This window comes from Heptranchias perlo, chromosome 22, assembly GCF_035084215.1.
Source record: "Heptranchias perlo isolate sHepPer1 chromosome 22, sHepPer1.hap1, whole genome shotgun sequence".
Taxonomy (NCBI): Eukaryota; Metazoa; Chordata; class Chondrichthyes; order Hexanchiformes; family Hexanchidae; genus Heptranchias; species Heptranchias perlo.
In genome coordinates, this window is record NC_090346.1 from 23,263,880 (window position 1) to 23,408,058 (window position 144,179).

Here is a 144,179-nt window from a genome sequence, read left to right on the forward strand (position 1 = left end):
CCTATAGCTATGCGAATCTGCATCTTATGGAGCTTCATCTAGTGCAGTGTTGTCCAATACGTTAGCCACTAGCCACACGTGGCTAATTGGAAATTCAGATGTGGCTAATTGCATTTTGATTAGTAAATAAAAAATGAATAATGGACACCATCGTTGGGCATGTGATCTCAATATTCATATTTGCACTGCATATGCATATGTACTTTAACCTTTTGTGTGTTTGTTGGCAAAATGTTAAATGAAAAGCAAAGTGTCAAATGTTTTTTGTTCCTTATGTGTGCTTTAATTCTTTGCTTCCTGCTTATTGGTTCCTGCTTATTGGTTATCTGGTAAAATGGTGTGTAACATAGGTGAAAACTCTGGACTTCAACGCCATGGGAACACCAGCAATATTGAATGGCGAAGGGAGCTGCCATTGTGGTCTGTTCAACCAATCGGTTCTAGGCCAGCAGAAGAAAGCAAGACAATAACGAGCAGCACCATCAGGGCACGTCATAGCAAAGGGCAAGCAGCATCCAGCTGTGTTCTGAATGGAGAGCAGGGGCGCGACTAGTGCGTCTTATTGTGCAAGTCAACATTATCAGCAATCACTCTAAAGTCAAAGCACCGCATGCAACTGCTTGACAAAAACCTAGAAGCTTCACTAAGATGTGCTGCTTCTGATGAATTAATTCCTGAATTCCAAACTTTGGTGAAAGAGAAACACTGCAAAGTTTCACATTGAATGGTGCTAGATGTTTGTTAAGTAAATACACACATGGATATAGGAACAGGAGTAGGCCATTCAGCCCCTCGAGCCTGTATCACCATTCAATGAGATCCTGGCTGACCTGTATCCTAACTCCATCTACCCGTCTTGGCTCCATTTCCCTTAACACCCTTGGCTAACAAAAATCTATCGATCTCAGATTTAAAATTATTAATTTAGCTAGCATCTACTGCTTTTTGTGGGAGAGAGTTCCACACTTCTACCACCCTTTGCGTGAAGAAGTGTTTCTTAACTTCTCTCTTGAATGGCCTGGCTCTGATTTTAAAGTTATGTGCCCTTGTCCTAGACTCCCCCACCAGCATAAAAAGTTTCTCTCCACCTACCCTATCAATTCCTTTCAAAATCCTAAAAACCTCAATCAAATCACCCCTTGACCTTCTATATTCCAGGGAATACAAGCCTAGTTTATGTAATTTCTCCTCATAATCTAACTTGGAGCCCTGGTAACATTCTGGTGAATCTGCGCTGCACTCCTTCCAAGGCCAATATATCCTTTCAAATGTGCGGTGCCCAGAATTGTACACTGTACTCCAGATGTGGTCTAACCAGGGCTTTGAATAGCTGTAACAAAACTTCCTCCCTATTCTAGCCCTCTAGTTATAAAGGCTAACATTCCATTAGCCTTTTTGATTATTTTTTGTACCTGACCACTACATTTTAGTGATCTGTATACATGGACGCCTAAATCTCTTTGGTCCTGCATTATTCCTAGCTTTTCATTATTTTAAAAATACTCGGCTCTACTGGCTCGAGGGGCTGAATGGCCTACTCCTGTTCCTATATCCATGTGTGTACTTACTTAACAAACATCTAGCACCATTCAATGTGAAACTTTGCAGTGTTTCTCTTTCACCAAAGTTTGGAATTCAGGAATTAATTCATCAGAAACACCACATCTTAGTGAAGCTTCTAGGTTTTTGTCAAGCAGTTGCATGCGGTGCTTTGACTTAAGAGTGGTCCAAAATGGATGACCTGACACTCCATCCGCTACAGTATTGCCCACTGACTTAATCTATCAATGTCTCTTTTGTAATTTTATGCTCCCGTCTACACTACTTACAATGCCACCAAACTTTGTGTCAAAGGCAAACTTCATCAAATGGCTCTCTATTGTGTTATCTAAGTCATTAATAAATATAGTGAATAGTTGAGGCCCCAGCACAGATCCTTGTGAGACATCACCAGTCACTTCCTTCTAATTCGAGTACATAACCATTATCCCTACTCTGTTTTCTACCGCCTAACCAATCTCCTAACCAAGTCAATAATTTGCCTTCAATTCCATGAGCTTTAATTTTAGATAACAGTCTCTTATGTGGAACCGTATCAAATGCTTTCTGGAAGTCTATATGAACTACATCCATAGACTCCATTCATTCCTGTCTACTACTTTAGTTACTTCCTCAAAAAATTCAATTTGGTTCGTTAGACATGACCTACCGTTTACAAAACAATGGTGGCTCTCTCTAATCAGCTCAAATTTCTCTAAATGCTCAGTCACTCTGTCCTTAATTATAGATTCCAATAACTTCCCACAACAGATGTTAGACCAAAGGGTCCATAATTTCCTCATTTCTCTCACCTTTCTTAAATAATGGAGTTACATTTGCAATTTTCCAATCTAAAGGGACAATTCCTGAATTGAGAGAGCTTTGGAAGATTATGGCTAAAGCATCTGCAATCTCCTCACTTCCTTTAAAACCCTGGGGTGGAAACCATAAGGTCCTGGGGATTTGTCAGTCTTTAGTGCCATTATTTTTTCTCATACTGTTTTCTTGCTTCCGTTAACTTTACTGAGTTCCATTCCTTGATTCGTTATTAGTTTCCCTGGAATGTCAGGTATATTATCCTCTTCCTCTACTGTGAAGACTGACACAAAGTAATCATTCAACAAGTCTGCCATTTCCTTATTTTCATTTGCAATATTACCTGCATCTGTTTTTAAAGGGCCCACAATACCCTTGACTGCCCTTTTTCTTCTAATATATTTGTAAAAACTTTTTTGTATTAATCTTGATAGCCCTTGCAAGTTTCTTTTCATATTCCATTTTTCCAGCTCTTACTATCTTTTTTGACTTCCTTTGTTGTTCTTTATATCTCTCTCCCAGTCTCCTGAATCTACACTATTCTTTGCACTTTTGTATGCTCTTTCCTTTAATTTTATGTTATCTCTCACCCCTTTTGTTGACCATGGCGGTTTTTTTGGTAAGTAGAGCTCTTGTCCCTTAGGGGTACATACTGATCCATCTACAAATGAAGTATATTTAACTGTATTATGTGCAAAGCGTTTTCTACTAAAATAAGTGCATGTGGCTAAAATGGTGTTGCTGTTTCTAACAATGTCTAACTGCCAAGGCCCTAAACTCTGGAATTCCCCCCCTAAACCTCTCCGTCTCTCTACCCCTCTCCTCCTTTAAGCCGCTCCCTAAACCTACCTCTTTGACCAAGCTTCTGCTCACCTGTCCTATTATCGCCTTACATGACTCGGTGCCAAATTTTGAGTGATAATCGGTCCTGTGAAGCGCTCTGGGATGTTTTACTGCGTTAAATGTGCTATTCAAATGCAAGTTGTTGTTGTTCCATTGAACAACGCTGATCTAGTGATAGAATTGTGCACCTGCAGGCATTACTGTGTGTCACAGAATGGTGCTGATCACATAAGGAGTGAGCAATATACATAGCAAATTAATAATTAATTGATCACCTGTGGCTTTGGATACAGGGAGTCAAGACCATGTGTAGTCTTCAGGTACAAGTGGATTAGAGGGAGAGAATAAGTAGACCAGGGTGTGCAATGTAATTCTGTCACCATTTTAAAGTCTTACATCTGTCCTTATTTTTATATTCCATTATAAATTCCTATGTCCACATTTATTATGGAAACTGCCTATTTCAACTTGTCACATAGTCACCATCCTGCTGGTGGTGTAGCAGCAACTCCACTGGGGGGAGAGTGTAATTGCAGTGTGACATGTCTGCACAGACAGTTTCCATTATAAGTGTGGACATATACATTTATCATAGAAAGTTGACAGGAAGTGTGTACAGACATAAGATTTTTTATATATTACTAGTAGATCTCAATTGTTCCTGGTGAGTCAGAGGACAACGTAAAAAACCTGTCACTAGTACTGTCTGTGCTTTTGTGTAGTGCTTTTGTGTACTGCAATAAGTGAGGCCTTTAAGTAAGAGCTTAATGAAGGCATTAAAAGACAGAAAGACAATTCAGTGGATAAATGTAATCATGTTATTGTGAACTATATATTTTTTTATTTTGCTTAAACCCGTATTTTGGGCATTAGGAATGTCATTTTGAGATCTTTCTTGTACTAACACTAAAGTCAACTTTGTCACCATTCTAAGTCAAACATTGTGCCTTCATATAAAAACATTTTCAAGAAGCTCTTCATCTCAACTTGCCCTCTGAAACTGAAGAGAGCTTGTAAGACATTTTTTTTATTCATTCATGGTATGTGGGCATTGCTGGCAAGGCCAGCATTTATTGCCCATCCCTAATTGCCCTTGAGAGGGTGGTGGTGAGCCGCCTTCTTGAACCTCTGCAGTCCGTCTGATGAAGGTTCTCCCACAGTGTTGTTAGGTAGGGAGTTCCAGGATTTTGACCCAGCGACAATGAAGGAACGCCGATACATTTCCAAGTCGGGATGGTGTGTGACTTGGAGGGGAACGTGCAAGTGGTGTTGTTCGCATGTGCCTGCTGCTCTAGGTGGTAGAGGTCGCAGGTTTGGGAGGTGCTGTCGAAGACGCCTTGGTGAGTTGCTGCAGTGCATCCTGTAGATGATACACACTACTTAAATTTGAATTTTTGAACTCTGGTTTTCTTACATGCCGACCTAGAAAACTAGCAAAAGCCGACAACAGCATCAAAAATGCTGATAGCTCAAAACAGTTCTGGATATAGGCCTTATGACACATGAAGACAAGTTAGGTTGAGAATGTAATCAAGTCTGCACCCCTTGGACCTGTTTATGGCAGACAACTGGTTTAGCCATTCATCGCCAGATCTGGCTGGACCACATAAAGCACTATTGAGTCCTGCTCTCCTCTGCTAAAACTGCTCACTATTCCAGGATCATCCTGGAATGCAAAGACAACCGCTGGCTTCTCTTTCCCACAACAAACCGGCTTCTTAAACCCCGTGCCCCTGCCTTCTCCACCCTCACCGCCAGCAACATGTGTGAGGAGCTCATGGACTACTTTGTCACTAAGATTGAGTCCATCCGTTCAGCTGCCTCTGCCGCTTCCATCTCTTCCCCTAGTCCACCAACTCAAACTTCCCAATGGTTCCCCCCTGCCCTAGCCCTGAACTTGCATCTTTCTCTAGTTTCTCACTCATCTCCCCTCTCTGAGCTCATCTTGACCACGAGACCCACGTCCTGCTCCCTTGACCCTATTCCTACCAAACTGATGACCACCCAACTTCCCTTCCTGGCCCCCATATTAGCTGATACTGTTAACGGTTCCCTCTCCTCAGGTACTGTCCCCCTCCCCTTTAAATCTGCCATCATCACCCTCCTCAAAAAAAACCCACCCTTGATCCCTCTGTCCTTGCAAACTACCGCGCTCACCTCCAACCTCCATTTCCTCTCCAGAGTCCTTGAACATGTTGTCGCCTCCCAAATCCATGCCCATCTTTCCCGCAACTCCATTTTGAATCCCTCTAAACAGGTTTCCGCCCTGCCACAGTACTGGAACGGTCCTTATCAAAGTCACAAATTACATCCTACGTGACTGTGACTATGGTAAACGATCCCTCCTCATCCTTCTCGACGTGTCTGCAGCCTTTGACACGATTGACCACACCATCCTCCTCGAACACCTCTCCTCCAACGTCCAGCTGGTTGCACTCAACTGGTTCCATTCTTATCTATCCAGTTGTGGCCAAAGTATCACCTGCTGTGGCTTCTCTTCCCACTTCTGCTCCGTTATCTCTGAAATCCCCCAACGATCTATTCTAGCCCCCTCCTATTTCTCATCTACTTGCTGCCCCTCAGCGACATCATCCGAAAACACACTATCAGGTTCCACATGTACGCTGACAACACCCAGCTCAACCTCACCACCACCTCCCTCAACTCCTCTGCTGTCTCTGATTTGTCACACTGCTTGTTCAACATCCAGTACTGGATGAGCAAATTTCCTCCAACTAAATATTGGGAAAACCGAAGCCATTGTCTTCGGTCCCCGCCACAAATTCTGTTTCCTAGCCACCGACTCCATCCCTCTCCCTGTCCACTGTCTGAGGCTGAACCAAACGGTTTGCAACATTTGCATCCTATTTGACCCTGAGATGAGCTTCAAGCCACATATCTGCTCCATCACCAAGACCGCCTACTTCCATCTCCGTAACATTTCGTGCAGTTGAAACCCTCATCCAGGTCTTTTTTACCTGAAGACTTGACTATTCCAATGCTCTCCTGGGCGGTCCCCCATCTTCCACCCTCCATAAACTTGAGCTCATCCAAAACACTGCTGCCCGTGTCCTAACACGCACCAAGTCCCGCTCACCCATCACCCCTGTGCTCGCTGACCGACATTGGCTCTCGGTCCGGGAATGCCTCAATTTTAAAAATTCTCATCCTTGTTTTCAAATCCCTCCATGGCCTCGCCCCTCCCTACATCTGTAACCTCCTCCAGCCCAAAGCCTCTGAGATCTCTGCACTCCTCCAATTCTTGCCTCTTGCGCATCCCCTATTTTAATCACTCCACCATTGGTGCCTAGGCCCTAAGCTTTGGAATTCCCTCCCTACCTCGCTCTCCTCCTTTAAAACGCTCCTTAAAATGTATCTCTTTGACCAAGCTGTCCTAATATCTCCTTACGTAGCTCGTGTCAAATTTTGTTTGATAATTGCTCTTGTGAAGCTCCTTGGGACATTTTACTACGTTAAAGGTGCTATATAAATGCAAGTTGTTGTTGTTGCTGCAATGAAACATGGGCTTGTCGTAACTTAGCTGTAAGAATATCCAAAGTTTCATCACTTATTGCAATATACAAAAGCACTATCAGCATCAATGGTAGATTTAGAAATTACTTAAGGGGGATATGATTGTTAAAGGCATAAAATTTATCTTCTTTGTGGAATGTCCTGTTCCTGAACATTTTGATTTTTGAACCGAATTTGGTGCATTTACCGGCATTTTGGAGCCCACTACAATTTTGAGCGCACATCTGTGATATTAAAAAAAAAACCTATTATCATTCCAACCCTACTCCACATTTTATTTCCAAACCCTGGTGATTCCACAAGTGTGGTGACAGGAATGGTAAAAAAAACAGCTGAAACCAATCTTTGAGAAATCTTCACATAAGGCAATAGCCAGGCGAGACCCAAAAAATTCCATCAAGGATTTTAAAAATATATATATTGCGGCATTTTAGCAGCGTATTAGTTATATAGAAACATCTTTGAGGACAAACATCAAGTGAACACAGCAGTAACACTCTGAAATGATTTATAATTCTCCTCCCTCTATCCCCCACAAACAATGGGAGAATGTCAAGCCTGATTGATTCCAGCACTGCCCTCCAACCAATGTGGTTTTGATTGGCTGCAGTTCCATCTTCGAAAATGACCTGAATCGTTCAACCTCCAATCCTTGGAAGAGTTGACGTTTCTTGTAAAACGTTTGTAGTTGCTGTTTGTTTATTTTTTTTGAAAAAAATGGAATCCAGTTCATACATACCAGAAACATAATTGCTGCACTTTATAAATTAATTTATCAGTGCTAAAACATGCCAATGCAATGGAATTTCCGCGGGTACTTTGCTTATTTGCGGCAGAGTAAATAGCGGACACGTTTATACGCAGCATATCTGACGTGGGGGGGGGGGGGGGTGCGTGAGTGAGTCCGCTCCACAGCTCGGGAGGGTGCAGAAGCGATCGGATAGCAACCGCGAGTGGGAGCTCGCTCACACGGACACCCGTTACTGGAGTCAACGCTGATAGCGGTGCGTAAGATTAAACTATAAAGAAACTGAAGTGGTTTATTTTAACTATAATCGTTTGGGGGGGGGGGGTTCCATTTTATTGAAAATACCCCCCTCCCACCTTTTTTAAAAAAAAAACCCCGTTAAATGAAATTCGAGGCGGCCCAGTCCGCCCACTGCCGCGGGGAAGCGCTCTGGCTATGTTTTGACTTGGTGATTGTTTTGCTGGCGACGCATTCTGGGAGTTGTAGTCTTCATTTCCGCGCGGCTTGGTGATTGTCTTGCCGTCAACGCGGCCGGGAGAACTACAACTCCCAGAGATCCCGCGATCGCCGCGCCTGCGCGGTGAGTTAGCCTTTGATAGTGCCGAGGCCTTTATTTTGCCAATGCCACCTATTCTGTTATACGAACTGGTCCTCGGATAATGAGGTGAATAATTCCGGTTCAGTTCCCAAAGCTGCTACTTTGTCTTTCTATGATAGAAAATTAACCGCATTGCTTTTCTAGTATGAATTTACTAGAATATTCAGTATCTTATACCCAGTTGTGTTGATTTTATGAAGCGGGTGCCTAAGGGACAATGAAGATTTTGACGTAGGTGGTCAAATGTAAGGAATCTTACAACACCAGGTTATAGTCCAACAATTCACTACTCACCTGACGAAGGAGATAATCTCAGAAAGCTTGTGATTTTAAAATAAATTTGTTTGACTATAACCTGGTGGTGTAAGATTCCTTACATTTGTCAACCCCAGTCCATCACCGGCATCTCCACATCTTGACGTAGGTGAACCAGCAGAGGATGCAAACGGAAATGTAAGTTAAAAGTCAACCTCTGCAATTGAGATTCTGTAATTTGAATATTTAATTAGGTATCATAGAATTGGGTGTAATATGTCATAATGACATGATATTTATGCAAAGTAGGTCATTTGGGGGTGGTTGCAAATAAAGAGTTGTCCAATACTTTTCCATAAGAGATAGGAGTAGGCCATTCAATGAGATCATGGCTGATCTGATTTTTACCTCCACTCCACTTTCCTGCCCTTTCCCCATATCCTTTGACTCCCTTGGGGTAAAGAATTCCAAAGATTTATGACCCTCTGGGAGAAGAAATTTCTCTTCATTTCTGTCTGAAACAGGTGACCCCTTATTCTGAGACCATGCCCGCTAGTTTTAGATTTCCCCCATGAGGGATAATATCCTGTCAGCATCTACCCAATCGAGTCCCCTCAGAATATTGTATGTTTCAATAAGATCTCCTCTCATTCTTCTAAAGTCCAATGAGTATAGACCTAATCTGTTCAATCTTTCCTCATAATACAACCCTTCCATACCTGGAATCAACCTAGTGAACCTTCTCTGAACTGCCTCCAATGCAAGTATGTCCTTCCTTAAATAAGGGCACCAGAACTGTATGCAGTACTCCAGGTGTGGTCTCACCGGCACCCTGTACAGTTGCAGCATGACTTCCCTGCTTTTATACTCCATTTCCCCCTAGAAACAAAGGCCAATATTCCGTTTGCCTTCCTGATTACCTGCTGCATCTGTATGTTGACTTTTTGTGTTTCATGCATGAGGACACCCAGATCCCTCTGTATCGCAGCATTTTGTAGTATTTCTCTATTCAAATCATATTTAGCTTTTTTATCTTTCTTCCCAAAGTGGATGACTTCACATTTTCCCACGTTATATTCCATCTGCCAAATTTTTGCCGATTCGCTTAACCTGTCAATATCCCTTTGCAGACACTTTGTGACCTCATTGCAACTTGCTTTTCCACCTATCTTTTTATCATCAGCAAATTTGGCCACAAGACACTCTGTTCCTTCATCCAAGTCATTGATATATATTGTAATAGTTGAGGCCACAGCACTGAGCCCTGCAGCACCTCACTAGTTATAGATTGCCATTTTGAAAATGACCCTTTTACCCCCACTCTTGCTTTCTGTTTGCCAATCCTCTATCCGTGCCAGTATATTACTCCCAACACCATGAGCTCTTATCTTGTGCAGTAATCTTTTATGTGGCTCCTTATCGAATGCCTTTTGGAAATCCAAATATACTGCATCCATTGGTTCCCCTTTATCCACCCTGCCTGTTACTTCCTCAAAGAACTCTAATTAATTTGTCAGACATGATTTCCCCTTTATAAAACCATGTTGATTTTCCTTGATTGTATTATGAGTCTCCAAATGTCCTGCTACTAATTCCTTAATAATGGATTCTAGCATTTTCCCAATGACCGATGTTAGGCTAACTGGTCTATAGTTACCTGCTTTCTGTTTCACTCCCTTCTTGAAATAAGGGCGTTATATTTGCGGTTTTTCAATCCGCTGGGACCTTTCCAGAATCTAGTGAATTATGGAAGATTACAACCAACGCATCCACTATCTCTGTAGCCACTTCTTTTAAGACCCTCTGATGCAAGCCATCAGGTCCAGGGGACTTATCAGCCTTTAGACCCATTGGTTTACCTAGTACTTTTTCTCTAGTGATAGTGATTGTTTTTGGTTCCTCCCTCCCCATTGCCCCTTGATTTTCTATTATTGGTATGTTAGTGTCTTCTACTGTGAAGACAGATTCAAAATATCTGTTCAATTCCTCTGCCATTTTCTTGTTTTCCATTGTTATTTTCCCAGTCTCATCCTCCAAGGGGACAATGTTTACTTTAGCCAACCTCTTCCTTTTTATATACTTGTAGAAGCTTTTACTGTCAGTTTTTATATTTCTTGCTAGTTTACGTTCATAATTTATTTCTCCCTCTTATTCTTTTAGTCATCCTTTCCTGGTTTTTAAAGTTTTTCCCAATCTTTGGGCTTACCAGTAATCTTTGCCATGTTGTATGCTTTTTCTTTTAACCTGATACCATCCTTGACTTAGTTAGCCATGGTTGGTTCACCCTTTTTGTGGAGTCTTTCCTCCTCACAGGGATATATTTTTGTTGCGAGTCATAAAATATATTTTTAAATGTTTGCCACTGCTTATCCACCACCCTACCATCTATTCTGTTTACCCAGTCCACTTTAACCAATTCTGTCCTCATTCTTTTATAATTGCCCTTATTTAAGTTAATACAGTAGTTTCAGACCCAAGATCCTCGCTCTCAAACTGGATGTGAAATTCATCATGTTATGATCACTGCTTCCTAAGGGATCTTTACTTTGAGATCATTAATCCTGTTTCATTACCCATTACCAGATCCAAAATGGCCTGTGCCCTGGCTGGTTCCCTGACGTATTGGTCTAAGAAAAAGTCCTTAATACACTCTATGAACTCCTCCTCGGGGCTATTTTTGCCAATTTGATTTGTCCAATCTGTGAAAGTTAAAATCGTCCATGAATATTGCATTACCTTTTTTACAAGCCCCCCTTATTTCCTGATTAATATTTTGCCCTACAGTGTAGCTACTATTTGGGGGGCCTATATACTACTCCCACCAGTGATTTCTTTCCCTCCACCCAAATTGATTTGACATCTGGATCGTCTGAGCCAAGATCATTTCTCACTATTATACCAATTTCATCCTTTATGAACAGAGCTACCCCACCACCTTTTAGCTTTTTTCCTATCCTACTGAAATGTTAAATAACCCTGAACATTTAGCTCCCAACCTTGGCCACCTTGGAACCACGTCTCTGTAATGGCCACGAGATCATACCCATTTGTTTCTATTTGTGCTGTCAATTCATCTATCTTACGAACGCTGTGCACATTCTGATAAAGAATCTTTAATTTTGTCTTTTTACTATTCTTTCCGGCCTACCCCAGCCCCATTTGCTAGTGCACTCATGTTTGTGCGCTCTGTCCCTTCCTGACACACTCTGTTTATCATTACCCCCATCACTTTTCTGTACTACTTCCTTGTTTTTTCTCTATCAATCTAAACTTTGCCCCACCTGAGCCCTCCCCTCCCCTCTCTTTCCCCCCCCCCCCCCCCCCCTCTATTTAGTTTAAAGCCTTCTCTACCACCCTAGTTATTCGGTTTGCCAGAACACTGGTCCCAGCATAGTTCAAATGAAGCCCATCCCAACGGAACAGCTCCCTCTTTCCCCAGTATTGGTGCCAGTGCCCCATGAATCGAAACCCACTTCTCCCACACCAATCTTTGAGCCATGCATTCATCTCTCTGATCTGATGTACCCTGTGCCAATTTGCTTGAGGCTGTTAATAATCCAGAGATTATCACCTTTGTGGTTCTGCTTTTTAATTTAGTCCCTAGCTGCTCAAACTCCCTCAGCAGAACCTCTATCTTAGTCCTACCTATGTCGTTGGTACCTACGTGGACCACGACAACTGGATCCTCCCCCCTCCTGTAACTTGATAAGTCTTTATATTGTATAGAATTTATTTTGAGTATTGTGGGTTGGCAACTACAATATCTATTTCTAGAACATTTGAAAAGTAAATATAGCAATGATTGGCTCAAATTTTGTGTGCGGGTGTGATATTTCACATCTCACTTAATGTGATTGACTGACTACTTTTCCAGCTGATGTTTTCAGATGTGTGTACACCTAAATGTCAAATTTGGATGAACGTATTCAGTTCTCGTCACTGTTAAATGGATCCTTTTGTGACTATTATAGTTGACTTAAATGTTATGGTTTTAAAAGTTGGTACATATTCTGGGGCACTCTTCAAAGCTTTTTTAAAAAATCTAAATTATATAGCTGCCTTTTTTCTTTTATGTTTGTCAATTTCATTGTTCTTCAGTAAGTATTTAAGATTGTTAGTAAAACATTTGCAGTGTAAATTATTTCTTTTGATTTATTAAAGATGTTTTTTCAAGCTGGATAGCAATTGTAACTTAAAGTGGCATATTAGCTTGATGCAAATGATTACAGTCTGTCTCTAATTTTTGATCAAATTGTGATTATTTCCAAATTTGCATCATTGGTCTCCCCTATCTTTGAATACACTTGCATTAGTTTCTAGTCTCTGCAGTTTTTAATTTTAGAGAAGAATACTCATTCAACATCCAAGAAGTTGGTGCCTTTTTAAAAAAAAAATTGTAGTTAATGGAAAATGTTGTGGTATAATTCATCAATGCTTAATAGGAAGTTGCAGTGTTATACTATATGCTTCTGTAGATGTATAGACACTTAAAATAAAGAGCTTGCATTTATGTTTCTACATTTACATTCATCCATGCCTTTGTTACCTCTAGACTTGACTACCATTGGCCTCCCACCTTGCACCCTCCATAAACTTGAGCTCATCCAAAACTCTGCTGCCCGTATCCTAACTCTCTCCAAGTCCCGTTCACCCATCACCCCTGTGTTCGCTGACCTACATTGGCTCCAGTCTGGCAACGCCTCTTATAATTCTCACCTGAGTCAATCAACTCCAGGAATGCCGCCAAGCAGTTTGCAAACCTACCCCCCCCCCCCCCCCCCCCCCCATCATTTCAAACATTAGCAGCTGTAGCACTTGGAGGGAGGGGGTGACAGTCAGAGGTCTGCAGGACATTAATTCTTTTTTCCCCTCCCCTCCCCCCAAAAATCTGGCTGGGAACTCCCAGGCACTCCACCTGCAGAGGGCAAGGTGGCTGCTATAGGGCAATCATAGTAGCAGATCCTAGGATCAGGATCTCTTCAATGAAAAAGGACCCTGGGATGGTAATGAACCAGGAAACCCAACAAACAGAAAATTAACTGAAATCACATCCTGCTGGCAGTGCTTAATTCTGCAGTCCTATCTCCACTGCAGGAGATATAGCCAATCCTGGGATATTTGACTCATCCAGATTACTGTACATACAATGACCATTTTGAAAATAAGGACACCTAATGCAAGTCCCTAGATGTCCCTAATTTACAGGTTAACAGACAGGAAACGGAGTCGGAATAAATGGGTCCTTTTCGGGGTGGCTTGCGGTTAATAGTGGGGTACTGCAGGGGATCAGTGCTTGGGCCCCAGCTATTCACTATATGTCAATGATTTGGATGAGGGAACCAAATGTAATATTTCCAAGTTTGCTGACTACACAGAACTAGGTGGGATTGTGAGATATGAGGAGGTTTTAAAGGAAGTAGGTGAGCACATTGCAGATGCCCTAACTATAATCTTTCAAAGTTCTCTAGATTGGAAAATTGCACATGTCACTTTCCTTTTTAAAAAAGGAGAGGAAACTAGGGAATTATAGACCAGTTAGCCTAACATCTGTTGTGGGGAAAATGCTGGAATATATAATTAAGGATAGGGTGACTGAACACCTCGAGAATTTTCAGTTAATCAGAGAGAGCCAGCATGGATTTGTGAAAGGTAGGTCGTGCCTGACAAACCTGATTGAATTTTTTGAAGAGTTGACTAAAGTAGTGGACAGGAGAATGTCAATGGATGTTATTTATATGGACTTCCAGAAGGCATTTGATAAGGTCTCACAAGAGACTGTTAGCTAAGATAGAAGCCCATGGAATGGAGGGAAAAGTACGGACTTGGTTAGGAAGTTGGCTGAGCGAAAGGCAACAGAGTAGGGATAATGGGTAGGTACTCACATTGGCGGGATGGGACTAGTGGAGTCCCGCAGGGATCTGTCTTGGGGCCTCAATTATTCACTATTTATTAACGACTTCGATGAAGGCATTGAACGTCTCATATCTAAGTTTACCAATGACACAGATTGCTGGCATTATAAGCAGTGTAGATGAAAACATAAAATTACAAAGCGATATTGATAGATTAGGTGAATGGGCAAAACTGTGGCAAATGGAATTCAATGTAGACAAATGTGAGGCCATCCACTTTGGATCAAAAAAGGATAGAACCGGGTACTTTCCAAATGGTAAAATGTTAAAAACAGTGGATGCCCAAAGGGACTTAGGGGTTCAGGTACATAGATCGTTGAAGTGTCATGAACAGGTGCAGAAAATAATCAAGAAAGCTAATGGAATGCTGGCCTTTATATCTAGAGGACTAGAGTGCAAGGGGGCAGAAGTTATGCTGCAGCTATACAAAACCCTGGTTAGACCACATCTGGAGTACTGAGAGCAGTTCTGGGCACTGCACCTTCGGAAGGACATATTGGCCTTGGAGGGAGTGCAGCGTAGGTTTACTAGAATGATACCCGGACCTAAAGGGTTAAGTTACGAGGCGAGATTACACAAATTGGGGTTGTATTCTCTGGAGTTTCGAAGGTTAAGGGGTGATCTGATCGAAGCTTACAAGATATTATGGAGAACAGATAGGGTGGATAGAGAGAAACTATTTCCGCTAGTTGGGGATTCTAGGAGTAGGGGGCACAGTTTAAAAATTAGAGCCAGACCTTTCAAGAGCGAGATTAGAAAACATTTCTACACACAAAGGGTGGTAGAAGTTTGGAACTCTCTTCTGCAAACGGCAATTGATACTAGCTCAATTGCTAAATTTAAATGTGAGATAGATAGCTTTTTGGCAACCAAAGGTATTAAGGGATATGGGCCAAAGGCAAGTATATGGGGCTCTATTTTAGCACCCGCTATCGGGTGCGTTCTTGGCTGGGGAGGCTCCGAAAATCGGGGAATCCCGGAGCGGGTCGGGAGCCCGGCTCCAACCCGCCCACTTCCGGGTTTCCCACAGACGCGCCAACGTGCACGCGCAGCCCCCGCATGTGGGATTCCCGCAGGCAATTAAAGCCAGCGGGGTGCCACTTGACAGTATTTATCTTGGTATTTTAGGTCATTAACAGTCCTGATTAAGGGAATATGTCGGGAGGGGTGGGATTTTAGAAACAACTGGGAATGTTTCCCATACTGGGGGAAACACTCCCAGTTGAAATGGACGTGTTGCAGCTATCAGCCTGTGGCAGCTGCAAAGGTCCATTTGACAGGTGGGGAGGGGGGAACCCTCACTCATTGCAGGAGGCCACTCTGTCACTTGGGACAAAGTTTGGCCTCCACCCTCCTCCTGAAAATCAAATTCACCAACTTGCACACTTACCCCGGGGTCCAGAGACATGTACCTACCTTGCGGACCCCCTCAGATGTACATCTTCCGGATGGGGGCCACCATAGCTGCAGTCATGACCTCCTCGGAGGGCGAACAGCATCACCGTCCACGCCGTCCACCTCTGACACGTGGAGCTCCACAACACAGTGCTGTGACACATCCCCCTGCACAGCAGGAGGGAGGGCAACCGCAGAGAGAGATGTGTCGCAGGGGGCACAGACCGAGGCTCAGCTTCCTGGACCTCTCTGAGCAGCAGTGCACACGGAGGCTCAGAGTCACTCGACATGTAGCCGTGGACATCTGCAGCCTCCTTCATGCCGAGCTGCTCCCGGCTGGCCCGAGCACCATCTTCTTACCTGTCGCAGTCAAAGTCACCACTGCCCTCAACAACTTCTCCGCATCCTTCCAGGGTGCCACCGGGGATATCGCCGACGTCTCTTAGTCGTCTGCACAAAATAGCCCTGCAAATACACCTACACCCACTTTGCAGTGACACAATGGGTGGCATCAGGTGTGGGTCTTCATTGTGATCCTCAGGAAAGGGCATTATTGCACAAACCAGACAAGATTCGCAAAGACGTGGCAGTAGTGGTGCCAATATAATATGTGATGAGTTGATCAGAAATTAAACGTAAGTAAAAACCATGACAAACCCTCAAACACCCTTGTGCATCCCCTTCATGCTCACAACACGTTTGCCTTACGCTTCCTACTGCACATATGTGATGCATGCCCTGTGGCTGCAGCACAGGTAGTGGCAGGTTGAGTGAGGCTGACTGTGAAAGAGATGCATGAGAGGGTGAGTATGAGAGAGAGCCATGAGGATTGGGTTGAGTGGTAGTGGCGGGATGCATACTGGCAAGGTGAGTAAGTGCAGGTAAGATGAGGATGAGCTTTGAGTGGGTGTGAGGGGTGATGTGACAGAGTAGTGTTGGCAGTGCAGAAGGAGATGTGGGGTGGGGGCGGTGATGTGGCAGACGGAGTGTAGGGGAATGAGTAAGTGTACTCACTTTGGCTGACCTACTTCGGTCATTGCAGCGCCTCCTGCACTGTATGCAGGTGGGCGATATGTTGGTGGTGCAGGTGACCTCCTCTGCCACCTCGAGCCAGGCCTTCCTGGTGGCAGAGGCAGGCCGCTTCCGCCTGCCCGCCGGGGGAAGATCTCTGTCCTCCCCCTTCTGCTCACCCCATCTAATACCTGGAGTGAGGCATCATTAAACCTGGGAGCAGCCTTCCCCCTGGGCTGCTCCATGCTGTAATTTTTCCTATTTGTTGCAGCATCTGTCTGTGGAGGACTGCCCCTTTAAATAGAGCTCCTCCAGCTGACAGATCTTACTGCGCATGCGCAGTCCGCCCGACGCACAGATCAGCAGCGGGGAACCCGGAAGACCAGGTAAGTGGATCCACTTAGACTGCGATCGCATGCGGGGCAGACTGATTTCACCGGGCGGGTTACCCAATAGCCCCCTCCCCCCCCCCCCCCCCCCCCCCCCCACCTGCTGCGAACCCACAGCCCTGGCAATATCGAGCCCATGTAGTCAGATCATAGATCAGCCATGATCTTATCAAATGATGGAGCAGGCACGAGGGGCTGAATGGCCTACTCCTATTCGTATGTTCCTAGGATGCAAAGAGGCTTCAAGGCGATTTAGACCAGTTGAATGAGTGGTCAAATACATAGCAGATGCAGTATAATGTGGATAAATGTGAAGTTATCCATTTCGGAAGGAAAAGCAGAGTATTATTCAGATGGTGATAGATTTGGAAATGTTGATGTACAAAGGGATCTGGGCGTCCTTGTACACCAGTCACTGAAAGCAAACATGCAGGTGCAGTCACCAGTTAGGAAGGCAAATGGTATGTTGGCCTTCATTGCAAGAGGATTTGCGTACAGGAGCAAGGATGTCTTATTGCAGTTATACAGGGCCTTGGTGAGACCACACCTGGAGTATTGTGTGCAGTTTTGGTCTCCTTATGTAAGAAAGGATATACTTGCCATAGAGGGAGTGCAGCGAAGGTTCATCAGACTGATTCCTGGGATGGCAGGACTGTCATATGAGGAGAGATTGGGTCGACTTGGCCTGTATTCACGAGTTTAGAAGAATGAGAGGGGATCTCATTGAAACATATAAAATTCTGACAGGGCTAGACAGACTGGATGCAGGGAGGATGTTTCCCCTGGCTGGGGGATCCAGAACAAGGGGTCACAGTCTCAGGATACGGGGTGGGACATTTAGGACTGAGATGAGGAGAAATTTCTTCACTCAGAGGATGGTGAACCTGTGGAATTGTTTTTTTTTATTCGTTCACTAGATGTGGGCGTCGCTGGCGAGGCCCGCATTTATTGCCCATCCCTAATTGCCCTTGAGAAGGTGGTGGTGAGCCGCCTTCTTGAACCGCTGCAGTCCGTGTGGTGACGGTTCTCCCACAGTGCTGTTAGGAAGGGAGTTCCAGGATTTTGACCCAGCGACGATGAAGGAACGGTGATATATTTCCAAGTCGGGATGGTGTGTGACTTGGAGGGGAACGTGCAGGTGGTATTGTTCCCATGTACCTGCTGCTCTTGTCCTTCTAGGTGGTAGAGGTCGCGGGTTTGGGAGGTGCTGTTGAAGAAGCCTTGGCGAGTTGCTGCAGTGCATCCTGTGGATGGTACACACTGCAGCCACAGTGCGCTGGTGGTGAAGGGAGTGAATGTTTAGGGTGTTGGATGGGGTGCCAATCAAGCGGGCTGCTTTATCTTGGATGGTGTCGAGCTTCTTGAGTGTTGTTGGAGCTGCACTCATCCAGGCAAGTGGAGAGTATTCCATCACACTCCTGACTTGTGCCTTGTAGATGGTGGAAAGGCTTTGGGGAGTCAGGAGGTGAGTCACTTGCCGCAGAATACCCAGCCTCTGACCTGCTCTAGTAGCCACAGTATATATATGGCTGGTCCAGTTAAGTTTCTGGTCAATGGTGACCCCCAGGATGTTGATGGTGGGGGATTAAGTGATGGTAATGCCGTTGAATGTCAAGGGGAGGTGGTTAGACTCTCTTGTTGGAGATGGTCATTGCCTGGCACTTATCTGACACGAATGTTACTTGCCACTTATGAGCCCAAGCCTGGATGTTGTCCAGGTCTTGCTGCATGCGGGCTCGGACTGCTTCATTATTTGAGGGGTTGCGAATGGAACTGAACACTGTGCAGTCATCAGTGAAATCCCCATTTCTGACCTTATGATGGAGGGAAGTTCATTGATGAAGCAGCTGAAGATGGTTGGGCCTAGGACACTGCCCTGAGGAACTCCTGCAGCAATATCCTGGGGCTGAGATGATTGGCCTCCAACAACCACTACCATCTTCCTTTGTGCTAGGTATAACTCCAACCAACTGTAGAGTTTTCCCCCTGATTCCCATTGACTTCAATTTTACTAGGGCTCCTTGGTGCCACACTCAGTCAAATGCTGCCTTGATGTCAAGGGGAGTCACTCTCATCTCACCTCACCTCTGGAATTCAGCTCTTTTGTCCATGTTTGGACCAAGGCTGTAATGAGGTCTGGAGCCGAGTGGTCCTGGCGGAACCCAAACTGAGCATCGGTGAGCAGGTTATTGGTGAGTAAGTGCCGCTTGATAGCACTGTCGACGACACCTTCCATCACTTTGCTGATGATTGAGAGTAGACTGATGGGGTGGTAATTGGCCGGATTGGATTTGTCCTGCTTTTTGTGGACAGGACATACCTGGGCAATTTTCCACATTGTCGGGTAGATGCCAGTGTTGTAGCTGTACTGGAACAGCTTGGCTAGAGGCGCAGCTAGTTCTGGAGCACAAGTCTTCAGCACTACAGCTGGGATGTTGTCGGGGCCCATAGCCTTTGCTGTATCCAGTGCACTCAGCCGTTTCTTGATATCACGTGGAGTGAATCGAATTGGCCGAAGACTGGCTTCTGTGATGGTGGGGATATCTGGAGGAGGCTGAGATGGATCATCCACACGGCACTTCTGGCTGAAGATGGTTGCAAACGCTTCAGCCTTGTCTTTTGCACTCACGTGCTGGACTCCGCCATCATTGAGGATGGGGATGTTTACAGTGCCTCCTCCTCCCGTTAGTTGTTTAATTGTCCACCACCATTCACGACTGGATGTGGCAGGACTGCAGAGCTTTGATCTGATCCGTTGATTGTGGAATCGCTTAGCTCTGTCTATAGCATGTTGCTTCCGCTGTTTAGCATGCAAGTAGTCTTGAGTTGTAGCTTCACCAGGTTGGCACCTCATTTTTAGGTACGCCTGGTGCTGCTCCCCTTCTACACTCCTCATTGAACCAGGGTTGATCCCCTGGCTTGTTGGTAATGGTAGAGTGAGGAATATGCCAGTCCATGAGGTTACAGATTGTGCTGGAATACAATTCTGCTGCTGCTGATGGCCCACAGCGCCTCATGGATGCCCAGTTTTGAGCTGCTAGATCTGTTCTGAATCTATCCCATTTAGCACGGTGGTAGTGCCACACAACACGTTGGATGGTGTCCTCAGTGCAAAGACGGGACTTCATCTCCACGAGGACTGTGCGGTGGTCACTCCTACCAATACTGGTGAGGACGAGGTCAAGTAAGTTTTTCCCTCGTGTTGGTTCGCTCACCACCTGCCGCAGGCCCAGTCTCGCAGCTATGTCCTTCAGGACTCGGCCAGCTCGGTCAGTGGTGGTGCTACCGAGCCACTCTTGGTGATGGACATTGAAGTCCCCCACCCAGAGTACATTTTGTGCCCTTGCTACCCTCAGTGCTTCCTCCATGGAGGAGGACTGATTCATCAGCTGAGGGAGGACGGTCGGTGGTAATCAGCAGGAGGTTTCCTTGCCCATGTTTGACCTGATGCCATGAGATTTCATGGGGTCCAGAGTCAATGTTGAGGACTCCCAGGGCCACTCCCTCCTGACTGTATATCACTGTACCGCCACCTCTGGTGGGTCTGTCCTGCCGGTGGGACAGGACATACCCAGGGATGGTGATGGAAGAGTCTGGGACGTTGGCTGAAAGATATGATTCTGTGAGTATGGCTATGTCAGGCTGTTGCTTGACTAGTCTGTGGGACAGCTCTCCCAATTTTGGCACAAGTCCCCAGATGTTAGTAAGGAGGACCTTGCAGGGTCGACTGGGCTTGGTGTTTTGCCGTTGTCGTGTCCGGTGCCTAGTGGTCCGATGCCGGGTGGTCCGTCCGGTTTTATTCTTATTATGACTTTTCGTAGTGAGATTTTACAACTGAGTGGCTTGCTAGGCCATTTCAGAGGGCAATTAAGAATCAACCACATTGCTGTGGGTCTGGAGAATTGTGGGAAAGATGGGCATGGATTTGGGAGGCGACAACGCGTTCAAGGACTTTAGAGGAAAGGGAGGTTGGAGATGAGGAGATAGTTTGCAAGGACAGAGGGGACAAGGGTGGGTTTTTTGAGGAGGGGATTGATGATGGCAGATTTGAACGGGAGGGCGATAGTAACCGAGGAGAGGGAATCATTAACAATATCAGCTAACATGGGGGCAATAGGTAGCATCACAATACAAGAGTTAAGGCCCCCAAGCACCTTAATCTGATGTGACAAAATGACGTGATTATTTCCAAAACTAAAACAAGTTTGCTAAGCACACACTGTCATTAAAATGGTGTCCTTTTAAGATAATGGCAAGAAACCTTGGTTTTTACCAATCTGGGTAGTTTTTGTTGTATGTAAATAACTTATGTTTTTAAAAATACATGTTTGGATGAAAATCACAGTAAAATTGGCTGAAGTGTGAGAGCAGGTTACCTGTTCCCCTCTTGGCTGCAGAATAATATGTGTGGGGAGGAGGAAAACAGTGAGGAACGGGAAAAGTACAGCTGTCCCTCATTGTAATCCTGCTCTGAAGACTTGTACCACTGATTCAAGGGAAGTGCTGTATTTGTACAGAAGGCTGTGAATCACTTCCTGTTCCTACCATTTGTAACTGAACTAAAATTACAAAGTCTGTATTTCACATTGCTGGCGTTGACTACCATCTCATTCCTGATCATTTAGCTACAGCTTGCAAATGGTTTAAGCAAACAAATTTTACTGAACATGTTTGAGCAAAATCTGCATTCTCTTCATAATCTTCCACAGTTTCAACTTGAGTTGGTTGGGTGTTGCCGATGTTAGAGACATAGTGCTAGATTTACAGTTTTTAGAATATTGTGATGAAGTAATGTTACAAACATGCTATAAATTAGTCAATCTGTGATATTTGTGCTGCTTTTTAGTAAGATATACTGGAAAACAAGGTCAAAAAGGACACCATTAAAATTGTAATTACTGTACAAGGTAACCAAACCTATCTGAACATAGCAAAGCACTTAAAATGTGTCTACATGTTGAGCACCTGAATCTCTTTACAAATTAACAAATCTGTGTGGAGTTATATTTTCATGAGTTTTAAAAAAAAAAATTCTCTTCATACCATCTCAACTGTCACAATTTGCTTAAAGAAATATTGAAATGCTGCGGTGCCTATTGATAAGCTATAATATGGGAGCGAAAGGTAGCAATCTGTTTCTTTCTGAAGACACTAGCTGAGTAACTAAATCTTCATGACAGATTGAGTAGAATGGGCCTATATTCTCTAGTTTAGAAGAATGTTTAGAATTCTAGGGGAATCAAGGGATATGGGGATCGGGCAGGAAAGTGGAGTTGAGGTAGAAGGTCAGCCATGATATTGAATGGTGGAGCAGGCTCAGGGGGCCATATGGCCTACTCCTCCTATTTCTTATGTTCTGTAGATCTGGAATACATTGCAGAATAATACCTTGCACTTAGGGTAGTGTTATTAAAGGCACTAAGAGAAATTAAATGGGGCAGGATTTGGAAGAAGTGTTACAGCGAAGGCTGATGGTGGTTGAAGAGGTAGATTTTGAAGAGACTTTTGAAGATAGGGTTTGGGAAGAAAAATGAGCAGTAGTGTGATGGTGGTGAAGTATGGAGGAGGGGAAGGCACTTTAAACAAGTTAAAGGAGCAGAAGGTGAGAGCTGGTATGTAAGCTTGTTAGATGGAGTAAGACTATGGTAGGATTCCGAAATCAATGTACCATAAGGTAGAAAGCCAATGAAGGTATTCGAGGACAGGTGGTATGTTAGCAGGAATTAGTATGGAATAGGATCTGGGCAGTGACTAGGAAAACATAGTCAGTTGTTAAAACTTCTAATTTGATTCTCCAACATGTAGTATGGTCTTCTGGGGAAAGGTAGTGGATTAAGAAAAAGTTGAAATCATTTTAAGAAGCAGCTGGATACTATGGGGGGGGGGGGAGGGGGGATTTTTTTTTTCCTGGATGGATGAGTTAGGATGTTCTGAGTGGCTTTCTTCATTTGTATCTCTTGCAATGGTGAGGATTACAGAAAACATAACAAATGCAGCACTCAAACTGCTGGATAGGATTGCAGTGCTATACATTTCTTGTCACGTTCTCTCTCTTGCTCATGCACAATCTCTGCATGCACCTACCCTGTTCCATTCTTTCAGAATCTGACTGGTTAACACCTGAAATGTTAACTTATTTATTCTCTCCACAGGTGCTGCCTGACCTGATGGGTTTTTATAGCATAACAAATTTACATGGGCAGTTTCCATTATGAACGTGGACACATCAGCCGTGGCTCAGTGGTTGCACACTGGCCTCTGAATCAAAGTTGTGGGTTCACGCTCCACTTCCTAGACTTGAGCACATAATCCTAGGCTAATACCTCATTGGAGTGCAGTACTGAGAGCGCACGGCAATGTCTAAGGTGCTGTCTTTCAAATGAGACATTAAACCCCTCAGGTGGAATAGACCCATAGGATCATTCACGTCCAAGAGCTGGGGAGTTCTCCCTGTGGCCTGGCCAATATTTATCCTTCAACCACTATCACGAAGACAGATTATCTAGTCATTTATTTCATAATGTTTATGGGACTTTGCTGTGTGCAAATTGCTGCTGTGTTTGTTAGATCAAATTATATATGTTCGGATGCCAGAGATAAATCAACTTGTTGGTTTTATAAATATAGACAGAAAGTACAAGCAAGTCTGTCTATATACTTGCAAGTAGGATATTCATTGGGGTCTGCAAACTACTAACCAATCCAGGCGGGTTCTCCACATGGAATACTAAATAACTACTGAAAGTGATCCTTTTTATGCTTAGGTTCAAAACAAGTAATCTGACATGATCCATCTATCAATTTAGAGCTTTACTTGTCATTTGCTACTATACCAGTAGATAGCATTGTTGCACCACATATACTCTTCTCACTGGAATGTACTGCATCGAATTGAAATCCTACAGTATATCGCATCAGTCTGCTGGGAATTATAATTAAGATTAAAATTTTTTTTGGTTCTCATCAGATACTTTTTAATTTACAACTACTCTAACTATTGAAATTCTGGGAACTTTCATATGCCTTGTATCTTTAGTACTTCCTGTATGGCTTCACTTCACCTATTTTTGTTAGATATTGTTTCACATACATATTTATTTCAACCATCACTTCTGACTGAAAGTTCTTCAGTTTCTGCTAATAAAGATAGTGTTACTTATGCTACCTGATGCTGTCTCTTCATATATTTCAGCAATAATTTTAGTCATACATTCTACCCTTTTTATTCTTTTGTCCATTTTTATAAAGGCAACTGTAATTACACATGGCACTTCTGTGTCATCACTGGCAGATATCAGTGGTAGGAGGATGTAATTTACAGGGTGAAAAGTTTACTTTGGTACTTTGTTATAAATGTAGATGTAGGAATTTATATTGGGGAAAGGAAGTGGGTGCAGAAGTCAGATTTTAATATTGCTAGCTGATCTCCCATTGCATTGTACAAAAGGAGTCAAGACCAAATGTAGTCTTTAATATTGGGGTTAACTCTGCCAGGGCCAAGCAATGATTTGAAACATTGGAGGCCAGAAGTATAAGTAGAGTGCTGTAGGGATTGAGTGAAAATAGAATGGGGTTAGAGGTTGGGGAAGCAAGAGGCAAAGTAGAGCACAGAGGCTTGGAGTGAGGGGACAATGAAAAATAAAATTCTAAGAGGGCTTGACAGGGTAGATGCTGAGGAACTAGGGGACATAGTCTCCGGATAAGGGGCCAGACATTTAGGACTGGAATGAGGAGGAATTTCTTCACACGAAGGGTTGTGAATGTTTGGAATTCTCTACCCCAGAAGGCTGTGGATGCTCAGTCATTGAGTATATTCAAGACTGAGATGGATAGATGAACGGACGGACGAGCGATTTGAGGCTCTGGGCAGAATGGAAAGAATTGAAGGTGCTAGAGGCCAGAGGAAGTGGCCACGTTGCTGTTAACCAGTGGGAATAGGACAGTAAGCCTGGCAGGGGTGGAGGGGGTGATAGAATGAAGGCAGAAAGGCTGGAGAGGGAGGAGGAGAAGTGGGAGATGGGGAGGAGGGGAGGTTGTGGGTTTGAGGCTCACTCCAGTGACTTGATCACATAATCTAGACTGATTTCAATGGAATGCTGCCTTGTACTGTCCTAATTAGGTGTATGGGGCCTAGGTGGCCGAATAGTGGGGCAAAGGAAGCCAGGGTGCATGAGGCAGGAGTCAGAATACAGGGTTGTTAGGGTGGAAGAGATTAGAGATAGGACTGGGAGCCTAGGCCATGGAAGGATTTGAGTACATGGGTGAGAATTTTAAATGAGGCATTAGTGAATGGAATGACCACAGATCAGCAAGGGCAAGTGTGAAAGGTGAGCTGACTTGGTGTAGGATAGAATATGGGCAGCAGAGTTTTGGATCAGCTGAAGTTTCTGGAGAATGGGAGGCCAGCCAGAAAAACATTGGAGTAATTGAGTCTGGAGGGGACAAAGGCCTGGATGAAGGTTTCAAAGACAGATGGCTACGGTAGAGGTGGAACTAGGTGATCTTTGTGATTGAGGGAATATAGGGTTTGAACCTCTGCTCGAGGTCAAACAGAATGTTGAGGTTGCAAATATTCTGGTTCAGCCTGAGACATTGGCCAGGGAATGGGTCCAGGTTCTGCAAAAGGATTTCAATAAGGTACATTTGAGATTAAGGAGCAGAACCTCCAGGGTTGTAATGTCTGGATTACTCCCAGTGTTACATGCTGGACTAGGCAGGTAGAGAAAGATTCTGATTGTCAATGCGTGGCAGGCAGGATGGTGTAGAAGGGAGGGCTTAAGACTCCTGGGACACGTTTAGACTCTGTCTACACTCTCGCGCCCAACCCGTCTCCCTATTTAAAGCCCATGGGATTAAAGGGACAGTGGCAGTGTGGATACAAAATTGGCTACGGGACAGAAAGCAGAGTAGTGGTGACGGGTCGGTTGTTTTCAGACTGGGGGAAGTATACAGTGGTGTTCCCCGGGGTCAGTATTAGGATCACTGATCTTTTCTAATATAATAATGACCTAGACAGTTCTAGAGGATATAATTTCAGTTTGTAGATGACATGATACTTGGAATTGTAGTGAAGGATAGTAACAGACTTCAGGAGGACATACAGACCCATGGCAGATGAAATTTGACAGGTGTGAAGTGATACATTTGGGTGGGAAGAATGAGGAGAGGTAATATAAACTAAATTATTGGTACAATTTTAATGGGGGTGCAGGAACAGAGACACCTGGGGGTGCACTTACACAAACCTTTTGAAGGTGGCAGGACAGGTGGATAAAAGTTTACAGGATCCTGGGCTTTATAAATAGAGGCATGGAGTACAAAAGCAAGAAAGTTATAGTAAACCTTTATAAATCACTGGTTAGGCCTCAGCTGAAGTATTGTGTTCAATTCTATGTCAAGTCCTTTAGGGTGCAGAAGAGATTTATTAGAATGGTACCAGGGATGAGGGACTTTGGTTATGTTGAGAGACTGGAGAAGCTAGGGTTTTTCCTCCTTTTTTAGAATAGAGCAGGTTAAGGGGAAATTTGATAGAGGTGTTCAAAATCATGACTGGTTTTGACACAGCAAATAAGGAGAAACTGTTTCCAGTGGCAGAAGGGTCAGATGACAGATTTAAGGTGATCAGCAAAAGAGCCAGAGATGACATGAGGAATTTTTTACACTGTTATGATCTGGAATGCACTACCTGAAAGGGTGGTGGAAGCAGATTCAATAATCCCTTTCAAAAGGGAATTTGATAAGTACTTGAAGGGAAAATATTTACAGGGGAATGGGACTAATTGGATAGCTCTTTCAAAGAGCTAGCACAGGCACAATGGACTGAATGGCCTCCTCCTGTGCTGTACCGACTATAATACCCCTAGATCCCCTTTGCTCCTCTACCCCATTTAGACTCTTATTAAACAAGCACAATGTGGCCTCATTTTTCGTACCAAAATGCACCACCTCACACTTGTCTATGTTGAAATTCATTTGCCAATTACATGTCCATTCTGGAAGTTTATTACCGTCTTTTCGTAATTTGTCGCAGTCGTCCTCTGTATTAACTATACCTCCCAATTCGGTGTCATCTGCAAATTTTGAAATTGTATTTGATTCCTGAGTCCAAATTGTTTATGTAGATGGTGAACTGTGGTCCCAGTGCTGATCCTTGTGGAACACCACTTCCCATCTTTTTGCAAGTCTGCCCTTAACCCCTACTCTTTTTTTTCTGTTTTGTCGCCAGCTTATTGGCCATTCTGCTACTTGTCCCTGACTCCACATGCCCTAACCTTAGTCATGAGTGTACTATGCAATACATTATCAAAGGCCTTTTTCTGTTACCATTCCCTGGTGAAGCATTCCAATGATACAGCTTTGTTTAGTGGGTGGCAAAGAAAACTTATCTTCTATGCTTGTACTCAGTACAGTCTAAAGCCATGAAGACCAATTCATTTGATGAGTGGCCTCTTTTATACCGCCCTTTCTAATGCTACAACAATGTCTAGAAAATTGGGCTTTTATAAGATTATGGTTGGAAGAGCACTGCATTGTGTGCATATGCAGGAACATGAGCTGTTGCAGATGAACCTCGAGTGGTACAAGGAACCCTTACAGGCTACCAGTAACAAAGCTTCACATGTTGCTTTGCTTATCTGTGGTACACACTCCGAGTTGTTGCATGGAACTTAAGGAGAGTGTGGCAGTGTGAAATTACCTTTTTTTGTCTCTTGTATGTAGAAGTTCAAATGTCGTGCTAACCATGACAAGGTTGTCATGTACTTTAGCTTGAAGATACTCCAGTTCAATTCTCCAAATCTTTTTGTTTTCCTAGTAGCCATCCAGGTCAAACTGGTGTAATGTCTGTCCTTGATGCAGTTGTTTCTGACTGCATTTTGTTATGCAACCAATATGCAAAAAAAAAACAACTTTTGGAAATAGGACATTGCTTCTTGGGGAAAATCAGCACAGCACTTAAACATGGCAATTCTGAGTGGTTTGCAATAGGTTTCAGTAGTTTCCTAACACATCCACAAGCTATCCATGTATACATCTTAATAAATCAAAGTAGGCTTGACATGAGTGTAAGATGGACCATATGGCAGATTAAATTTAATGTAGAGAAGTGTGAAATGATTCATTTTGGAAGAAAAATGAGGAGAGGTGTTATCATTTAAATGGTACAATTTTAAATGGGGTGCAGGAACAGCGAGACCTGGGGGATTACATACACATCTTTTGAAGGTGCAGGACAAGTGGATAAAAGCAATTGGGATCCTGGCCTTTAGAAATAGAGGCATAGAGTACAAAAGCAAGGAATTTATGGTAAACCTTTATAAATCACTGGTTAGGCCTTAGCTAGGGTATAGTGCCCAATTCTGGGCACCATATTTTAGGAAGGATGTCAAGGCCTTGGAGAGGGTGCAGAGGAGATTTACGAGAATGGTACTTGGGATGAGGGACTTCAGTTCTATGGAAAGATTGGAGAAGCGGGGATTGTTCTCAGAGCACCGAAGGTTAAGGGGGGTTTTGATAGAGTAGATGGGAAGAAACTGTTTCCAGTGGCAGGAGGGTCGGTAACCAGAGGACACAGATTTAAGGTAATTGGCAAAAACAAAATCCAGGGAAAAATTAGAATTGTTTTTATACAGCAAGTTGTTAAGAGCTGGAATGCACTGCCTGAAAAGGGTGGTGGAAGCAGATTCAACAGTAACTTTCATAAAGGAATTGGGGATATATATATATATATATATATATATATATGAAAAGGAGAAATTTGCAGGGCTAAGGGAAAAGAGCAGGGGAGTGGAACTAATTAGATAGCTCTTTCAAAGGCTGGCACAGACATGATTGGCTAAATGGCCTCCTCCTGTGCTGTACATGTCACTCCACTTTTTGCACATGTCACTCCGCTTTTTAAGAAAGGAGAGAGAGGGAAACCGGGGAATTATAGACCAGTTAGCCTAACATCTGCTGTGGGGAAAATGCTGGCGTCTATAAGGATAGGGTGACTGAATACCTCGAATTTTCAGTTAATCAGGGAGAGCCAGCATGGATTTGTGAAAGGTAGGTCGTGCTTAACAAACCTGATTGAATTTTTTTGAAGAGGTGACTAAAGTAGTGGACAGGAGAATGTCAATGGATGTTATTTATATGGACTTCCAGAAGGCACTTGATAAGGTCCCACATAAGAGACTGTTAGCTAAGATAGAAGCCCATGGAATGGAGGGAAAAGTACAGACTTGGTTAGGAAGTTGGCAGGATGTGACAAGTGGAGTCCCACAGGGATCTGCCTTGGGGCCTCAATTATTCACACAATTTATTAACGACTTAGATGAAGGCATAGAAAGTCTCATATCTAAGTTTGCTGATGACACAAAGATTGGTGGTAAGCAGTGTAGATGAAAACGTAAAATTACAAAGGGATATTGATAGATTAGGTGAATGGGCAAAACTGTGGCAAATGGAATTCAATGTAGACAAATGTGAAGTCATCCACTTTGGATCAAAAAAGGATAGAACAGGGTACTTTCTAAATGGTAAAAAGTTAAAAACAGTGAATACCCAAAGGGACTTAGGGGTTCAGGTACATAGATCATTGAAGTGTCATGAACAGGTGCAGAAAATAATCAAGAAGGCTAATGGAATGCTGGCCTTTATATCTAGAGAACTAGAGTATTAGGGGGCAGAAGTTATGCTGCAGCTATACAAAACCCTGGTTAGACCACACCTGGAGTACTGTGAGCAGTCCTGGGCACCGCACCTTCGGAAGGACATATTGGCCTTGGAGGGAGTGCAGTGTAGGTTTACTAGAATGATACCTGGACTTCAAGGGTTAAGTTACGAGGCGAGATTACACAAATTGGGGTTGTATTCTCTGGAGTTTCGAAGGTTAAGGGGTGATCTGATCGAAGTTTATAAGCTATTAAGGGGAACAGATAGGGTGGATAGAGAGAAACTATTTCCGCTGGTTGGGGATTTTAGGAGTAGGGGGCACAGTCTAAAAATTAGAGCCAGACCTTTCAGGAGCGAGATTAGAAAACATTTCTACACACACAGAATCATATCATAGAAGTTACAACATGGAAACAGGCCCTTCGGCCCAACATGTCCATGTCGCCCAGTTTATACCACTAAGCTAGTCCCAATTGCCTGCACTTGGCCCATATCCCTCTATACCCATCTTACCCATGTAACTGTCCAAATGCTTTTTAAAAGACAAAATTGTACCTGCCTCTACTACTGCCTCTGGCAGCTCATTCCAAACACTCACCACCCTTTGAGTGAAAAAATTGCCCCTCTGGACTCTTTTGTATCTCTCCCCTCTCACGTTAAATCTATGTTCCCTCGTTATAGACTCCCCTACCTTTGGGAAAAGATTTTGACTACCTTATCTATGCCCCTCATTATTTTATAGACTTCTATAAGATCACCCCTAAACCTCCTACTCTCCAGGGGAAAAAAGTCCCAGTCTATCTAACCTCTCCCTATAAGTCAAACCATCAAGTCCCGGCAGCATCCTAGTAAATCTTTTCTGCACTCTTTCTAGTTTAATAATATCCTTTCGATAATAGGGTGACCAGAACTGTACACAGTATTCCAAGTGTGGCCTAACTAATGTCTTGTACAACTTCAAGACATTCCAACTCCTGTATTCAATGTTCTGACCAATGAAACCAAGCATGCCGAATGCCGCCTTCACCACCCTATCCAGGTGACTCCACTTTCAAGGAGCTATGAACCTGTACTCCTAGATCTCTTTGTTCTATAACTCTCCCCAACGCCCTACCATTAACGGAGTAGGTCCTGGCCCGATTCGATCTACCAAAATGCATCACCTCACATTTATCTAAATTAAACTCCCATCTGCCATTCATCGGCCCACTGGCCCAATTTATCACTATCCCGTTGCAATCCTAGATAATCTTCTTCACTGTCCACAATGCCACCAATCTTGGTGTCCTCTGCAAACTTACTTACCATGCCTCCTAAATTCTCATCCAAATCATTAATATAAATAACAAATAACAGCGGACCCAGCACCGATCCCTGAGGCACACCGCTGGTCACAGGCCTCCAGTTTGAAAAACAACCCTCTACAACCACCCTCTGTCTTCTGTCGTCAAGCCAATTTTGTATCCAAGTGGCTACCTCACCTTGGATCCCGTGAGATTTAACCTTATGTAACAACCTACCATGCGGTACCTTGTCAAAGGCTTTGCTGAAGTCCATGTAGACCACGTCTACTGCACAGCCCTCATCTATCTTCTTGGTTACCCCTTCAAAAAACTCAATCAAATTCGTGAGACATGATTTTCCTCTCTCAAAACCATGCTGACTGTTCCTAATCAGTCCCTGCCTCTCCAAATGCCTGTAGATCCTGTCTCTCAGAATACCCTCTAACAACTTACCCACTACAGATGTCAGGCTCACCGGTCTGTAGTTCCCAGGCTTTTCCCTGCCGCCCTTCTTAAACAAAGGCACAACATTTGCTACCCTCCAATCTTCAGGCACCTCACCTGTAGCTGTCGATGATTCAAATATCTCTGCTAGGGGACCTGCAATTTCCTCCCTAACCTCCCATAACGTCCTGGGATACATTTCATCAGGTCCCGGAGATTTATCTACCTTGATGCGCGTTAAGACTTCCAGCACCCCCCTCTCTGTAATATGTACACTCCTCAAGACATCACTATTTATTTCCCCAAGTTCCCTAACATCCATGCCTTTCTCAACCGTAAATACCGATGTAAAATATTCATTCAGGATCTCACCCATCTCTTGTGGTTCTGCACATAGATGACCTTGTTGATCCTTAAGAGGCCCTACTCTCTCCCTAGTTACTCTTTTGCCCTTTATGTATTTGTAGAAGCTCTTTGGATTCTCCTTCGCCTCATCTGCCAAAGCAATCTCATATCTCATGTCCCCTTTTTGCCCTCCTGATTTCTCTCTTAACTCTACTCCGGCAATCTCTACTCTTCAAGGGTTCCGCTTGATCCCAGCTGCCTATGCATGTCATATGCCTCCTTCTTCTTTCTGACTTGGGCCTCAATCTCCCGAGTCATCCAAGGTTCCCTACTTCTACCAGCCTTGCCCTTCACTTTATAAGGAATGTGCTTACCCTGAACCCTGGTTAACACACTTGTGAAAGCCTCCCACTTACCAGACGTCCCTTTGCCTGCCAACAGACTCTCCCAATCAACTTCTGAAAGTTCCTGTCTAATACCATCAAAATTGGCCTTTCCCCAATTTAGAATTTTAACTTTTGGGCCAGACCTATCCTTCTCCATAGCTATCTTAAAACTCATGGAATTATGATCTCTGGTCCCAAAGTGATCCCTCACTAACACTTCTGTCACCTGCCCTTCCTTATTTCCCAAGAGGAGGTCAAGTTTTGCCCCCTCTCTAGTCGGGCCATCCACATACTGAATGAGAAATTCCTCCTGAATACACTCAACAAATTTCTCTCCATCCAAGCCCCTAATGCTATGGCTGTCCCAGTCAATGTTGGGAAAGTTAAAGTCCCCTACTATTACCACCCTATTTTTCTTGCAGCTGTCTGTAATCTCCTTACATATTTGCTCCTCAATTTCCCGTTGACTATTTGGGGGTCTGTAGTACAATCCTATCAAAGTGATCTCTCCCTCTTATTTTTCAGTTCTCCCCATATAGACTCAGTGGGCGAACCCTCGGATATATCCCCTCTCACTACTGCCGTGATGTTCTCCCTAATCAAGAACGCAACTCCCCCTCCTCTCTTACCTCCTGCTCTATCTTTCCTATAGCATCTGTACCCTGGAACATTGAGCTGCCAGTCCTGCCCCTCCCTTAGCCATGTTTCAGTAATAGCTATAACATCCCAGTCCCATGTACCCATCCATGCCCTGAGTTCATCTGCCTTGCCCATCAGACTTCTTGTATTGAAATAAATGCAGTTTAATCTAGATTTCCCTTGGTCTTTGCCCTGCTTTCTCAGACCATCTGTCCGGTCATGTTTTGTACACTCTCCCTTACTGCCTTTTGTTTCTGTCACCACTTTACTTCCCACTGACTTCCTGCATCGGTTCCCATCCACCTGCCACATTAGTTTAAACCCTCCCCAACAGCACTAGCAAACACTCCCCCTAGGACATTGGTTCCAGTCCTGCCAGGTGCAGACCGTCCAATTTGTACTGGTCCCACCTCCCCCAGAACCGGTTCCAATGGCCCAGGAATTTGAATCCCTCCCTGTTGCACCATCTCTCAAGCCACGTATTCATCCTAGCTATCCTGTCATTCCTACTCTGACTAGCCTGTGGCACTGGTAGCAATCCTGAGATTACTACCTTTGAGGTCCTACTCTTTAGTTTAACTCCTAACTCCCTAAATTCAGCTTGTAGGACCTCATCCGGTCTTTTACCTATATCGTTGGTGCCTATATGCACTACGACAACTGGCTGTTCACCCTCCCCCTCCAGAATGTCCTGCAGCCGCTCCGAGACATCCCTGACCCTTGCACCAGGGAGGCAACATACCATCCTGGAGTCTCGGTTGCGTCCGCAGAAACGCCTGTCTATTCCCCTTACAATCGAGTCCCCTATCACTATAGCTCTGCCACTCTTTTTCCTGCCCTCCTGTGCAGCAGAGCCAGCCACGGTGCCATGAACCTGGCCGCTGCCACCTTCCCCTGGTGAGCCATCTCCCCCAACAGTATCCAAAACGGTATACCTGTTTTGGAGGGAGATGACCGCAGGGGACCCCTGCACTGCCTTCCTACTCTTCCTCTGTCTGTTGGTCACCCATTCACTATCTCCCTCAGTAATTTTTATCTGTGGTGTGACCAACTCACTGAACGTGCTATCCACGACTTTCTCAGCATCGCGGATGCTCCACAGTGAGTCCATCCACAGCTCCAGAGCCGTCAAGCGGTCAAACAGTAGCTGCAGCTGGACACACTTCCCGCAGGTGAAGGAATCAGGGACACAGGGAGGATCCCTGAATTCCCACATCCCACAAGAGGAACATGACACGGCTCTGGGATCTCCTGCCATGACTTAACCCTTAAGTTAGCTTAACAATGTCAAGAGAAAAAAGAAGGAAAGAAAAACTACTTACCACTCCCTTTAAGGAGTTTACAGGGTTGTGGAAGTTTGGAACTCTCTTCCGCAAATGGCAATTGATACTAGCTCAATCGCTAAATTTAAATGTGAGATGGATAGTTTTTTGGCAACCAAAGGTATTAAGGGATATGGGCCAAAGGCAGGTATATGGAGTTAGATCACAGATCAGCCATGATCTTATCAAATGGCGGAGCAGGCACGAGGGGCTGAATGGCCTACTCCTGTTCCTATGTTCCTATATTGGGCCTGTAATTTGGGTGGTTACTAATATATAAACATGTACCAATTTGAGAATCCTTGTTTTATAAGGACAGAATTGTAATCTTAAAGTCTACAAGGTTTTGGTTTCCTGGTTAATTCATTTTTCTTAAATCAACAGTGGTGAGCAATGTCTGAAGAACCACCACCTCCATATCCTGCAGGGCCTTCTGCTCCATTGCTTGAAGAGAAAGCAGGACAACCAACATCAACAGGTAGAAACAACGTTTAGAATAAAAGATTTCATAGAAAATTTAGTGAAATTAGACACTTAAGGAATCGATCTGCTCTACGTGGGCTGAAGACCATATATTGAAGACATCTTGAAAGGATCTGAAGACTTATTAAAATAAATGTTAAAATTGTTCTGGTGATCTGAATTATGAATAGTATTAATAGGCCTTTTTAATTTGCAAAACATTTATAGACAAAAAGTAAAGAAATCAGAACACATGTATAGGTTAGAACCAAAGTTCAATTTAAAATGTTAAAAAATTAGTTATTTTGTTATGAAAGCTTGCTCACTAGTGTCCAAACCTATACTGTGCAGTTTTCTTAATGTATTTAAATGATTTTAATGAATAATCATCTGTCTAATTTTTTAATTTATTACAATTTTGCTCCTAGTGTGTACTTCCTGTTTGTTATACTTTTTCCATAGCACTTTGTTTATTGGCTCAATGTAGAACAGTGGCAAATCAGAGGCAGAGAAAGGTTTTAAAAAAAACTAGTAAAAATTGCTACAAAGCTGCCAATGACATTGTCAAAAGCCATCAATCCTGAATGACATTCAGGCAATCATACTAATATAGATTTGAAAAAAAATTAAGGTGATCCAATTGAATTACTCAATTTTTGGGGGAGGGGAAAATTTAATCTGACTTTTTTTCCCTCAGTAAATGAAATCTCACGTGCAAATTAAGATTTTAGATAAAATAAAAGCATTACAAATACATATTTCACTGTGGGGGGGTGGTGGCTTACTGTTTGCTTCCCAGGCACGTTACTGCAAGCTCGCCTAGATCTTGAGGCAAGAATCAACCTCTCAAAGGTATGGGCAAATGGGATTCACCCATGAGAATAAGCTAAGATACAAAACCCAAAATAATCCAGGGTAAGAGTGTTTTGTTTTAAAATATGAATATTCTAACAAGTGAAAGCTGAGAGTCAGTTAGATTAGATTCCCCAGCAAGATTTCTCCTTGATAAATGCTTCTTTAAGATTATAGTTTGTACCATGTTATTTGTATCAGTTGTACTTCTGTTACAATGTTGAAAATATTTTCCCTGTTTCTTTAGTGTATATGCCACCTGCCACCACTCGACCTCAAGGATATTCTGTCCCACCAGATGCTGGGCCACCTCCTTATGAGCCAATGGCACAACCAGGATTTGTACCTCTTCACACACCAGCAGAGGGTGGTATGCCCATGCCACCACATGGTAATTAAACTTCTAAAACTTTGGTGTGATTGAGTTTATTGGTATAACTCACTGCTGAAAGTGATGCCCACTTTAATAGTGGAATGATAGTGTTGAGATGGTCATTTGCAGTTAATGTATGGGCCAGGTTTGCTCTACAATGTGGACTTTGCTGGAAAAGTCCCTGTGGAATGATAGCAGCTGCTTTATTTGAATTCAACCTTGTGTTAACAAGAAATAATATTGAAGTCTGTTTTTAAGAAGAAAATGGTTCTCTCACCATTTTAAAAAATATATATTTATGGCAATAATTTGCAATGCTGGATAATGAGTTTAATTCATTTGCATACGTTTCTGGCTCTCCGGGCTCATCACAATATGTGGAGCAGGCACCCGATGTGTTTCAGTGAATTGGACGGCCACAACTATATTATCAACCATATATAACTCCTGCGCTTTCCTTCAAGCATTGCGATACTAGGCAAGGCATTGGGTAACAGTCATTCCACTTTGATGCTTGGGGTAGAAATCTGCTCAAACTAACGGGATGACAGCTGTAGAGTTTCTAGTAAAAATGAGTCTTAACCTAGTTCCTTATGGTTGTAAATCCATAGTACTGAATTGGTCATAATTTTACTCATTGGCTGGTGCATAATGACAAAAATTTATACTGTGGAAATTACTGTTGACAATTTTGTCACTCCATGACGTACACATTAGCTGGCTTCTGTGATGACCCCACCAACTACCACATGACCACATCACAGGCAATCTGTCAGAGCAGCCTTCATTCAAGGTACCTTTTACTGAATTAAAAAATAGTTTTGCCTCAATCTATACTGTACAATCTGTTTTATGTTCCTCGCATAAATTCAGAACATGACATAAACCAAGTAACTGCGATGATGGTTATGTATCCTTGTGGAAGATAAATTCTGGCTGGGAATAGGCCATCCATAGCTATTCCAATGGTTTTAATCACTTAACAATGGTGCACAAGGGATAGAAGTGTTTTATTTGCAGAACTGTCTGGGAACATGGCTACAGTTTTCCATCAGTGAGCAGGTGTGGGCACTGTAGAATGTTGATGTTGCTAACTTTGAGTGCCTACTGTTTTGTCAGTGTTGTATGTAATGTACAGGACTGTAAAAGACCATTGCGGTTCACCTAAGTTCAAAAAAACATCACTTATTACCATTCTTGTTTGGTGTGTGGGAATGTAAGTTACCGGTGCTGCAACTTGAGATTTGGTGTGAGCTTGGTCAGAAGTTTTTAATTTAATAACTTTCTTTTCCCTTAAATATATTTGCAATTCAAAAGCCTTTTTGTTTTTCTTTTTTCCTAACAGGTTATTATCCATCAGCTGGCCAGTACCCACCACCTGGCCATTATATACCCCCAGGGCATTACCCACCCCCTCCTGGGCACTACGCAGCCCCTCCTGGACACTATGCTCCTCATAGTGGACAAACAGCAACCGTTATAGTTCCCCCAGGTGCAGCAACAACAGTGACAGTGCTGCAGGGGGAGATGTTTCAAGCTGCACCAGTGCAAACCATGTGCCCTCACTGCCAGCAGGCTATCACAACTAAGATCACCTATGAAGTAGGCTTATTGAATACTTTATTCTGCCTCTTCTGCTGTTTTGTGGGGTAAGTAGTTAACTCAGCAGGATGATAGTTTATGGAAGTATCTTGAGATTTATTTGGTGTTACATAAAAATTAAACATTGTAATTGAATTGAACGTGACATTGAATTCCATCTGCCAATTTTTGGCCCATTCCACCATCTTATCAATGTGCCCTTGCAGCTTCCTTCGGTTCTCAGAATTATTTACTATGTCTACAAATTTATGTACCATTCCTTCTATTCCTATATCCAAATAATTGATGTACACAATGTCATTGTGGTCCCAGAACAGAACCCTGTGGGATGCTGCCAACCACTGAGAAACTGCCTTCAGTGCCTATTCTGTTTCCTCCCTTTAACCAGTTTTTAATCCTTGTCCTCCTGCTAATTCCATACCAATTGATGTTCTCCAGTATTCTGTGTGAACATAAATAGAAGCAGGAGTAGGCTATGTGGCTGTCGAAATTTAATATTACTTATTACTATACAAATGCATTAACACCCAAACAAATAATACAAAGAGAAACTTTATTGCACCTTAACTTGTATACAAGTGGAAGAGCACCTCAAAACAATGGTTGAGGGTACAACTTCGCCGAGTTAAAGAAACAGCTCACGTTTATACAATTCGGTAAACAACGTCCATCCTGTTATAGAATATGGACGTACAAGTACATTCTTTATTGGCTCAGGTAGTTGGTCAATCAAAATAGGGAGCCTGCCCTCGAGTTCCCACAGCCATCTTGATACCTTGCACACAGGCCTGGGAAAGTGCTTTTCCCTACATTTCTGCCTTTCATTATCAGTAGGGCTGTAGCTAGTCTCAAGGCTATATGGCCATTATTTCTGTAGTCAGCTACCTCCCTATCTAAAGGGAGGACAGCTATCAATGAGAAACTCAAAGTAATTACACAATTGTGCTTCTATGTGTTTTCATGAGGAACTTTGTGAGTTAAGTGAATTAATAGAGTTAATATGGTCAAGTATCCCTTCATGCACTTCCACATTCCCCCCTTTTGTCTTTCATAAAGGACAATATCCTAGTCGAGCATTACCCTTGCCGTTCAAACTCTTCCTGCATCTCATTTCTTGCCGTCTCTACTTGCACCATTAAATTTGTGGCCGCTGTATGTGTACCCAAATTAGACATCATAACACAGCAACAAGCTATAAGAACTATAACAACGAATATGACTAACTCTTGAACTAGAGAAGTCCCGATAGAGCCCAGCCACCCAGTTGCCCAGCCGCAAAGAGTGAACGAAGAGGGCTGCTTGAGTTTCTCCATTTCCTTTTGGATGTTATCAGCCAAATTAGTAATCTTCTCTGAACTATCAGGTATGTAGGTACAACATTCGGATCCAATTAGTGCGCATGTTCCCCCTTTCTCTGCCAGTAGGTAATCAAGGGCCATACGGTTCTGTAAAGTGACCGTACGAATGGTTATCATCTCTGCGCTCGTTTCCTTTAAGGCTTCTGCCGTATCATTAGCAACTACTTCCCAGATTTTGGCCAAATTAATGATTTCTCTGGTGGCTTTACCCGCTCCCCGCCGAGGGAAAGCAATGGCCCAGAACCGGTCGGCCTCAGTAATTACCCGTTTCATGGCTAATCTTCAACTTCAACTCTACTTTCCTGCCCAATCCCCATGACCCTTGATTCCCGTAGAGTCCAGAAATCTATCTCTGCCTTGAATATATACTCAACGACACAGCATCCACAGCCCTCTGGGGTAGAGAATTCCAAAGATTTACAACCCTCTGAGTGAAGAAATTCCTCATCTCAGTCTTAAATGGCTGACCCCTTATCCTGCGACTGTGCCCTCTAGTTCTAGACTCCAGCTAGGGGAAACAATCTCTCCGCCTCTACCCTGTCAAGCCCCCTCAGAATCTTAGATGTTTCAATGAGCTCACCTCTCATTCTTCTAAACTCCAGAGAAGATGGGCCCATTCTACTCATCCTCTCCTCATAGGACAACCCTCATCCCAGGAATTAATCTAGTGAACCTCCATTGCACCACCTCCTAAGGAAGGATATACTTGCCTTAATGAGACCAAAACTGTACACAGTATTCCAAGTGTGGTCTCACCAAAGCCCTGTACAATTGTAGTAAGACTTCCTTACTCTTGTACTCCAACCCCCTTGCAATAAAGGCCAATATGCCATTTGATTTCCTAATTGCCTGCTATACCTGCATGCTACCTCTTGTGTTTCTTGTACCACGACACCAAAGTTTCTCTGGACACCAACATTTAATCGTTTCGCACCATTTAAAAAATATTCTGTGTTTTTTTCTATTCTTACTGCCAAAGTGAATAACCTCATATTTCCCCACATTATACTCCATCTGCCACCTTCTTGCCTGCTCACTTAACCTGTTTATATCCCTTTGCAGACTTTGTGTCCTCCTCACAGCTTACTTTCCTCTCTAGCTTTGCATCATCAGCAAACTTCAATACATTACACTCGGTCCCTTCAACCAAGTCATTTATTATAGAATGTAAATAGCTGAGGCCCAGGCACAAATCCTTGTAGTACCCCTAGTTACAGCCTGCCGACCTGTTTACCATGTTTACTTTCGCTACTTTTTTTTACATACTTGTAGAAGCTCTTAGTCAGTTTTTATATTTCTTGCTAGTTTACTTTCATATTCTATTTTGCCCCTTTTTATTATCCGTACTGTTTTCTGCCTGTTAACCAATCCTCTATCCATGCTCATATTACCCCCAACCCCATGAGCCCTTGTGTAACAATGTTTTGTGTGGCACCTTATCGACTGCCTTTTGAAAATCCAAATATACTATGTCCACTGGTTCCCCTTTATCTACCCTGCTAGTTACATCCTCAAAAAGGTCCAGTAAATTTGTCAAACACTGTTTCCCTTTCATAAAACCATGTTGACTCTGCCTAATCATATCATGTTTTAAGTGCCCTGTTACCACTTCCTTAATAATGGATTCCAGCATTTTCCTGACAACTGATGTCAGGCAGGATAACTGGCCTCTATTTCCGTGTTTTCTCTCCCTCCTTTCTTGAATAGCGGGGATACATTTGCTACCTTCCAATCTGCTGGGACTGTTCTAGAATCTATGGAATTTTGGAAGATTATAACCAATGCATCCGCTATCTCTGCAGCCACCTCTTTTAAAACCCTTGGATGTCGGCCATCAGGTCCAGGGGATTTATTGGCTTTTAGTCCCATTAGTTTCTCAAGTACTTTTTCTCTACTGATAATTACTTTAATTTCCTCACTCTCATTAGCCCTTTGGTTCCCCACTATTTTTGGTATGCTTTTTGTGTCTTCTGTGAAGACAGATACAAAATATTTAACACATCTGCCATTTCCTGTTTTTTTTTTTTCCCATTTTATAATTTTTCATGTCTCAGCCTCTAAGGGACCCATGTTTACTTTTGCTACCTTTTTTATATACATGTCGAAGCTCTTACAATCAGTTTTTATATTTCTTGCTAGTTTACTTTCATATTCTATTTTTCTCATCAGTTTTTTAGTTGTCCTTTGCTGGTTTCCAAAACTCTCTCAATCCTCAGGCTTACTACTCCTCTTGGCAGCATTTAATCTTTTAATCTAATACTATCCTTAACTTTAGTTAGCCACAGGTGGATCACTCTTCCCGTGGAGTTTTTTCTCAATGGAATGTATATTTGTTGAGTATTGAAATATTTCTTTAAATGTTTGCCATTGCTTTTCAACTGTCATACCTTTTAATTTAATTTCCCAATCTACCTTGGCCAACTCTCCCCTTATACCTATGTAATTGGGTTTATTTACGTTTAGGACTCTAGATTTGGATTGAAGTATGTCACACTCAAACTCAATGTGAAAGTAGTCATATTATGATCACTCTTCCCCAGAGGATCCTTTTACTGTGAGATTACTAATTAACCCTGTCTCATTACGCAATACAAGGTCTAAAATAGCCTGTTCCCTGTTTGGTTCCATGACCTAATTGCACTAGGAAACCGTCTGAAATGCATCCCACGAACTCCTCCAAACTACCTTTGCCAATTTGATTTGCCCAGTCTATATGAAGTTTAAAGTGTGGTATCTTGTTAACGGTTTTCTGAAAACTCCATGCACGTCCACTGCAGTTTTTCCCCATTCAGTCTCTGTCACATCCTCACATAACTTCAGGTTTGTGAAGCAGTATCTTCCATTCTGAAATCTGTTGGCTACTTAGAATTATTTTCTCCAGATATTTAGTAATTTCACCACTTTTTTTAATTAAAGATTCTAAAATTGCCTCATCCACAGATATTAAACTAACTGGTATCTAATTACCTAGATTAGAACTGTCCCTTTTTCAAAATATCTATTACGTTGGCCACTCTCTCGTCCTCTGGCTCACATCACTCAACAGAACACTGAAATATAATTTCTGGGGCCTCTGCTATCTTTCCCCTAGTTCCCTCAGTATCCTTGGATGTATCCCATCAGGTCCTGGTACTTCATCATCCTCTTTTAGCTGAACTCACTCTAACGCCACAATAAATAAAGTGAAAGTATTAGTATCTCATCTCCCTTTTTAGCCAGTTCAAGATTTACCTTCCTAATATTTTTCTCTATTGTAAACACTGAAGCAAAGTAGTTATAACTATAATAAAAACAGAAAATGCTGGAAACACTCAGTCAGGCAGTATCTGTGGAGAGAGAAACATAGTTAACATTTCAGGTAGATGACCTTTCATCACACTTCTGAAACATTAACTCTTTCTCAGCAGATGCTGCCTAACATGAGTGTTTCCAGCAGTTTTGGTTTTTATTTCAGATTTCTGCAGTAATTTGTTTTAGTTAACTATACCTGTCGCTTTCCACTTATCCTCTACTAACTCACTATCCTTTCTTGGGGTTCCCACATCCCATTTAAGAATTCTTTTTACTGATATTTTTGAATAATTTTACTGTTTATTTTGGACTCATACTCCTTTGATTTCATTAAGCTTATCTCCTTATTTTGTCATTCTTAATTTTATTATTTTAATCTTGCCTATAAGCACCATATGTCCTTCTCTTCAATTTAGTTTACTTCTAATCTATTGACTTATCCACAGCATTCTGAGACTTGAAGTAGTCTCCTTTTTCTTAATGGTATATATTTATTCTGCAACTTTGCAATATCATTTTTTGAAAAAAAATCCCATTATTGTTCGATAGACCTGTGTCTTAATTTCTCTTTCCACCTCAACTTGGGTGGCTCACTCTTCTTTCTAAAATCTGCCCTAGTCCAATTTGGCACCCTTTTTTATGTACAAGTTTTTTTTTCCCTTTCTATTTGCACCTTAACCCATATCATATTGTGGTTACTATCTCTGATGTGCTCACCCACGCTTAATTCATTTAACTCTTCTACCTGAGCTATTTCTATACTCATAACTACATTAACAATCACTCTCCCTTTGTAGGAATATGAACATACTGCTTGAGGAATGAGTCCAGCAAACATTTAGGAATTCCATTACTTTTAGTTAATTCCTTCCCCGACCCAATTAACAACAAAATTGATGCCCTAGAACAATTTGTTTTTTACTCATTTCCCTGCTTTGTCGACAGATTTCTCCTCCATTCTCTCACAATTAGGGGTGCTGTAGTCTAATGCCACTAATGTAACAATTCCTTTTTTAAAAAAAAATATTTGGCAAAAGAACCAGAGGGGAGATGAGCGATTGTTTGTTTGTTTGTTTGTTTGTTTTATGCAGCAAGCTGCTTTGATCTGGAATGCACTGCCTGAAAGGGTGTGGAAGCAGATTCAATACTAACTTTCAAAGAAGAATTGGATAAATACTTGAAAAGGAATATTTGCAAGTTTGAGGAAAAAGCAGGGGAGTGGGACTAATTGGATAGCTATTTCAAAGAGCCGGCACAGGCACCGTGGCCGCCTCCTGTGCTGTGAGAATCTAAGATTCTATCATTATCTTTGATCTCTGGTCATATTGACTCTGAACCATTTTTGTGCACATTAATGTTTTTGCAGCATTTTTTTTCCTTTGCCACTCCTTCTTCATACCTATTCCGTCCCTACTAAAAATATTGGCCCAGAAATTGCTAGAATGGTACATCTCACGGCAAGTGACGAACTGGACTTTTTTATCTCGCCCATCAAATCGCACTATTTGCATCACAAATTGCTGAAAAAGCAAATTGATAACATTGCATCTGGGACCTCATGAATGTCGTGCCTAATGGTTATGAAACAAAAGGATAGAGAAAGAAACAGTGAACAACAGAAGGAAATAGGGTGAAATAGAGAAAGGAAAAAAAGACAAAGTAAGAACTTTTTTAAAAACCCCTAGGAACTATTTACTACCTATGGGACTGAGATTCCACAGTTTCATTATTCCCTTTCTGGGCCTCTGAATTTGAGTGGCATGTCAGAACCATAAGTCACGTCATTAACAGGATCCTTACAACATGAACTACCAGCCCTAAATGGCTGCAGCGAAATTAATTTGCATTAATGGCCTAAATCCAACAATTTCGTGACACAATGAACTTCAATGGGGAGGCTCACGGCAAGATTGCAATTTTTTCGCTTTAGGCGAGGCTAATGGCAGAGCGGTGCAAATTGTCCAGCAATTTGTGAAGAATTGGAACTGAAGGCGTATCCCTTCTTCGTCGCACATTGCTGGATATTTTACGTATTAATAATGGCGAATGCCATGAACACTTATTTTTCCAGCGATTTCTGGGCCATTATAACCTGATGTTTATTTTCTACTTGCTACCAAATTTGTCATACTATTAAATCCATATTTCCCTGTGACATAATTGCTTCTAATTCTTCATTTATTTTTCTTCATATTTAATGCTACTCCTTTCCCCTTGGATTTTTTTTGCCTTAGCTAACACCATGTTCCTTTTTTATTTGTCTTTTCCCTGCTAAATTGGTTTCCCTCCTCCACTCCCTTTTTATTTTTGAATGCTATACTAGTTACATTTTTTAAATTTCTATATTTACTTCATTTATTTCTACTTTCTCTACTTGGTAATTCAAATTGCTTTTATTTTCCTTGCCCCTATTCCTTCATTGCTTAAGTGACTTCACTCTCTGTTTTGTCAATTCATTAGCTCCCTTTCTGTCCACATGCAGCCCATCCTTGCAGAATAGCTCCCATCTTCCCCAGAGTTGGTACTAGTGCCCCATAAAAGGGAAACATTATTCCTGACACCACCCCTTTAGCCATGTGTTAAGCTTCCTGTCCTTTCCTATTCTAGTATGTTGTTAGAGTAATCCATAGATTAGACTAGGAAGCAGGACTTCAAGGATGTTAAACTCCTTTTGCAGGACTTCAGGTCTGTCTTTTCCTATATTGTTGCCTATTGTGTGGACTCTCAAAGACATATTATAGAAGGGGATGCAGAATAATATTTTCCAGTCTTCCTGAAATGTCCCTTACCCTAACACCTGGGAAGAAACAAAACATCTGGGACTCTGTCTGGATTGCATAAGATAATGTCCACTCCTCTTAACAATTGAGTCTCCTATTACTACTACATTGCTAATGTCCCTCACCATCACCCCCAAGCCATGATGGTCCTGCCTAGAGTTGTCGTCCTCCCCACAGAAAGCCAGTACTGTAAATGTGGGAGAGGATAATTTGTTCTGGACATCCCTCTTCACTTTCTCTGACCTGTGGATAGTCATCACTGCTTCCTCCAGCACTGCAATTCCCCATCTCTGTGGGATGACTACCCTCTGATCCTGTTGCTCCATAAACCCCTCTCCTTCCCTGATATGTTGAATTGTCTCCGACTCTGCCTCAAGTTCTGAGACATTGACCTTAAGTAATCTCAGTTGGAGACATTTCCTACAGATGTGCTTGTCTGAGGTTAACATCTGCTACTTGAAACTTCCACGTCCTGCAGGAACCATACATCACTGCCCCTTCCTGTGCTGTGATTTTTTTTTTAAACTATAAATGTTAAGTTCTTATTCTTGTCTACTTAAATTTCAATTAAACGACTGCTTTTTTTTCCCCCTCTGCTCCAAATTGCCACTAGTCAAAATTCCTGTTATGGAAGTAGATCAGAGATCATAGAACAAAAACTGATGAGTGTTATATGGTGCTCTGATGTTTTTTAAAGCAGTTTACCCTTTGCAAACAAGGTTTAAGATTCGTTAAACTCTTTGCTACAGCTTTGCAACACACTCTTATCCACCTATGATGCTGTAGAACATGACTTAACTTAACTTGCAGTATTCTGTGAATACAATAAAGATCTGTAATCCTTTTTTTAGATTTGGTTGTGGAAGTAACTGGATACAGTTACATTGTCACATTTGTTATTGCTATGTGATGCAATGTCAATCCCAAGTGATTTGAATGAAGTATAACTTTATTTGCGATGTCAGGTTTAAAAAATGTTTTGGGACCTGCTGAGCACCTTGTAAATGGAAAGAGACTTTGTAAAAATGTTTTGAAAAAGTGGATGCTCCTAAATACAAGCACACATGCACAGAATATGCTTATGGCAGTGCGAGTGAAGTTTGGCACCAAGCAGCATAACATTGGTCTTCCCAACTGTGAATCACTCTTTGCGGCTAACCGTCTCCGACTGGTAGCACAGTATAACTTAAAGCAAAAATAATTGGTTCTGATAATGATATCTGTTAAAGAAATATGACATTGCTCTAACCTAGTTTGACTTATTATTGACTTGTTAAGACATGTTGAAGAGATTTAGATCAGTTATGCAATTGGGCAAAAAAATTAGAGTATTGCACATTGAGTGGGGGGGGGGGGAAATACAACAAATGTATAACGTGAAAGGGAGACTTGGAGCGTGATGAGTCTGTTACTTCAGGTCATTTCTTATATCAAGTAAATCCGAAACAATTTTTCAAAAAGCAAATAGGATGCTTGGATATGTAAGACAGGACAGCCACAGAGGCTATGCTGGAGCTTTATAATACGCTATTCAGACCACATCTAAAGCACTAAGTTTTGGTCATGATGCATTTGAGAGGGTGCAGCAAGAAGAATGAATGTAAAGATGATGAGGTATGAGAAAGTTAGAGAAGCTCAAGCCCTACAGTTGAGAGAATTGGTGAAATACTAAATAGTATAGAGAGGTAAACCTAGAATATTACTTAACTTTTAAGTCTGGCCCATTTGACCAAAGGATTTAAATTTGTGGAAAGTATAAGTTTATTCTAAAGGATAATTTTCCAGATAAGGTAGTAGAGAATGACATTCAGAATCTAGTTAGATGCTCAGCTTGGGGAAGTTAGGATGCCAGGTGGACAAGTTTGATGTGCCAACTGCTTTTTAAAAAAAATCCTGGACTGTTCTTGTATGTGATGAATATTGATTATGCAGAGTTTTGGGATGTTGTAATGGATGTAATTAGGGAATATAGATGCAAATTTGTTCATTCATCTTTTTAAACAAACTGAGGGGAGATTCTAAGCTAAACAATAGATTGTTCAAGCAAGCACTCATATATTTTATGATTTGCTGTTAATACATTGATTCTTTTGTTGTGATATAGGAGCCCGTTAATAAATGTTTGTATTTATATCAGACACACTCATAAGCCAAGTGGATCCCACCAAAATGTAACTATGTAAAAGTACCCCAGTATGAGTCTGTAGAAGGGAAGTGACCTAGTATTGCTTAAACTGGGAGGCATTCTTTACTTGTCAAATGCCTTGCTACTGTAATGGAGCATTTAAAAAAAGTATATTTTCTGTAATTTGTTTAAAATGTTTTGCCAATTTTAGATTTTTTAAATATCAAGCTGGGATTTATAAATTGCACAGTACTATAGAATTGTTCCTTTGCATTATTGTGAACTTTTTACTGTACAGACCACGACAACAGACTCCCAAATTTCATTGCATCTGTTGGTAGTGATCATTCCACAACTGGAACAGGTATTGGTTTAGTACAGTATGTATAATACAATATTTTGGCTTCTGGTGCCCAGAATCTGGAACAGTAGGTTTCACAGAAGCAGACTGTAATTTGGGACAGTTATTTTGGTCCCTTAAGGTTTTTCAATACAATTTTAGGGCAAATGGACAAGTCAACCTAAAATGAATCACATAATAGCGTGTTGCTGATTTGTAGTTCCAGCTATGCTTGCAAAATAAACCAGCAATGTGTGATGGTTTTGTTTGATAATTATACCACACAAAGGATTTGGATTGAACTCTGAGGCATTCCAGTCTACAGTTCTAACCAGGGTGAGAGCATGATAGTTGTCATTGGTAATGTGTCCCTGCTTTATTTTCCCACTACCTTTGGTACTGATATTTGATCTGTAATGGTAAACACTGATTAAGTAGTAGAAATATAGTTGCTGTAAAATTTTACAAATCTAACATTTTTTGTTTTAATCCAGGTGTGACTTGGGCTGCTGCTTAATCCCCTGCTTGATAGATGACCTGAAGGATGTGATGCATACTTGTCCAAACTGTAAAGCTTACATATATACATACAAGCGTGTATGCTAACGCCAGTCGTGACTGTCCAAGGAGTGATTGGATAAACTTGATATGATCAACTTAATGTTCACTTTTTGTTTCAATTTACGCAGTTATATATGATGGTGATACTTACAGCATTGTACTGTGCTGTAAATACATGCAACTGTGAATGCCTTACTTGCAGAACATATGATTAAGTTGAAGAATTTCATAATATTAATTTCATATAAGGAAACCATATAATTTTCAAATCCCTAGCTAACACATCACTAACATAATATACTCTTGCACTTAAAATTAATGGAGTTCCCAGTACAGCAAAACTTGTGGATTGTCATCTTAAAGATGACCTTCAGTATAGAATCTTGAGCCATTTATATATCTAGATTTGATTTATTGTGCTTGGGAACTAAGGGCAAATAACTGGTTTAGGGTATCTTTCAACAATCTGTCTTCAGTCTCAAAATATTGCACACTGTGGTAATATTTTTGTGATGCATTATTTAACATTAAATCATTAACATGCCCTGTAGAAAATAAACACAAGAGTAAGTGTACACATGAAACCCCAGGGAAAAATATAGTTTGTTGTTTTGCACTCCTTTTGATTCGGGAGCACCTGCATGGATGTGTTTTGTAACGTTATTTGCATTTCTGTAATAATTTTAAAACTTTCATCTTACTAAAGTATTTTGTGTGGTTTTGTTCAAAAGTCCATCCTAGTACAGATCACTAGACTTCATTTCTGAAACTGATTTGTAGGGTACTGGGACAGGTATTGAGGTAATAAAGGTATGTTTTAGAACAGCACTGTTTATTTTCAAGAGCTGAAATAAGTCATTAAAGTGCTAAAATGTGAATTTCACACTTTAAGTTCATTGTTGCCATTCTGAGTGTTAGTTTTAAATGAAGGATCAAAAAAGTTCTGTGCTATGACAAATGACTTTTATTGTGATTATAGTGCAATCATAGGTCAGTCAAAATCCTTTTAACCCATATAATGGAGCTTGTACAGTGGATAGTTTTTAAAAATAATATCCAATGTTTAAAAGTCTAATGATGTGTAGCTTAGATTTTGTGTGGATCCAAAGAAGGCTTTTTTGATTAAAATGGATTTTATGTTACAATAAGGATAACTGTACAAGGATCTCCTGATATGTTCTTTATAGTGTTTTGAATATTGTACAGTGCAGAAATCTGATATATATTCAGAATTTAAATGTAATGTCTGATGCTTATGCAATTTTTGGCAGCTTGCAAGTATTGCCTTTGCTAAGAATTTACGCAAGACACGTGAACTTCCACTTTGCTCTAGTGTTTCTCATACTGTACAACTTGCATTATGAAATGGCAAAGAATTGTTACAAAATTTATTCTGCTTTGAAAATAAGTGAATGTAATAAAAAAATTATTTTTTATGGGGAACAGTAGAAGGACCTATGCATGTGCCTAACCTCTATCCAGTATGCTTTGTTTTAATGCATCTTAGCCACCTATTTAGATGTGGCAGTTTAGGGCAAAAATTATTTTGGATATTTTCCTTTTAAAGATATTAATGTTTCAACCAATCTTGGTCACTCAGTTCAGATTGCTTGAAGGTCCAGTAACACTACCATGTATGTTATTACAATAACAGCAGGAGGCCAAAAAAAATCTTTTTTTCTGTGTTAGAGGCAGAAGTGTTCAATATAAGCAGACTTTTCTAATACCACCTTGTGGCAGTGTCAAAAGAATGACTAAACCCATCTGGCTATGTCCTGCTAATTTCAGTTTGCTTTTATTACTACTGTGAAAAGCTATTACTGTTAATGCAATATTTCAAGTTCTCCACTTTAGTTTGTTAATTGAAGTGAATCATTGTGGAAGGATACTATGCAAGTCATTTGCACACATGGACTACATTTTATGACTGAATTGTCCACAGTATCTTCTGTTCCAAAATGGAGACTTGCACTTGAAGCCTGGTGAAGCTAATTGCAGTTTTAAAAAAACAACCAATTCTAAGTCTTCCTCCTTGAATTTGGAGAGGACCTGTGAAAGCAATTGGTCATTAAAGAATAGGAAAAACAAATCATGCTTTATTTACCCTAACATTGCAGTTTAATCATCCTGACATACAGGAGCACTAGATCTTGTCTACTGTGGTGGAAGAGCGTATTAATGGTCAGATCAGCAACTTAAAAATACTGCATCAACTTTTAACTGAATTTCACAAAGATGGTCCCTGGGTAGCTGTAAAATACTGGATTCCTTTTGGAAAATAGGTCTACTTAGAACCATCTACTTTGATTATAAAATCATGTTAAAGGAATACATTGCTTAGAAGTGCTTCTGCATCAGATTAGTTTGAAAATTCACTTTAAACCATTCTTGAAATTAACTGATGTACTACAAAACCATAATTGGAGGCACATACTATAAACTATTTTGCACTATTTTCTTTAAATGTCTGCCTTTAGTTTACACACACCTGTAAAGCTACCAATATTATGGTTTACTTGCTTTCAACACTTCACATGGAAAAGGGAAGGAACATTTGATTATTGCTTATACATTTAATAAATGCCTGACTGCCTAACCTAGGCTTAAATCTTATAAAATGATTATCTTGTAGTATCTGATCACTGTTGGTATTTAAGGGATATGGTTGGAAATATGTTACAAAAGCATTTTGTTAATTCAAGGAGCAGTATGTATATAAGTTTTTGTTGGAAAGACACTTTCTAATGCCCTAATGGATATTTTCTATAACTCAAACTATTATTGTTTGAGTCAGCTTTTGTGTACAAGTTAATTGTTTAAGCATTCCATACAATGTCCATGTATTATCATCTAATGTACAAAATGGGTATATAAAATTTGGAGGTTAATAAATGCTAATGGCACTATTTTGTTGTGAAGATCTTGCTTAATTATCTTTTCTTGGCTCAGAATATGCAGAAGCACTGCAATTATAGGAAAGAAATATCTTTGTACTTTTTCAAATATACTAAGTTAATATTGCTTTTAACATCACTTCCTTTTTGAGGTATTAACAGAATTTAAGTTTAGTATACTACTAACAGTTTATATTCATCAATTTCCCACTTTATATTCCCATCCAAATTGCAGTATCTGGAGATACAAGCATCTGAGGGCAGATGGGGCCTCACCTTAATGTCTCAGCTAAAAGAAGGCAGCTCTGACAGTGCAGTACTCCCTCACTACTGCACTTAAGTAGCTGCCTAGATTATATGCTACCACTGAGCCCCTGGCTAACAGTGCAATGGTTTGATTCTATTCAAAACCCTAGTAACTTTATCAGATTTGATCACTACTGACTCTTGAAGCCAAATTTGTGCAGTTCTAAACCAAAAGTCTGACTTCCTGTAGTGATTACTACCCCTTAGCCAGACATCAAGATCCTTCAAATAAAGAGGCCAAATCCAAGCAGAAGTTCTGATTGTAGAAAAAGAAAAACATAAGACATTATATCAATTTATTTTAATGAACATAAAAGCATCTTCAAAAATTCATGAATAAATGTTTTTAGAATGTTTAATGCTAATCTATTACACATGCTGTACACTTGAACTTTTAAACTTCTGCAATTGGATTAAAGCTTTTCTAGTAAGGGGGAGAGGAAACAAATGAAATATAAATAAACAGGTTAACTATTGTTCCAAATCCAGCAATTTTCTCCTTGTCCCCTGACTTTCAATATAATTCAGCACACACTCTTAGTTGACATGGATTCAGTGTGTAAGAAATTTAATCCCTCCATCGATGTCCACACCCTGGGTTGCAGCACTTGTAAAATGTAGTCATAGGTTCATCAGCAGATCTAGTTTGTATCTGCATGAAATATGCCCGAGGATGTTCACATTTGGGACATTGTTCTGCATAAATACAGGGAGGGGGGGAAAAAGTTAAAACTTTCAAATAAAGGATTGAAGTCTATCTCTGATCAGTACAACTACTACATACAACCAAATGAAAGTAGTTAACAAGTAAGTCACAATTAGAGTATGTATGTATACAATTTTTCTCCATCCAAACCTATTTAACCAAGAACATTCCATCGTAATGCTAAGACACAAAGATTCAAATTCATATCAATCTCAGCCCACTGGGTTTAGAGAAGGATTGGGAAAACATAATACATAACTTGAAAAATGCAAAGAGCAAGACTGCAACAAAAAACTCATACATTTCCACCTTCAACAGTAGAAAATCTAGCCCATACCAAAAGTGTTTTTAAAAAAAAAACTCTGGAGTAAAGAAAGAACAAACTTGTTCTTATTTAGCATCTTTCATTTTCATATCCTTAAGACATTCCAAAACACTTACTTTTAAAGTAGTCACTTCTCATAGGCCAAAGCAGAGCCAATGTGTGCACAGCAAAGTCGTACAAAGCACTGAGATGAATAACCAATTAAGCTGTTTTTGGTAGTGGTGGTTGAGGGATAAATGTTGGCCAGGAGAATTTGCCTACTCTTTTTTTTCCAAATCGTGCTATGTGATCTTTTACATCCACCTGAGATTTAACAACTTATCCAAAAGATGGCACCTTCTACAAAGCAGTAATCCTTCGGTACTGTACCGAAGCGTTAGCCTAACCTGTGTGCTTTATCCTGACGTGAGACCTGAACCCACAACCTTCAGACTCAGAGGTGAGTATGCTACTACTGAATCATGGTAACTTTTGCTGTGTTGTTAATTCTGATGTCACTTAACCTGCTTTGCTCCCAGCAAGACAAGATGCTCAAGAAAACAAAATCTGATCCTACATTCTGTAATATTTGAACATAAGCAGTAAGCAAGTGCCATACCAAACCTGTTCTTGCCCTCTTATTTGATATATCCAAAATGTCAGACATTTTATAACTAAATTATGCAATTGTGTGTGTAAATTTGCCAAAAGGGACAATGGCTAAATCAAGGCTGTGGATTTCAATAGATGCTTTTAAAATGCTTGCTTAATAGTTTTGTCATTAAGTCCTAAATATTTCAAAAATGTTACATTGCCAAGGAAATGCATCTCTATTCCAATTTTAAAGAAAAATAAAAATATTGGCCCAGAATTTGCTGTCAAAATAATGGTGCGGTTAATGTCACTTGCTATTATTTATGCGCAAATGCTACAGCAACTTCAGGCAAGGGCAGATGCGCAGCTAAACGCGGAAATCCAAAGACGGAATCTCACTGTCTGCCTCACCACTGACATGCATTGAACAGCATGTTGTTCCTGTATTTGCTCAGTAGATATGAACTAAATTTGGCATAGAAAGTAAAGTCATTTCAAGTCTAAATACTTAATGTGATAAGTGTTAATTACTGCCAATCAACCTCTCTAGCATTGAAAATTAACTATCAAGTGTGGAGTTTCATTCCTTCAGGTTTTAATTATTGGAGATTTTTTTAAAAACTTGTTTTCTTTCTCAATCCAATCTTTCTTTCCCTCTTTCTTTATTTATCTTTCTGGACCTGATTTGACATTGAATTCACCCATTCTAACTTACGCTTCCTTCTTAGTCCTTGCACTGTTAATTTCACATTCCTTCAATTTGATTGGTTAAGGAGATACACAGTTGTTTGTGCCGTTCACTCAGATCCCAGATGGCCTGTAGAGGGCACCTTGCCATATCCATCTCCCACTTCCAGAAACTTGCAGTGCAAAATATCATCCAGATTAAACATTGAAGGGCAAGTCTAAGTAACGGCGGATGCCGTTCATTGTTCTGCTACCCCAAATTCTGGGCCAATATTTGAATGAGACTAGGGGAATCTTACTGCAAATTGCAGTTCTTTTTATCATCCCAACCTATTTGCAGAAAAGAAACACCTCAAAGCTACTAACAAAGTACAATTATACCAATCTCAAGTCAATACAATTGGATTTCAATTTTTTTTGAAAAAGTCATATCATCTGATTATCAAAACAGTAAATTTATGGCACCATCTCAATCCCTCAATGTGTTACAAGATACACAGCTAGCTACACACTATTTATAATCCGTTATGTTTCGATGGCCTAGTGATTTAGTACACCTCTAGGACCAATGTTTGAAATCGGCCCAGGCTAACATCTGAGTTCAATTCTCCAACGCTCTCCTTATGAGCATCCCAAGCTCCACCGTCAAACTGTTTCGTTATTACTCCTCATGTTGACTTAAGTCCTCATCCTTGCTTACAAATCCAACCAACACATCAGCCTATCTCTGCACCCTCCTCCTCCCAACCACCCCCCTGTTACACCTTCTGCTCTACTATTCACAACTTCCTCTCTCTATTCCAGCATGAATAGGTGACTGAAGAGCCTTCAGTCACTTATTCCCACCAAAGTGGATTTTTCCCCCCAAACACTTCCACCTTGCTACATCTCTTCCCACTTTTAAAAGCTTATTTAAAACCTATTTCTTTGGCCATCTCCCCTATTTTTTCTGCTCATGTCTGACCCCCATATTGTGAAGCACCTTAGGATGTTTTCTATGTTAAAGGTAATGATAGAAATTGCTGGACGAAACAAGACAAAGTTCCATCTGGTTTGCCTACTAACGTCCTGGTAGTCACATGATACAATAATAATGGAGTTGTTGACTAATCATGGCAATCAATCTCTATCAATTAGTCTACAACAGATCCAGACACGAGGCGAGGAAAACATCAGTGGTGGAAAGCTTTGGGAACCAAAGGTCCAAAGTCATCTTTTCCTCCCAAGCATGCTACTAAGTGTCATGTCTCAAATTACTCATAGATCCTGTAACCCAAAATATTATTTTCTGAAAGAAATCTATCTAATTAATCAACACTGTCGGCTTTCACCGTCTCTCTAAAGAGCGTGTCCATAGATTTACCACTCACTCACTAAAATAATGTTTCTGTAGATTGGTTCTACAGTGTCCTCTGGTTTTATTGTTCTGGACAAGGTGAAACAACTGGTCATTGTCTACATTATCTAGTATCTTTAGAATCCTAATAACAGCAATCATATTGCCTCAACCTTCTCTTTTGTAGTGCCCAATTTATGTAATCACTCGTCACAATCAAATCCCTCCATCCCCTCAATCATTCTGGTTGCCCTCTTCTGTATCCTTTCAATAACTGCAATACCGCGGTGACCAAAACTATACACAGTATTCTAAGTACGATCACAACAATGATTTATAAAGTGGCAGGATTACCTCACTATTTTGGATCAATATCAACCTTTTAATACATCCCAACATCTAATTTGCTTTTCTCACTGCCACCAAGCATCATTACAATAGCTTAAATTTATTGTCAATCCCCCAGATCTCTTTCATTTTCCAGACACGTTATTTTCTTTCCATGTAAGTAAAAGTCCTTGCCTTGATTTTTGTCCTCATGTGAAGGACTTTATATTTCTCTACATTGAATATCATCTGCCGCCTGTCTGTCTGTCCAAATCCCAAGTATATTCAAATCCTCCTGTAGATTATCTTATTTGGCTTTGCACTCTACCACCTTCATTGGCTTTGTATCATCTGCAATTTTAGCTACTGTGCTTGTGACTCCTAGCTCCAGATCATTTATGAAGATACCAAACAAAAGTCCTAAAACACCACTGAGACCCCCCCACTGGTAACCAATTACGTATCCATTGTAAAATATTTCCACTGATTCCCGCTTTCTTTATTTTCAGTCCAAGCCTTTCCAGAGGAACTGCATCAAAGGCCTTACTGAAATCCAAGTACACCAAATCCATTGCCTTACCCCAATCAAGCTCCTTTGTCACACCCTAAAAAGAAAACTTGTAAATTAAATTGGTAAGGCCTCCCCTTCATGAACCCATTTTGACCATATTTATGATTTTATTTTCATTCAGATGCTCCATTATTAACTTTACCCACAATGGACATCAAACTCACTGGCCTGTAATTTCCTGGGTCACTTTTGCTACCTTTCTTAAAAATAGGAGTAACATCTGCATTTCTCCAGTCACCAGGGACCCCCTTGTGCCAGAGTTCCTGCAATTTCCTTCCTTAAGGATCCTCAGATGCATCTTAGCCGGCCTAAGATTTATTTATCTTAAGTTTGCATAGCTATTCAGCAACCATGCTGGTAGTAATGTTAATAGTGTCATAACTGAATCAGGGATGGGGACTCACCGTGATAATTAACGTAAGTAAATAATGGCACTAAAGAGTGACAAATCCCCAGGACCAGATGGTTTCCATCCCACGGTTTTAAAGGAAGTAGGTGAGAACACTGCAGATGCCCTAACTATAATCTTCCAAAGTTCTTTCGATTTAGGAACCATTCCTTTAGATTGGAAAATTGCACACGCCACTCCACAATTTAAGAAAGGTGAGAGAGAGAAACCACGGCATTATAAACCAGTTAGCCTAACATCTGTTGTCAGGAAATTACTAAAATCTATAATTAAGGATATGGAATAACTGAAATACTTAAATTTTCAGCTGATCAGAGAGAGCCAGCATGGATTTGTAAAGGGTAGGTCATGCCTGACGCACCTGATTGAATTTTTTGAAGAGGTGACTAAAGTAGTGGACAAGGGAATGTCTATGGATGTTACTTATATGGACTTTCAGAAGGCGTTAGTTAAAGTTGAAGCTCATGGAATTGAGGGCAAATTATTGCCCTGGTTAGGAAATTGGCCGAGCGGCAAGAGACAGAGGGTAGGGATAATGGGCAGGTACTCAAATTGTCAGGATGTGACTAGTGGTGTCCCACAGCGATCGTGTTGGGGCCTCAACTATTCACTGTATTTATTAACGACTTAGATGATGGGATAGAGAACCACATATCCAAGTTTGTCGACGACACAAAGATAGGCAGTATTGTAAACAGTGTAGACGGAAGCATAAAATTAGAGAGATATTAATAGATTAAATGAATTGGCAACATGGTGGCAAATGAATTTCAATGTAGGTAAGTGTGAGCTCATCCACTTTGGACCTAAAAAGGATGGAGTACTTTCTAAATGATGAAAAGCTCGAAACAGTGGAGATCCAAAGAGACTTGGGTGTCCGTGTTCATAGATCATTAAAATGCCATGGACAGGTACAGAAAATAATCAAAAAAGGCTAATGGAATGCTGGCCTTTATATCTTAGAAGACTAGAATACAAGGGGGTAGAAGTTATGCTACAGCTATACAAAGCCCTGGTTAGACCACACCTGGAGTACTGTTCAGTTCTGGGCATCGCACCTTAGGAAGGTTATACTGGCCTTGGAGGGAGTGCAGCGTAGATTTACTAGAATGATACCTGGACTCCAAGGGTTAAATTATGAGGAGATATTACACAAGCTAGGGTTGTATTCCCTGGAATTTAGAAGATTAAGGGGTGATTTGATCGAAGTTTTCAAAATATTAAGGGGAACTGATAGGGTAGATAGAGAGAAACTATTTCCGCTGGTTGGGGAGTCTAGGACTAGGGGACATAGACTAAAAATTGGAGCCAGGACTTTTAGGAGTAAAGTGAGGAAAAACTTCTACGTACAAAGGGTGGTAGAAGTTTGGAACTCTCTTCCGCAAACGACAGTTTATGCTAGCTCAATTGTTAATTTTTAATCTGAGATTGATAGATTTTTGTTAACCAGAGATATTAAGGGATATGGAGCTAAAGTCACTGATCAGCCATCAACCTCCGAATGGCGGAACAGGCTCGAGGGGCTAAATGGCCTTCTCCTATTTCTATCTTCCTATGTAACTTATTTAGAACCATGGAAAAGATACAGCACAGAAGGGGACCATTCGGCCCATCGTGTCCGGCCGGCACAACGAACAACCAGGTGCCCATTCTAATCCCATCTTCCAGCACCCGGTCTGTAGCCCTGCAGCTTGCAGCACTTTAGGTGCAGGTCCAGGTACTTTTTAAAAGAGTTGAGGGTCCCTGCCTCTACCACCAGTTCGGGCAGCGAATTCCATACACCCACCACCCTCTGGGTAAAGGTTTTTCCTCATGTCCCCTCTAATCCTTCCGCCAATCAGCTTAAATCTATGTCCTCTAGTTCTTGAACTCTCCGCTAGGGGAAACACGTACTTCTTCTCTACTCTACCTGGGCCCCTCATAATTTTGTACACCTCAAGTCTCCCCTCAACCTTCTCTGCTCCAAGGAAAACAATCCCAGCCTATCCAATCTCTCCTCGTAGCTGCAATTTTCAAGCCCTGGCAACATTCTTGTAAATCTTCTCTGCACTCTCTCCAGAGCAATTATGTCCTTCCTGTAATGTGGTGACCAGAACTGCGCACAATACTCCAGCTGTGGCCTTACCAGCGTTTTATACAGTTCCATCATTACATCCCTGCTTTTGTATTATACACCTCGGCTAATAACGGAGAGCATTCCGTATGCCTTCTTCACAACCTTATCTATCTGAACTGCCACCTTAAGGGACCTGTCACATGCACTCCAAAGTCTGTCACTACTTCTACCCCTCTCAATATATTCCCTTTTACTGTGTGCCCTCCCTAAGTGCATTACCTCACACTTCTCCAGGTTGAACTCCATTTGCCACTTTTCCACACACTCCACCAACCCATTGATATCTTCTTGGAGTCTACAGCTATCCTCTTCACTACACGGCCAATTTTTGTGTTGTCTGCAAATTTGCCATTCATGCCCCCTACATTCAAGTCCAAATCATTAATATATACCACAAACAGCAAGGGACCCAACACTGAGCCCTGTGGTACACCACTGGAAGCGGATTTCCATTCGCAAAGACATCCATTGACTTTTACCCTTTGTTTCCTGTTACTGAGCCAATTTTGGATCTAATTCGCCACATTTCCCTGTATCCCATGGGCTTTTACCTTTCTGACCAGTCTGCCATGTGGGACCTTGTCAAATGCCGTACTAAAATCCATGTAGACAACATCCACTGCACTACCCTCATCAATCCTCCTGGTCACTTCCTCAAAGAATTTAATCAGATTTGTAAGGCATAACCTTCCCTGAACAAATCCATGCTGACTATCCCTGATTAAACCATGCCTTTCCAAGTGATGGAATCAATACTGAGAGATAGGATAAACTAATAGTTTGCCCACCACCGAGGTGAGACTGACCGGCCTATAATTGTTGGACCTTTCCCTCGTACCCTTTTTAAACAATGGTACTACGTTTGCAGTCTTCCAGTCCTCCGGTACCTCCCCTGTATCTAGTGAGGATTGGAAAATGATCCTCAGAGCATCCTCTATTTCCTCCCTGGCTTCCTTCAATATCCTAGGAAACAATCCATCCGGCCCTGGTGACTTATCAACTTTCAAGGATTCCAGTCCCTCTAGTACTTCCTCTCTCAATGTTTACTTTATCCAATACTTCACACCTCTCCTCTTTAACTACTACGTCCGGATCATCCCTTTCCTTTGTGAATACGGAGACAAAATATTCATTTAAAACCCTACCCACATCCTCTGCTTCTACACACAAGTTACCCTTATCATCCCTGATAGGTCCCACCTTTTCCTTAGCTATCCTCTTGTTCTTAATGTAATGATAAAACATCTTTGGGTTTTCTTAATCTTACTAGCTAATATTTTTTCATGCTCTCTCTTTGTTTTCATCATCCCTGTACTTTGTATACTCCTCTAGGCTTTCTGCTGTATTTAGTATTGTGTGACAGTCATAAGCTTTCTTTTTCTGCTTTATCTTGACCTGTATACTTCCAGACAACCAGGGGGCTCTAAATTTGGCAGTGCCACCCTTTTTCTTTGAGGGGACGCTTTCTGCAACACCCTCTAGTTCCATTTCCAAATCAAATAAGTTACGTCACCTCCTTGGTAAAACTGAGGCAAAAAACATATTTAGCACTTTTGCAGCCTGTGTAGAATTAGTTGTCATGCCCTCACCCCATCCACTTTCAGTGGCCCCACTCTATCCCTTATTTTTCCTTTTCTCTTAATTTCACTAAAAAAAACTTATCATTCACTTCTCTTGTTATATTCAATTTGATTTTTTTCTATGATATAACTGCAAGAACAACTTAACATTTTGAAGCTATTATATAAAAGTATTGGACAGTCTCAACCCAGTTTCTGGTGGCTTGGGGGGGGGGGGGGGGGAGCACAGAACAAGATTACCTGTAATTCAGAACATATTAATCACAGATGTTTATTGTAAAACAGGGGGAGGGGAGGAGAGGAAGAATCACAATCGTGGAGCCGGCAGTGCTCTTCTGAGGTTAGGGTTAAGGCACTTTGTTGGTACAGAACATAAGAAGTCAATGCTATACTTGATGTGTGTAAGGAATCTTACAACACCAGGTTATAGTCCAACAAATTTATTTTAAAATCACAAGCTTTCGGAGATTATCTCCTTCGTCAGATGTGGGCAAAGTAAAATATGTTGCATTCTTCATCTTGATGTGGAAATAGGACATAGACATAAAAAGCAGCTGTTGTCTAATTATATAAGCATCCTTGGCTATTTTAATACAGATGTACAAAGGCAACTGAACAATATTTACAAGAACTATTTTTAAAAATTCATTCTCACAATGTGGGCGTTGCTAGCAAGGCTGGCATCTATTGCCCAGCCTTAGTACAACTTAGTAGCTTGCTAGGCCATTTCAGAGGGCAGTCACATTGATGTGGGGCTGGTGTCACATATAGGTAAGGGTGGCAGGTTTCCTTCCCTAAAGGGCATCAGTGGACGAGTTGTTTTTTTTTTACAACAATCCAACAGCTTCATGGTCAATTTTATTGATACCAGCTTTTTAAAACTGAATTCAAATTCTCAAACTGCCATAGTGAGATTTGAACTCACATTCTTTGGATTACTAGTCCAATAATATAACCACTGACTGTACCCATCACTACCACTAACATAGCACTGTAGAATAGTGCAACCTATATCCCCATCTTAGCTTCTCACATGAGAATACATTGTTTTACTTCATGCCATACCTGCTGTAGAGTCGACATTTTCCCAAGCAGCGGCTCCACCCAACACGTCATCAACTTCTTTTAGTTTGGGATATTTTCTGTTTGTTACCTTCATCAGAGGAAAAATCACAAATGGTATTTAGCACTCAATCAGATCCTTAGTTCACCAAAATAGGTTCAGAGGCAGATTGCCTAGTCCACAATTAATCAATCCTAGATTTGTTAAACATCATTTTTTCCAATATATTTTAGTTTCCAAAAGGCAACTATTGTACATATTTAACCCACTTCCTCTCATCTAGATATGAGTCATTAGGCTCATGTTTTAATCAATACGCAAAATAAATATGCAATACTCACAATTACAATATTCAATTTCAACAGGACCGAAATTTCCCATATCTTATTGAAAAAAAATACATTCCTAGATACATTTAGCTCCTAGATGCCACATGATTCAATACGCTTTTTTATTTTTGTAGACTTAATAATGGTTTTGTGAGCAATGAACATACTATGTAGCTAGAAAATACCATACATTTAGCATTGGTTTCTCAGCCACACTAAAGCTGCTGCATAAATCCAGAGTGAGGACCTAACTTAAAACACTGACAGGCTCCCTGAAGGCAGCGTTGCATCAATTGGATTTGACATGTCATCGAGCACAACTCAAGTTTGGTATCAAATATCTTTTAAAAAGCACTCAGGAATATGAGAACCACAGTAGGCCACTCAACCCCTAGATTCTGTCCTGCCATTCTATTAGATCATGGCTGATCTGTACCTCAACTCCATATCCCTTGATACCCTTACCTAACAAAAATCTATTAATCTCAGCCTTAAAAATGTCAATTGACCCAGCATTCACAACCTTTTGGGGGAAGAGAATTCCAGATTTCCACTATGCTTTGTGTGAAAAAATGCTTCCTGATTTCACTCCTAAATGCCCTAGCTCTAATTTTAAGATTATGCCCCCCTTTTTCTGGATTTCCCCACCAGAGGAAATAGTTGCTCGGTATCTACCCTATCAAATCCCTTTATCATTTTAAAGACCTCAATTAGATCAGACCTCAATTAGATCAACCCTCTAAACACAAGGGAATACAAACCAAGTTTATGCAACCTGCTCTCAATTTAACCATTTAGGTCCTGGACTTGCTGCACACTTTTAAAAAATGATTTGAAGTTGAAATGTTTAAATGCTACCGTCTGCAGTCTCAACATTTTTTAAAATCTATTTGTTCTTGGATGTAGTCAATGCTGTAAAGATCATGTTTATTGTCCATCCCTAGCTGTCCTGCAAAAGCATCTGTGGGCGGCAATTGTTTTTACAAATGAGTGGCTTACAATATAATTGGAACTGGGTAGAGATGACAGATTACTTTCTCTTAAGGACATCAGTGGACCAAATTATTTTTTCTTACAACAATCTGCCAACTTTGGTGATCATTTACCATGAAGCCCACAATTTACCTTATCTACTGAATTCAATTCCACAACTTGCCACAGTGGGATCTGGACTCATGATATTTGGGTTGCTGGTCCATTACCAGTACATTACCATATGGCTAAAAATAAATTAAAACTTAACTGCTGGGAGACGGACTCTACATGTGGTCATACCCTGGGCTGGAGAATTCAAATTCATTAACAGGGTACTGCCTGGTTGGAATTACTACAGCTGACCAGTGATATAAGCGTAACATAATACTTCATTAAAATGTTGAGTGATATATTTCAGATAATCCAACAGTTCACCTATATTATTCAAAAAATAAATTATTTAAAATTTGCTTCAGAGTAGGTCAGTATTACTAGTTTGTGAAGTTTTCGGCATCCACTGTGGCCAAAACAAACCTTGGAGTCCTGACCTGATGAAATGTCTAGGTTTATCAAAATACTGATTAAAAGTTTGCCAAATTCATCTCAATATGCATCAGGTCAGCTGCACCTATAATAGGAATGGCAAACGGGTCTAATTCCCCCTCTTTTGTGAAGCATGTTTTTGCATTAAAATTCTATTAGAATAAATCCTGTCTTTCCAGATCACCCGTTCTGCTAAGAGGTCTCCCACAACAGGTGGTCCCTCTTTACTGAGACTCTGCGTGAAGCGATAGACCTTCCAGCCACCACGTTACAGTCGCAATACGACCGACATTCGAGGGGCAGCTCCCGTCATTCTGTTGACTCTTCTCCCTCCTCCCTCTTTAATTTCCTGCGGGCTCTGCAGAAAACTGCAGCGGTTCTGCCGCTCACTTTACGGGTGATGTTGTGCACGTAGGGGCAGGTGTTGCAGGCGAAGCGATAACATTTCTGTCCTTCCTCCACGATCAAGACGTTGCCGCAGGTGGGACAAAAAAGCAACATGTCTGCACCCTCGACCAGGCCGCAGCCGCGCTCTCTATCCTCCCTCAGTAACACAAACAGAGACGATTAGTTCCGATCAATATTAACAGGTACGTGCGCCCTGATACAACGTTTTACCATTTGTGTAGAGCGTGTATTTATTTTATCGCATTAAGGGGAAATTACTTTAAAAAACCACAGGCAATGCTTAATTGTTATTTAGTAAATATACTTTGAAATGGTCGATGATTTTTTTCCGGGGGGTCGTTTTTCGGTTGCACAATTTGGGTCCTGTTGCAGATGGTGCGCGACAGAAGAGTTCAGAGTGAGTGAGTGAGGGAGTGAATGAGGGAGGGGAGGGAGTGAATGAGGGAGGGGAGGGGGGGGAGAGGGAGGGGAGGGGGGGGAGGGGGAGGGGGAGGGGGGAGGGGGAGGGGGGAGGGGGAGGGGAGGGGGGGGGAGGGGGGGGGGAGGGGGGGGGAGAGGGAGGGGGGGGAGGGGGGGAAGTGGGTGGGTGACGGGAGAGGGACACAGCAATTAAGCCAGCCACTCAGTGCTGGACTGTAAAGAGAGTCAGGGACTACACAGACAGAGAAAGACTAGAGAGTGGATCAGTCCAAGTCAGCAGGGACAGAGGAAAAGAAAATACTAGATCTACATATATCAGTCTGCAGAATGATAGAATGAATGAGAGAGTCCAAGACTGCAGAATCAGGACATAAGTAAGCCCAGGACTGCAGAGAGAGGGAGCAAATACTTTGGAAGACACTGTCTATTTTCAAAGGGAGATATTTACCTGATATTCAGTGCTGTGGATTATTTGAATTGTGTTTGTTTATATTTCATTAAATTATGTTTGTAGTATTTTTTTTCTGGAGGCATAAGTATAGCAATGGTGGATGTAATCAATTACAGGGCAGTGAGATGCACCTGAACTGAATAATGAGTGATTGGAACTAATGGTAACATTTTGCTGAATTTGAAAGTTGAATATATTTATCATTTTTATACACGAGTACATTTTGATTCCTCCTCCTTCCCCTCCCCTCTTCCCCCCCCATCCCCCCATTTTAAATTGATCATGGCCAGCTATCATTTCTAGTTCTACCCTTTACATTGTATCCATAAAGCAAGTTGTCCAAAGGAAAAGAGGTATTGAGGGTAAAAAAGAGATGGAAGATGATGGAGCAATGATCAATAAAGGCAAGTGGTGCAAGGAGGCAGCGGGTTTGAGGCATTTGAGATACTAATAGGTGGGGAAGAGGACAGCACAGTAGTTAATTTATTTATTGCCATTGCACTTGCATAGATTGTCAAGTCCTGTGTGCTAGTCTAAGTGTCCTAACCATTCAATATTGGAGAGAAGGACATTGTGCATTTCCATTAGGGAACCAAGCAACCCTTGCCGATGGGTGCAGCCTGCAAGTATGTGGCCTACGTTTTCTAACTGGCCACAGCGGCAAATGAAGGAGTCAGGAAGGCCCCACTTCTAGTCATTTGCAACACATCTAATCGTTCTATATCTGATGTTACTTCAAAGTCACGGTATGGTCCAAAGTAACACCTAGACACAAAGGCTTTGGGTTATGGACCAGCCTGTGTCCAAGAAGACGTTGAACTGCTTGTTGGCCTTTGTGTGGTTTAGGTGGAAAAAGCTGGAAACAGTATTTTTGGCACTTGGTTTAAGTCTCCAGCTTTTTAAAAATTCATTCTCGGGATGTTGGCATTGCTGACGAGGCTGGCATTTATTGTCCATCCCTAGTTGCCCTTGAGATGGTGATGGCAGGCCTCCTCCTTGAACCGCTGCAGCCCGTGTGGTGAAGGTGCTCCCACAATGCTGTAAGGTAAGGATTTCCAATATTTTGACCCAGCGACAATGAAGGGATGGCGATATATGTCCAAGTCAGGATGGTGTGTGACTTGGAGGGGAACTTGGAGGTGGTGGTGCTCTTTTGCACCTGCTGCCTTTGTCCTTCTAGGCGGTGGAGGTCACTGGTTTGGGAGATGCTGCCGAAGAAGTCTTGGCAAGTTGTTGCAGTGCATCCTGTAAATAGTATACACTGCGGACACAGTACGCCGATGGTGGAGGGTGGGATGTTTAAGCCAGTAGATCGGCTGCCAATCAAGCGGACTGCTTTGTAGTGGATAGTGTCGAGCTTCTTGAATGTTGTTGAAGCTCCACCCAGGGAAGTGAAAAGCAACCCATCACACTCCTGACTTGTGCCTTGTAGGTGGTAGGCAGTAGGGAGTCAGGAGGTGAGCCACTCACCACAGAATACCCAGCTTCTGACTTGCTGTAGTAGCCACGGCATTTATGTGGCAGGTCCAGTTCAGTTGCTGGGGGACTCGCTGATGGTAATGCCATGAATGTCAAGGGGAGATGTCTCTTGTTGGATGCGATCATTGCCTCACACTTAAGTGGCAAGTAACATTTCCGCCACATATCAGCCCAAGCCTGGATGTTGTCCAGGTTTTGCTGCATGCGGGTATGGACTGCTTCATTACGGAATTGCGAATGGAGCAACAGTGAACAACCCCATTTCTGACCTTATGATGGAGGGAAGGTCATTGATGAAGCAGCTGAAGATACTTGGGCCTATGACGCTGCCCTGAGGAACTCCTGCAGCGATGTCCTGGGGCTGAGATGATTGGCCTCCAGCAACCATCTTCCTCTGTGCTGGGTATAACTTCAGCCACTGGAGAGTTTTCCCCCTGATCCCCATTGACTTCAGTTTTATTAGGGCTCCTCAGTGCCATACATGTTCGAATTCTACCTTGATGTCAAGGGCAGTCACTCTCGCCTCGCCTTTGGAATTCAGCTCTTGTGTCCATGTTTGGACCAAGGCTGTAATGAGATCTGGAGCCTGAGCATCAGTGAGCAAGTTATTGGTGAGTAAGTGCCGCTTGATAGCACTGCCGACGACCCCTTCCATCACTTTGCTCATGATTGAGAGCAGGTTGATGGGGCAGTAATTGGCCGGATTGAATTTATCTTGCTTTTTGTGGACAGAACATATCTGGGCAATTTTCTGCATTGTCGAGTAGATGCCAGCGTTGTAGCTGTATGGAACAGCTTGGCTAGTTCTGGAGCACAAGTCTTCAGCGCTACAGCCGGGATATTGTCGAGGTCTATAGCCTTTGTTGTGTCCATTGCACTCGGCCAATTTTGGATGTCATGTGGAGTGACTGAAGACTGGCATCTGTGATGGTGTGGACCTCAGGAGGAGGCCAACAAGGATCACCCACTCAGCACTTCTGGTTGAAGTTGATTGTGAGCACTTCAGCCTTGCAGCAATGGGCGGTCTCTCATGTCAGCATTCAGGACTTCTTCTAGGTGACTGAAATCCTGGTCCTGTACTGCCGGACAAATAATGTCTGCATTAAATAAAACGCCTGGCAGTGGTATTGGGAAAGTTATATGTGAAGAGGTTGAATTGTGCCGGCGCTAGAACTGGACCTGTTGTTTTAGGACAACCTGTTTTTTGTCCAGTGAAACTTGGAACCTATGGCCTCTCAGTAGAAGTTCCACAGCCATGACAACCCATTGTATTAGGACCATTGACAGTTTGTGCAGTAGTCCTGTATGCCAGATTGTCTCATAAGCAGTAGTAAGATCTAGAAATACTGTGCCTGTCTTCTGCCTGGTTAGCAGTAGTTAATGGGTCCAGTTTACAAAGGGATTGAATAGTTTCTGGTGAGTAATCTCTTTGTATTCTTCCCTACCAATTTTGCCCACATTCTGTCTTTTCACAGCCATTGTTTTTTCACATTCGCTGGTTAGCAGCAATAGATACTTGAAAAGTAAAAATTGTTTACAGAAGAAGCAATGAAATTTCATTATTCAATGAGGACGGCCATTTGATCTATCTTAATTCATCTAGCCAGAAAGACCCTTAAGTTCCACTAGTTTATCTAGAAGTTCATTCCATGTGTAAATTATTCTTCAGTCAACACTGATTCAAACTATATGAGGCGAGGTTATATTTCATACAAGAGGAAATAGTTATACTGAGTTAATTGTCTTTTTAAATTACTGTATTTCATACATTTTTGTGAAGTTAAAAAGAATGTGATTTGTGGAAGAATTGAAATGTATTGTGTGGTTGCAAAACGTTACTTGAGGGTTATATCCAAAGATAGTGACTTTGTTGACATTGTTCTATTCTCATTTAAAGATTTACTGATTTAGGATGACTGATGACCTAAAAAAGGAGCCTCCATCCATCAGCATTAAGGAGGAAGACAATTTCGCAATAGACAATCAAGAAAAAGATGCAGAAGAGGAGGAAGAGTTATCACATGCAGAAGTCTTGGACCTATTTCAGGAAGGTCTCGCCATGATAGTCCAGGATCCTTTGCTGTGTGATCTGCCCATTCAGGTGTGTTGGATTAGCTTTTAATCCTAACATTTGTACATGTATAATATGCACAATTTATTTGGTGATAACTTTTAAGATGTATGCAGGTGAACGGTGCTTGACTAATGGAAATCTTATTCTGGTACATCAGAACTACAGCAAAGTGTCTTTGTGTCTATAATCTTTGTTAAGGATATAAACCTATTATGTTTTGTTACTGGACTAGTAATCCAGAAGCCTGGACTAATAATCCGGAGTCATGAGTTCAAATCCCGCCACGGCAGCTGGGGAATTTAAATTAATTAATTAAATTAAAATTAAATCTGGAATAAAAAAACTGGTATCAGTAATGGTGGCCATGAAACTACCGGATTGTCGTAAAAACCCATCTGGTTCACTAATGTCCTTTAGGGAAGGAAACCTGCCGTCCTTACCCGGTCTGGCCTACATGTGACTCCAGACCCACAGAAATGTGGTTGATTCTTAATTGACCTCTGAAATGGCCCAGCAAGCCACTCAGTTGTACAATCTCGCTTAAAAAAAAAAGTCATAATAAGAATAAAATTGGACGGACCACCCGGCATCGGACCACTAGGCACCGGACATGACAAAGGCAAACCAAGCCCAGTCGACCCTGCAAAGTCCTCCTCACCAACATCTGGGGACTTGTGCCAAAATTGGGAGAGCTGTCCCACAGACTAGTCAAGCAACAGCCTGACATAGCCATACTCACAGAATCATACCTTTCAGCCAACGTCCCAGACTCTTCCATCACCACCCCTGGGTATGTCCTGTCCCACTGGCAGGACAGACCCACCAGAGGTGGCAGTACAGTGATATACAGTCAGGAGGGAGTGGCCCTGGGAGTCCTCAACATTGACTCCGGACTCCATGAAATCTCATGGCATCAGATCAAACATGGGCAAGGAAACCTCCTGCTGATTACCACCTACCGCCCTCCCTCAGCTGATGAATCAGTCCTCCTCCATGTTGAGCAGCAATTGGAGGAAGCACTGAGGGTAGCAAGGGCACAGAATGTACTCTGGGTGGGGGACTTCAATGTCCATCACCAAGAGTGGCTCGGTAGCACCACTGCTGACCGAGCTGGCCAAGTCCTGAAGGACATAGCTGCCAGACTGGGCCTACGGCAGGTGGTGAGAGAACCAACACGAGGGAAAAACCTACTTGACCTCATCCTCACCAATCTACCTGTTGCAGATGCATCTGTCCATGACAGTATTGCTGGGAGTGACCACTGCACAGTCCTCATGGAGACGAAGTCCCGTCTTCGCACTGAGACCACCATCCAACGTGTTGTGTGGCACTATCACCATACTAAATGGGATAGATTCAGAACAGATCTAGCAGCTCAAAACTGGGCATCCATGAGGTGCTGTGGGCCATCAGCAGCAGCAGAATTGTATTCCAGCACAATCTGTAACCTCATGGCCCGGCATATTCCTCATTCTACCATTACAAACAAGCCAGGGGATCACCCCTGGTTCAATGGGGAGTATAGAAGAGCATGCCAGGAGCAGCACCAGGCGTACCTAAAAATGAGGTGCCAACCTGGTGAAGCTACAACACAGGACTACATACATGCTAAACAGTGGAAGCAACATGCTATAGACATAGCTAAACGATTCCACAATCAACGGATCAAATCAAAGCTCTGCAGTCCTGCCACATCCAGTCATGAATGGTGGTGGACAATTAAACAACTAACGGGAGGAGGAGGCACTGTAAACATCCCCATCCTCAATGATGGCGGAGTCCAGCATGCGAGTGCATAAGACAGGGCTGAAGTGTTTGCAACCATCTTCAGCCAGAAGTGCCGAGTGGATGATCCATCTCTGCCTCCTCCTGATATCTCCACCATCACAGAAGCCAGTCTTCAGCCAATTCGATTCACTCCACGTGATATCAAGAAACGGCTGAGTGCACTGGATACAGCAAAGGCTATGGGCCCCGACAACATCCCAGCTGTAGTGCTGAAGACTTATGTTCCAGAACTAGCCGCACCTCTAGCCAAACTGTTCCAGTACAGCTACGACACTGGCATCTACCAGACAATGTGGAAAATTGCCCAGGTATGTCCTGTCCACAAAAAGCAGGACACATCCAATCCGGCCAGTTACCGCCCCATCAGTCTGCTTCAATCATCAAAGTGATGGAAGGTGTCATCGACAGTGCTATCAAGCGGCATTTACTCACCAATAACCTGCTCACCGATGCTCAGTTTGGGTTCCGCCAGGACCACTCGGCTCCAGACCTCATTACAGCCTTGGTCCAAACATGGACAAAAGAGTGACTGCCGTTGACATCAAGGCAGCATTTGACCGAGTGTGGCACCAAGGAGCCCTAGTAAAATTGAAGTCAATTGGAATCAGGGGGCAAACTCTCCAGTGGCTGGAGTCATACCTAGCACAAAGGAAGATGGTAGTGTTTGTTGAAGCCAATCATCTCAGCCCCAGGACATTGCTGCAGGAGTTCCTCAGGGCAGTGTCCTAGGCCCAACCATCTTCAGGTACTTCATCAATGACCTTACCTCCATCATGTGGTCAGATTTCCTCAGTGTTCAGTTCCATTCGCACCCCCTTAAATAAAGAAGCAGTCCGTGCCCGCATGCAGCAAGACCTGGATATCATCCAGGCTTGAGCTGATCAGTGGCAAGTAACATTTGTGCCAGGCAATGACCATCAACAAGAGAGAATCTAACCACCTCCCCTTGACATTCAACGGCATTTCCATCGCAAAATCCCCCACCATCAACATCCTGGGAGTCACCATTGACCAGAAACTTAATTGGACCAGCCACATAAATACTGTGGCTACAAGAGCAGGTCAGAGGCTGGGTATTCTGTGGTGATTTACTCACCTCTTGACTCCCCAAAGCCTTTCCACCATCTACAAGGCACAAGTCAGGAGTGTGATGGAATACTCTCCACTTGCCTGGATGAGTGCAGCTCCAACAACGCTCAAGAAGCTCGACACCATCCAGGACAAAGCAGCCCGCTTGATTACCACCTCATCCACCACCCTAAACATTCACCCTCTTCACCACCGGTGCATCATGGCTGCAGTGTGTACCATCTACAGGATGCACTGCAGCAACTCGCCAAGGCTTCTTCGACAGTACCTCCCAAACCCGCGACCTCTGCCACCTAGAAGGACAAGGGCATCAGGCACATGGGAACATCACTACCTGCACGTTCCCCTCCAAGTCACACACCATCCCAACTTGGAAATATATCACCGTTCCTTCATCGTCGCTGGGTCAAAATCCTGGAACTTCCTACCTAACAGCACTGTGGGAGAATCTTCACCACACGGACTGCAGCGGTTCAAGAAGGTGGCTCACCACCACCTTCTCAAGGGCAATTAGGGATGGACAATAAATGCTGGCCTTGCAGCGACGCCCACATCCCATGAACGAATAAGAAAAAAAATTCCCCAAAACAATAACTCTTATAGCCATTTCCACATTATTATGAGAAGTGCAATTTAAAGTATCTGTTCAGGTGTATGCATTTTAATTATGACTAATACACCTGGTGTATTAGTTTTTCTTCTTTCTCTGACCCTCCATCCATCATATTTATGGTCAATTGATACTACAAACTTATTTTTTACCACAACTACTCCTCCAGCTCTACAACCCTCCAAGATCTCTGCACTTCTCCAATTCTGGCCTCTTGAGCATCCTCGATTCTTATTGCTGCACCACTGGCGGCTGTGCCTTCAGCTGCCTAGGTCCTAAGCTCTGGAATTCCTTCCCTAAACCCCTCTGCCTCTCTACCTCCCTCTCCTCCAATAAGATGCTCCTTAAAACCTACCTCTTTGACCAAGCTTTTGGTCACCTGTCCTAATACCTCCTTATGTGGCTCGGTATCATATTTTGTTTGATAACGCTCCTATGAAGCACCTTGGGTCGTTTTATTACGTTAAAGGAGCAAGTTGTTGTTTATAGTAGTGTTGTGCTTAAGTCCCCAGATTAAGATGCACTGTTGCAGTAAAATCATCAGGGGACCTTCTATTAAAATTTAAAGACTGCCAACTCATATAACTGTGGCAGTAGAAAAGAAAAGCCAAATGTTTTGCAACCAGACCACATCCAACACTGACTACATTGATTTTACTTGAAACTTAAAGGAAGAATTTTCCCCTTGAATTTTAACTTATGGTATTTATATATATCTTTATAGCCCTACGGTATTTTACTTCAGGACAGTCTGCATAGAGGACTTCCCCATAGTTGCCATCACTCCCTGAGCAGGATTGCAAATGAAATGGCATTCTGTTATTACGTGAAATAGAGCACCCTGTTAGTTTTTTCTCCCTCTGAAGTTGTAGTGCTCTCTAATACATTGGGCATGAAGTAGTAATGCTAACTTACTGAGGGTTACCAGAACTTGATGATTTTCCTGAGGTGAGGTATAATAAGTTGTCTTCACAGCAGTATCTAAACAAAGTAAGACACCCATGATGGTGTTTGTAATAAAAAGGTATGACGAATTAAGTTTAGAGGTTTAAACAACAAACTTGTATAAACACAATTACTTCAATAGGTATGTACATTTAGTCATTCTATTTTTTTCAGCTGTGTTTAAAATGCATTTTACAAATTCAGGTCTGCTGTAGATATCTTCTCGCGTTCAGTGACGTGGGTTGCTTCTGTAAGCAGTCTGAGCGTCTTTTATAGGCGTTGACTCACACTGCGCAATGTCTACTAGTATGATAGCATAATTTGAGGTGGTAACAATAGTATCTCCTTGTGACCTGATACAGATATTTGTTTCTTTTACATGTGTACTTCAATTTTACTGAAGGCAGACCAAGCAAGCACTTAGTGAGATGAGGCCTGTGAATCGATAAGCTGCTTTATTTCACAGTACGTTGAACATACAGAATATCAGTTTTGATCAGACTTGCATTATTCAAACAGTAAAACTTATCCTCACAAATAACGAAAACATCATGCTTCCCCATATCATTAGGCTATCTTACTTGACTTAAACTAGATGACTTATAACTGTTCTTCCATCATTTCTGACCTCTTGATCTTGGAAAATGTCCTTGTAGCTTTCTTTTTAAAAATGTAATTGTTTTCACAGCTTTCTCATTTCAAAAATCCACTCCCTGCCAGTCTATATCCCAGTAACCATCCTTTTATCTCCTGCTGATCACAGGCAGAAAATAGGATCAAATACTTTCCAATGCATGGGATGTGAGGTGTTTTCCAATTGCTGAGACAGTGTAGCAAATTGCTTCTTATTTTGCATTCTGTGAGGAAACAACATCAACACTAGCTCATTAATATCTTAATCATCCCACCTGTTTTTTTTTAAACTTGTCTGAATGTGCTGTGCTTTTAAAAATCCAATATTAAAAGTAACTATTTTCCCCAAATCCTGTCTATGGAAAAATAGTCCAAAAAATCCCAAGATGTGATAGTGCAGATACTAGATGAACTTATCCAGTACTGATGCCTTAAATTTTGCTTTTATTCAGGTTACTTTGGAAGAGATAAATTCTCAGGTAGCCCTTGAGTATGGGCAGGCAATGACTGTCAAAGTAAAGAAAGGAGATGGTGAAATTATGCGTAAGTGCATTTTTTTCATGTTTCCATCTTTTTAATTGTCTCTGAAAAAGTTAGGTTGTGGTAGTTCCATATATAATACAGCCCTTTTACGAAACCTACTGTTCTCACTCATTCAGTATATCTGACTCTCTTGTTTATGATCATTATACCTTTTCTGCTCTAATAATTTGAAGATAAGATTCCAGTCATGAATGAAGCCCAGGAAGCTCAATAAGACTGTCGGAGAGGCAATAAGGCTAGTTTCCATTTGCTTATTCATCCTTAACTCCAATAGCACCTCCACACGAAGAGGAGAGAGATGGAAAGAATTACCTGCTGTGAAGTCTATCACACTGAAGCCGCATCAGTAGCCACCTAGTACCAGTACAAAAGAGAGGAAGTATGTTGGAGCCTGTCAGCAACCTGCTTTTTAAAACTACCACTTGGCTGCAAATTACAGCACCACATTTGGGTACATTCAGAGGGATAATGTAGCCCGTTGAGTTTTCATGCTTTGTGACAGTAAACTATGCTCTAAGTCTACCTTTTATGCAGCTCCATAATTCATGCTATCTTTCTTTAGCTGTTGTTGTAATTCAAAATGACACTGTCCTGGATCTGAAAAAAGCCATTCAGAGATATGTGCAGCTGAAGCAAGAACGTGAAGGAGGAACACAGTACATTAGTTGGTAAATTAAGTCTGATATTCATTGTGTTCGTTTCTTAAGATAGTGTACATAAGAGGACAAATGGAAATGAAAGTAATGATTTGTTAATCTTCCTGTTAACAGACTACAGTTTTTCAATGCTTATTATTTATGTCATTATCAGCATCCTAACCTGCCTGGAATAGACATAATGGCATATTTATATGTTATAATTTTATTTAACAATATGTGAGGAAAATGCACTGAACAGTGGTATAGAGTTGAAGAAACTCAATCTTGGAAATATTTAATGGTTCAATGCTGTAAACATGAAATGTTTTATAGATTTTTAAAAAATATTTTCTTATCATTTACTGTAGGAAGTTACTGAAGGAGTATATCAAATTATTAGTGATTTTTTTAAGTAATCTAATAACACATCGTAATTTGAAATGTCATTTGTAAATATCTTCTGCTCTAGTGTCTGATTTCAGTTAGATTCCATTAAAAGCAAATGAGATTTTCCAGTAGAAAAGCTTTTCAGGAATTTACATTTTTGTATTAATACTGATCCAACAATTACAATACAGTAATAAATGGCCTCTAAGCATTTCTGTTAAAGAGTAATCCATACAGTATAGCAGACTTTAGAAGTAAAACAAGCTTTATGGATTTCAGGACTTATTGAGGACAGGGCTCTAGCTTATACACAAAAAGAGGATGTGTAAACATTAGGTAGCCTAGTAATTAGGTTGCTTATATTTGTCCTTAGCACTACTAATTGAAAAAAGGTGTAAAATTGGCCCCAATGGGGAAATTCAGCTGATCTTCACTCTTATAATTATCCTGTTCTGTACATACAGACAGGCAAATCTTCTGTGTGTGGAAATAGGGAAAGTGGTTTTATCTGACAAGTTACCATTGGAAAATTCAGGTGGTAAAATTACTACCACGGTATAAATCTAGGTCAAACTTTATATGAGCAAGTACAGTATATGTGTTTACTGAAGGAAAAAACTTTAAATCATTTTAGTATTTCTGATCGAATGTACGCTGTTGTAACAATTTATATTGAAAGTGTCTGGTCAAACACTGGTTCCTTTCATAATGTAATGCAGCTATACTTTTGTAGATAATGGACTATATGTAGCTAAAACTAATAGTGCAGCTGTACTGCACCTACTGGTTTTACCGTGGTAGGATTTTGAGAGTAGTGTAAGCCAATAGCATCAAATGATACTATCCTGCTCTCACCACACTCAAACTGGGGAAAAGCAGAGCCCTGCATATTTAAACATGTACAAATCCTAGATTGCTGTGACCCAAATGTTGGTGATATTTTAATGTTAGAAAGAAGCTGACTATCTTGTCAGCACCTTATTAGCATTAACACTTCAAGGATGGTCCACTGGAGCATCTGAGCACTTCTAAGCATTAAAGATTACAAAGCTGGATTTGCACCAGTTGTAGTTATGCTCCAGTGGATATGAAACTGATGTGCTATATGACTATCTCCTTGAGGTGGCCAGTGTTAAATCCCAAACTTTCTCCAGCTGCCTGCAGATATGCTGCACATTTTGTTTCAGAAATTACATAGAAATTACAACATGAAAACAGGCCATTCAGCCCCATCAGTTCATGTTGGTGTTTATCCTCCACATGAGCAACAGTCCTAATCCCATCTGCCCGTTCTGTTCCCGTATCCCTTTATTCCCCTTTCCTTCAAACACCTATCTAACCTATTCTTAAATGTTGACCTGGTCTCAGCTTCAGTCACTAACTCTAGTTTAAAAAAATTTCCCCTGCTCTGGTCCTAAATCTCTCGTATTTAATCTTATGTCTATGTACCCTTGTTGTGAATCCCTCAATCACTAGAAACAGTCTGGGCGCTCAATTGGGCCCTTGTAGCGCCCATTGTTTCGGCGCTAAACAACCTCTCCGACATCCATGCTGGCGTCTTGGATGCGCATGCACGTTTCCTGCGTGACGTGCGCCAGTCGCCATCTTGGTATAGGAGTTTGCACAGGCACAGATAACAAACGCTGGAATCAGGTAAAGTGGGGAGAAAATGGCTTCAATCAGTGTGCAACGCTGATTTAAAGTGATGGCACCATTTTGGGATTTAATGCTCAACTCAATGCACAGTCTTAACCCCGACCATCTGAACGTGTCTTAGAGTCTTAAAGGGACCATGCATGATTTACAGGTTAGTGGCTGGATTATTGCTTCTGGCTGCTGAGACATTTGTAATTGTTTTTGGAGATCTCCTCGACTTCAATACTATGACGCAGGGACATAGCCTAACATTTAGAGCCAGGACATGCAGGAGTGAAGTTAGGAAATGCTTCTACATGCAAAGGGTGGGAGACGTTTGGAACACTCTTCTGCAGACGGCAGTTGATGCTAGCTCACTTGTGAATGTTAGATCTGAGATTGATAGGTTTCTAGGAACCAAGAGTATTAAGGGATATGGGGCTAAGACGGGTATATGGAGTGAGGTCACAGGTCCATCATGATCTCATTGAATGGTGGAACAGGCTCGAGGGGCTAAATGCCACTGCCACTTGCTGCCTCCTGATATGCACCACCTTCTCCCGCAAGAAAGTGGGACATGTGCCTAGGTGATGTGCCTGTCATGGTTGAATAGCTGCCAGTGTGTGTGGCCTGTGAGTTGTGGGTGGGCGGCTTGAAACAATGGTAATGTGTAAGGGTGAGAAGAAGCATCTGATTGGAAAAGTTGAGTACTGATGGAAAGAGTTTATTGGTATGTGGGTGATGGGGGGTGTAGTATGTGGTGTAGTTGGTAGGAGACGCCACTTGACGTTGACCTCACTCACCTTGCCCACTCATGTCAAAGCATTGAACTTCTTCCTGCACTGCATCCATGTTCATGATGCTGTGCGCCTGGCATTGATTTTGTCCCCTGGTACCTCCCACTGCCTTTTGAGTATATGTCTGGAGGGCCTATTGCACCCCCCCCCCCCCCCCCCCCCCCACTGCAGGTATAGGATGTCCCTCCTTCTGTTCCACCTTTTGCACCCAAGGCCACTAGTGCATCAGCAGAGAACCTTGGTTCACGCACTCTCGCAAGCCTAGTACCAACTCAAATCGGCAGATTGGTGAGGTCTGGTGTGCAGATTGGAGGATGTGGGATTTAATAGTGCGCAACCTTTATTCAATGTTTTAACATAACTCCTCAGTGTGTAAACATAGGGCTGAGAGCTGCATCTGTGTTTTGCATGTGCGATGTCTGATCTCCATTCAGACTCCATGCAGACAGCAGACTGTAATTTTCAGCAAATAACAGGTACCAGCTGCCTTTAGGAGATTTCTAAGAAACATCCTCCCTTTGAGATTGTGCTCCCTCTGGTGGTGGAAAGTGCAAATTGCATTGATTCCATGTGCAAGGCCTGGAATGGAACGCTGATTGCAGGTAAGTGCTGCCTTGGGTCCAAACTTGCGTCCTGCCTGCCCAGGGTCCGTCGGGCGCTAACACCGGCCAAAATGGACACTTACTGAATTTTTCCCCCTCTATTTCTATATATTCTGTTCAATCCCTTAATAATTTTAAACACCAATCCAGTATCCCTCAACCTCCAAATCAAAAGCAAAATACTGCAGATGCTGGAAATCTGAAATAAAAACAGAAAATGCTGGAAATACTCAGCAAGTCAGGCAGCATCTGTGGAGAAAGAAACAGAGTTAACATTTTAGGTCGATGACCCTTCGTCAGACCTTGAAGAAATTGAAGATTATACAGTTTTTAAGCAAGTACAGAGCCAGGAAAAAGGTGGGAGGGGGGGAAGGGGAGGAAAGAACAAAAGGGAAGGTCTCTAATAGATCTTCAGCTTCTTCCAGTTCTGACGAAGGGTCATTGACCTGAAACATTAACTCTGTTTCTTTCTCCACAGATGCTCCTGATTTGCTGAGTATCTCCAGCATTTTCTGTCTTAACCTCCTCTGTTCAAGTGAGAACACCCCCAACTTTTCAAGTCTTTCTTCATATTTGTATTCCCCATATCAGACAGTGACCTAGTGAATCTGCACTACATCTTACCTATAGTATGAGCCCCAAATTGCACACTGTGGTCTTAAGGTTTTACATAGATTCACCATTACAGCTTGACATTTATATTCTATGGGTACTAAATTGGGCCATGTAGCCCTCGTTGTTTCGGCGCTATGCGGCATCTCCAACGTCCAAGCTGACGTCTTGGCTGCGCACGCACATTTCCAGCGTGATGTGCGCCGGACGCTATCTTGATATAGGAGTTAGTGCAGGCGCAAATACCAAACGCTGGAAGCATGTAAAATAAGGAGAAAATGGATACAATCAGTGTACAACGCTGCTTTAAAGTGATAAGTCCCAAAATGATGTCTAACGCTCAACTCAACACACAGTCTTAACCCCAACTATTTGAACGTGTCTTAGAGTGCCTGGAGGAACCCCACCAGCACTATTTAAAGGGACCATGCAGGATTTACAGGTTAGTGGCTGGATTATTGCTTCTGGCTGGCGAGACACTTGTAACTGTTTTTAGAGGTCTCCTAGACTTCAATACTAGCATGCGGGGACATAGCCTAACATATAGAGCCAGGACGTGCAGGAGTGAAGTTAGGAAATGCTTCTACATGCAAAGGGTGGGAGACGTTTGGAACGTTCTTCTGCAAACGGCAGTTGATGCTAGCTCACTTGTGAATTCTAAATCTGAGATTGATAGATTTTTGTGAAGCAAGGGTATTAAGGGATATAGGGCTAAGGCGGGTATATGGAGTTAGGTCACAAGTCCACCATGATCTCATTGAATGGGGTAACAGGCATGAGGGGCTAAGTGCCACGGCCACTTGCTGCCTCCTGATATGCGCCACCTTCTCCTGCAATAAAGTGGGATGTGTGGTCTGGGTGATGTGTGCCTGTCATGGTTGAAAACCTGCCATTGTGTGTGGCCTGTGAGTTCTGGGTGAGCGGCTTGCAACTGTGGTAATGTGTAAGGATGAGAGGAAGCATCTGGTTGAGTACTGATGGAAAGAGTTTGTTGGTATGTGGGTGCGTGGAGCAGTGGATACGGCTAGTGGTGCAGTTGGTAGGAGACCCCACTTGACAGTTGACCTCACTCACATTGACCATTCATGCCAAAGCATTGAACTTCTTCCTGCACTGCATCCATGTTCATGATGCTGTGCGCCTAGCATTGACTTTGTCCCCCGCAACCTCCCACTGCCTTTTGGGTATATGTCTGGAGGGCCTCTTGCTCCCCTGCTGATATAAGATGTCCCTCCTTCTGTCCACCTCTTGCACCAAGGCCTCTAGTGCATCAGCAGAGAACCTTGGTGCACACACACTCACAGGCCTGGTACAAACTCAGAATGGCAAATTGGTGAAGTCTGGCATGCAGATTGGTGGATGTGGGATTTAGAAGTGTGCAACCGTTATTCAATGTTTTAACATAACTCATCAGTTTGTAAACATAGGGCTGAGAGCTGCATCTGTGTTTTGCATGTGCGATGTCTGATCTCCATTCAGGCTCCGTGCAGACAGCAGACTGTAATTTTCAGCAAATAACGGGTACCAGCTGCCTTTAAGAGATTGGGGCTTCCCCTGCTGGTGGAAAGTGCGAATTGCATTGAATCCTCATGTCAACGTTGATTCAGAACGCTGCTTGAAGGTAAGTCCTCAGACCTCACAAAAGCCTTGTCCTGCCTGCTCAGGGGCCATTGGGCGTGCGGTAATAGCGGATCGCGCTACCCCTGCCCAATAATAGGCCCTATCCAATTTTTTGTTTTCTCCCTATGTCTCTTGCCATAAAATCCAGTATCCCATTAGCTTTTTTCATGGTCTTATCCAATTGAGGTGTTGCTTTTAATATCCTATGAACTTGAACTCCCAAATCTCTCTGCTCTTCCTCATCACCTAACTTTTCTTGATTCAAATAACTTTTTTTAATCAACATGTACCACTTCACACTTACTGATATTGAATTCCATCTGCAATTTTTTGCCCACTCCATTATCTTATCAATGTCCCCTTGCAGCTTGCTTTGATCCGCAGAATTATTTACTATGGCTCCTATTTTAGCATTGCCTCAAATTTGGACACCACTCCTTCTAGCCCTACACCCAAATCATTGATGTACACAGTGCACAGAGCAGTCCCAGAACAGAACTCCGTGGGGCACCACTTCCCACTTCCAACTACTCTGAAAAACTGCCCTTACCTCCTCCTCCTCGGTTTTCTCCCTTCTATCCAGTTTTAATCCAATTTGCTACCTTTCCCCGATCCCATACCCCTTAATCTTCTCTAATAGTCTCCTGTGTAATACCACGTCAAAGGCTTTCTAAAAGTCCATGTGAAAGAGCACTTAGAAGTGCTTTAAGTTATAAATTCTGAATTTAAAGCATGCCTTTTAGTTGTTTCCATTTTTTAAAAAGTACATAAAACTAGAAGTGGTGCTGATTGGGAACTTTAGAGCCGTCAAGTAAAAAGCAGACGTGTTGCACTCTGCAACTTATAAATCTGTTGTAACAAGAACAACCTGGAAATAAAAGGGAGGGGGAGTGAATTAATATGTTCAGTGTGATCAAGTTGAAGCATTCAGTAAGTATAGGATCTTTCAGGCACTTCAGTTCCGTTTTTTTTCTGAACTTTTGTGTGAACTTCATGCTGTCTGTTGAGTGTAGTTGAGGTTTATGGTTGTGCAAGCTTAATTTCCCCCTCTTCACCACTCCCACTCCTGAGTGGGAAATTAAAATTGCAGACATTTGAATGAGTTCTCTCGATTACTTCCTTTAAATCTATATTATGATTAAAGATTTAGGGGTAGAATTTCCGTTGAGGTTCTACTGATCTCCCACCATAATTTCAGCATAAGATCAGCATAAACCCTGGAGAAACAGCGTAAATGCCCATTTATACCATTTCTTTGGGATCTCCATCAGAATTATAGCAGGAGTTGGGAAGAACTTGCACAAAAATTCTATCCCTTAATATTTACCTGCAATTATAATATAGTATTCTAACTTCTAACTGCAGCTTATTTATACAGCATAATCTGTAGCATCTTAGAATCACAGAATGTTACAGGACAGAAACATCCAATTGATCCTTCATCTGTGCCAGGGTTTTTATTCCACAAGAGCAGGTTTGTCTAATCCCACGCTCCTGCTGGCTCCACATCAGCTTTAGTGTTCCTCCTTTTCAACCAACTTTCTAATTCCTTTTAAAATAACTCATGGACTTTGCTTCAGTGGCGGTTTGCAGCAGAGAATTCCACGTTATCTGTGTAAAAATATTTTTATATCAGAAGACCTGCTTTACACGAGGTAGCTGTTCAACTTCTGGGAATATGGCAGGACAGCTGAGAACAGTTGCATGCACATCCTGTGCCATGTGAGAACATCCAGGATGCTCTGTGTGCCCTGGACAACCGTGTGTGCAGGAAATGCCTCCGGCTGCTTGAGTTTGAGCTTAGGGTTTCTGAACTTGAGGGCTGTTGTTATCAGTGCATAGGGGAATCTGAAATTTTTGTGGGTCACACGTTACAGGAGGTGGTCATCCCGCAGCCACAGAGAGTTCAGGAGGAGAGTGAGTGGTTGGCCATCCGGCATGGTTCGAAAAAGAGGCAAGAAGTGCAGAAATCCTCTTGAGAATGTGGCAATCACAAATTGGTTTTCTATGCTGAATACCTGTGAGTGTGACGGCTGCTCGGGGGAGCGCAGTCTAAAGCAAATCCATGGCGCTGTGGGGCAAATGACTGCAACAGGAAGTGTAGCAATGTCGTTGTCATAGGGGACTCGATAGATCGGGGGATGGAGAGGTATTTCTGAAATCGTATATGTGGTCTCGGATTATGTGTTGTCTCCCTGGTGCCAGGGTAGAGAAAGTCATGGACGGGTGCAGAACATTCGACAAGGGGGATGGCAACAGCCAGAAGTCGTGGTGCATTTTGGAACCGACGATCTAGAAAATAAAGGGGTTGAGGTGCTATAGACAAAGTTTCAGAAGCCTGGGAGAAAACTGAAGATCAGGACCTCAAAAGGTGCATAGAGGACTGACTGGGAGAGACAAACCGCATAAGAATGTAGAGTAGTCCGGGGAGAAATGCAAAGTAGACTAAGGCAGGTTTGGAGTGCACGGAGCGTGACAAGTAAGGTTGGTGAGCTGCAGGCATAAGTGGCTACGTGGAGTTGATATTGTGTCAATAACAGAGACCTGCTCAAACAAGAACATGAATGCAAACTTAACATTCCAGGCTACAATGTTTTCATGTTTAGGGAAGGAAAGAAAGTAGATGGGGTGGTTGGTGGGGAGGGGGGTGGTTGGTGGGGAGGGGGGTGGGGGTGGTGTTGTTAAGGAGCAGGAGTTGTTGGGTGTATACTATACAGTTTTAAAGAATACTATACAGTTTTAAAGAGAGTGCAGGAACAGAGAGACCTGGGGGTTCACATACACAAATCTTTGAAGGTAACAGGACACGTTGACAAAACTTTTAAAAAAAAAATGCAAAGGGGATCCGTGGCTTTAGAAATAGAGTACAAAAACAAGGAAGTTGTGCTAAACCATCATAAATCACTGGTTAGGCCATTAAGAATTTAAGAAATAGGAGCAGGAGTAGGCCATTCGGCCCCTCAAGCCTGCTCCGCCATTCAATCAGATCATGGCTGATCTTTGACCTCAACTCCACTTTCCCGCTCAATCCCTATATCCCTCGATTCCTTTAGTATCCAAAAAAAATCTATCGCTCTCAGCCTTGGATATATTCAACGACTGAGCATCCACAGCCCTTTGGGGTAGAGAATTCTAAAGATTCACAGCCCTCTGTGTGAAGAAATTCCTCCTCACCTCAGTCCTAAAGGCAGTAATAATAGGGGATTTCAACTACCCTAATATTAACTTGGATACAAACAGTGTGAAGGATACAGAGGGCACAAAATTCTTAAATTGCAATCAGGAGAACTTTTTTAGCCAGTACGTAGCATGCCCAACAAGAGAATAGGCAGTTCTGGATTTAGTTTTAGGAAATGAAGCTGGGCAGGTGGAAGGAGGATCAGTGGGAGAGTATTTTGGTGGTAGTGATCATAATTCAGTTAGATTTAGCATAGTTATGGAAAAGGACAAAGATAGAACAGGAGTTAAAGTTTTAAATTGGGGAAAGGCCAATTTTACTAAGCTGAGAAGTGATTTAGCAAACATGGACTGGAAACAGCTGCTTGAAGATAAATCAATGTCACAGCAGTGGGAGGCATTCAAGGGGGAGATTCAAGGGGTTCAGAGTAAACATGTTCCCACAAAGAAAAAGAGTAGAACTGCCGAATTTAGAGCCCCCTGGATGTCAAGGAGCATACAGGGTAAGATAAGGCAAAAAAGGGAAGCTTACGTCAGATACCGAGAACTCAATATTACAGAAAGCCTAGAGGAGTATAAAAGTGCATGGATGAAAGTAAAAAGGAAATTATGAAAGCAAAGAGAGGGCATGAAAAAATATTGGCAAATTAAAATCGAGGAAGACCCAAAGATGTTTTATAAATACATAAAGAGCAAGAGGATAACTAAGGAAAGAGTAGGGCCTATTAGAGACCAAAAAGATAACCTATGTGTGGAGGCAGAAGATGTGAGTATGGTTCTTAATGAATACTTTGCGTCTGTCTTCAAAAAAGAGAGGGATGATGCAGACATTGTAGTTAAGGAGGAGAAGTGTGAAATATTGGATGGGATAAACATAGTGAGAAAGGAAGTTTAAGGGGATTAGCATCTTTGAAAGTAGAAAAATCACCAGGCTGTTAATCAAGCAAAGGAGGAAATAGCGGAGGCTCTGACCATCCTTTTCCAATCCTCCCTGAACATAGGCGTGGTGCCGGAGGATTGGAGGGGTGCTAACGTTTTACTGTTGTTTAAAAAGGGGGAGAGGGATAGACCGAGTAATTATAGGCCAGTCAGTCTAACCTCGGTGGTGGGCAAATTATTGGAATCAATTCTGAGGGACAGGATAATCCGTCACTTAGAAAGGCATGGGTTAATCAACGACAGTCAGTATGGATTTGTTAAGGGAAGGTCGTGTTTGACTAACTTGATTGGAATTTTTTGAGCAGGTAGCAAGGAGGGTCGATGAGGGTAACACGTTTGATGTAGTGTACATGGATTTTAGCAAGATTTTTGACAACGTTCCACATGGCAGACTGTTCAAAAAAGTAAAAGCTCATGGGATACAAGGGAAAGTGGCTAGTTGGGTCTAAAATTGGCTCAGTGCCAGGAAGCAAAAGGTAATGGTTGATGGGTGTTTTTGTGACTGGAAGGCTGTTCCCAGTGGGGTTCTGCAGGACTCATAAGAACATAAGAAATAGGAGCAGGAGTAGACCATTCGGCCCCTCAAGCCTGCTCCGCCATTCAATAAGATCATGGCTGATCTGATCCTAACCTCAAATCTAAATTCATGTCCAATTTCCTGCCCGCTCCCCGTAACCCCTAATTCCCTTTACTTCTAGGAAACTGTCTATTTCTGTTTTAAATTTATTTAATGATGTAGCTTCCACAGCTTCCTGGGGCAGCAAATTCCACAGACCTTCTACCCTCTGAGTGAAGAAGTTTCTCCTCATCTCAGTTTTGAAAGAGCAGCCCCTTATTCTAAGATTATGCCCCCTAGTTCTAGTTTCACCCATCCTTGGGAACATCCTTGCCGCATCCACCCGATCAAGCCCCTTCACAATCTTATATGTTTCAATAAGATCGCCTCTCATTCTTCTGAACTCCAATGAGTAGAGTCCCAATCTACTCAACCTCTCCTCATATGTCCACCCCCTCATCCCCGGGATTAACCAAGTGAACCTTCTTTGTACTGCCTCGAGAGCAAGTATGTCTTTTCTTAAGTATAGAGACCAAAACTGTATGCAGTATTCCAGGTGCGGTCTCACCAATACCTTATATAACTGCAACAATACCTCCCTGTTTTTATATTCTATCCCCCGAGCAATAAAATCCAACATTCCGTTGGCCTTCTTGATCACCTGCTGCACCTGCAAACTAACCTTTTGATTTTCTTGCACTAGGACCCCCAGATCCCTTTGTACTGCAGTACTTTCCAGTTTCTCGCCATTAAGATAATAACTTGCTCTCCGATTTTTCCTGCCAAAGTGCATAACCTCACATTTTCCAATATTGTATTGCATCTGCCAAATCTCCGCCCACTCACCCAGCCTGTCTATATCCCCTTGTAGGTTTTTTATGACCTCCTCACTCTCTACTTTCCCTCCCATCTTTGTATCATCTACAAACTTTGATATGTTACACTCGGTCCCCTCCTCCAAATCGTTAATATAGATTGTAAAGAGTTGGGGACCCAGCACCGACCCCTGCGGAACACCACTGGCTACAGGTTGCCAGTCCGAGAATGTACCATTTATCCCAACTCTCTGCTTCCTGTTAGATAACCAATCCTCCACCCATGCCAGAATATTACCCCCAATCCAGTGATTCTTTATCTTGAGCAATAATCTTTTATGTGGCACCTTGTCGAATGCCTTCTGGAAGTCCAAATACACTACGTCCACTGGTTCCCCTTTATCCACCCTGTACGTTATATCCTCAAAGAACTCAAGCAAATTTGTCAGACATGACTTCCCCTTTGTAAAGCCATGCTGACTTTGTCCTATTAAATTATGTTTATCCAAATGTTCTGCTACTGTCTCCTTAATAATAGACTCCAAAATTTTACCCACCACAGATGTTAAGCTAACTGGTCTATAATTTCCAGCCTTCTGCCTACTACCCTTTTTAAATAAGGGTGTTACATTGGCAGTTTTCCAATCTGCCGGGACCTTTGCCGAGTCCAGAGAATTTTGGAAAATTATTACCAAAGCATCCACAATCCCTACTGCCACTTCCCTCAAGACCCTCGGATGTAAGCCATCAGGTCCAGGGGATTTATCCGCCTTGAGTCCCATTAATTTACTGAGTACCAATTCCTTCGTGATTTTAATCGTATTGAGCTCCTCTCCCCCGAGAGCCCCCTGTTTGTCCAGTGTTGGGATATTCTTAGTGTCCTCTACCGTAAAGACTGAAACAAAATATTTGTTCAGCATTTTTGCCATCTCCATGTTTCCTAATCTTCTATCCTCCCACTAAGTTTGGCTACCTGATATGTCCTTGTTTTTAGTTGCATACTATCCTTAATTTCTTTACTTAGCCACGGATGGCTGTCATTTCTTTTACACCCTTTTTTCCTCAGTGGAATATATTTGTACTAGGTCCCTTGCTTTTTGTGGTATATATTAATGATTTGGACTTCAATGTAGGGGGCATGATTAAGAAGTTTACAGATGATACAAAAATTGGCCGTGTGTTTGATAGTGAGAAGGAAAGCTATAGACTGCAGGAAGACATCAATGGACTGGTCAGGTGGGCAGCAAAGTGGCAAATGGAATTCATTCTGGAGAATTTTTTTTAAAAATTCGTTCACGGGATGTGGGCGTCGCTGGTGAGGCCAGCATTTATTGCCCATCACTAATTGCCCTCGAGAAGGTGGTGGTGAGCCGTCTTCTTGAACTGCTGCAGTCCGTGTGGTGACGGTTCTCCCACAGTGCTGTTAGGAAGGGAGTTCCAGGATTTTGACCCAGCGACAATGAAGGAACGGCGATATATTTCCAAGTCGGGATGGTGTGTGACTTGGAGGGGAACGTGCAGGTGGTGTTGTTCCCATGCGCCTGCTGCCCTTGTCCTTCTAGGTGGTAGAGGTCGCGGGTTTGGGAGGTGCTGTCGAAGAAGCCTTGGCAAGTTGCTGCAGTGCATCCTGTGGATGGTGCACACTGCAGCCACTGTGCGCCGGTGGTGAAGGGAGTGAATGTTTGGGGTGGTGGATGGGGTGCCAATCAAGCGGGCTGCTTTATCTTGGATGGTGTCGAGCTTCTTGAGTGTTGTTGGAGCTGCACTCATCCAGGCAAGTGGAGGGTATTCCATCACACTCCTGACTTGTGCCTTGCAGATCGTGGAAAGGCTTTGGGGAGTCAGGAGGTGAGTCACTCGCCGCAGAATACCCAGCCTCTGACCTGCTCTCGTAGCCACAGTATTTATATGGCTGGTCCAGTTCAGTTTCTGGTCAATGGTGACTCCCAGGATGTTGATGGTGGGGGATTAAGTGATGGTAATGCCGTTGAATGTCAAGGGGAGGTGGTTAGACTCTCTCTTGTTGGAGATGGTCATTGCCTGGCACTTATCTGGCGCGAATGTTACTTGCCACTTATGAGCCCAAGCCTGGATGTTGTCCAGGTCTTGCTGCACGCGGGCTCGGACTGCTTCATTATCTGAGGGGTTGCGACTGGAACTGAACACTGTGCAGTCATCAGCGAACATCCCCATTTCTGACCTTATGATGGAGGGAAGGTCATTGATGAAGCAGCTGAAGATGGTTGGGCCAAGGACACTGCCCTGAGGAACTCCTGCAGCAATGCCCTGGGGCTGAGATGATTGGCCTCCAACAACCACTACCATCTTCCTTTGTGCCAGGTATGACTCCAGCCACTGGAGAGTTTTCCCCCTGATTCCCATTGACTTCAATTTTACTAGGGCTCCTTGGTGCCACACTCGGTCAAATGCTGCCTTGATGTCGAGGGCAGTCACTCTCACCTCACCTCTGGAATTCAGCTCTTTTGTCCATGTTTGGACCAAGGCTGTAATGAGGTCTGGAGCCGAGTGGTCCTGGCGGAACCCAAACTGAGCATCGGTGAGCAGGTTATTGGTGAGTAAGTGCCACTTGATAGCACTGTCGACGACACCTTCCATCACTTTGCTGATGATTGAGAGTAGACTGATGGGGTGGTAATTGGCCGGATTGGATTTGTCCTGCTTTTTGTGGACAGGACATACCTGGGCAATTTTCCACATTGTCGGGTAGATGCCAGTGTTGTAGCTGTACTGGAACAGCTTGGCTAGAGGCGCAGCTAGTTCTGGAGCACAAGTCTTCAGCACTACAGCTGGGATGTTGTCGGGGCCCATAGCCTTTGCTGTATCCAGTGCACTCAGCCGTTTCTTGATATCACGTGGAGTGAATCGAATTGGCCGAAGACTGGCTTCCGCGATGGTGGGGATATCGGGAGGAGGCTGAGATGGATCATGCACTCGGCACTTCTGGCTGAAGATGGTTGCAAACGCTTCAGCCTTGTCTTTTGCACTCACGTGCTGGACTTCGCCATCATTGAGAATGGGGATGTTTGCAGAGCCTTCTCCTCCCGTTAGTTGTTTAATTGTCCACCACCATTCACGACTGGATGTGGCAGGACTGCAGAGCTTTGATCTGATCCGTTGGTTGTGGAATCGCTTAGCTCTGTCTATAGCATGTTGCTTCCGCTGTTTAGCATGCATGTAGTCCTGAGTTGTAGCTTCACCAGGTTGGCACCTCATTTTTAGGTACCCCTGGTGCTGCTCCTGGAATGCTCTTCTACACTCCTCATTGAACCAGGGTTGATCCCCTGGCTTGTTGGTAATGGTAGAGTGAGGAATATGCCGGGCCATGAGGTTACAGATTGTGCTGGAATACAATTCTGCTGCTGCTGATGGCCCACAGCGCCTCATGGATGCCCAGTTTTGAGCTGCTAGATCGATTCTGAATCTATCCCATTTTACACGGTGGTGGTGCCACACAACACGTTGGATCGTGTCCTCAGTGCGAAGACGGGACTTCATCTCCACGAGGACTGTGTGGTGGTCACTCCTACCAATACTGTCATGGACAGATGCATTTGCGACAGGTAGATTGGTGAGGACGAGGTCAAGTAAGTTTTTCCCTCGTGTTGGTTCGCTCACCACCTGCCACAGGCCCAGTCTGGCAGCTATGTCCTTCAGGACTCGGCCAGCTCGGTCAGTAGTGGTGCTACCGAGCCACTCTTGGTGATGGACATTGAAGTCCCCCACCCAGAGTACATTCTGTGCCCTTGCTCCCCTCAGTGCTTCCTCCAAGTGGTGCTCAACATGGAGGAGGACTGATTCATCAGCTGAGGGAGGACGGTAGGTGGTAATGAGCAGGAGGTTTCCTTGCCCGTGTTTGACCTGATGCCATGAGATTTCATGGGGTCCAGAGTCAATGTTGAGGACTCCCAGGGCCACTCCCTCCTGACTGTCTATCACTGTACCGCCACCTCTGGTGGGTCTGTCCTGCCGGTGGGACAGGACATACCCAGGGATGGTGATGGAAGAGTCTGGGACGTTGGCTGAAAGGTATGATTCTGTGAGTATGGCTATGTCAGGCTGTTGCTTGACTAGTCTGTGGGACAGCTCTCCCAATTTTGGCACAAGTCCCCAGATGTTAGTAAGGAGGACCTTGCAGGGCCGACTGGGCTTGGTGTTTTGCCGTTGTCGTGTCCGGTGCCTAGTGGTCTGATGCCGGGTGGTCCGTCCGGTTTTATTCCTATTATGACTTTTCGTAGCGAGATTTTACAACTGAGTGGGTCTGGAGTCACATATAGGCCAGACCGGGTAAGGCCGGCAGGTTTCCTTCCCTAAAGGGCATTAGTGAACCAGATGAGTTTTTACGACAATCCGGTAGTTTCATGGCCATCATTACTGATACTAGTATTTTAATTCCAGATTTTATTTAATTAATTGAATTTAAATTCGCCAGCTGCCGTGGCGGGATTTGAACTCATGACTCTGGATTTTAGTCCAGGCCTCTGGATTACTAGCCCAGTAACATAACCACTATGCTACCGTAATGCATTTGGGGAGGGCAAACAAGGCAAGAGAGTACACAATAAATAGTAGGATTCTGAGAGGTGTAGAGAAAGAGACGGGTCTTGGAGTGCATGTCCACAGATCCCTGAAGGTAGCAGGACAAGTAGGTAAGGTAGTTCAGAAGGCAAACGGGATACTTTCCTTTTTTAGCTGAGGCATAGAATATAAGTGCAAGGAGGTTATGGTAGAACTGTATAAAACACTAGTTAGGCCACAGCTTGAGTACTGCGCACAGTTCTGGTCACCACATTACAGGAAAGATGTAATCGCACTAGAGAGCATACAGAGGAGATTTACAAGGATGTTGCCAGGACTGGAGAATTTTAGCTATGAGGAAAGATTGGATAGGCTAGGGTTGTTTTCTTTGGAACATAGGAGGCTGAGGGGTGATTTAATTGAGGTGTACAAAATTATGAAGGGCCTAGACAGAGTGGATGGGAAGGACCTATTTCCCTTAGCAGAGAGGTCAATAACCAGGAGGCATAGATTTAAAGTGATTGGTGGAAGGAGTAGAGGGGAGCTGAGGAAAATTTTTTTCACCGAGGGTGGTGGGGGTCTGGAACTCTCTGCCTGAAAGGGTGGTCGAGGCAGAAACCCTCATCACATTTAAAAAGTACCTGGATATGCACCTGAAGTGCTGAAACCTACAGGGCTACGGACCAAGTGCTGGAAAGTGGCATTAGGCTGGGTGGCTCATTTTTGGCCAGCACAGACACTATGGGCCAAATGGCCTCCTTCTGTGTCGTAAATTTTCTATGATTCTAAATGGCTAACCCGGTATCCTGAGACTATGCCCCCCCCAGCTCTAGACACTCCAGCAATGGGAAACAGCCTCTCAGCATCTACCCTGTCAAGCCCCCTCAGAATCTTATATAATCACCTCCCATTCTTCTAAACTCCACAGAGTATAGGCCCATTTTACTCAGTCTCTCCTCATAGGCCAACCCTCTCATCCCAGGAATCAATCTAGTGAACCCTTGTTGCACCGCCTCTAAAGCAAGTATATCCTTCCTTAGGTAAGGAGACCAAAACTGTACGCAGTATTCCTGGTGTGGTCTCACCAAAGCCCTATACAATTGAAGCCCGGCTTTATTTCCGGGTTTAACTTGGGCGCATAAAAGCACAGGCTTCCCAGGGGGAATGTAAAGTCCGAAGATTTTGCAATTACGACCCCAAAAAACAACTATTTTCAACTTCTACCTGCCCCCAACCCCACCCGTTCTTGGGGGTTAAAATCACCCCTTTGTGTCCTCCTCACAGCTTACTTTCCCATCTAGCTTTGTATCATCAGCAAACACTTGGTCCCTTCATCTAAGTCATTAATATAGATTGTAAATGGCTGAGGCCCAAGCACTGATCCTTGCGGCATCCCACTGAAAATATATTACCCCCAAACCCATGAGCCCTAATCTTATGTAACAACCTTTTGAATGAACCTTATCGAATGCCTTTTGAAAATACAAATATATGACATCCACTGGTTCCCCTTTATCTGCTAGTTACATCCTCAAAAAGCTCCAGTAGATTTGTCAAACATGATTTCCCTTTCATAAAACTATGTTGACTCTGCCTAATCATATTATTGTAAACAATTTTACAACACCAAGTTATAGTCCAGCAATTTTATTTTAAATTCACAAGCTTTCGGAGACTTCCTCCTTCCTCAGGTAAATGAGGAAGGAGGAAGTCTCCGAAAGCTTGTGAATTTAAAATAAAATTGCTGGACTATAACTTGGTGTTGTAAAATTGTTTACAATTGTCAACCCCAGTCCATCACCGGCATCTCCACATCATAATCATATTATGATTTTCTAAGTGCCCCGTTACTATTATGTACTTTTCTGACTACTGAAGTCAGACTAACTGGCCTGTAGTTCCCTGTATTCTCTCAGTCCTCTACTGTGAAGATAGGTACAAAATATTTGTTTCCTTATTTCCCATTATATTTTCTCCTGTTTCAGCCTCTAAGGGACCCACGTTTACTTTTGCTACTCTCTTTCTTTTTACATACTTGTAGAAGCTCTTACAATCTGTTTTTATATTTCTTGCTAGTTTACTCTCATATTCTATTTTCTCTCTCTATCAGTTTTTTGGTCATCCTTTGCAGGTTTCTAAAACTCTCCCAATCCTCAGGCTTACTACTCTTGGCAACATTATATGCCTCTTCTTTTAATCTAATACAATCCTTAACTTTAGTTAACCATGGATGGATCACTTTTCCCGAGGAGATTTTTTTTCTCAATGGAATGTATATTTGTTGAGAATATTGAAATATTTCTTTAAATGTTTGCTATTGCTTTTCAACCGTCGTACCCTTTAATTTAATTTCCCAATCTACCTTAGCCAACTCGCCTCTCATATCTATGTAACTGATCTAAAATACAGATTACAAAGAAACAAAAATCACCTAAGTATGAATTTGTGCCAATGCACTGTGCCATAGACTGGGTGACACACTAATTCCCCACTTACGAGTTCCCAGCATTAGCGGACAAGTATCTGGGGAGGTACCATGTAAGACAAAGACACTTAGCTACGGACTAACGGGGAGAAACTTGGAGGGCATGGGGGGAGGGCAGTTTGGGAATTTTGGAGAATGCAATAGATTCATCATCTGCCAATGACAACCAATTGCAGCAGGTACAAAATTTTAATGGATTTTGAGGCCATTTATCAGGTCATTATTTGAAGAAGCAGAAGTCAAAGTAAGGCAGAATGGCAAGTGTGGGGCCTATAAATTACTCCCAAAAGTGTTTCCTGCCCCTTGTTGTTTCTTATCTCCACCCATACTGATTCTACTTCCTGATCCCCAAGTCAAGATCCTTCCTCGCTACTGTCTTTATCTCATCCTTTATTACCCCCCCCTCCCCCCACCACCTTTTCCGTTTTGTCTGTCTTTTCGAAAAGTCAAATACCCTGGAATATTTAGTTTCCAACCTTGGTCACCTTGCAACCACATCTCAGATCAAACCTATTTATCTCAATTTGTGCTGTTGCATTTCTTTCTCCAACTTCTGCAATGGGCGCACTGAAGTGACAAAGGTCCACAGCTGAAACATTAACTCACCAGTTCTCGCCATAGATACTGACTGACCTGCTGACTGTTTCCAACATTTTCTGTTTTTGATTCAAATTTCTGTTGCATTCTTTCCAATGGAAATGGTTGATTACAGGGGTCCAGGAAGAAGCCCTATAAATTTGTATTCAAAATGTAAACCTTTGGAGAAACAAATGGGAGACTAGGGAAGAATTCAGAATAAGTTTCTATTCCTCTTAAATAACCTGAAATGAATAACTGATGAGAAATTCTCCTTGTAATATTCAGAAACTGAAACAAACTCAAACCCAAGACCTATGTTTGTTTAATTCTTATTTTGCATTCCAAATATCAGCAAAAAATTTTAAGTGTATTGTAATAAAATAATTTCTGTTATATTTATATGTAATTTAATGTGAAATATTAGGAGCTCTTTTTGTTGGTGTTAGAGTGAAATGTTATAATCTTGTCAGTGTGCAGAAGAAAGAGTGAATGGAATGAATTCCATGAAATGTTGTGTGAATTACAAGGCTTTCTTTTTGCTATTTTCCTAATTGGACACTTATAGGAAATATATCTGGCGGACATACCTTCTGACATTTAATGGGGAGAAACTAACTGATGACAAAATGAAACTCAAAGAGTAAGTATTAACAAGCTCATAGAATATGATTTTCCCATCTTAAGTCCTCCCGATCACCGATAAGTAGCTTTAGGTTTTATCGCCTTTGAATAAAATTTTAAAATGCACATATCTTTCCATGGGTCATTTGATAGAAATGGTGAAATGTATGTCAAGGTGGTGCTGAAAGTCTCCGAGAAGGATAACTCCTGTATTGCAAGATAGCAGCTGAAATTCTTTGACCGAGTAGAAGGATGTAGAGTATGTTGTGAGAAAATATTGAAAAAAGGCAAAACATTTAAGGTTGCCTCATTTTCTCTGCTGCTTTATCATTTTTCCTGCCTGTTCTAGTATCCCCCAAAGAGATGGAGAATAGAGTAGGAAAGTGACATGAGGCCTCTTAACAGACTGGGCAAAACAGAACAGACAGGAAAAAGCAGAGAGAAAATGTAAGCAACCATAAATGCCTGACATGTGGAGGAACACTTCACCATGCTAAGAATGTCCAAACCAAACTATTTAGCTTCAGGTCGGCAAGAACCAAGAACCAAGGGTTAAAGACTCCCAAGTATTTGTAGGGATTCTGCTGCTTAACCAGCTGAAACCCCACAGCTTTTCAGTACAGAATATAGTAAACTTCCTACTTCTTTTCCAGCTAGGACCACCCTACCTTTTGGGGCATTGAATTATAAGGTTATGTGGAACTGAGTGAGAATGATTCCAGCCCACAGTTGCAGGTCTACCTATCAGGTCCCACCAATAAACCAAGCTGGCTAGAAAGTCGTCAGTAGTGTCTGGTATACCGCAAACCCATTTGGATTATTGAGTCTGCCACAGAGGATTGACTCTGTCCCAATCTCCAATCGCCAGACCTATCTTGAAGTTAACTAAACTCTAAGAGAACATGCTTGCCGTCTCCCTTTTGCCCATTGGAAAAGCTAAAAATAGTAACTTACAAAATATTCGTTAAGCATAGCTCAAACGGCATAGTCATTCAGTTTTAGTAGATAATTAACGCGGCCATTCGGAAACACTAGTCAATATATATAGCAAAACTTAAAATTATCTCACAAACAAATGTTCTCTTATATTAAACTTTGTCTGCTTAGAAAAATAGGAGGGTTTAAAACAAATATAAAGAAAATTCATAGGCTTCAAAAGCAAACATAACTCAATTGAGTTTTGCTCTAGTTGTTTGACGTTATCTGAATTACACAGTTGAATCACTAGGTTTGGATGTTATCCATTAACCTCAATGAAATGAATCAAAAACAAAACTTTTTATTCACAGTACATTTTGTGATTCAGTGGAAAACCCACAATTGTTTATTTAATGTCGTAAGTTTAAGGCCGGCTCCACTGTATTGTTTACTTTATCACACAGCTGCCAACGCTGGGACTGCTATAAACTGCAATGAATAGATAGAATTTGCTGCGTGGTAATTGTGCCTGGTTTCCTGTTGGCTCTTCAATTAATACATAAACTCACATACTTGTTAGCATGGAAAGGGAAAACTTGCCTAACAAGAAATGCTTACGTGATTCTAAAATGTAACTTTTACACTTGCAGTTATGGTATAAGGAATCGAGATGAAGTTACCTTCATAAAGAAGCTTCGTAAAAAATAAAAGGTTGGTATTCCTGTCAGTAGTTTGGGGGATTTTATTTTGTACTTAAAAGAGAAATATTGTTTAAGGAGAAAACTTTTAGGGTACAGTGTCTCCCCCATGTCTCATTCATACAATTTATCAAAAATCCAGTCTTGTTCAGAGTAAATGTTTCTCCAAACATGTCATGTGCCAAAGGAATCCCTACAGTTCAGGTCCTGTAGGAACCTACACCCCAAGATATAGGAACATAGGAACAGGAGTAGGCCATTCAGCCCCTCGTGCCTGCTCCGCCATTTGATAAGATCATGGCTGATCTGTGATCTAACTCCATATACCTGCCTTTGGCCCATATCCCTTAATACCTTTGATTGCCAAAAAGCTATCTATCTCAGATTAAATTTAGCAATTGAGCTAGTATCAATTGCCGTTTGCAGAAGAGAGTTCCAAACTTCGACAACCCTTTGTGTGTAGAAATGTTTTCTAATCTCGCTCCTGAAAGGTCTGGCTCTAATTTTTAGACTGTGCCCCCTACTCCTAAAATCCCCAACCAGCGGAAATTGTTTCTCTCTATCCACCCTATCCGTTCCCCTTAATATCTTATATGCTCAGCTAACAGCCACAGTTAGTCAGTGAGTGACTTCATTGACTCAATGAGGAGAATCCCAGTTTGAAGCTGTCAGTATTTCATATTGGCTGAGTGCACATCATTATTGGCAGTGAATTACAAGGTAGTGATTTAACTAATGAGGGATAATGTCATGAACACTCAAGAGAACTGCCTCAGTAGCTCCACAAGTTTATGGCTGTGGCTGAAGCATACAGACTAGAAAGGTTCTGGGTTCCTGGTGAGTAATCTCAGCTGGGGCGACAGTCGGTGAGGGTTACTGCTCCTGTTCACAAACCAACAACCCATGCCAGAAACACTTGCGTGAATGTTGGATGAGGACACTTCTGAAGTTGAATAGCTTGCACGTGACTAAAGGCCACTTGGGCAAAGTACCAGAGGCTGAGCGGCATCTGTGGAACTACACCACAGAAGGAGTCAACACTTTCAAAACGATTAAAATTGGCAAAAAAAAGAGAAGCACTCGATTTATTTACTTTGTTAATATTTATTATCTATGCAATGCTGATTTTTTTTTTGTTTTCATACCATTAGCTGTGTATGGTAGAACTGGCATTAAGTAGGTGAAAGGACAAAGATAGTGACATAGGGCTTCAAAATGTGCCTTTGTGTGTTTGGTATTGTGATCTAGCAGGCGATTGCTGGGAAATATCTACACACTGGGGTGAATTTCCTCCCACTCTACTGCTGTAAATAGTGAAATGGTGGAAACTCTGGATACCTTCAAACCCCTGCAGCAGTCAGCAGGGGTTTGAAGGTATCCAGTCAGTCAGGGGTTTGTTTGTAAACTACTGTAGCTTCACTTTCACATTGCCAGAATTTTCAACCAATTAGTTTTATGACTCACAATGAGGCGTCTTTTTTAATTATGTATTTTTTTCTTAAGGGGAAAAAGTTGAAAGCTACTTTAACACAGCTGCTTTTTTTGTTTTCCCCTCCAGATCTGCGTAACTGTTACAATGGCCTGAGGACAAATGTGTTCTTTGGAGAGATATCAGTTCCTCTCTTTCTGCTTCTGACAAAATTCTTTTCTCTATCGAACAATGGTAAAGGAAGAAAAGAAGCACACAGACTCGAATCATTCATTAGAACTTTAAAGGTCAAGTAAAGAAACACTTTTAGAATTGTCCATATTTGTAATTCTATGTACAGTATCCTAGTGACAGAATTGTTTTTCAGCAGAATAAAGTGTTGTCTACTTGTGTCTTTTAGAGATTAGCTTTTGTCTTTGCCCACTGATAACTATTAGTTTTTGTGTAGAAATTGTAGCAGCCTTTGGGCTTCAAGAGGCTGTCATTTTTCATTAAGTGACTACTTTTCTCACTTTGTCTAGGTCTAGGGAGCAAAAATGGATTTGGGATCACAGGTCATTATGATCAGGATTTTAAGATATCATTTCCCTTTCAACAATCGTACAACACTTCCTGTGAGCGCACCACGTCCCTCAAGAACAGGAAATGTGCTTCTTATGAGCTCTCCCTTTGCAGAGGCTGACAGTTGGCCTGCTAACAGTTAATGCAACTGTGATAAATTGCTGACTAGAATTTCTGTTGGATTTCCATTATGTCTTAAATCTGTTCGAATACAGGAATATCACCCATCAGACTAGACTTGTACAGATTAAAATCATTATAGAATTTATTTACAGATTAAACAATATTTAATCTTAAAAATTGGACAGAGCACTCTATAAGCACAATGCAGTATATATAGTTATAGAAAAGACATAGAGCTAGAAGGTGCACTTAAAACCAGTTATTCTTTCAGCCTTTCTCTATTAGTGATGTTCACAAAGGGTAAAATTCAACCTGTTTAAATGAGTGCATTGGGTGATAATCAGCGCTTCTGAGGCTTCAAAAACAATGGGGTAGAATTTATGCAGAGATTCTCCTAATTTCTCACCATAACATTGGCAGAAGATCGGAGAAACTCCCAGAGAATGTCGAACAACCGTTCTGCCATTTCACGGGTTTCCGCCAAAGTTACGGTGGGAGATTGGGAGAGCCCATAGAAATTCTACTTCTGACAATTAGCATAGTGCCTTAATATTTCTCCAAGATTAAAATACATTTACAAGAAGAATACTTGCGAGTAAGTAAATAGATTGGGGCCAAAAATCCGAGGTCCTTCCGGTACGCTCCCACTGTAAGTCCAGTGAAAGTGTGACGGAAGGGCTGCAAATTAGGCTGGCACCCAAATTTTTTTTTATTCATTCATCGGATGTGGGCAAGGCCAGCATTTATTATCCATCCCTAATTGCCCTTGAGAAGGTGATGGTGACCCACCTCCATGAACCACTGCAGTCTGTGTGGTGAAGGTTCTCCCACAGTGTTGTTAGGAAGGGAGTTCCAGGATTTTGACCCAGCGACGCTGAAGGAACGGCGATATATTTCCAAGTCAGGATGGTGTGTGACTTGGAGGCAAACGTGCAGGTGGTGTTGTTCCCATGTGCCTGCTACCTTTGTCCTTCCAGGTGGTAGAGGTCGTGGGTTTGGGAGGTGCTGTCGAAGAAGCCTTGGCGAGTTGCTGCAGTCCATCTTGTAGATTGTACACACTGCAGCCATGATGCGCTGGTGGTGGAGGGAGTGAATGTTTAGGGTGGTGGATGGGGTGCCAATCAAGCGGGCTGCTTTGTCCTGGATGTGTCGAGCTTCTTGAGTGTTGTTGGAGCTGCACTCATCCAGGCAAGTGGAGAGTATTCCATCACACTCCTGTGCCTTGTAGATGGTGGAAAGGTTTTGGGGAGTCAGGAGATGAGTCAATGGCCGCAGAATACTCGGTCTCTGACCTGCACTTGTAGCTACCTATGTAGCTGGTCCAGTTAAGCTTCTGGTCAATGGTGACCCCCAGGATGTTGATGCTGGGGGATTTGGCGATGGTAATTCCATTGAATGTCAAGGGGTGGTGGCTGACTCTCTCTTGTTGGAGATGGTCATTACCTGGCACTTATCTGGCGCGAATGTTACTTGCCACTTATCAGCCCAAGCCTGGATGTTATTCAGGTCTCGCTGCATGCGGGCACGGACTGCTTCATTATCTGAGCGGTTGCGAATGGAACTGAACACTGCAATCATTGGTGAACAGCCCCACTTCTGACCTTATGACGGAGGGAAGGTCATTGATGAAGCAGTTGAAGATGGTTGGGCATAGGACACTGCCCTGAGGAGCTCCTGCAACAATGTTATGGGGCTGAGATGATTGGCCTCCGACAACCATTACAATCTTCCTTTGTGCTAGGTATGACTCCAGCCACTGGAGAGTTTTCCCCCTGATTCCCATTGACTTCAATTTTACTAGGGCTCCTTGGTGCCACACTCTGTCAAATACTGCCTTGATGTCAAGGGCAGTCACTCTCACCTCACCTGGCTTGGTGTCAAATTTTGTTTGGTAACTGAAGCACCTTGGGATGTTTTACTATGTTAAAGGTGCTATATAAATGCAAGTTATCGTTTTTTATCAAAATGTCTGCAGAACATTTTCTTTGCTTCTCGTTCAAATTCATCTCAATAAAATGAAGGAAGTAGAATACAAGATAATACAGGAGTAACAGCTTTAGACTAAGAACCTAAGACTGAGGTAGCAGTTCGGGCACTGCAGTTAGTTTTAGCACCTATGGGCACCTAGGGAGGGGGAAAAACAGCAGGAGTCCTGCTTTTAACTGCTGATTAGTGGCACTTGCTGGAGATTGTGGATGTGGGATGAGGACAGGATTGGATTCAGCTGTGATACCCTCCTGATTTTAATAGCCTGTGGGCATTGCTTGGGTTTACACAAGAATAGCTGCTAGCACCCCTGGAACTGTACACCACCAATATGCAGCTGCTTCAAGAGAGAAGGGGAGAAAACTTAGGTTAAAAAGAACCCGGAAAAGGCAATTAATTGGGCCTAACAGGCCTGCCCCGTTTTCATAGATCTCAGCCCCACCTACCTGCTCTCTCACCATGTCCTTGAATCTTTTCTCTCTCCAGATACATATCTAATTGTCCTCTGAACCCAGTTATACTGCTCGATTTCCCTTCTTACTCTTCATTTCATCATTTTTAATTATTATCCACTAGTAATAGTCACCTTGAAGTATCCTCTTTTTTAAAGAAAAGAAGCCCAGTTTCCTTAATCTTTCCTAATAACTTAAATATTTGATGCCTACAATCCCCAATATCTTTATTGTTCACCTCTATATCCTCTCAAGGGGACTGATGTCCTTACTATGATTAGGTTGATGGAGGAACAGCTCTGCCAAAATCCAAGCAACAACATTTCTGTACTATATTTGTTTTTTAATATGAATTTACACATCCAGGGCCCCAAACACCCCTTCCAGGTGAAACAGCGATTTATTTGTGCTTCTTCCGACTTAGTATACCATATTCGCTGCTCATGATGCAGCCTCCTCGACACAGGGGAGACGAAACGCAGATTGGGTGATCGCTTTGTTGAACACCGATGTTCAGTCCGCAAGCATCACCTGTCACTTTAATTCTTCATCACGTTCCCACTCTAACCTCTCTGTCGTTGGCCTCCGACATTGTTCCAATGAAGCTCAATGCAAGCTTGAACAGCACCACATATTTTGATTTGGCACTTTACAATCTTCTAGCTGCAACACTGAATTCAACAACTTTAGATTATAATCAATGCTCCCATTTTCTCAGATAGCAGGTGCTCGTAATGGATCTGCTGTTACCATTTACACCTCCTCTAGACCCATCTTTTGTTTCTTTATATGGTGGTAATGGGACAGGTAAACACATGAGGGAGAAATGAATAGAATCATAGAATCATAGAAGTTTACAACATGGAAACAGGCCCTTCGGCCCAACATGTCCATGTCGCCCAGTTTATACCACTAAGCTAGTCCCAATTGCCTGCACTTGGCCCATATCCCTCTATACCCATCTTACCCTTGTAACTGTCCAAATGCTTTTTAAAAGACAAAATTGTACCCGCCTCTACTACTGCCTCTGGCAGCTCGTTCCAGACACTCACCACCCTTTGAGTGAAATAATTGCCCCTCTGGACCCTTTTGTATCTCTCCCCTCTCACCTTAAATCTATGACCCCTCGTTATAGACTCCCCTACCTTTGGGAAAAGATTTTGACTATCTACCTTATCTATGCCCCTCATTATTTTATAGACTTCTATAAGATCACCCCTCAACCTCCTACTCTCCAGGGAAAAAAGTCCCAGTCTATCTAACCTCTCCCTATAAGTCAAACCATCAAGTCCCGGCAGCATCCTAGTAAATCTTTTCTGCACTCTTTCTAGTTTAATAATATCCTTTCTATAATAGGGTGACCAGAACTGTACACAGTATTCCAAGTGTGTCCTAACTAATGTCTTGTACAACTTCAACAAGACATCCCAACTCCTGTATTCAATGTTCTGACCAATGAAACCAAGCAAGCTGAATGCCTTCTTCACCACCCTATCCACCTGTGACTCCACTTTCAAGGAGCTATGAACCTGTACTCCTAGATCTCTTTGTTCTATAACTCTCCCCAACGCCCTACCATTAACGGAGTAGGTCCTGGCCCGATTCGATCTCCCAAAATGCATCACCTCACATTTATCTAAATTAAACTCCATCTGCCATTCATCGGCCCACTGGCCCAATTTATCAAGATCCCGTTGCAATCCTCGATAACCTTCTTCACTGTCCACGATGCCACCAATCTTGGTGTCATCTGCAAACTTACTAACCATGCCTCCTAAATTCTCATCCAAATCATTAATATAAATAACAAATAACAGCGGACCCAGCACCGATCCCTGAGGCACACCGCTGGTCACAGGCCTCCAATTTGAAAAACAACCCTCTACAACCACCCGCTGTCTTCTGTCGTCAAGCCAATGTTGTATCCAATTGGCTACCTCACCTTGGATCCCGTGAGATTTAACCTTATGTAACAACCTACCATGCGGTACCTTGTCAAAGGCTTTGCTAAAGTCCATGTAGACCACGTCTACTGCACAGCCCTCATCTATCTTCTTGGTTACCCCTTCAAAAAACTCAATCAAATTCGTGAGACATGATTTTCCTCTCACAAAACCATGCTGACTGTTCCTAATCAGTCCCTGCCTCTCCAAATGCCCGTCGATCCTGTCTCTCAGAATACCCTCTAACAACTTACCCACTACAGATGTCTGTAGTTCCCAGGCTTTTCCCTGCCGCCCTTCTTAAACAAAGGTACAACATTTGCTACCCTCCAATCTTCAGGCACCTCACCTGTAGCGGTGGATGATTCAAATATCTCTGCTAGGGGACCCTCAATTTCTTCCCTAACCTCCCATAACGTCCTGGGATACATTTCATCAGGTCCCGGAGATTTATCTACCTTAATGCGCATTAAGACTTCCAGCACCTCCCTCTCTGTAATATGTACACTCCTCAAGACATCACTATTTATTTCCCCAAGTTCCCTAACATCCATGCCTTTCTCAACCGTAAATACCGATGCGAAATATTCATTCAGGATCTCACCCATCTCTTGTGGTTCCGCACATAGATGACCTTGTTGATCCTTCAGAGGCCCTACTTTCTCCCTAGTTACTCTTTTGCCCTTTATGTATTTGTAGAAGCTCTTTGGATTCACCTTTGCCTTATCTGCCAAAGCAATCTCATGTCCCCTTTTTGCCCTCCTGATTTCTCTCTTAACTCTACTCCGGCAATCTCTATATTCTTCAAGGGATCCACTTGATCCCAGCTGCCTATGCATGTCATATGCCTCCTTCTTCTTTCTGACTTGGGCCTCAATCTCCCGAGTCATCCAAGGTTCCCTACTTCTACCAGCCTTGCCCTTTACTTTATAAGGAATGTGCTTACCCTGAACCCTGGTTAACACATTTTTGAAGGACTCCCACTTACCAGACGTCCCTTTGCCTGCCAACAGACTCTCCCAATCAACTTCTGAAAGTTCCTGTCTAATACCATCAAAATTGGCCTTTCCCCAATTTAGAATTTTAACTTTTGGGCCAGACCTATCATTCTCCATAGCTATCTTAAAACTAATGGAATTATGATCTCTGGTCCCAAAGTGATCCCTCACTAACACTTCTGTCACCTGCCCTTCCTTATTTCCCAAGAGGAGGTCAAGTTTTGCCCCCTCTCTAGTCGGGCCATCCACATACTGAATGAGAAATTCCTCCTGAATACACTCAACAAATTTCTCTCCATCCAAGCCCCTAATGCTATGGCTGTCCCAGTCAATGTTGGGAAAGTTAAAGTCCCCTACTATTACCACCCTATTTTTTCTTGCAGCTGTCTGTAATCTCCTTACATATTTGCTCCTCAATTTCCCGTTGACTATTTGGGGGTCTGTAGTACAATCCTATCAACGTGATCTCTCCCTTCTTATTTTTCAGTTCTACCCATATTGACTCCGTGGGCGAACCCTCGGATATATCCTCTCTCACTACTGCCGTGATGTTCTCCCTAATCAAGAACGCAACTCCCCCTCCTCTCTTACCTCCTGCTCTATCTTTCCTATAGCATCTGTACCCTGGAACATTGAGCTGCCAGTCCTGCCCCTCCCTTAGCCATGTTTCAGTAATAGCTATAACATCCCAGTCCCATGTACCCATCCATGCCCTGAGTTCATCTGCCTTGCCCATCAGACTTCTTGCATTGAAATAAATGCAGTTTAATCTAGACTTCCCTTGGTCTTTGCCCTGCTTTCTCAGACCATGTGTCCGGTCATGTTTTGTACACTCTCCCTTACTGCCTTTTGTTTCTGTCACCACTTTACTTCCCACTGACTTCCTGCATCGATTCCCATCCCCCTGCCACTTTAGTTTAAACCCTCCCCAACAGCACTAGCAAACAGTCCCCCTAGGACATTGGTTCCAGTCCTGCCCAGATGCAGACCGTCAAATTTGTACTGGTCCCACCTCCCCCAGAACCGGTTCCAATGTCCCAGGAATTTGAATCCCTCCCTCTTGCACCATCTCTCAAGCCACGTATTCATCCTAGCTATCCTGTCATTCCTACTCTGGCTAGCCCGTGGCACTGGTAGCAATCCTGAGATTACTACCTTTGAGGTCCTACTTTTTAGTTTAACTCCTAACTCCCTAAATTCAGCTTGTCGGACCTCATCCCATTTTTTACCTATATCGTTGGTACCTATATGCACCACGACAACTGGCTGTTCACCCTCCCCCTCCAGAATGTTCTGCAGCCGCTCCGAGACATCCCTGACCCTTGCACCAGGGAGGCAACATACCATCCTGGAGTCTCGGTTGCGTCCGCAGAAACGCCTGTCTATTCCCCTTACAATAGGGGAATAGAAAGATATGCTGATAGGGTTAGATGAAGTAGGGAGAGAGGAGGCTAGTGTGGAGCACAAACACCGGTATGGACCTGTTAGACCGAATGGTCTGTTTCTGTGCTGTACGTTCTATATGTAAAATCTCTAACTTCTTTCAGTTCTGATGAAAGGTCATCGACCTGAAACGTTAACTGTTTCTTCTCTACAGAAGCTGCCTGAGCTGCTGTGTGTTTCCAGTATTTTCTGTTTTTGTTTCAGATTTCCAGCATCTGCAGCGTTTTGCTTTTGTATAAGAGCTGAGGAGTTTTGTTCTCTGCGTTGCACTGCTTATTTCCAGCAGAGGCAGTCGAGTAAGACTCCCTGGAACTTTGCTATGCAACAGTTTGTCAGAGACTCAGTCAAAAGTTATTAAAAGAAACTTCTAAAGATTCAAGACTCTTTGGGACTGAGGTTCTGTGAATAGAGATTTTTGTTGCTGCATTTCCAATGCAAAACGCCCCAGTGCAGCAGTGCACAGACTGCCCTGACAATAGATTTTTTGATCTTTGGCCTGTCTTCAGCATCTGTGCACCTGAATTCTTTTAGTATTTTTAAACATTGTAGGAATCTTTCAGTGGCGCAGCTACACCGGCCAATTGCAGTAACAGGAATTGTCCTCAAATCCCTCCAGGTTGAAGCTCAGGCTGGTTACTGGCTACTGGCTACAGACACTTCCGCTGTCTGGCTCGCAGGTTGAGCAGTAGTATTCTCGGATCAAAAACTGTACCCGACAAACTTGTGTGATATACCCAAAGAAGTATGATGAGCGATTATCCAAGGAGAAGTTAGAAATAATTCAGACCAAGTTATAGCTCGGGGATAGATTTGAGTATGTGAAGCAGTGCTTAAGATGTTTGATACTGTGAAGAACAATAGATTGTAGGAGAGACTCTTATCAGTAACCTGGCCTTGCAGGACAGAACTGATTTAATACTGATGTCAGGAAGTTCTTCACACACAGAGTGATCAACACGTGGCATGGACTCCCAGATGGTGTAATGGAGCTCGAAATCCCAGAATCATCAAGATGCCTACATAACAGATATAAAATGAATATTCAAAGCTGTTAGCTTGTCAATGACATTGAATATGAACTGTGAATCCAGTCTTCCTAAGCCATATGGCAAGTCCAATCTTTGAACCTAAATTAGCCATAGCTGGCTCTCTCTTGATTACAATATGTGGAGATGCCAGTGATGGACTGGGGTTGACAATTGTAAACAATTTTACAACACCAAGTTATAGTCCAGCAATTTTATTTTAAATTCACAAGCTTTCGGAGGCTTCCTCCTTCGTCAGGTGAACGATGTGAAAATGAAATCCTCGAAATGAAATCGCATTTATAATTCACAGAACAATGCTTGGTGAGTACAGACAGTTTTTTCAACTGCCCGTTGCCAAGGCAATCAGTGTGCAGACAGACAGGTGTTACCTGCCAGGTCTCACAGAATATACAAATCACCAAAAAAAAACAAACAAAAAAAAAGAGATAGGTAGAAACATAGAAAAGACAGCAACTGACCCGTTATATTAAAAACAGATAACATTTGTTCGCTGGTGGGGTAACGTGTAGCGTGACATGAACCCAAGATCCGGGTTGAGGCCGTCCTCATGGGTGCGGAACTTGGCTATCAATTTCTGCTCGACGATTTTGTGTCGTGTGTCTTGAAGGCCGCCTTGGAGTACGCTTACCCGAAGGTCGGTGGATGAATGTCCATGACTGCTGAAGTGTTCCCCGACTGGGAGGGAACCCTCCTGTTTGGCGATTGTTGCGCGGTGTCCGTTCATCCGTTGTCGCAGCGTCTGCATGTATATTCTGTGAGACCTGGCAGGTAACACCTGTCTGTCTGCACACTGATTGCCTTGGCAACGGGCAGTTGAAAAAACTGTCTGTACTCACCAAGCATTGTTCTGTGAATTATAAATGCGATTTCATTTCGAGGATTTCATTTTCACATCGTTCACCTGACGAAGGAGGAAGCCTCCGAAAGCTTGTGAATTTAAAATAAAATTGCTGGACTATAACTTGGTGTTGTAAAATTGTTTACAATTGATTACAATATAGCAAAGATGCTGTACTATACTTTAAGTTTGTACCTGTTTATAATATGTTCTTGAACCAACAAGAGAACAGGCCATATTAGATTTAGTGATGAGTAATGCGTCTGAATTAGTCAATAATCTTAACGGTAAGGGAACATATAGCTGACAGTGACTATAGTATGATAGAATTCAGTAGCAGAATTGACCACAATAGACTGTACAAAACTACTAACAGATAAAACTACGGATGAACAGTGGGGCGTATTCAAAAAAGTATTTGCTAGAATACAAGTCCTGTACATACCCTTAAAGGGCAAGAGCTCTACGTGTGTAATTAAACAACCTTGGTCAACAAAGGAAGTGAGAGATGGTATAAAACTAAAAGAAAGGGCTTATACGGATGCAAAGAACAGTAAAGATCCTGCAGACTGGGATAGTTATAAAGAACAGCAAAGGGATACAAAGAAAGTGGTAAGAGCTGCAAAAAGGGAATTTGGGAAAAGCTTGCGAGGGATATCAAGGACAACATCAAAGATTTTTACAAATATATGAAGAGAAAGAGGGTTGCTAAGGGGAATGTGGGCCCCTTAATGACAGACACAGGTGATACTGTAATTGGAAATCAGGAAATGGCAGAATTACTAAATAGTTACTTTGTATCAGTCTTCACAGTCGAGGATGAGGATAAAGTGCCAGAGATACAAGAAAAACTAAAAATAAATCAAGGGGAGGAAGTAACTGGATTAAGTATAAATTTAAAAATGGTAATGAAGAAACTAATGAGATTAAAGATAGAGAAATTTCTAGGATTTCCACCCCAGGGTTTTAAAAGAAGTAGCTGAGGAAACTGTTGATACATTAGCCGTGATCTTCCAAAACTTTCTTGATTCAGGAATTGTCCCCTTGGAGTGGAAAATTGCCAATGTCATTTCATTATTAATTAAATTAGAGCTAAGTTATTCAGAGCTGATGCCAGAAAGCACTCCTTCACACAAAGGGTAGTGGAAATCTGGAACTCTCTTCCCCCAAAAAGCTGTTGAGGCTAGGTCAGTTGAACATCTCAAAACTGAAATTGATAGATTTTTGTTAGGCAAGGGTATTAAAGGTTGTGGAACCAAGGCAGGTAGATGGAGTTAAGATACAGATCAGCCCATGATCTAATTGAATGGTGGAACAGGCTCGAGGGGCTGAATGGCCTACTCCTGTTCCTTTGTTCCTGTACTAATTTATAATTTATTATTGTCTAAGTGCCTATTGTAATCTTAATGTTTAACCTTTTGCAATGATATTAGTTATGTAAACTTAGAATTTTTTTTGAATTAAACAGTGATACACCTGAGTCTGTCTTTTTCTTTGATGGAGGAGGTAACTTAGTCCATTTGGGTTGTACTGCAATTCTGTGTTGGTTGGCTTGAGGTGCAACCACTAAAGGATCAAGTGTTTTATTCCACTTAGGTTTTACTGCAATTCTGTGTTTAATTGGCATGGGGTGTTTGCAACAGTGAGGCAGGACTTGTGCTCACTGATGCTCTGCAGTGCTGGCCCCACCAGTATTTCTTGGATCAGCTGTTTTAAATATCCATTGGTAGTTCTCTGGTGTAAATCCCATGTAAACAGGAATATGGTGCTGAGAGTGCTTGGAAATTACAGTGCAGCCTTTAAAAAGTGAAGTCTGGCTAAATGAGCACTAGCAGGGTGGGAGAGCAGCAGGTAAACAGGAAAGTGCTTGGCTTACTGAGCTAACTGTTAGGTAGCCAAACTGGATGGCTCATGTGAGATTTAATACCACTTTTTAAAAATGTCTTCTACTAGAGGATCTGGCAGAGACACCCAAAGAAGGATGAAGGCCATTTCAAAGAGGCACATGGGAAGAGCACACAACTTCCATGACAACGACCTGCAAACCTTCCTCAGGGAGATTCAACAGAGAAGAGAGAATCTACTGGGTATCAATGGGAAGAAACCTCAAAAAATGTATCTTGTGCCATGTGGAGGGAAGCAGCATTGGCATTGAGTGCCACTTCCCTAACCCTCAGAACTGCAGACTGATGCAAGAAAAAGTTCAATAACCTGATAGGGGTAGGCAAGGTAACACACTGGCCAAACTCCCTTTTCCTTGGGCAACTTGGGCACCAACACATATATCGCCCTCTAAAAGTAAGAGCTGCGTAACAAACCCTTCACGCTGCACTCTGGTTAATGTAGACACTAACTAGGGATCCTTGCATACAGATCCTTAAAATCCCTTTCTCCCTTTAAGAGGGTGATACAACCAGATCTCTAAATGAGCTAGTGAGTATAGAAATAGGAGGATAGAGCAGCTGAATGTGTGGCTGGAAAGATGGTGCAGGAGAGAGGGCTTTAGATTCCTGGAGCATTGTGACCAGTTCTGGGGGAGCTGGGACCCAGATGGGTTGCACATCAATAGAGCTGGGACCAATGTCCTTGCGGGGAGGTTCACTAGTGCTATGGGGGACGGTTTAAACTAATTTGGCAGGAGGCTGGGCACCAGGATATAGCATTAGAAAGGAGAAACAAAGTGCACTAAGGATTGGGAGAGACAGATAGCACTAGAGCAAGAAATAGTAAGGTATTAGGTGGGATCCGACTAAGAGTGAATACAACAAGGACTAGGATAGGTCTACAGTGCATGTGTGTAAATGCACAAAGCATAGTAAATAAGGTTGGTGAGTTGCAGGCGCAAATAGCCACATGGGAATAAGATGTCATGGTGATCACGGAGACCTGGCTCAAAACACGGCAGGATTGGGTACTAAATATTCCTGGATACAAGGTGTTCAGGAAAGAAAGGAAGGTGTGGGGTGGCAGAATTGATTAAGGAGAATATTGCAGTGCTGGAGAGAGAGGATGTCCTGGAGGGGTCAAGGACAGAATCTATTTGGTTAGAGTTATGAAGGGATTCGCAAAATTTCACATGTTCCCCCCACCCCGAAGATTTATTGGAGTTATTAAAGAAACCCTCGTGTGACTGTTTTAAAAAATCCAAGGTCTCTCAAAATGGCTGCAGTCAGACACATGGCCGAGGACCGGCAGATATGAAATTGCATTCTCAACAACTTGGCAGGTTTCGTGTCTCAGACAGGTTTCTTTAAACAATGCAGCTGCATTCTAGCCCTGAGGCAAGCTATCAACATGGCCGGCCAACACATCAAAATTCGAGCAGGAAGTGATCGCAGGACAAAAGGTGAACCATCAAGGTACATTCGGAACAATGGTAAAGCAGTTAGCGAACAGATCGATACAGGAACCGGCCATTATGTAAATGGGCCAGAAATTAGGTCCTTTGTCTTAAAGCAGTTATGGAACTCAGAAATACAGGAATTGGCCATTAATGTAAATGGGCCAGAGATGGGGTCCTTTGTCTTACGTTTCGTGCTTAAATCAAACAATGAAGCAAGCTGATGGGGTATGAAAAAAAACCTGTTACCAAGAGGGTATAACTGGGGCTGCCCAGCATCTCTCTCACTCTTCTCTCTTTGCCTGGTGGCCGGGGTCCTGCTGCTCACTAGCTCAGACTTGAGAAGGAAGGCCATCCAGAAAAACCTCGCAAACGCAGCAGGAGGCCAGGCCTTTTCATCTGTTTTCACCGGTGAGCATTAATTTTCTGGCCGCCACAAGACAGCTTAGCATAGGTGTAAGGTTGGGGGTTAAAGGGGATATTGCTAAACTTGTGATTTTAGAATTTTCCCTCGATGTGTCCGTTTCGTCCACTCCGATAAGTGTAAGACTGTATTACATCCATAGCGATTTCTTTCTTTTTATCTTCTGTATTATACTGTTTACCTTGTAGTTTTAGTTTTCTTATTAATAAACATTGGTTTTCCTTGTACCAATCCACTGGTCTGTTTGTCTGTCTTTGTTACCACTCGATAAGTCCTCAGCTCAGAATCAGGAAGGGGTAAGCGATTCGCAACCGCACTGCGGGCAGGGCAGCTCAGGAAAACATAACTGGCTGACCTATTATAAGCCAGAGAAACAGTAAAAAAGAAACCCCTTACAGTTAAGAAACATTATAGGTGCCATTACACTATTGGGTGTATTCTATAGGCCACCAACTAATGTGAAGGATATAGACGAACAAATTTGCAGGGAAATTACAGAGAGGTGCAAGAACCAGAGTAGTGATAATGGGGGACTTCAATTAACCTAATATAGACTGGGATAGTAATAGTGTAAAGGGCAGTGAGGGAAGAATTTCTGAAGTGTGTTCAGGGGAACTTTCTTGATCATTATGTTTCTGGCCCAATGAGGAAGGAGGCATTGCTGGATCTAGTTCTGGGGCATGAGGTGGGTCAAGTGGAGCAAGTGTCAGTGGGGCAACATTTAGGGAACAGTGATCACAGTATCATAGGGTTTAGATTAGTTATGGAAAAGGACAAGGAGCAATCTAGAGTAAAAATACATAATTGGAGGAGGGCCAATTTCAGTGGGTTGAGAACGGATCTGGCCCGGGTAAATTGGAATCAAAGATTGGCAGGCAAAACTGTATTCGAACAATGGGCGGCCTTTAAAGAGGAGCTGGTTCGGGTACAGTCTGGACATATTCCCATGAGGAGCTGGTTCGGGTACAGTCTAGACATATTCCCATGAGGAGCTGGTTCGGGTACAGTCTAGACACATTCCAGAGCTCCCTGGATGACGAAAGAGTTAGAAAATAAATTGAAGCAGATAAAGGGGGTGTATGACAGATGTCAGGTTGATAATACAAGTGAGAACCAGGTTGAATATAGAAAGTTCAGAGGGGAAGTGAAAAATTAAATAAGAGGGACAAAGAGAGAGTATAAGAATAGACTGGCGGCTAACATAAAAGGGAATCCAAAAGTGTTCTATAGGCATGTAAAAGGGTAGTAAGAGGAAGGTTGGGGCCAATTAGGGACCAAAATGGAGTTAGGTGGCATAGCTGAGGTACTAAATGACTACTTTGCATCTGTCTTTACCAAGGAAGAAGATGTCGCCAAAGTCACAGTAAAAGAGGAGGTAGTTGAGATACCGGATGGGCTAAAAATTGATAGAGGAGGTACTAGAGAGGCTGGCTGTACTTAAAGTAGATAAGTCACCATGTCCGGATGGGATACATCCCAAGTTGCTGAGGGAAGTAAAGGTGGAAATTGCGGAGGTACTGGCCGTAATCTTCCAATCATCTTTAGATACGGGAGTGGTGCCAGAGGACAGGAGATTTGCAAATGTTACACCCTTGTTCAAAAAAGGGTGTAAAGATAAACCCAGCAACTACAGGCCAGTTAGTTGAACCTCGAAGTTGGGGAAGCTTTTAGAAACAATAGTCTGGGACAAAAACAACAGTCACTTGGATAAGTGTGGATTAATTAAGGAATACCAGCACAGATTTGTTAAAGGCAAATCGTGTTTAACTAACTTGATTGAGTTTTTGATGAGGTAACAGAGAGGGTTGATGAGGGCAATGCAGTTGATGTGGTGCATATGGACTTCCAAAAGGCATTTGATAAAGTGCCGCATAATAGGCTTGTCAGCAAAGTTGATGCCGATGGAATAAAAGGGGCAGTGCCAGCATAGATACGAAATTGGCTAAGTGACAGGAAACAGAGAGTAGTGGTGAACGATTGTTTTTTGGACCGGAGGAAGGTATACAGTGGTGTTCCCCAGGGGTCGGTACTAGGACCACTGCTTTTCTTGATATATATTAATGACTTGGGTGTACAGGGCACAATTTCAAAATTTGCAGATGACACAAAACTTGGAAGTGTAGTAAACAGTGAGGAGGATAGTGATAGACTTCAAGAGGACATGTGGCAGATGACATTTAACGCAGAGAAGTGCGAAGTGATACATTTTGGTAGGAAGAATGAGGAGAGGCAGTAGAAACTAAAGGGTACAATTCTAAAGGGGGTGCAGGAATAGAGAGACCTGGGGGTATACGTGCACAGATCGTTGAAGGTGGCAGGGCAGGTTGAGAAAGCGGTTAAAAAAGCATACGGGATCCTATGCTCTATAAATAGAGGCATAGAGTACAAAGCAAGGAGGTTATGATGAACCTTTATAAAACGTTGGTCCGGCCATAACTGGAGTATTGTATCCAATTCTGGGCACTGCACTTTAGGAAGGATGTGAAAGCTTTGGAGAGGGTGCAGAAAATATTTACTAGAATATTTCCAGGGATGAGGGACTTCAGTTAAATGGATAGACTGTAGAAGCTGGGGTTGTTCTCCTTAGAGCAGAGAAGGTTGAGAGGACATTTGATAAAGGTGTTCAAAATCATGAAGGGTCTAGACAGAGTAGATAGACAGAAACTGTTCCCATTGGCAGAAGGATCGAGAACCAGAGGACACAGATTTAAGGTGACTGGCAAAAGAACCAAAGGCGACATGAGGAAGTATTTTTTTACACTAACGGTTATGATCTGGAATGCACTGCCTGAAAGGATGGTGGAGGCAGATTCAATAATGGTTTTCAAAAGGGAATTGGATAAGTACTTGAAAGAAAAACATTTGCAGGGTTACAGGGAAAGGGCGGGGGAGTTGGACTCGCTGGATTGCTCTTGCAGAGAGCCAGCACGGACTCGATGGGCCAATTGGCTTCCTTCTGTGCTGTAACCATTCCATGATTCTTACATCAGCTGTCCAATGCCACCTGGGATACTGCCCTCAATTGCTTGTCTATACCTAATTCTCTCAATCAGCTTACAAGAGAAGCTTGCACACAATGAGCGTGAAGGCCAGAGGGAGCATCCCCAACATTAAACAACTCAACTAGGCCATGGAGCTGTTGGGAAGGCATTCTGCTCTAATCATGGGAAATGGCAAAGTCAGTGTCACAGTGCTGGTGCCATATTACTTGGTGAACACCAAGGGGTTATGATTACTCACTCTTAGATTGTATCCTCCTTTCTTGCTTGTCGATCATAGCAAAGGGGATGAGGGAAGAATGTAAGGAAGCAGCAGAAGATGATGATGATGAGGAGGAGTTCAAGCCCACCCATGATTCCCAAGACTTGGATGCTGCCCCATGTCCCTCTGTGACACCCTCCTTGATCTCACCCGCTGCATAATTTTTTCTTTCACTTCCACAAACCATCTCAGATGCTTTCATCTGGTGGAATTAAATGGTGCTAGTGAAGATGTGGCATGGGTGATTCACAGGCATAGGAGAGCCAGAGGAGTGAAGGTTGGGTGAGGATGTGCTATTTTCCCAGCATAGACCAAGGAGAAAGCTGCCCATGGCTTCAGTGTTGTGGGACCCAGATCTCATGAGCATTCGCCTGAAAAGAAGGATGTTCAAGGAACATCATCTCTGAGGTAGTCTCTTGAGGATATTCAGCAACTGACTGGTGTGACTCCGAGTCTGGTGCAAAACATTGATGGGACTGAGGTGCATTTCTTCAGCAACTTCCTCCTGGGAGGAAGCCACTGCTGGCTGCTTCTCTTGAGCTTGTTTCTGAGCATCCTAATGTCACCTATATGCCACTGGTGTGATGCTCTGAGGGGGAATGTCAGAGGCCTGGCATGTGCTGCTATTCTGAGAAGCAGCAGCCTCAGGTGCCACCACAGCTCTTATTTGCAGCAACATCAAGGAAAATTTTTCTTCATTACAGGCATCAGTGCAGCATGTGGCCGATTCATTAGAATCTGCAGCAATGCCCATCTCAGAAATGTCCAGGGAACAGTCAGTGTCTCCACCACCACAGAAGCACAGACTACAGCCCTAGTGACAGCAGACATCAACTTGCATGCTGGCTATCAGATACAGGGGCTGCATGCAAGCTGCTGTCTCTCTTTGCATTCCGAATTTAATAGCTGCCATTAGGCCAACCATCCCACTGATCACTTGTTGTTGAAGGTGAGGGTGGAGGGGGCAGGGGTCAGGGGTTTAAGGAGACGGTTGGTAGTGTCGAAAAGAAACCATGGATTATTTTAGCTCTTCAGGATGATCCTGGAGTAGTGGTGGTTTTGGTGGAGGAAAGTTTGACCTGATAGTACTTGATGTGGTCCAGCCAGATCTAGTGATGGATGGCTAAACCATTTGTGTGCTAGATCCACTCAAATCTCCACCACTTGGACTTGAGGGAGTAAAGTTGAGGGCCGTACCAGAGCAAATGACGGGAGAGCTAACAGTTTTGCTGGAGACAAGAGCACGAAAGGTAGAGATGAGGGATTGGTTGAGCAGATTAACGGCTGCAGAAGTATTGTGGTGAATGGAGGTCCAAAGACTAGCAGTTGGGAGTTTTAAAGTGCAATTGTAAGCGCCTTGGGGGAGAGTTCTTTTCTGGGGTGGACGCAGAAGGAAGTGGGGTTGGAAGGGGGTAGGGAGATGTGGGTGGTGAGGAAATGGTTGGGGATGGCCTTGTCTGTGATTGAGACCAAGGGCGTAGAGAGGCCACAAGAGTTGGCAACATTGAGGGGTTGTCCTGAATATGGGTAAGAGAGTTAATATGGAGGGAGACATTAGGGATGACAGGAAGGTAGTAAATTCAGAGGAAAAATGGCAAGGGGAGTGGTGATGGAGATTGAAATCGCCAAGGATGAGGAGTTGCTCAGTGCAGAAGCAGAGGGAGGAAAGGAGAGACGATATCTTAGTGAGAAAATTGGTGTACAGCATGGGGCGAGTGGTAGACAACAAGGATTTTAAAGGAGAGACGAGAGGGGAATAACATAGTGAGATGCTCGGAGGAGAAGGTAACAGAGGAGTAAGGGGAGAGACCAAGGTGTGATTTGGTGATAAGGGCCACACAACATTATAGAGGTTTGGACGGGACAGATGGTGGATAGTATAGCCAGGTGGGAGGCTTCAGTAAGGGATAAGGTGTCATCACTCGTCAGCCAAGTTTCAGTTAAAGCAAGAATGATGATGCCAATCATCCATAATAAAGTCATGGATGGCAAGGGTCTTGTTAGCAAGTGAACAGACATTAATGGAGAGTTGTGGAGGGGGCAGTGATTGTTTATCCACTGGCAGAGTCTAAGGGAGCAATGTTGGGTGGGGTGAGTAGGTTGGGAAAGTGGTTGGCGAGGGTAGCCCCCAGTGAGCATGCTGGGCAGGAAGGTCGGTGAAAGAGGAGGATAGGGCAGTTAGAATTGCTGTTCATTAGGAGGTAGTGATGGGCTCTTCGGAGAATGCCAAGAAAGACACAGAAGGTAGTTGTGAGCATATTCAAGAGGAAATCAAGCCTGGGATGGTGGCAGAAGATGGGTTGATAAAGGTATTTTGGGGGCAAAGTACTTGAGAGGGGAGCAATGAAAGGTGGCATGCCTAGGTGACAGGAAGAGGATGAGACAATACAAAGGGGTCCAAGAAAGCAAAAGAAAATAAGGGAGAAAGAAGTAATGGGCTCCAGTTCCGAGTGGCAGCCAAAATGTGCACCCGAATGGACACGGGTATTTCGTGTTGCATAGGCAAGGCAGAGATTAAGAAAGACATCTCCTGGTCATAAACATTGGGCAGGGAAGAGATGATATGAAAGAATCCAAAGTTGACATTTGAGGTCCTGGGAGATGAAGTTGACTTGCAGACAGGGTGGAGTCAGCTTGGAGCATTCATGAACCGTTGTTCAGGTTCTGAGACAGTTGTGGAAAGGGAATGGATCCAGGAGCCATTCAAGGGGCACGCAAAGTCTTCCATTTCATAAATAAGCAGCTCATTTACTCTGATAGGCAAAGCTTCTTGCACATTATGCTGGGTGCTGCCACAGGCTTTTATACTTTTGAGTCCAATTTTCCAATGGGGGAAGGGACAGGATGGCTGCTGGGTAACAAGGAATACCATTACTTCCATGGCTTATGATGCGACTTCATAGGACCACCAGTGCTGCACCGCAACATACTGAAGCACGTTTGAAGACAAGGATAAGAACTGAGCAAAAAATGAAAATCAAAATACTACAAATGCTGGAAATCGGAAAATAAAAATAGAAAAAGATAGGAATCCTCAGCAGTTCCGGCAGCATCAGTGAAAAAAACACAAGTCCACATTTCAAGTCTTAGACCCTCAGGTAGCGGTCCATTTTTATCTTAAGAAAATAAGAAATAAGAGCAGATGAAGGCCATACGGCCCCTCGAGCCTGCTCCACCATTCAATAAAATCATGGCTGATCTTTGACCTCAACTCCACTTTCCCGCCTGATTTCCATATCCCTTGATTTCCTTAGAGCCCAAAAATCTATCGAACTCAGCCTTGAATATACTCAATGACTGAGCATCTGCAGCACTCTGGGGTAGAGAATTCCAAAGATTCACTACCCTCTGAGTGAAGAAATTTTTTCTCATCTCAGTCGCAAATGGCCGACCCCTTATCCTGTGACTATGAACCCTAGTTCCAGATTCTCCAGCCAGGGCAAACAACCTCTCAGCATCTAAGAATCAAACAAGCCATTGGGATGTTCAAAGGAAGCTTCTGGCGCCTGAATAGGTGCGGGGATGCCTTGTAATATGCGTCAAGCATTGTCTTGTGAATTGTGGTATCCTGTTGTGTGCTTCATAACTTTACAATCAGGAAAGGAATTGATGGTTGATATCCCAGAGGATGCAGGAGAGGCCGATGATGACCCAGCTGGCCAAGACCTGGCCCATGAAGAACAGGAAGCAGGTGCAGTGGCAACAGCTGCTAGACTCATTTGGCACATCTTCACAGATGAATAGAGCAGTGTTATTTGGAAGTCTCAGCCCATCAAAGATCTTCGTACTCTCACCAACCTCTCTTATGATCTGAGTAAAATCCTTGCTTTTCACATCCTAATTCTGAGCCTCAATATCAGGACATTATCTGATCCCCATTGTCCTGCAAAAGAACCAAACACCAAGCAGTCCTTCTATCAAATATTCCAATGATTTTTTGCAACACTTGACAGAAATAATACTTGTTTTTTTCACGGTGCCCACCCCTTGTGACCACACAAGCTTTTCTCTGCTGTATTCTGACACTTCTTCTGTGAGCTATCTGAGGACCTGGGGTCTGATATATAGACTGTTCCTGCAAAATGTTATAAGCCTGTTAGGATAGAGGTCACCCTTCTCTCAGTCATGGGATGGACATAGGACAGACTGACTCTTTGACATAGACCCCTTGGCAGTCTGCTCCTGCAGGGAGCTGATGGAGTTCTCCTCTGTGCTGCCACCAAGAGGGAAAACAGTGTCAGAGGCACGCACACCAGCTACTCCACTGGTACTGGGTACAGGATTCTGATTACCAGCGATCAGCAGGATAATAGACCTCATGGAATCAGAAAGATCCTAAAATCCCTGAGAGTCAATTAAATATTGCCTAGTCCCTCCAAGATGCTACCCTGTGTACTTTGCAATCCAATTGACATTGACCTTTCCAAATGGTCACTAAAACTTGCAGTCCTTCATTCAGTGCCTTCATATTGAGTTGACTGACTTCCCTGGATCGCTCATGAAGCAGGGGAAGGTTTTCAGATGCTCTTGCAGCTGCCAGTTTCTCCAAGTTGCCCTGCAATGAGTTGAAGCTCTTTCCAATATTCCAATGTTGATGTACACCAGGGCAGCGGAATCCATCGTCCCAACCATTTACTACACATATTGGGTGGAGCGCATGCAAAACCTCCATATGTGCCTGATGCTCTGCGAGCATCCTTCTCTTCATGGCAGGCACCAAGATCATCGTCCTCGTGCTCTGCAGCCTGGGACTGACATGTTTTGCACCTTTGCTCAGCTACATCAGACTCCACTTCCACATCTGCATCCTCTGACTTCCTTGTGCACTGTGTCCTGTGACGTGTCAATTCTTCATCTACACTATCCATACCCCTTGAGGAGGTGTCTCTGGGCTACAGAGTACAAGGGAGAGGGCGATTGACAGGATGGGTGAGTGGTGACTAGCGTTTCCAGAGGTGATGGAGACTGCACTGTCTTGCTTTTCAGAATCCTTCTTATCTGTCTCCTGGCTTGCAGCCTCTGAAAGAAAAAAAAAACAATACTGCTAACTTTGGTGTGCTTGAGCAGCATTCTATCTTAATCAGCTACTTTGGAGATCTCTTATGAGGAAAGTGGTAGATGTGGACAGATTGAAGAATACATAGAAACATTAAATAAGAAAAGCTATATGTTCTCATGAATCCACTGAAGGCACAGAAACTCCGGCATCGCCCACCCCAGCTGTCAGGGCAGAGTTCAATCCAATTACTTGTTCTTTCTCTTTATGTGATGTTAAATTATGGATTTATGCACTTCCGCCACCTGGCAACAAGTACCGTCTTCTCCTGCAGGGGGAATACATAGTTTTAATTGGCTGTTGCAGTGTCTGGAACTTGCACTTTCAATCTGTCAGTATTCAGGAAATAGATGGTCCTAATGTTAGGTGGAGGGGAGCAAGGATCCAGGATAGGAGACTTCAATGTACCAATATGCATTACAGTATGTGAGACAATTGACAAACTTACTTTGCTTCTGAGACAAGGAACGTGGTACCATGTGATTCCTCAAAAGGCATTTCTTGACTATTGTGCCAATGAATAACAATTTATGTCTCTGTGTTTCTGTTAACTGCCCTGTTATTCATCTGATAACACTTAAATTGTTTAGATTAAATAGTCAAACAAGTAGAGCATGTTAACTGTACGAGCAATTGTTAAAGTAATCATTTAGAAACTTTTTTCACTCATGTTTTGACACACAAAACATGGCACCTTAAATCACACTGCTGATTAGAATGAAAGTTTCATGGTATAATGTTTCTATCATTATAACACAACATATCCTTTGATTTACCATAAGCAATGCCAAGAGAGATCAATGAAAATTATATATCTGCCATGCATTTCTAATCTGACGCACTTCAAGTATCGCACTCAAATTCCTCCGTTGGACTTGAAAGAAAAGCATAAAGAAATAAAGGACACTCTCTAGGAACAAAAGAAAAGAGCCAGAATATCTACAGCATCCAAATTGATCCAAGTGTGAATCCACCCAGTGTTTACTTAACAGCAATTAGACTTTGTAGCCTTGAAGAGATACACATCTACATTTTAGTGCAAGAATAATACATTGGGCTGAATTTGCTGGAACAATAATATCATTATTAATGTCAGCCAGAAAGTTCAAGGAATTTTTTTTTATACGTTCATGGGGTGTGGGCATTGCTGGCAAGGCCAGCATTTATTGCCCATCCCTAATTGCCCTTGAGAAGGTGGTGGTGAGCCTCCTTCTTGAACTGCTGCAGTCCGTGTGGTGAAGGTTCTCCCGCAGTGCTGATAGGTTGGGAGTTCCAGAATTTTGACCCAGCGACGATGAAGGAATGGCGATATATTTCCAAGTCGGGATGGTGTGTGACTTAGAGGGGAACGTGCAGGTGGTGTTGTTCCCATGTGCCTGCTGCCCTTGTCCTTCTAGGTGGTAGAGGTCACGGGTTTGGGAGGTTGCTGCAGTGCATCCTGTAGATGGTACACACTGCAGCCATGGTGCGCTGGTGGTGATGAGATTGAATGTTTAAGGTGGTGGATGGGGTGTCAATCAAATGGGCTGCTTTGTCCTGGATGGTGTGGAGCTTCTTAAGTGTTGTTGGAGCTGCACTCATCCAGGCAAGTGGAGGGTATTCCATCACACTCCTGACTGTGCCTTGTAGATGGTGGAAAGGCTTTGGGGAGTCAGGAGGTGAGTCACTCACCGCAGAATAGCCAGCATCTGACCTGCTCTTGTAGCCACAGTATTTATGTGGCTGGTTCAGTTAAGTTTCTGGTCAATGGTGACCCCAAGGATGTTGATGTTGGGGGATTCGGCAATGGTAATGCCGTTGAATGTCAAGGGGAGGTGGTTAGACTCTCTCTTGTTGGAGATGGTCATTGCCTGGCACTTGTCTGGCGCAAATGTTACTTGCCACTTATCAGCTGAAGCCTGGATGTTGTCCAGGTCTTGCTGCATGCGGGCTCGGACTGCTTCATTATCTGAGAGGTTGCGAATGGAACTGAACACTGCGCAATCATCAGCGAACATCCCCATTTCTGACCTTATGATGAAGGGAAGGTCATTGATGAAGGAACTGAAGATGGTTGGGCCTAGGACACTGAGGAGCGCCTGCAGCAATGTCCTGGGACTGAGATGATTGGTATCCAACAACCACTACCATCTTCCTTTGTGCTAGGTATGACTCCAGTCACTGGAGAGTTTGCCCCCTGGTTCCCATTGACTTCAATTTTACTAGGGCTCCTTGGTGCCACACTTGGTCAAATGCTGCCTCGATGTCAAGGGCAGTCACTCTCACCTCATCTCTGGAATTCAACTCTTTTGTCCATGTTTGGACCAAGGCTGTAATGAGGTCTGGAGCCAAGTGGTCCTGGCGGAACCCAAACTGAGCATCGGTGAGCAGGTTATTGGTGAGTGAGTGCCGCTTGATAGCATTGTCGATGACACCTTCCATCACTTTGCTGATGATTGAGAGTAGACTGATGGGGTGGTAATTGGCCAGATTGGATTTGTCCTGCTTTTTGTGGACAGGACATACCTGGGCAATTTTCCACATTGTCGGGTAGATGCCAGTGTGTAGCTGTACTGGAACAGTTTGGTTAGAGGCGCAGCTAGTTCTGGAGCACATGTCTTCAGCACTACAGCCGGGATGTTGTTGGGGCCCATAGCCTTTGTTGTATCCAGTGCACTCAGCCGTTTCTTGATATCACGTGGAATGAATCGAATTGGCTGAAGACTGGCTTCTGTGATGGTGGGGATATCGGGAGGAGGCCGAGATGGATCATCCACTCGGCACTTCTGGCTGAAGATGGTTGCAAACGCTTCAGCCTTGTCTTTTGCACTCACGTGCTGGACTCTGCCATCATTGAGGATGGGGATGTTTACAGAGCCTCATCCTCCCATTATTTGTTCAATTGTCCACTACCATTCACGACTGGATGTGGCAGGAATGCAGAGCTTTGATCTGATCCATTGGTTGTGGAATAGCTTAGGTCTGTCGATAGCATGTTGCTTCCACTGTTTAGCATGCATGTAGTCCTGAGTTGTAGCTTCACCAAGTCGGCACCTCATTTTTAGGTACTCCTGGTGCTGCTCCTGGCATGCTCTTCTACACACCTCATTGGACCAGGGTTGATCCCCTGGCTTGTTGGTAATGGTAGAGTGAAAAATATGCCGGGCCATGAGGTTACAGATTGTGCTGGAATACAATTCTGCTGCTGCTGATGACCCACAGCGCCTCATGGATGCCCAGTTTTGAGCTGCCAGATGTGTTCTGAATCTATCTTATTTAGCACGGTGGTAGTGCCACACAACACGTTGGATGGTGTCCTCGGTGCGAGGACGGGACTTTGTCTCCACGAGGACTGTGCGGTGGTCACTCCTACCAATACTGTCATGGACAGATGCATCTGTGACAGGTTGATTAGTGAGGATGAGGTCATGTAGGTTTTTCCCTTGTGTTGGTTCGCTCACCACCTGCCGCAGGCCCAGCCTGGCAGCTATGTCCTTCAGGAATTGGCCAGCTCGGTGAGTAGTTGTGCTACTGAGCCATTCTTGGTGTTGGACATTGAAGTCCCCCACCCAGAGTACATTCTGTGTCCTTGCTACCCACAGTGCTTCCCCCAAGTGGTGCTCAACATGGAGGAGGACTGATTCATCAGCTGAGGGAGGGCAGTAGGTGGTAATCAGCAGGTTTCCCTTGCCCATGTTTGACCTGATGCCATGAGATTTCATGGGGTCCGGAGTAAATGTTGACGACTCCCAGGGCCATTCCCTCCTGACTGTCCATCACTGTACCACCACCTTTGGTGGGTCTGTCCTGCCTGTGGGTAATGGAAGAGTCTGGGACGTTGGCTGAAATGTCTGATTCTGTGAGTATGGCTATGTCAGGCTGCTGCTTGACTCATCTGTGGGACAGCTCTTCCAATTGTGGCACAGGTCCCGAGATGTTAGTGAGGAGGACTTTGCAGGGTCGACTGGGCTTGGTTTGTCTTTGTCGTGTCCGGTGCCTAGTGGTCCGTCCAGTTTTATTCTTATTATGACTTTTTGTAGTGAAATTGCACAACTGAGTGGCTTGCTAGGCCATTTCAGAGGGCGATTCAGAATCTACCACATTGCTGTGGGTCTAGAGTCACATATAGGCCAGATCGGGTAAGGACGGCAGGTTTCCTTCCCTAAAAGACATTAGTGAACCAGATGGGTTTTTATGACAATCCAGTAGTTTTATGGCTACCATTACTGATACTAGTTCTTTTTTATTCCAGACTTTATTTAATTAATTGAATTTAAATTCCCCAGCTGCCATGGCGAGATTTGAACTCATGACTCTGGATTATTAGTCCAGGCCTCTGGATTACTCGTCCAGTAACATAACCACTATGCTACCGTACCCATGAGATACGCTGTGAGTTGCAAATCTCCAGAACGTGGTCGTCACCTTACGCTGCTCCACCGTTTGCTTCACGCAAACGGCATCTCGTCCTTAGCCTCCCCGTTATTTTTAAGAACTTGCTGGATTTGCACATTACTTATCCATTGTTCTCGCCGCAGAAAGTTAGGACTGGAATTTAACAGCGTAATTCCGTTTTAACCAGGTGATAATTGTTAATACAATGCCAATCAACCTCTCTGGCCCAGAAAGGGAATAATTTAAACTTTCAATCTCATTCCTGCATGTAGTAAATTGTTGGTAGAGACTTTAAAAATGTCAAATTTAACTTTTAAATTTTTTTTTTACTTTTCCTTTTTGTCTCTTTTCTCTCTCTCTCTCTTAATCCAATCTTCTTTCCCTCTATTTCTCTTTTTCTATACCTGATTTGACTCTAATTCATCCTCCTTCTCTGTCATTCTTTCTCAATCATTAAATCTCATTTGTTAAGAAGATACACCATTGCTTTAGCCGTTCACTAAGACCCAGATTAAGCTCCAGGTTTTTACAAATATTTTAAGAGAAAGAGGGTGGCTAGGAGTAGTGTGGGCCCTTTAATTGAAAATAAGGAAAAGGCAGACTTACTAAACAGTTACTTTGTGTCAGTCTTCACAGTAGAGGATGTGGATAAAGAACCAGAGAAATGAAAGGAAAACTAAAAATAAATCAAGGAGAGGAACTAACTAGATTCAATATAAGTAAAAAAAAGTGGTGATGGAAAAACTAATGAGATTAAAGATAGATAAATCTCCAGGCCCCGATGGTTTCCACCCCAGGTTACAAATGACTCTCTTTCTTCCAGATGTAAAACGATCTTAAAAGTGTGTGTTTCGGCTACCTATCTGTAAAAAACATACCCTTTCGGTAATGCGGACATATTCTTAATTCACCTGTCAATCAAACAAAACCAGAGTCTTCAATCTGACCTCGAAGTGAATCCAAAATTCAAGAATTACAATTACACTTTCTAGCCTTAAAAGCGCACAATAATGTTCCTGTTCTTATAAAACAGCCCATCGTCTAACTTACAGTGAACCACACCAAGCGAGATTTACTAGTGCGTGTACTTTCATCAAAATGTTCACAATGCGGAACTAATCTAGCCCTATCACAATACAATTCAAAACATTTTTCCAATGTAACACACTCAATGTTTTGGCGTGTAATATATTCGTGTTCATCAACATTAGTGTTCAACCCAAACCATTTTGCTTCTCTTAACACAATCGTGACAGATAGATTCGACACCCACATTCTGTTCTACCAATCCAAATCTTCAAAACACATTCCTTACATTTCAAGGTTTTGTTGACCCTATTTTGACTGCTTGAAATTCATTGCAGAAATTCTCATCTTTCTAGACGGAAGTTTGAACGATTGAGGTACAAAGATCTATTTTGTCTGTGATACTTGTGGTTAATGTACTTTTGCGGAAATCAATGATCTAATTAATCGTCTAAATGAGAGCAGTAACGTTAGAAATATTTATCATTGCCTCTTGTGAAATGTAATGTTCGAATGTGCTAGGGTCATGGATTTTAAATGAGGCGCTTTTGGATCTCGAATTTTCTTTGAATTTTGGATCTAAAATCTTTAAACAAAACAGATTAAAGCAAAAGCAGAAAAAATAGGTGGTGCGCTGTGAGTATTGACACGGTACGGGTGGATATGTGGAGTTGCAGATGGGGAGTTAGGACCTAATGTAGTCTTCGGGTGAAGCCGGTTAGAGAGCTGGGATAATTGGACCAGAGTGTGCAGATGTAATTCAGTCCCTATTTTAACCTTTATAACTTTTATAAAACACTGGTTTGGCCACAACTGGAGTATTGTATCCAATTCTGGGCACTGCACTTTTGGAAGGATGTGAAGGCCTTAGAGAGGGTGCAGAAAAGATTTACTAGAATGATTTCAGGAATGAGGGACTTCAATTATGTGGATAGACTATAGAAGCTGGGGTTGTTCTCCTTAGAGCAGTGAAGGTTGAGAGGAGATTTGATAGAGGTGTTCAAAATCATGAGGAGTCTAGATAGAGTAGATAGACAGAAACTGTTCTCATTGGCAGAAGGGTCGAGGACCAGAGGACACAGATTTAAGGTCATTGGCAAAAGAACCAAAGGCGACATGAGAAAAAACTTTTTTACGCAGCGAGTGGTTATGATCTGGAATGCACTGCCTGAAAGGGCGGTGGAGACAGATTCAATCATGGCTTTCAAAAGGGAATTGGATAAGTACTTGAAGGAAAAAAATCTACAAGGCTACGGGGAAAGAGCGGGGGAGCGGGACTACAGGATTGCTCTTGCAGAGAGCCGGCACGAGCTTGACGGGCTGAATGGCCTCCTTCTCTGCTGTAACCATTCTATGATTCTATGATTCTATTTTAAAGCCATACATTGGGCCAGATTTTGTTGTCAAAATAACGCTGAGGCTAATGGTGCTCTCCGTTATTTATGCGTAAATGGCACAGCAACATCAGGCGAGGGGCAGATGCAGTTAAATGCGAATATCCAAAAGTTGTTGCCTGAGTCACAATGCTCTGCTGTTAGCTGCATGAAAACGGCATTACGTTGTCTGCCTCACCATTGACATGCATTAAATGTTGTGACGTTGCTGTATTTGCGCCATAGATACGAACTAAACCCCTGCAGATATTTAGGGCTAGTAATTACAAGTGTAAGTACCCTTTTAACAATGTGATATGTGTTAATGACTGCCAATCAACCTCTCTGACATCGAAAATTAACTTATTATAAATGTGGAGTCTCATTCCTTCAGGTTGTGAATTGTTTTAGGAGATTTTGAAAAATGTCAACTTTCAAATGTTTTAATTTTTTTCTTACTTTTCCTTTCTGTCTCTTTTCTCTCTCTCTTAATCCAATCTTTCTTTCTCTCTCATTGGGGCCGATTTTCGGATGGCCGAGCGGGTGTGTTGGGGGCCGGGGGGCTCCAAAAATGGCGGAATCCCGGAGCGGGTTCAGAGCCCGGCTCCAACCCGCTGACTTCCGGGTTCCCCAGTGACGTGATCGGGTGTGCGCGCAGTTCCCGTGCTGTGGGAAACGCTCCCTGTTGGAGCAGACGTGTTTCAGTCAGCAGCCAGTGAGAGATGCAGAGGATTCTTTGACAGTTGGGGGGAAAACCTCATTTATTGCAGCAGGGCACTCTGTCACTTCAGACAAAGTTTTGGCTGCAACACCTTTGACTTTCCACTCAAAATTATTAATTTATACCCTAGACTCTGCTGTGCAAACACATTTACCGACTTTGTAGACCCCCTCAAACTCACACCGTCAGGATAGGGGGGGCGCCATAGCTGCATTCATCACTTCATCCGAGGACGAGCAACATCACCAGCCTAGCCAGGCACGCCGTCCACCTCCGCCACGTGGAGCTCCACAACACAGTGCTGCGCCACAGACACTTGCACAAATTAGTCACGCACCTACACATACACCCACTGTAGGGTGACCCAATAGGTGGCATCAAGTGTGGGTGTTCATGGTGAACCTCATGAGAGGGACTTATTACACAAGCCAGTCAAGAATGGCCAAGACGTGGCAGTGGTTGTGACAATAATAATATTTAATGTGCGTTTAACAAAAATCAAATATAAATAAAAAACATGACAAACTGTCACACACCCTTGTGCATCCCCTTTGTGCTGACAAAATCTTTGCCTTACGCTTACGAGTACTCCCACGTGGTGCTTCCCCTGTGGCTGCAGCAGAGGTAGTGGCAGGTTGCTCTTGTTCATGCCTTGACCGATTAGATGCTTTGGGCCGATGCTCTCTGAGTTTCAGTGCCCGTGAGGGCCCCCTCCAAAGATTGCTGCACCTGCACCTGTACAGGGGCAGACTCGCCCACCTGGAGAGGAGACAGCATTGCGGGTACTGGTTGAGAGGGGGGCAACAAGTGAGACGTGGGAGCACTTTGAGTGGCGTCCCCATTTCCATGTCCCCTTTCGCCATCATCCCCCTCCTGGGCCAAGCCCACCCTGATGGACGACAGTTTGGAGGACATGTGTGAAGCCTTGTAAGGCCAGTGCTAGTGTATCTGCCTGCCTGTTTAGGGCGGCAGAAATTTGCTCACCCTGAGTCCTCATTGTTGAGCCGTGCTTGAAGCTCGATGGAGGCTAGCCTTCCCTCCACCGCAGACATTCCCGCACTAACCCGCGACACTATCTCAGAGATGCCCTCGCGTCCCTGTGACAGTACCTCAGAGATTCCCTCCTGTACCTGTGCTACCATTCCGCTCATGCAGGAGTTGGACGCCTCCATCCTCTGCGCGATTGTGGAGAGTGCGCGTGGCACCTGTTCCAGCACCTCGCAAATGTGCTGCTGCCCCTCGAACATTCTCCTTTTAAAGGATGGCTCCCAGGGTTCAGCATCTGTGTCCAGCTGAGCAGGGCCTGGAGAAGAGTGCTCCCACCGATGCAGACTCTCCGCAGCTACCCCTGCCACCAGTGTCTGCTCGTGCTCACATGTGTGTGGTGACTCACCATGTGTGACCCCAACTAAGTGAGGACGGGGACCCACCGAGGTGTGTGTATCTGCACTGGTGGATGGCTTGCTCAGATGTGACGGTGCCCCCTCAGAGGCCGGCAGGTCCTCTGAGGAATCGCCCTCCGCCTTTATGGCAGTCACAGAAGGCCCTGTAAGAGAACAGAAGGAAATATTAAGCATGATGACAGATGTTGAGGTGCTGAAGATGGCAAGGCATGTTAACATCAATTGCTATTGTGAGTGATGAATGTTAAAGTTCTGTCACCAGCCGTTTGTCGGGTGGCAGTCTCGGCGTTCCCGATGGACAGGCACTGGAGGGTGCGGCTCAGTTCAAGAGCATCCTGCTCCGTGTCCGTGAGGATGACCTGATGTTGCGGCCCCCCTCAGGTCTTTGCCCTCTCCTGTGCATTCTGGGCTCTCGTCTCCTATAAGGGGAGAAAGTAGAGAGGCGCGAGTGGGATGGTGACGTGGCCAACCGCTGAGTGCATTGGTTTGGGTGAGGCTGACCGTGAAAGAGATGCATCAGACGGTGAGTATGAGACAGAGCCATGAGGATTGGGTTGAGTGGTCGTGGTGGGATGAGTACTGGGGAGGTGAGTAAATGCAGGTAAGTTGAGGATGAGGTTTGAGTGGATATGAGGAGTGATGTGATAGAGTAGTGTTGGCAGTGCCGAAGGACTTGTAGGGTGGGGGCGGTGATGTGGAAGATGGAGTGTTGGAGAATGAGTAAGTGTACTTACTTTGGCTGACCTAGTTAGGATCCAGGAGCGGGAGACGTTGCTGCTGCTGGTGACCTCCTCTGCCACCTCGAACCATGCCTTTTTGGTGGCAGAGACAGACCACTTCCTCCCGTCCGCCAGGTAGAAAATATCCCTCCTCCTCCTCACCCCATCCATTAGGGCCTGGAGTGAGGCATCAGTAAATCTGGGAGCAGCCTTTCCCCAAGGCTGCTCCATTCTATAATTTTGGATGTTTGCTGCAGGAGCAGCATTGGAGGACTGCCCCTTTAAATAGGGCTCCTTCAGCTGACAGCCTGTGATGCGGGCGTGCAGTCCGCCCGCTGCGCAGGTTTCCAACGGGAAACCCGGAAGCCACGGTAAGTGGCTTCAATTTACCCGCGATCGCTTGTGGAACAGACGGATTTTATTGGGCGGGTTACCCACGCGACCAGCCCCTCCCTCCCCCCCCCCCCCGCCCCTGCTGCCATCCCACCTCCCTGGTAATATCGGGGCCTTTATTTCTCTTTCTGTACCTCATTTGATGTCAAATTCACCCCCTTTAATTCATCCTCCTTCTCAGTCCTTCTACTGTTTATTTCCCAATCCTGAAATCTTGTTGGTTAAGGAGATACCCTGTTGCTTGCCCTGTTCACTCAGGACCCAGATGCCCTGTTTCCCTCACTGCGCCATTATCAGCTCGTACTTTCAACAACTTAGCAGGCAACATTTTTTTAAAGCTGAAGGGTGCAGGGGCATGTCTGACTAACAGCAGATGTCGTTAGACGCCCAGCCACAGAAAAATCTGGCCCAATGATTCACATTGCATTACCAATTTTGTTTTTTATTCGTTCATGGGATGTGGGCATCGCTGGCGAGGCTGGCATTTATTGCCCATCCCTAATTGCCCTTTGATAAGGTGGTGGTGAGCTGCCTTCTTGAACCACTGCAGTCCATGTGGTGAAGGTTCTCCCACAGTGCTATTTGGAAGGGAGTTCCAGGGTTTTGACCCAGCAACGATGAAGGAACGGTGATATATTTCCAAGTCGGGATGGTGTGTGACTTGGAGGGGAACGTGCAGGTGGTGTTGTTCCCATGTACCTGCTGTCCTTGTCCTTCTAGGTGGTTGAGGTCGTGGGTTTGGGAGGTGCTGTCGAAGAAGCCTTGGCGAGTTGCTGCAGTGCATCCTGTGGATGGTACACACTGCAGCCACTGTGCATCGGTGGTGAAGGGAGTGAATGTTTAGGGTGGTGGATGGGGTGCCAATCAAGCGGGCTGCTTTGTCCTGGATGGTGTCGAGCTTCTTGAGTGTTGTTGGAGCTGCACTCATCCAGGCAAGTGGAGAGTATTCTATCACACTCCTGACTTGTGCCTTGTAGATGGTGGAAAGGCTTTGGGGAGTCAGGAGGTGAGTCACTCACCACAGAATACCCAGCCTCTGACCTGCTCTTGTAGCCACAGTATTTATATGGCTGGTCCAGTTAAGTTTCTGGTCAACGGTGACCCCCAGGATGTTGATGGTGGCGGATTCAGCGATGGAAATTCTGTTGAATGCCAAGGGGAGGTGGTTAGACTCCCTCTTGTTGTAGATGGTCATTGCCTGGCACTTGTCTGGCGCGAATGCTACTTGCCACTTATCAGCCCAAGCCTGGATGTTGTCCAGGTCTTGCTGCATGCGGGCTCGGACTGCTTCATTATTTGAGGGGTTGCGAATGGAACTGAACACTGTGCAATCATCAGCGAACATCCCCATTTCTGACCTTATGATGGAGGGAAGGTCATTGATGAAGCAGTTGAAGATGGTTGGGCCTAGGGCACTGCCCTGAGGAACTCCAGCAGCAATGCTCTGGGGCTGAGATGATTGGCTTCCAACAGCCACCGCTATTTTCCTTTGTACTAGTTATGACTCCAGCCATGGGAGAGTTTTCCCCTGATTCCTATTGACTTCAATTTTACTGGGGCTCCTTGGTGCCACACTCGGTCAAATGCTGCCTTGATGTCAAGGGCAGTCACTCTCACCTCACCTCTGGAATTCAGCTCTTTTGTCCATGTTTGGACCAAGGCTGTAATGAGGTCTGGAGCCGAGTGGTCCTGGCGGAACCCAAACTGAGCATCGGTGAGCAGGTTATTGGTGAGTAAGTGCCACTTGATAGCACTGTCGACGACACCTTCCATCACTTTGCTGATGATTGAGAGTAGACTGATGGGGCGTTAATTGGCCAGTTTGGATTTGTCCTGCTTTTTGTGGACAGGACATACCTGGGCAATTTTCCACATTGTCGGGTAGATGCCAGTGTCATAGCTGTACTGCAACAGCTTGGCTCGAGGCGCAGCTAGTTCTGGAGCACAAGTCTTCAGCATACAGCCGGGATGTTTTCGGGGCCCATAGCCTTTGCTGTATCCAGTGCACTCAGCCATTTCTTGATATCAGCCAGGCTGAAGACTGGCTTCTGTGATGGTGGGGATATTGGGAGGAGGCTGAGATGGATCATCCACTCAGCACTTCTGGCTGAAGATAGTTGCAAACGCTTCAGCCTTGCCTTTTGCACTCACGTGCTGGACTCTGTCATCATTGAGGATGGGGATGTTTGCAGAGCCTCCTCCTCCTGTTAGTTGTTTAATTGTCCACCACCATTCATGACTGGATGTGGCAGGACTGCAGAGCTTTGATCTGATCGGTTGGTTGTGGAATCGCTTAGCTCTGTCTATAGCATGTTGCTTCCACTGTTTAGCATGCATGTAGTCCTGAGTTGTAGCTTCACCAGGTTGGCACCTCATTTTTAGGTACGCCTGGTGCTGCTCCTGGCATGCTCTTCTACACTCCTCGTTGAACCAGGGTTGATCCCCTGGCTTGTTGGTAATGGTAGAGTGAGGAATATGCCAGGCCATGAGGTTACAGATTGTGCTGGAATACAATTCTGCTGCTGCTGATGGCCCACAGTGCCTCATGGATGCCCAGTTTTGAGCTGCTAGATCTGTTCTGAACCTATCCCATTTAGCACGGTGGTAGTGCCACACAACACGTTGGATGGTGTCCTCAGTGCGAAGATGGGACTTCGTCTCCACGAGGATTCTGTGGTGGTCACTCCTACCAATACTGTCATGGACAGATGCATTTGCGACAGGTAGATTGGTGAGGACGAGGTCAAGTAAGTTTTTCCCTCGTGTTGGTTCGCTCACCGCCTGCTGCAGGCCCAGTCTGGCAGCTATGTCCTTCAGGACTTGGCCAGTAGTGGTGATACCGAGCCACTCTTGGTGATGGACATTGAAGTCCCCCACTCAGAGTACATTCTGTGCCCTTGCTACCCTCAGTGCTTCCTCCAAGTGGTCTTCAACATGGAGGAAGACTCGTTGGCCAGCGGCTGCAGAAGGTAACCTGAGACGTCAGCTACTGATACACAGGAACGAATTTTGAACTGAAGTAACCTGGCCTCAGCTGCTTGAAACCGGTTTGAATTAACCAAGTTCTGTGAAAGACAAAGGAAATGTGATAAGTCACAAGTCCTTATTTAGAAAAGGAGTAATGAGGAAATGCTGCCTAAATCCTTGGGACAGAGTCAATGAGGAGAAGACACAGGCAAAAAGCAAGTAGGCCTAAACCAAAGGGACAGAGACAGCAAGCTTGAAGAGATAAGATTCGGAATAAGAATGAAGGATCTGGGGCGTGGAGCAAGAGCGAAGACTCCAGAGACCAACCATCGCAGAAGTGGAAGACCCTACGTCAGGGACGTAGAGACAATGTCGAAAGAGAAAGAGAACGGAACGCCTGGCCAGCATCAGCTCTCCTTTTCGGGTATTATCCTTTATGTTCTGTGACCACTCAGGGAGTGTCAGAGAAACCTAGTGGGTGTGTGTTTAGATCTTAGTTTGGATATAAAACTGTATAACCTGGTGTAAACTGCATGTCTATATCTAACCAGACATATAAGCTATATGTATATGATCTAACGGAGTGAATAAAGTGTTAAGAGAGAATTGACTCTTCTCTGTGTACTAAGCCAGTAACCGTAACCGGTGACCTCCGGTCAACAGACTGATTCATCAGCTGAGGGAGAACGGTAGGTGGTAATCAGCAGGAGGTTTCCTTGCCCATGTTTGACCTGATGCCATGAGATTTTGTGGGGTCCAGAGTCAATGTTGAGGACTCCCAGGGCTACTCCCTCCTGACTGTATATCACTGTACCGCCACCTCTGGTTCGTCTGTCCTGGCGGTGGGACACGACATAGCCAGGGATGGTGATGGAAGAGTCTGTGACGTTGATTGAAAGGTATGATTCTGTGAGTATGGCTATGTTGGGCTGTTGCTTGACTAGTCTGTGGGACAGCTCTCCCAATTTTGGCACAAGTCCCCAGATGTTAGCAAGGAGGACTTTGCAGGGTTGACTGGGCTTGGTTTGCCTTTGTCATGTCCGGTGCCTAGTGGTCCATCCGGTTTTATTCTTATTATTATGACTTTTTTTGGTGAGATTTTACAACTGAGTGGCTTGCTAGGCCATTTCAGAGGGCAATTAAGAATCAACCACATTGCTGTGGGTCTGGAGTCACATATAGGCCAGACCGGGTAAGGACGGCAGGTATCCTTCCCTAGAGGACATTAGTGAACCAGAGGGGTTTTTGCGATAATCCGGTAGTTTCATGGCCACCATTACTGATACTAGTTTTTTATTCCAGATTTTATTTAATTAATTGAATTTAAATTCCCCAGCTGCCGTGGCGGGATTTGAACTCATGATTCCGGATTACTAGTCCAGTACCATAACCACTATGCTACCGTACCCCTTATCACATCATTAAAAGGGTCCTTACGCTAAGAATTATGAGCCCCAACTTTCTGCGGCAAGTTTAATTGACAATTAATGTGCAAATCCAGCAAGTTCTTAAAAATAACGGGGAGGCTAAGGGCAAGATGCCGTTTGTGTGAAGCAAATGGTGGAGCAGCGTAAATCGACCAGAAACTTCTGGAGATTTGCAACTCATGGTGTATCTCTTCATCCCCTGAACTTGATGGTCGATTTGCGCATTACTAACCACGTATGTCGTTAACACGTCATTATTCTTCCAGGAAGATTTGTCCTAATATGTTATATATAATAGATTGTGCAAGTCCTTGGTGGTCTGGTTGGACACTTTCCCTTCTCTACACGTGACCTCTGTTTTCAGGGTTTGGATCTAATAAGCTGAAGTTTAAATCTTATGCCTGAAGTCTGAATTTTTTTATCAAGAGAAGACGGGGATCAATTACATGGGAACTATCATCACAGCACTGCTTGGCCGTTGAAGTTCAAAGGGAAAATGTAATTTAAAGAATCAGTATAGCATATTGTAACAAGGATGACACTATAGAAGGAAGTACTATAATGAATGTGACCAATAGCCAGAAATAAAAAAATCCGGCTATCTATTAAGATTTGTCTGTGGTTGAACAAGAATTCTCCCCACAAAAAAATTCTATGCCGCAAAGTCAAACTGATACTAATCTTATCTCCAACAGGCGCTACTGACAAATGCTTGACATTCTGGTGAACTTTCATTTTTTGCAATAAGGAATGAATACAAATGTAAAAGGAAGAGAATTACAACTTTTAATTCCCGTGCCTTGGCCACTACTTCTGGAAGTCCAACAACAGTGGCAATTGGACACATTGCTCTTCAAATTGATACACTCTGTGATGATTAAAATTCCACTGTAAAAATGTAACTGTGGTGCTACAAAGTTAATCATAGCATTGGTGTGTTTGTAGACTAATTGAGAAGGATATGCTTGCTTGAAACAAAATTTGGTAACAGACAACATATTGATGCTATTTAATGATGTCTATAGCTAGGAGAAGTGTGTCATTGGATATATTCGTCAAATTAACCGTTACAGAATCTATAAATATTATTCTAATATTGGTTCAGTTGTAGGGAGTACAAAGAGAATGAGCAAGGGTATTTCCTAATGTAAGGTGAGATAGTGCAAAAGTCCAGTGTAACTAGAGAAGAGAAATTAATTCATAAGGTTTTTAAAATTTAATTTTACAAATAACTTGGCATCAGTTCAAATATTTCCAATTATACTGGACAAGCAAGCAAGACTGCTTTGGGTGCAGTTTTTTCAGTGTGTACAGGGAAATGACGAAAGTATGTAGTCAATTCAGCAGTGGTATGATGTCAGTGCAGCAGTCATATAACTTGTTTTCCTTTCTGCTACTTGTTGTAAGACCTCATTTAAATGGGAGGGATAGATCCCTGGAAAGATAAATTAATTAAATGAGGAATTAGAGAGATACAGAAAGAGAATTAAGAGTAAAATGTAGGAAGAGGCAAAGAGCAGTAGACAGATTGAGGCATAGCTTTAAAAAGGATAAATGTGGATAAATGTGAAGTTATCCACTTTGGAAGGAAAAACAGAAAGGCAGAGTATTATTTAAATGGTAATAGATTGGGGAATGTTGATGTACAAAGGGACCTGGGTGTCCTTGTACACCAGTCACTGAAAGCAAACATGCAGGTGCAGCAAGCAGTTAGGAAGGCAGATGGTATGTTGGCCTTCATTGCAAGAGGATTTGAGTACAGGAGCAAGGATGTCTTACTGCAATTATACAAGGCCTTGGTGAGACCAAACCTGGAGTATTGTGTGCAGTTTTGGTCTCCTTACCTAAGAAAGGATATACTTGCCACAGAGGGAGTGCAGTGAAGGTTCACCAGGCTGATTCCTGGGATGGCAGGACTGTCGTATGATGAGAGATTGGGTCGACTAGGCCTGTATTCACTCGAGTTTCGAAGAATGAGAGGGGATCTCATTGAAATGTATAAAATTCTGACACGGCTAGACAGACTGGAAGCAGGGAGGATATTTCCCCTGGCTGGGAGGGGTCCAGAACGAGGGGTCACAGTCTCAGGATACAGGGTAGGACATTTAGGACTGAGGTGAGGAGAAATTTCTTCACTCAGAGGGTGGTGAACCTGTGGAATTCTCTACCACAGAAGGCTGTGGAGGCCAAGTCACTGAATATATTTAAGGAGCTAGATAGATTTCTAGACACAAAAGGCATCAAGGGGTAAGGGGAGAGAGCGGAAATATGGTATTGAGATAGAGGATCAGCCATGATCGTATTGAATGCGGAGCAAGCTCGAAGAGCCGAATGGCCTACTCCTGCTCCTATTTTCTGTGTTTCTATAAAAGTTTTAATCATATCTACCAATTGATCAAAAAATTCCAAGCTCTTTGCTGCTGTTCAATGAATGCACTAAGCAGTGCATTGAAATTTGCTTTTAAATGACATGGCATCAATCCAAATGTTTTAATCACAAACTGGTTAAACAAACAAGACTGTGTTGGGTCCATTGCAAAGTGTCAGCTGCCATAGGCTCAAAACATTGGAGGAGCAAGACTAAGGCACTCGCACAATTAGGGAGTTACCAGTGGTAAACCATGCAAGTGTTAAGATGAATGAATTCCAATTTTCCACACTTTGGGAGCATTGGTGACTAATGGGAGCCTTCCCTGGAGCTGGAGAAAGATGATCCCAGTGATTTAACACTAATGCAAATGTGTAGAAAAGAGTGTAGGTGTTGGGAAATGAAACATCCCAGCTTGCACAATGTTTCGACATTAAGGATAAACATCAATGGAATAAATTCAGTAGGGCAAAGCTGAAAATCAGCATTGATGTTTATGGGTTTTCCAGGCAATACTAGCAATATAGAAGAGTATAATCCTTTCATCAGGGTGATTATGCCAGTGGACATGTCACGCTGACATAATTTAGGACTCAAAGCAGGCTGATATTGAAATATAACAATTCTCGCTGTGGGAGCCGTCCTTAAATTTACTAGCAATACAAACATATACACACCAACCATTCGTGTTTTACACAGATTTGTCCATGTTTGGAGACATAAATCAGTACATATGCTTAATTTTCCCCTCGCCCCTGCCTAAAACTGCTGCTCCGGGGGAATCAAAACTCTGGCTTTACACACCGCTCAGCATCACTGCCTCAGTGAGGTTCTGGCGATATGACTGAGTGTTTGTGCTGATTAGTTTTTACATACTGCTGCTTTGGTTTGTGCTGGGTCACAAGAATATTTCCAAATCCAGTGTAGGCCTCTTTCCTCACTTCACTGTAATTAAAACATGCACATCTGGAATGCTGCACAAAAAATATTAAACACTGGAGAAATATCTTTTAAATAATTTTAAGTATCAGTTTCTCCCCTGAAGTTACATTATTAGCACTAATTCAAAATAAAGCTTCTCCTTTTCCATGGATAGAAACAAAGTTTTTCAATGACAATAGTGTGTGAGGAATTCCTCTCCCCCTGGCACAGTCCTATGGCTCAGGAAAGGGACCATGCCAGATGGAGTTATTGCAGGTAACAACATTGTGTCCCAGCCATATACTGTTCCCTCTCATAAGTATTGCATAAGAAATACAAAATGTCAAAGACAAGAAAAGACTATTTGACCATTGAAGCTCATCCCTTTAGTACCCAAACTCTTCCATTGTTACACATCTTGAATGTCCTTACTATTTATGCCTCTGCTACATCAACCAACAAATTATTTCAAACATTTATTGCTGTGTGACTAAATAAGCTCTTTCTAATATCTGTTTTAAATTTACTTTTTATAAAATTAAATTTATGTCCTTTGGTCAAACTTCTCTGGCATTGTTTGAACTAATACTCTGGGTTTATTTTACCTAAACAATCTAATCTTTTATATTCATTGATGAGGCCCCTCTTAACTGCTTTCTTTCTACACTATAGAGCTTTTGTCTCTCTAATCTTCCTTTATAGATCATGCCCTCGTCAACTGGGATCATTTTGTTGTTTGTCATTGCGCCCGCTCCAATGCTTGTGTCATGGTGAATTAAACACATTACTCCAAGCGAGGTTTCACCAGTGTCTTGTAGAGCTCACCATAACCTCTGGAAACTTGCAATCTACTTAAGTGGAGAGAAATCTGTCTGCACAAATGGACAAAATACAAACAGATCATATGTATGCCAGTTACAAATCTTATAGTTGGATGGCTGCAAGATACCTGCCAGATCTATAATGAAATGGTCATCACAAAATCTAAATGATATGAATAATTCTATAAACACCACAGTAGATGGGATGTAGCGAGTACTTTTAAAGAAATGAGGGCAAGGGTAGGTTTGTGGCGGAAATATTCTTTTGCCTCACTGGGCAAGCACGCTACCAGAAGAGTAACAGATAAAGACCCTAAATTTCAGCAGGTTTGCTGCACTCCCACTGTATCTTAAACGGAAGATCAGTAGAAACCCAGAGAAACGGTAAAAATGGCCATTTACTTTATTTCTCTAGGGTTTGCACTGATCTCCCCTGAAGTTACAGCAGGATATCTGAGACAATCCCCATGGAAATTCAGGGTCATAATCTCTATTATTAAAAATCTTGTTTAGGGTGTGCACCTTCTGTTCACAAAACCTCCTGTTGTTATTCTTTTTGTCAACATTTACCATTGTAAATTCCTATGTCAACATTTCCCATTAAATTTTGCCACCTCAATTGTCACAATGTGATTGTGAACTATGGCTGTTGGATGGGTCTTTGGATTGAATTTCTGAAGGCTCTCTTTGAACTCCATTACTATCTTGTACATAATGAAAAACTTATATCCATCAACTGACTGTGGACAAAACCACAAGCAATTCACTAGTGTGATTCAAATCTTTAACAAAAGGCTAAAATCACTGGGGTGAATTTTCATCGCCATGTATGGGCAGTAATCTGGTGGTAATCAATGGAATGAAAATCAGATGGGTTCTGTAAAAGACGGGTTATCTGCTCCACCAGATTGCTGCCCATGCCGTGAAGGTGAAAATATGCCCCATTATCTTGAGAATTAAAGATTTATTAGCTTCATACCTGTGATGGGAAAATGAATAGGTCTGGAATTCCATGGGGTTCTCCCACTTTCCCACCAGAGTTAGGATGAGAGACTGGAAAACAAAAGAGAATTTCAGGGCCATAGAGAGATTATATAAGTAATTTAAGTGTACATCACAAGAGTTAAGATGACAATTGCAAGCCAAACACAGGATTATGAAAGGTAGATTGAAGGAGTCAACACATTATATGGCAATGTTAGTCAACATGAATACCAGGATGTATAAGCAGATCCATGGAGTATTTAAGATAGCAATGAATGCTAAATCCCATCCAGAACATAAAGAATATATTATCTGAATTTCCAATCTTCAGCCAAAAGAGGTTATTGCACCAATCTTTGCCCTTCTTCCTTACAAGTATAATAGGAACTGGACTGGAATCGAACACATTTGTAAGGTTTATAAGATACCCAAATTAGCTTGCCTCTGAACTCTCTTACACACCCAGTATAAAGGGAGTGAATTTTTGCAGGGCTTCTGCTGCTCACCCACTGTAACATCAGTGGACCAGCAGGAGAACCCCCAGGGAAATTCACCCCCAATGTATCTTAATGCTTACAGTTAAGTTAATCACCATAGAGTCGCAATGCAACACTGAATAGAATGAATAAACTTCATTCAATGATGAAGTCAGACACAGGAATGTTTCTCGTATTGGTGTTCCTCCATCGGTTGCAATTCATTGTGAGTGATTGTGCGCTGCCATTCCCTTTGTGGGAAGAGAAGGCGTTGTTGAATGTGAGTGGCGTGGAAACTTGTTTTTCCCCATATTAACACATGCATTCTACAATAATGAAAGGTGCAGGTGCATTGTCCCCTTAAATAAAGCGACCTTGAAGACTAGTAAATGCCATTTTGGCAGGCTATTTGAGATCACAGAGTGGTTGTGAATTCAGCTGATGCTTGTGTGTTTGCAGATGTTGCCCTTTGGAACATAGGTGCAGGAGTAGGCCATTCAGCCTCTCAAGTCTATTCTGACATTCAATTAGATCATGGCTGATCTGTATCTTAAATCTGTCAACCCACCTTAGTTCCATAACACTTAATACCCTTAAACTCACCTCCTGACTCCCCAAAGCCTTTCCACCATCTACAAGGCACAAGTCAGGAATGTGATGGAATACTCTCCACTTGCCTGGATGAGTGCAGCTCCAACAACACTCAAGAAGCTCGACACCATCCAGGACAAAGCAACTCGCTTGATTGGCACCCCATCCACCACCCTAAACATTCACTCCCTTCACCACCGGCGCACAGTGGCTGCAGTGTGTACCATCCACAGGATGCACTGCAGCAACTTCTTCGACAGCACCTCCCAAACCCGCGACCTCTACCACCTAGAAGGTCAAGAGCAGCAGGTACATGGGAACAACACCACCGGCGCATTCCCCTTTAAGACACACACCATCCCGACTTGGAAATATATCACCGTTCCTTCATCGTCGCTGGGTCAAAATCCTGGAACTGTGGGAGAACCTTCACCACACGGACTGCAGCGGTTCAAGAAGGCGGCTCACCACCACCTTCTCAAGGGCAATTAGGGATGGGCAATAAATGCCGGCCTCAGCGACACCCACATCCCATGAACGAATAAAAAAAAATCTATCAATCTCAGTTTTGAAATGTTCAATTGACCTAGCTTCAGCAGCTTTTTTGGGGGAAGAGAGTTCCAGATTTCCACTACCTTTTGTGTGAAAAAGTTCTTCCTGACATCACCTCTGAAAGGCCTAGTTCTAATTTTAAGGTTATGCCCCTTGTTCTGGACTACCCCACTAGAGGAAATAGTTTCTATCTACTATGTGTTTCCAGTCTAACGAGGGTCTAGTTCTGGGGAATGAATTGGTGTAAGTGGAGAATGTTTTATTGGGGGACCATTTGGGGAACAGTGATCATAATATCATTAGGTTTAGAATAGTTATGGAAAAGGACAAGGAACAATCAAATGTGAAAATACTTAACTGGAGGAAGGCTCGCTTCAGCGAGTTATAAAGAGATCTTGTCCATGTGGATTGGAATCAAAAATTGGCAGGCAAAACAGTAATTGAACAAAGGGAGGCCTTCAAGGAGGAGATGGTTCAGGTACAGAGTAGACACATTTCCATGAGGGGGAAAGGAAAGGCATCCAAAGCCAGAGCTCCCTGGATGACTAAAGATATAGAGATTAAAATGAAACAGAAAAGGAGGCTTATGACGAATGTAAGGCTCCTAATACAGAAGAGTACCAAGCTGAATACAAAAAGTACAGAGATCTAAAAAAGGAGATAAGAGGAGCAAAGAGAGAGTATGAGACTAGATTAGCGGCTAACATATGAAGGAGCCCAAAAGTCTTTTATAAACATATTAATATAAAGAGTAGTTAAAGGAAGGGTGGGACCGACTAGGGAAAAAAAGGAGATCGTCTTGGAGAGGCAGAGGGCATGGCTGAGGTACTAAACGAATACTTTGCATCTGTCTTCACTAGAGAAGAGGAGGTGCCAATGTAGCAGTAAAGGAGGAGGCAGTAGCGATATTGGATAGGATAAAAATAGATAAAGAGGAAGTACTTAAAAGATTGACAATACTCAAAGTAGAGAAGTCAAGCAGTCCAGATGGGATGCATCCTAAGTTACTGAGTGAAGTAAGGGTGGAAATTGCAGAGGTTCTGGCCACAATCTTCTAATCCTCCTTAGATATGGGGATGGTCACAAAGGACTGCAGGATTGCAAATGTTACACCCCTGTTCAAAAAAGGGGAACGTGATAAATCCAGCAATTATGGGCTGGTTGACCTAACGTCGGTGGTGGGGAAACTATTAGAGAGAATAATCCGGGACAAAATAAATTGACACTTAGAAAAGTATGTGCTAAAAAATGAAGGAATCTTACAACACCAGGTTATAGTCCAACAGTTTTATTTGAAAATCACAAGCTTTCGGAGCTTACCTCCTTCGTCACCTGATGAAGGAGGTAAACTCCGAAAGCTTGTGATTTTCAAATAAAACTGTTGGACTATAACCTGATGTTGTAAGATTCCTTACATTTGTCCACCCCAGTCCATCACCGGCATCTCCACATCATGGCTAAAAAATGAAAGTCAGCATGGATTTGTTAAAGGAAAATCATGTTTGACTAACTTGATTGAGTTCTTTGATGAACTAACGGAGAAAATTGATGAGGGTAGTGTGGTTGATGTTGTGTATATGGACTTTTAAAAGGCATTTGATAAAGTACCACATAATAGATATGTTAGCAAAATTAAAGCCTATGGGATTAAAGGGTTAAAGGGGCAGTGGCAATATGGATACAAAATTTGCTAAGGGACAGAAAGGAGAGAATAGTGGTGAACGGTTGTTTTTCAGACTGGAGGGAAGTATACTGTCGTGTTCCCCAGGGGTTGATATTAGGACCACTGCTCTTTTGTTAAATATTAATGACCTGGACTTTGGTATAGAGGGTATAATTCAAAGCTTCCAGATGACATGAAACTCGGAAATGTAGTAAACAATGTGGCGGATAGTAACAGACTTCAGGAGGACATAGGCAGACTGGTGAAATGCACAGACAAATGGCAGATGAAATTTAACGCAGAGAAATGCGAAGTAATATATTTTGGTAGGAAGAATGAGGTGAGGCAATATAAACTAAATGCTACAATTTTAAAGGGAGTGCAGGAACAGAGACACCTGGGGGTGTATGTGCACAAATCTTTGAAGATGGCAGGACAAGTTGAGAAGGCTGTTAAAAAAGCATATGGGATCCTGGGCTTTATTAATAGAGGCATAGAGTACAAAAGCAAGGAAGTTATGCTAAAACTTTATAAAACACTGGTTAGGCCTCACCTGGAGCATTGTGTTCAATTCCTGGCACCGCACTTTAGGAAGGATGTCAAGGCCTTAAAGAGGGTGCAGAAGAGACTTACTAGAATGGTTCCAGGGATGAGGAACTTCAGTTATGTGGAGAGACTGGAGAAGCTGGGGTTGTTCTCCTTAGAACAGAGAAGTTAAAGGGGAGATTTGATAGAGATGTTCAAAATCACGAACAGTTTTTATAGAGTAAATAAGGAGAGATTGTTTCCAGTGTCAGAAGGGTCGGTAACCAGAGGACATAGATTTAAGGTGATTGGCAAAAGAGCCAGAGGCGACAGGAGGAAACATTTTTTTATGCAGCGAGTTGTAATGATCTGGAATGCACTGCCTGAAAGGGTGGTGGATGAAAAAAATTGCAGGGCAATGGGGAAAGAGCAGGGGAGTGGAACTAATTGGATAGCTCTTTCAATGAGTCGACACAGGGATGATGGGCTGAATGGCCTCCTTCTGTGCTGTGATTCCATGAAATGACAATTGTGATTGTGCAAGTTCCTCTTATGAAATGACTATTACTACCATAATGTTTAGACTTTGTTGATGAATGGTCAAAATGACCACATGAGGCCTCAGCAGTGTTTTAAATCATGTTTGTACTCATATTCTGCAGTGACCAGGATTGTACCTAAGACATGAAATGTTTGTGTCTTATTTTGCCACAGACTAAACTCAAACAGGATCCAAAGGTCTGACCAGTGTCATTCAGGATATTGTGTTTGTTGTTACAGAAAGTGACATAGAAATTGTGCCACATTTTATGAAATAAGGAACCCACGACAGTTAGTTGCTTAGGACCAATTAGATCGGAATCCTGATTTAGCTATGCAGATGATTAAAATATGTTATTATCAAAAGTGGAAAAGAAGAATGAGACAATACTATCAATTGGTTGGGTATCCATTGCACAGGCTAGATAGAGCCCTGTCTTATTGCTGTTAATGACTACTTGTAGTGTACAATTGCCTGGTGTAATTTTGCAATGTGCTATGACCATCAACCTCACAGTGTTTGATTTGAGTTTAGATCAGTTTATAAGACTATTGGTCCTTTTTCAAGAATTTACAATGCAAAAGTTCTACTTTTCTAAAAAATAGTGGAATCAGCTTGTATTTTCTACAATTTATGAATTGTTCCACTCACTTAATATTCAACCTATTCTGTAATTAGTGCAGGATACTCTGTTTGAAAAACAATGGGAACTTCAGCAAGCTGAAAATTCAGACTCTACAAAATGTGTGAAATCAATTTTCTGTGTAGCTGAGTACATCAGTGCACTGTTTTAGGACACTTTGGGAAACAAAGGTTTGAATCTAATAGAGTTGAGGATCTGGTCCTTTTGATAGATGCCAACGATTGTAAAGTGCATTGAACTTCATTTCGATCTAGTCACCAATAGACTTGTGCATTCACAGCACAAAATCGCCCTGAATGTCAGATCAAATTTCATAATCTCCATTCCCTTGGCAAGATGCCCCATTCTGTGTATGTGGAGAACAGACAAGCCATCTAGGTGCAGTAGAGTAGGAGGAGCTTTATTGGATTTGATTGAAATTCATTGTCAGGGTGATGTGACCTCTTACTGCTGCTGATTATGTCATGCCTAACCTAAGATAGTTTCATTCGGTTACTAGTTGGTAAAGTTGGGGTCAAGCAGAATGGGCAGGATTTTGATTCAAGGCTGAAAAACACTCCATGGATTCCAGAAAATCTACAGAAGATGTTGTCATGAGGAGGTACTGGTTGTACTTATGTACCTGCTTAAATGTTGTTGTTTTGGGATGTTATTCTTTTACAACATTCACATTCCTAACTCTGCTAAACAGTCTAGGCCACCGGCTTCTCCTTAGGTGCTGGATGAGATCCGTCTCCTATCCTGTCTTTCCCACCCACCATGGGGCATCTGCTACTACAAAGAGCTCCATCTAGTAACCTGGCCAATAATCAGTGACTCTCCTCCTGCAAAAAAAATACAGGAAATAAAAGTTAAAATTTTAATCTTACAGAGGGGTGTCTAAAAGAGAAGAAATGTCAAAAGTTTAATAACTTAGAGTACTCCATTGCTTAGTGTTAAGCATAAATAGTGTGAAAATTCAGCTAGAAGTAGATTAAATTAGTACTGACTCAGAGCCAAGGAGAAACTATAGAAATGGTTCCACATCTTTCATCATAGATTCGCTCTGGTTGTCTAATTTCTGTGTAGATTCTGCTAGTGGAGGTCTAATTTTACGAATGAAACATTAATTATTTATTACTGGATGCTCAAACTGCTTTGTTCCAGTTAGATCTTTTCTGTTTTTAAGGAGTGGGTGGGAGGTTGGTCATCTACAGCTACACAAGGCACCAAGCAGCTGATTGGCCCAAACTGGGCCAAACTGGGCCAATAGCCAGAATAATTCTACTTGGCTTTGTGTTCACTGATCCCAGTACTTTTTCACTCTTATGCTGGTTTTATATTAATTCTTCAAAGGAACACAGCAGGCTTGGTACTCAGAGCAAGTATAGGCATGTCTAGTCCACCTGATCTACTTGCCCCCGCCCATACACACACACACACACACACACACTCACTGTCACACACACACTCACACTGTGGTATGCCAAAGATTAGCAGGAACAACACCTCCCAAACCCGCATGGGAACACCACCACCTGCACGTTCCCCTCCAAGTCATACACCATCCCGACTTGGAAATATATCGCTGTTCCTTCATCTTTGCGGGTCAAAATCCTGGAACTCCCTACCTAACAGCACTGTGGGAGAACCTTCACCACACGGACTGCAGTGGTTCAAGAAGGCGGCTCACCACCACCTTCTCAAGGGCAATTAGGGATGGGCAATAAATGCCGGCCTTGCCAGCGCCGCTCACATGCCATGAATGAATTTAAAAAAATGAATGGTTTGATTTTACTTCATGGATGCTCATATGAATGATAACATCATTAAATAATTACTTTTGATTTACGAAACTATCGTGAGTGAGGGAAACTTTCTTTGCTTGACTATTCATCCAGTATCCAAGAATCACAGGAAATAAGGAATTCCCACTTGGAGAAAGTTGCAATATTATATAGAGAGTGGTCTGGGTCATCTTGCAGTGCTGTTAGTGACATTTAAAATAGTGTGCTGAACAACGTTGCTTTCAGACATGGGTGGCCTGCTAGGGCTTCCTCTGAGAATTGAACATGACTGGGAGCATGCAGAGATGCCACGCAGAGCAGGACAAGCTGCTAAAAGAGGGAGGAAGAGGAGGAGGCATAGGGCACTCAG

At 42.9% G+C, this 144,179-nt stretch overlaps 3 protein-coding genes across 7 annotated transcripts; 2 read left to right on the forward strand and 1 right to left on the reverse strand.

Moving 5' to 3' along the window:
* Positions 1 to 7,627: 7,627 nt before the first annotated feature.
* cdip1 (cell death-inducing p53 target 1) lies at positions 7,628 to 50,763 on the forward strand. 2 transcript variants are annotated; one of them, XM_068003144.1, is made up of 5 exons: positions 7,628 to 7,736; positions 34,498 to 34,591; positions 35,675 to 35,818; positions 37,146 to 37,449; positions 47,791 to 50,763. In XM_068003144.1, the coding sequence occupies exons 2-5, from the start codon at positions 34,507 to 34,509 to the stop codon at positions 47,900 to 47,902; spliced, it is 645 nt and encodes a 214-aa protein (XP_067859245.1). In that variant the 5' UTR covers positions 7,628 to 7,736; positions 34,498 to 34,506; the 3' UTR covers positions 47,903 to 50,763. The 2 variants fall into 2 exon arrangements, with proteins under 2 accessions (XP_067859245.1, XP_067859246.1); XM_068003145.1 differs by lacking the exon at positions 7,628 to 7,736 and adding an exon at positions 8,118 to 8,531.
* A 580-nt stretch (positions 50,764 to 51,343) lies between these two features.
* Positions 51,344 to 63,165, reverse strand: polr3k (polymerase (RNA) III (DNA directed) polypeptide K). The gene is made up of 3 exons (XM_068003153.1): positions 62,988 to 63,165; positions 60,753 to 60,840; positions 51,344 to 51,753 (listed from the first exon to the last, which is right to left on the reverse strand). Exons 1-3 carry the CDS (start codon positions 63,096 to 63,098, stop codon positions 51,626 to 51,628), a joined length of 327 nt encoding a protein of 108 aa, XP_067859254.1. The 5' UTR covers positions 63,099 to 63,165; the 3' UTR covers positions 51,344 to 51,625.
* On the forward strand, positions 62,891 to 96,480 carry snrnp25 (small nuclear ribonucleoprotein 25). Of its 4 annotated transcripts, none has more exons than XM_068003149.1 (8): positions 62,891 to 63,187; positions 64,840 to 64,921; positions 67,253 to 67,456; positions 72,947 to 73,037; positions 73,600 to 73,705; positions 92,981 to 93,055; positions 94,605 to 94,665; positions 96,211 to 96,480. In XM_068003149.1, the coding sequence occupies exons 3-7, from the start codon at positions 67,268 to 67,270 to the stop codon at positions 94,660 to 94,662; spliced, it is 519 nt and encodes a 172-aa protein (XP_067859250.1). In that variant the 5' UTR covers positions 62,891 to 63,187; positions 64,840 to 64,921; positions 67,253 to 67,267; the 3' UTR covers positions 94,663 to 94,665; positions 96,211 to 96,480. The 4 variants fall into 4 exon arrangements, with proteins under 4 accessions (XP_067859250.1, XP_067859251.1, XP_067859247.1 ...); XM_068003148.1 differs by lacking the exon at positions 62,891 to 63,187 and adding an exon at positions 63,384 to 63,402; XM_068003150.1 differs by lacking the exon at positions 64,840 to 64,921.
* Positions 96,481 to 144,179: the final 47,699 nt, after the last annotated feature.

Coding starts and splice junctions, on each gene's coding strand:
- polr3k (XM_068003153.1), bottom strand. CDS start 63,098: ATGTTGCTTTTTTGTCCCACCTGCGGCAACGTCTTGATCGTGGAGGAA. Junction 60,841..62,987: donor TGCACAACATCACCCGTAAA/GTGAGCGGCAGA, acceptor CCTCTGATGAAG/GTAACAAACAGAAAATATCC. Junction 51,754..60,752: donor AAATGTCGACTCTACAGCAG/GTATGGCATGAA, acceptor GTATTTATGCAG/AACAATGTCCCAAATGTGAA.
- snrnp25 (XM_068003149.1), top strand. CDS start 67,268: ATGACTGATGACCTAAAAAAGGAGCCTCCATCCATCAGCATTAAGGAG. Junction 67,457..72,946: donor TGTGTGATCTGCCCATTCAG/GTGTGTTGGATT, acceptor GCTTTTATTCAG/GTTACTTTGGAAGAGATAAA. Junction 73,706..92,980: donor GGAACACAGTACATTAGTTG/GTAAATTAAGTC, acceptor GGACACTTATAG/GAAATATATCTGGCGGACAT.
- cdip1 (XM_068003144.1), top strand. CDS start 34,507: ATGTCTGAAGAACCACCACCTCCATATCCTGCAGGGCCTTCTGCTCCA. Junction 34,592..35,674: donor AGGACAACCAACATCAACAG/GTAGAAACAACG, acceptor CTGTTTCTTTAG/TGTATATGCCACCTGCCACC. Junction 37,450..47,790: donor CTCTTCTGCTGTTTTGTGGG/GTAAGTAGTTAA, acceptor GTTTTAATCCAG/GTGTGACTTGGGCTGCTGCT.